At 35.2% G+C, this 144,179-nt stretch overlaps 6 protein-coding genes and 1 pseudogene across 9 annotated transcripts; 3 read left to right on the plus strand and 4 right to left on the minus strand.

Moving 5' to 3' along the window:
• Positions 1-34,447: 34,447 nt before the first annotated feature.
• Positions 34,448-36,646, minus strand: LOC101246156 (uncharacterized). The gene is made up of 2 exons (XM_004243716.5): positions 36,464-36,646; positions 34,448-35,016 (listed from the first exon to the last, which is right to left on the minus strand). Exons 1-2 carry the CDS (start codon positions 36,558-36,560, stop codon positions 34,766-34,768), a joined length of 348 nt encoding a protein of 115 aa, XP_004243764.1. The 5' UTR covers positions 36,561-36,646; the 3' UTR covers positions 34,448-34,765.
• A 5,228-nt stretch (positions 36,647-41,874) lies between these two features.
• Positions 41,875-47,184, plus strand: LOC138337210 (uncharacterized). Its single transcript, XM_069286856.1, has 2 exons — positions 41,875-42,802; positions 45,510-47,184. Exon 2 carries the CDS (start codon positions 45,511-45,513, stop codon positions 47,101-47,103), a length of 1,593 nt encoding a protein of 530 aa, XP_069142957.1. The 5' UTR covers positions 41,875-42,802; position 45,510; the 3' UTR covers positions 47,104-47,184.
• A 337-nt stretch (positions 47,185-47,521) lies between these two features.
• Positions 47,522-61,382, plus strand: LOC112941050 (uncharacterized). Its single transcript, XM_069287379.1, has 10 exons — positions 47,522-47,986; positions 48,508-52,130; positions 52,376-52,931; positions 53,007-53,928; positions 54,016-54,595; positions 54,701-55,170; positions 55,273-55,610; positions 56,630-56,767; positions 60,210-60,318; positions 61,312-61,382. The coding sequence occupies exons 1-10, from the start codon at positions 47,522-47,524 to the stop codon at positions 61,380-61,382; spliced, it is 7,272 nt and encodes a 2,423-aa protein (XP_069143480.1).
• An 8,569-nt stretch (positions 61,383-69,951) lies between these two features.
• LOC101245860 (uncharacterized) lies at positions 69,952-73,989 on the minus strand. 4 transcript variants are annotated; one of them, XM_010325767.4, is made up of 11 exons: positions 73,829-73,988; positions 73,715-73,759; positions 73,590-73,641; positions 73,426-73,499; positions 73,230-73,360; positions 72,929-73,052; positions 72,143-72,633; positions 71,256-72,020; positions 70,858-70,974; positions 70,399-70,466; positions 69,952-70,315 (listed from the first exon to the last, which is right to left on the minus strand). In XM_010325767.4, the coding sequence occupies exons 1-11, from the start codon at positions 73,851-73,853 to the stop codon at positions 70,228-70,230; spliced, it is 1,980 nt and encodes a 659-aa protein (XP_010324069.1). In that variant the 5' UTR covers positions 73,854-73,988; the 3' UTR covers positions 69,952-70,227. The 4 variants fall into 4 exon arrangements, with proteins under 4 accessions (XP_010324069.1, XP_010324068.1, XP_004243957.2 ...); XM_010325766.4 differs by having other exon boundaries at positions 69,952-70,327; positions 73,829-73,987; XM_004243909.5 differs by lacking the exon at positions 73,590-73,641 and having other exon boundaries at positions 69,952-70,327; positions 73,829-73,923.
• Positions 73,990-78,774: 4,785 nt separating this feature from the next.
• Positions 78,775-107,004, minus strand: LOC138337464 (uncharacterized; annotated as a pseudogene).
• Positions 107,005-110,506: 3,502 nt separating this feature from the next.
• On the plus strand, positions 110,507-114,899 carry LOC101245378 (protein HEAT STRESS TOLERANT DWD 1). The gene is made up of 12 exons (XM_004243714.5): positions 110,507-110,702; positions 110,784-110,941; positions 111,062-111,140; positions 111,255-111,422; positions 111,516-111,614; positions 113,023-113,191; positions 113,297-113,403; positions 113,512-113,651; positions 113,729-113,801; positions 114,094-114,209; positions 114,354-114,471; positions 114,558-114,899. The coding sequence occupies exons 1-12, from the start codon at positions 110,655-110,657 to the stop codon at positions 114,687-114,689; spliced, it is 1,407 nt and encodes a 468-aa protein (XP_004243762.1). The 5' UTR covers positions 110,507-110,654; the 3' UTR covers positions 114,690-114,899.
• Positions 114,900-115,276: 377 nt separating this feature from the next.
• LOC101245076 (enhanced ethylene response protein 5) lies at positions 115,277-121,480 on the minus strand. The gene is made up of 9 exons (XM_004243712.5): positions 121,120-121,480; positions 120,679-120,815; positions 120,501-120,594; positions 120,060-120,424; positions 119,748-119,835; positions 117,487-117,563; positions 117,342-117,416; positions 115,959-116,064; positions 115,277-115,790 (listed from the first exon to the last, which is right to left on the minus strand). The coding sequence occupies exons 1-9, from the start codon at positions 121,291-121,293 to the stop codon at positions 115,659-115,661; spliced, it is 1,248 nt and encodes a 415-aa protein (XP_004243760.1). The 5' UTR covers positions 121,294-121,480; the 3' UTR covers positions 115,277-115,658.
• Between the last annotated feature and the right edge of the window lie 22,699 nt (positions 121,481-144,179).

The raw sequence follows: 144,179 nt of genomic DNA on the forward strand, positions 1-144,179 counted from the left end.
TTTCTTCAGAGTCTGATTCAGGTTCAACATCTGATTCTTCTATCGCCATCAAAGCAATGTCCTCATCATCTTCTTCATACATGTCTGAAGAACCTGTTCCCCAAGCTGCATACATTGCTTGTTCTTTTTCTTTGTTTTTTCAATTTTTTTAAAGAGTTCCTTCATTTCTTTTTCAGTTTTTTTTTCATTCTAATTCTCACATTGGGCAATCCTTGATCTGATAATTTGTCTTACCATACTTGAAGTAGCCTCCGCTCTGTGGTCTCTCCAGATTTCTTTCTTTTTGGGGTGGTGATTTCTTGCTAGCGTTTAATCCCCTTTTTAAGAATTCCTTGAAGTTCTTACTTATCAAAGCAAGATCATCATCATTTATGTCAGATTTATCAATTTCAGTTGCTTTAAATCCAAGATTTTTCTCTTTGTTTCCTTCACCTCTTTTGTCAACATTCATCTCATAAGTTTTTGAGATTTCCTACTAATTCGTCCAAAGTCATATTGGTTAGATCTTTGGCTTCTCTAATTGCAGTAACTTTTATTTTCCATGATCTAGGCAGAGTCCTTAGTACTTTGTCTACCTGTTCCTCAATGGTGTATACTTTTCCCAAGGATATTAACTCGTTTACAACAGTGGTAAATTGGGTGATCATATCTTGAAGTAATTTTTCGGATTTCATCTTGAAGGCTTCATATTCAGAACAAAGTCTGGCAATTCTAAATTTACGAACTTGAGTTGTACCTTCGTGAGCATTTTTTAAAATGACCCATATTTGTTTTGCAGAGGTACAACTAGAGATGCGGTTAAACTCTTCAGGTCCTAATCCACATACGAGAATGCACTTAGCTTTTGCATTCTTTCCTAACATCTTGTAATCGGCTTCTCCGTACTTTTCTGTAGGCTTGGTTACCTTATTCCCTTCACTATCAGTAATAGTAGGAATTAATGGTCCATTAGTAATTCTAACTCATAAATCGTAATCTTCAGCTTGAATGAAATCTTACATTCTTGTCTTCCACCAAGAGTAGTATTCTCTATTAAATAATGGTGGTCTGTTGATGTGTTGCCCTTGACCATGCCCAAGAGGAGGTGCAGAATTCATTATGATCTTACCTTGAGTTGTTAGACTCTTCAAAGATAACTTGCTCTGATACCAATTGTTGGAATTCTGACCCCTAAATTCGCCTTAGGAACAGGTCTATTCTATATGTTGCTTTGAGAAATTACAGCAGTTACATTTTGTGAAAATAAAATAAAATAATGACACAACATATTATAGCGGAAAACCCCAACTCACAAGGGTAAAAACCACGACCTACATCTCTGTAGGATTTAACTCCACTTTAATAAACTTTGAACATCAACAACAAGAGATTACAAAGCTATGTAATCCAAGGAATTATAAACTATAATTCCTAGCTAAGAAATTATAAACTCTAATTTCTAGCTACCAAAAGACACAAAATTCCCCGATTTTATATCTTCTAATGTTCTTCAAGTTCTACAACTTGTCGAACAACTCCTACTCACAAAACTCAGATTGTAAACAAGACTCTTGAATACAATCTTACAATTTTTTCTCACAAATTGCAAGACTCTCAATAAATCTTTAAACTCTCTCAAACCTCTTGATCGTGTTTTGATCTTCTCTCTATGTAAGTTTGCAATTTTTTTTATCAAATAGCTCCCTATTTATAGATCAGAACTTCAACAAATTCTTGTATAATTCAACTTGTATTTGCCTTCTACAAATCCTTGTTGACTTCTACTTGGACTCCTTTTCTACAGGATTTCCTTAAATAAATAAGAAAGCACAATTTCCTTAAATAAATAAGAAAACACAATTTCCTTATATAGATTTTCTTAAATAGGAATTAGTTTTCCTTCTTTCACTTGGCTTTGAACTCCTTTATAAAAGGAAACTTTTTTTACTTGTTGCTTGTCGAAAAAATAATAATTCCACAGCTTTATAACTTCTAATTCGCATGGTTGATGTTCTCCTTATTCAAGTCGGATTCGTTCTGTAAGGAACACGTCTGTACAACCTGTTTCTTTCAGCTGTTTTTGTATTTGTCAATTATCAAAATCTTTATCATTCTAACAAGCAAGCTTTTGATGAATATGAGATTTATTGTTTAATGCTTCATATATACATATGATAGAGTTTATTTACAACAAAGTAATGAAATGTCCAGTTGTTGCAGGGTACTTTATGATGCCTTAATAATGGTTATAGTTGTATTTAGTGGACTCTAACGAATTTTATGTCACAATAAATTTTTTTTAATGAAATGGTAAAAGTTGGTTTCGTTAACTTTAACAGGGACTATGATTTATGTGTTTTTACTAAAGAAAATTTTCTAATGTAATTTTAATGATTTGATCTAATTTTTTAATACATGCTGATTTATATATGTTCCTCTCTACGAAGATATTTTAGTAAAGAATAGGGATCCACCTGCGGTATGTAATTCTATGGTTATTGAAGTGATATGATGGTTAAATTCAATTGGAGCTATACGTCACACATTTAGAATCTAACTAGTGTTCCGTGCAGTACTTGACAATTTATTTACGATCTTGTAAGCTCAAGGGAGTTAGCTCAAGTAAGCCCTTTGAAGCTAGAACGCTAACAAAATGCAAAGAAAGACTTAAAGAACTTTGAAAGAAAGTTTTATATGGGTTGAAAGATTACTCTACAACTTTGTTGGATGCCTTACAAATGAGAGGTTCTTCTATTTGTACTACTTCTTAGGATCCTAAGAGTAAATAATGTTTTACTTTAGAAGTCGCTACTTATTTACATTTTGGTTCATGCTCTGAATTTCTCTTGAGAATTCTAAGGCTTTCCAAGAAAATAGCTAGTCCCTCTTCTAGAACTCTCTCTTAGTCTAGTAAATTCCAAGGCATTCTAGCGGCTTCTAAGGAAAGATCTAGGAAATTCTAGAGTCTTTCACTAACATCTTCCGAACTCTAGATCATTTCCACTTAATTTTATGTCGAATTTAAATAATAAAATGGTGGGTCATGACTTATAGCTATGAAATAATAATATCTTAAAGAAAAAATGGATAAATTCACTCTTTAAGTTGTATCGAAAAGTCAGTTACACACTTAAATTATTGATGCGACCTATTACACACTTATACTATTCAAAAGTGAATTTAATACCACATTCAAAGATGACATAGAAATAAGATTAATAAAAATAAAAAAGGGCGGGTTTGAGCTTAAAAAAAGGCAATTTTTTTTCTCACCCCCACCTTTCTCCTTCAGTATTTTACTTTTCTTCTTCCTCCAGTTTTTTCTTATCACAAATACTATTCCCACATCAAATTTGTCAAGTAAAGAACGGATTATTTGATTTATATTTTGAGCATTTGAAATAAGAAAATTTACAGATCTTGCATTTTTTTTGTATGAAGTTTTTAGTTTTTGCACAAAATTCAATTTTTTAATGTATGTTCATAGATCTTTCTTCTCTCACAAAAAAATCCTTTCTAGATTTCTTCAAAATCACTAATAGTAAATCGAGTACTAGTTTTTCAATTGTCTGACTAAAATCTTTGCAAATAATTATTACAAGTTTTCACAATTTTCTTATTTTAGTTTGAATGAAATTTGCATATTGTGATAATTTTTTGTGGTGAATCTGGTAATGGGTGAAAAATTAGAGGTTATATGACTTTTAATTTCGATAATGACAATAAAACTCGTGATTTTGATATGGATGGTGAATTTATGGTTATGATTTTGATGAATTTCAATGATAGTGATATTGTTCTGATGGTGGATTTAGTTAAATTTATGATGTTTGTTTGTCGGTCTTTTATGATGGCAATGTGGGAAGATTCTGGTGGTGATTTTGATTATGGGTGGTGAAATCTATGATGGTCGAGAAGTGAGTTTGATAATAATAGCAACAATGGTAGTGATTTACTGGTGGTTGGATGGTATATAGGGAATAAGAAGAAGAAATTGGGTGATATGGATTTTAAAAAAAAATTAACGTAATTATTGATGTGGTAGTGAGATGGTGATGACGTGGCACGAGTGTGAAACGGTTTCTCATCATGTGACTGGTTGTATTTGCGTCATGATTTAAATAAATTCACTTTTAAGTAATTTAGGTGTGTAATAAGTCATCACAATAGTATAAACGTGTAATTGACTTTTTACGAAAAATTTATGTCTTTTCCCTATCTTGAAAGGATCAACGATGAATTTTATTTCGAACTATATATAATGTCATTGGTTAAGGTAAGATGGTTGATTCGAGTTTCATTGCACCAAATGGGTAAGATATCAATTAATTAAAATATTAATGCACCATGCATGATTATAAGTAGGAGTGTGCAAAAACTGAACCAAACAATAAATTGAATCGAAAAAAATGCTATTTGGTTATTGGAATTTTAATTGATTTATAAAAAAATTATTGGGTTATTGATTCAATATCGATTTTTACTATTGTATTAGTGAGTAAACCGATAACCCAATAAGAAATAACAATTTACAACTGTACCTTCCTAAATATTATATATTAAAAATTTAATGTATAGCTATAGCAAATTATTTGTACTCTACCACTTCACACTAGGTTCGCAATTGTAGCTATTTGATTTTAGTTTTAGTTTTTAGTCTTAATGGACTATTTGATTTTAGTTTTAGCTTGTAATTGTAGGTTGTAACTTTTGCAAGTTTGTAAAGGTTTATACTTTAATTAACATAAGAAAATCCATTTTATGTTTTAGCGGTTGAATTATATTTTCTCTTTTTGATGGAATTTCTCTTTATCTCTCTTGTTTTACTATATCAAAGCATTTAGAGAAGTAAAAAGTCATATAATATTTTACCGATATTTTTTTATTGGGTAAACTTAAAAACAAATCGATAATGATAAAAAATCGATAAAAATATATTATTAATTTGTAATTGGGCTAGCATATTTAAAAACCAATAAGCCAAACCGATAATATAAAATATTAAACTCACCGATGCACACCCCTAATTATAAGATTTTGGGTTCAAATCCTATCATATTTTAGCCTAACACGCCTAATCAGAGGCGAACCTAGGACTTGAAGACGACGGGTGCACTACCAACAGTATTGCACGTTAGTTAAAGTATGTTCCCAATACTAATTTCTATGATACTTTTATCAAACATAAATATACAAAAACAATGATATTCATGTATAAATAAATTAAATGACCATCCCCCTATTTTTTTCGAATTTTTTTAAAGTTCATAGCTTAAATTGTTGAAAATACAATCAAATAATAAAAGTGTGCTCGCTCTAACAGTTTAAGCTTTTATATGAGATGGTCACACACTTCAACATGGTATCCAAGCAGGCAAAGGTCTTGAGATCGAATCTCACCGCCACCCAAATCAAAAAGAATTTTCACGTGCTTGGCCCATAAAAAGAATTTGCGCACGCGTGAGGGATTCTGAATCTGACCGCACTTTCCTCAGGTCGAACGGCTATCGATCCAAATATAATTAAGTATTGAAAATGTGCGCTCTTTAATAGCTTATTTTTTTGGATGAGAAGGTTACACACTTCAATAAAAACGAAGAAACAAATAAGAAAATAATCAAATGGAATTCGAATGCAAAGTACAACGTCTAAACCAGCTAACCAAATTGGCCTTTGTGTCTTCGAGTGCCTAGTAAAATATATGTCTATCTCAAGGTGTACATATATATACGTATATATACAAAAAAAAAGTTAAATTTAACGGGTGTACGTGCACCCTCGAGGATATATGTGGGTCCACCTTTGCACATCTTTATACAAATAAGACATTGAGTTAAAGTTTCAATACAATATATTGATGATATAATGATGACTGGGAAAATCAATATGCTCTTGATAAAAATTGTGAAGCTCGTCCCATTGAATATGTTTCATTCTTTATAGTGAATGTAATAGCAATATAATAAAAGTCTGAAACATGACAAGATAATTTTTTGATTAAACATATGAATATGGATGTGAAGGAAAATAATTATAATAGTCATTGTTGTGATAATTATATATAAAAAAGAACATTATGAGTTCTCAAAAGAGATAATACATAAATTTCATTCTGAACTTGGCAACAAAACTTACTTTAGCACTTTAATTTTACGGGTAATTATTTACCCCCTAATCTCTTTTCAGGTGAATTAAAATACAATCAAATCGCTGACATGTCAAGAAAAAAAAAGCGCGTTTACACCAAAAATTAAAGAGAAAAAGAATAAGTGGGCCCCAATTATTTTCTTTTTATCCAATAATTTTTATTTTCTTCATTTTATTCATACCCTACCACCCCCAACCTCAGTACTACCAACCCCAACCCCACCCTCACCTCTCCCCCTTCCTCTTCTTACACCATCCCTCCCTCCTTCGGCCACCACTTGCACCACCCCTTTCTTCTTCTTCGAATCCCTCCCCTACCCCCTAGAACCCACAAACCCCCACTCCTACTGTCTTTCTTTCTCTTCAAACCTCGGTGGTTCTTATATTTCTTGTTCTTCTTCTTTGTTGAACTTTTCTTTTTTTTTTCTCCATCTTCAAGATGCCCCCATTCCACCCTCATCTCCTTTAATTTCTACCAATAAACCCAAAAAGTTTGATGAACAAAGAAAAATAGAAAAATTATCAATTTGTTCTTGCTTCAAATTAAAATTAAGATTTGTGGTAATGTTTGAATGTGACGAACTTGAAGCTCTTTTTAATGAAATTACAATTTTTCATCTCAAATTAAATTTTTAGTTATTCCCTCCGTCCCATTTTAGGTTGCAACTTTTGGTCGGGCATGGAGTCTAAGAAATAATGGATACTTTGAAATGTTTACCGAATTGGCCTTCAAAAAAGTAAACTCATTTTTCTTTCTTCTCAAAAATGTATTAGGTACTATCTTTAAAATTAAGTGGGACCAACAAGAGTAAAAAAAGAATTGTTCCTTTAAATACTTACTATATATGTGACATTCTTTTGATGCCACATAAAATGGGACGGAGGGAGTAGTATTTATTTGTTTTGGTTATAGGTCTTAAAAATTGAGTGTGTTTTTGTGAGAATAATTTTGAGATTTTGAATCTCTTTCCACTGAAAATTTTTTCTTTTTTTTGAGATTATATTTTCTTATAATCATTAATTAATTCTTATTTTTTGAGATTTTGAATCTCTTTCCACTGAAAATATTTTCACTTGACAAGACTTCTGAAAATCCGTATCAAAAGACTTATGAAGTGGAAAATCAATTACATTACTAACAAGTAACAATAATTATTTTAAATCAAGAATCTAAAGCAAAAGATTGGTACTACTTCATCTGTGGTGGCTATAGGTGTACAAGTCAAACTGTAAAGTCAAATCGAATCGACGAATCAAATCAAATCGACAAAAAAATTGATTTATGGTTTGGTTTGATTGGTTTAGCATTAGAGAAAAATCGACCACACTTGATTTGGTTTGGCATACAAAGAAAAAAAGTCAAATTCAACCCAGACCAAATCGAATAATATAAATATATCATTTTAGTTTATTTATAGATAAAAAAAATATTATTTATAATCTACTTTGTTGATATTTTTAGTTATTTACATTTTTATAGTTTTCAATGTTTATATACATTATTTCAAATTTAAGCTTGTAAAATTTTGCAAATATTTGATTTTGTCCTAAGATCAGAAGTTACAATAATATTGTTATAGTTTTTCAAATTCGAACTTAACAATTTACTTTGAAAATCTTTTATTTTGTATTCAGTTTGATTATAGCCGTTGATCTTATTAATTTAACATACTGAACGTTGAGATTTTAAAAAAAAAAAAAATTGTACTCATGTGAATTTTATCGTCTTTTCAAAGATTTCTATTCATTTAAAAATTGTTAAGTTTAGTCATCACACATATAAGTGAAAATATAATTGATCTCTTTTCCAAACATTATATAGTTGTGAAAATAAAAACAGAACGAAAAACCAAAAGAAATTGAAAGAACGTACTAAAGGAGAAACCGAAAACCTGACTTTATGTGATTTTATTTGATTTTTGGATTTGATAAATCGACATAATTGATTTAAATTTTTTAAATAAAAAATTAAACCAAATAGTTCTATTTACACCCTGGTTGTGGCTATCTCAATCTTTTATAATATATAATAATATATCCACTACTTATATATAAGTGTAAATAACCACACAGGTGTCGGTCAACATGCCTGCTTCTCTGTGCTTCACCTATGTGATTCCACACTTACATATACATTTTACTATTTTTTTCTTCATATTAATTTGTTTGTCTTATTTTTAAACTTTCTTATATATCTAAAAATTGCATTATATGTTATAAATCATGCTAATTGACAACTGAAAATGCATATAACGAATTGATTGCCTATAAAAAAAATTCGATCGATTCATAAAGTTAATTTACAAAAGAAGTAACGTGTATTATTTTAATTTGAAAACTAGGTACATAGCATCATAAAAATCTAAAGTATTAACAATATATTAGCTCTTGAAATTCTATTTGTGCTACATATATTGGGACAAGACAAGTAACATATATTATTGAAAAATTACATAAAAGTATTATAATTTACAATAATTAACAATTTAAAATAAAATAAAATCATATAAAAATTTAATTGACTCGCTAAGTGTTATCTACTTCACATAAAAGCGAGATAGAAAAAAAATAATGGGTAGCCCCGTGCTAGCACGGACACTTGTGTCTAGTTACTTTACTACTATATACTATATAGAAGTGGCTTCAAGCAAGCTGATGCTCGTCGACATGCTTGCATGTCCACATAAGGGCTATTTGAGTATTTTAATATTAATAGGCTACCTGTATGATTGTTGTACCAAAGTAATGATGTTAGTGTACCATTCTGTTGTTGGACCAAAAAACCAGCAAATATTTTCTTAATTCTTTATGTGTCACTCCAAAAGATGAATGCACTCGCTGACTTGTAAGCCTAATTGCTGCTTTTTAATGCTGCTACATCTGCCTAACCTTTTTAAATTTATTTCTAATCATAAATCTATACAACAATGATTTTTTTTATATTTTTGATAACTGGCATATTATATTCATACCCAAAAAATATTTACAAAATAGTACCAGCAGCCTGGACAAGCCGCATCTTCATGTGTTCAGTAAACCTCAGTAAAACCTATAACAAACTAAACTAGGCATATGCAAATAATACAAGATAAGCAGCTAAATTTCTTGGAATCTATTTCCAATTAACAAAATCTCTCCCACTAATGTATATATGTAACACCAAATCTTTGATTAATAAGTCAGAGTGAAATGGCCTGTCTTTGAAAACGAATGCAGTTTTGAGCTTGCCACACCATATATACGACCATAGCAAAGGCATAATTGGTTATCTCGGCTAGTCCACCTCTTTTTCTTGCAAGTAAACTCATCTGTTTTACTTCAGTCCACCAGTCCATGATGTGTCTACGAAAACCCAACCAATTCAATACACGAATCCATATGCTACCAAAGAATAAATGATCAAAAGTCTTTGTATGTTGTCCACGGCACAATCAGGTGGTATATTGATGCCGGACTTCTGCATCCTCTCAATTGTTGCAAGTCTTCTCTGGATGGCTAGCTAGAGGATGAATTTGTGCCTAGGATGAATTCTTGGTTGCAACGTTAACTGTTTCCAGGTTACTCTACGATGGTTAGGAATCAGTAAAATATACATCTTATGAATTGAAAATTTATCTCTCATTTGTGCTTGTTTCAGTTGTTGTTTTAGTGTTCTAATTTGATTTGCAGTTTCTCTCTAGCCTCCAACACCTTTCTCACTTCCCAAGAAGCATTCTTGGGAACTCTGATATGGCTAATGTCTCCTTTATTTATGTAGTAACTATGAACCCATTGGACCCACAAACAATCCTTCTTCCTATCTATATCACATTGTAGTTTTAAGACTGCAAATGCCCAGATTTATAACATTGAGTCCACCTGCAGCCCAGGTAGGCAGATAGTTTGTAATATCTCGTAATTCAATATAACTAGGAATAAGCAAAAAAAACTAAGAATATTCACTTTAGGAAAGAAAGGGGAAGATCTGAAAATTTTCTAAGTTCAAGAAGTGAATTTTGGTCATTTTAAAATGGCCATAAATTCTAGCTTAGGAGGAGTAAGAGGTAGATATGGGTATGGTTAAAAATCTCTTGGAAAGATCTTTTCAACGACGCCAAGTTTGCACGATTTCAATATTGTATGAGAGAGAGATCACTTTCAGAAGTTGGGTTGTTGAAGTAAAGAAAGTCCAATCCGAATTTAAGGAAGGACAAACTAGTCTTTTTACCCACTTATTTCCGAATTCGTTTTAAGGGTGTAATTGGGGTAAAAGTAAGTTTTAGTTCAGATTATAAAAGTTCTTTCATGTTTAGGGTTTGAGAGAAAAGAGAAGAGAAGAAGGACAAAGAGAAAGATCAAGATTTCGCCAAGAACGCCAAGGGATTTCAAGTGGAATTCATCGAGGGTGATATTTATTAAGGTATGTGAGCTCTTTCGTGTTGGGTAAATTCATCCGCGCATCAATCTTGTTTCAATTCAGAAGTTTAGAATTTGACGTCATGATTAGAAGTGAGTTCTTGATAATCTCGTCAAATCTCTTTTAGGTTGAGTTGATTGCACGCCCATTGATGTTAGTTAGTAGTTTTTGATGTTGTTTTTGAGTTATATGGGCATTGAAGTATTGATGATCCTAGGGGTTTGGGGATGAACCCATAGAGGTTTAGACGATTTAGGTCCATAGGACGAGTTGAAAAATTCGAGAGACGCAGCAGCGAAAGCCAGGCGCTCCGAGCTTGCAGTGCGCCAAAAGATGGCTTCAATTAACTGGGACTGGCACGGCGCACCACCAATGCACTAGGACCAAGCCTCAGTCAATTGAGGTCGGCGCGGCACGCCATCAGTGTGCCCGGATCGGTGTTTTTTGCCCAATTTTTGTAGTTTAACCCTTTTAAGTCCTTCTAAGGTACATTAACACCTTCCGATGATTCTACATAGAACAAATGATTTCTAATCACCTAAAAATATTTGAAGAACGCAAATCATAACCTTGAGTCCATAATTCGATTCAAGGAAAGTTAAGATCAAAGTAAAAATACTTAAGAGTTAAGTCTAGAAATTAAGAAGCAAGTCAAAGTAAAGTTTCTTAAAAATTTCAAGAGTCTTTATTAAACGTTTTAACTTCGTTTTAAGGCTCAAGTTTCAAGCCAGAGTAAAGAGTAAAAGGTTGAAGTCTTTCCTTCAAGAAATATAAGTGAACTAAGTATTCCCTAAGAATTGAGTTATGGTCAAGAGTTTCAAGTTAATCAAAGAGTAAAGAGTTAACTTTAATTCTCAAAAGTTATAAGGGAACTAAGTATTCCCTGAAAGTTTATAAATGTTTTCACATATAAGTTAAGAACGGAAACTGAGATTTCAAAAGAGATTTCATGCCAATTTTAAGAAAAGAGTAATCTCTCTCAAAATTAAGCAAGAGAGGAAACTGATATTTCCAAGATATTCTTTGATCTAAGTAAGCACTAATCTCAAATCACAGTAGTCAGTATGTTTTAAAAACATAAGAGCTAATATAATGACATTTTTGGGAGTAGTATTAAGAACCAATATGGAGGATATTTCAAATAACTCCCAACCCCCATAATCTATATACCCACCATGGGTTGAAAAAGGTCGTACTTTTTAGATGATACCTCTCGTGCTTTTTAGCATAGACTAGTGGATCCATTAGGTAGTTCAGGTTCATTATCGATGGCAAGGTATAATAAGACCCTGGAAGCGTTGAGGCAAAACATTGTATCATCACTCTAACTCTTAGTGATGGTTGTCGATTAGAGAAACTCCCACAGAAGTTAGATGCATTTATACATATAAATCAGTTTATTTGTATCTTACATACATCTCAAAGATATTTGTATTATTGTATACTTTCAAAATTTACAACATGTTTTCAACAAGATTTTCTTTATATTTCACTTGTGTTTAAATTGCTTTATATTGAAATGATTCTATCATGTTGAGTTGAGTTGATCCAAGTAAGTTTTTCAGTTTCTTTCAGACTCTTTCTAGCCTATGTTGTTAGCATTCCAACTTGCATATTTGTACTGATGACAGGTGGCATGCATTGTCTTATGATGCAAACGCAGGTACTTATGATCAGCATCCAGCGCCTCATTGATCCAGCTTGAGCACTCACAGTCAATGGTGAGCCTTCTGCATTCCGGAGGACTCTTTTATTTCTTTCTAGTCTTTTTATTTATAGAATGTTGCGGGGTTTGTCCCAACATTCATCTTAGTATTATAGGGGCTTTATAGACAGATACTCAGTCAGAAAATTTAGATTTGAGTCTCCATTTATTTACGTTTTAGATGTTTTGTCATGATATTTAATTGTCATTTTGTCCAAGACAATTATTTTAAGTATTTCTTGTGAGAATGTTTTCTCGTTTATGTTGAGTTAAGTCTTTCGTTGAGTTAAGTAAGATGGACAAGGGTCCACTCAATTCCAGCAATTGTCATTGGGTGCAGGCCACGTCTCAAGTGTAGGCTTGGGGCGTGACAAATTTGATATCACAACACAGAGTTCAAGAGTCGTAGGGAGTCTATGAAGTCATTTCGATAGGGTCTTAATCATCCGTGTGAAGCGCGCCACATCTATGATTAGGAGGCTGTGACATTTAGGAATTCCTTCACTTCTTTTATATCCCTTTTAGTGTGTTAGAGTTTATCTCTAAAATTTTCCCTCTAATTCATGGTTGCTCGTGTTTTAGTTAACCATGCCTCCATGAAGAGTAGCAAGAGGTCATCCAGCCAAAAGAAATGTTGAGGAACCAGAGGTACCTAATGCACTGAACGTGCAACCTCAAGGAAAAGTCACCAATGCTGAGTTTTGCGAGGCTAACCGTATGTTAAGACAAGTGGTGACTAACCAAGTCAGGCAACAAAGGTGGGATCGACAAGAAGAGTTGACACCTTGAGGATTCGTGAATTCCTGAGAATGAATCCTCCCAATTTCACCGATTCGAGCACTACTAAGGATCTAAAAAACTTTGTGAAAAGTTGAAGAATGTTTTTGATGTGATGCATGTAGTTGATGCTGAGAGAGTTGAGTTGTTTGCTTATCAACTGAAGAATGTGGCTAGGAATTGGTTCAATCAGTGGAAGAAGGGTAAAGATCAAGATGCACCACATTCGAGTTGGAACTGCTTTGAAGAGGCTTTCTTGAGGCATTTCTTTCCCCGAGAACTGAATGAGGCAAAGGTAGGGTAGTTCCTTACACTGAAACAAGACTTCCTTGAGTGTTCATGAGTATGGGTTAAAGTTGACCTAGTTGTCCCGCTATGCTCCTAAAATGGTTAAGGACATGAGGAGCGGGATGAACATATTTGTTGCTGGCTTGGGTCGTGCTACAAAGAAAGAGGGCAGAGCTGCAATGCTGATATGCGACATAGACATATCAAGGTTGATGGTGTATGTGCAACATGTTTAAGAGAAGAAGTTGAGGGATAGAGAATTTTATAGTAACAAGAAAGCTAAGACTAGAAATGAGTCTGAGCAACAAAAAGGTGGTTCAAATCGACCACAATTTCAGAAACATAAGGGACCTGCTCCATCATCTGCTAGTGCACTTGCACTTAAGAATAAGGGTGAGTACAATAATCAGAGCTCCAGAATTAACCTACTTATTCTCAGGGTAGCGTGGTACAAGGAGGTAGTAAGCCTTCTGCATGCGCCAAGTGTGGCAAAAACTATTCAAGTACTAGTCGTGATGGATCCTCTGGTTGTTTCAAGTGTAGTTAGAATTGGAACATCATGCGAGAGTGTCTAAAGAACAAACAGGAAAATGGTAATGGAGAAAGCAGAGCCCGATCTTCATCAGTTTCTCCACTTGACAGGGCATCACCTAGAGGAGCTACTTCTGGTACTGGCAGAGAGGCAAACCGCCTCTATGCAATCACTAGCCGTCAAGAGCAAGAGAAGTCTCCAGATGTTGTTACAGGTATGATCAAAGTCTTTAATTTTGATATTTTTTCTTTTTTAGATCTAGGAGAAAGTTTATCTTTTGTAACTTCTTATGCTGCAAATCAGTTTGAGATTCTTCCTGAGAAACTTTGTGAACTTTTATGAGTTTCTACCCATGTTGGAGAGTCTATTCTAGCAAAAAGAGTCTATCCTGATTTTTCTATTTTTATCAATCACAAGAACACCATAGATGACCTAGTGGAGTTAGACATGGTAGATTTTGATGTCATTCTAGGTATGGATTGTCTTCATGCCTGTTATGCGTCAACAAATTGTAGAACTCGATTTGTCAAGTTCCAGATTCCTAATGGGTCAGTTATAGAGTGGTGTAATATTTCAGCAGTACCTAAGGGTCATTTCATTTTGTTACTTAAGGATAAGAAGTTAGTTTCAAAGAGATGTATCTATCACTTAGTCTGAGTTAATGACTCAGCAGCTGAGCTAACTTCCCTTCAGTCAGTTTCAATCATAAAAGAGTTTCCAGAAGTTTTCCTGATGATCTACCTGAAGTCCCTCCTAAGAGAGAAATAAACTTCGGCATAGACATCATTCCAGATACTCATCCTATCTCTATTTTGCCATATATAATGGAACCAGCAGAGTTAAAGAAGTTGAAAAAACAGCTGAAAGTCATGTTAGATACGGTTTTATTTGACTAAGTGTCTCACATTGGGTGTTCTTGCTCGTTCGTGCTTAAGAGGGATGGCTCCCTTAGGATGTGTATAGACTACCGCCAATTGAATGAGGTTCATCAAGAATAAGTATCCTCTTCCAAGGATAGATGATCTTTTTTATCAACTTCAGGGTGCCACATGTTTCTCAAATCTCAAATTTGGCTACCATTAGTTAAGAGTTAGGGAATGTGACATTCCAAAGACAACCTTTAGAACCAGGTATGTATATTATGAGTTTTTTATTATGTCCTTTGGTTTGACCAATGCACCAACAATGTTCATGGATCTTATGAATAGAGTCTTCAAGCCTTATTTACATATGTTTGTTACCGTCTTCATTGATGACATACTAATCTATTCAAGGAATGAAGAAAATCATGCTAGTCCTTCAAAATAGTACTTCAAACTTTGAAAGAAAAATGAGTTGTATGCCAAGTTCTCCAAGTATGAGTTTTGGCTTAAATCTTTGGTATTCTCAGGCCACATATTTCCGGTGGTGGGATTAGAGTTGATACCCAAAAGATAGAATCAGAAAAGTTAGCCTAGACCCACGTCTCAAACCGATATTAGGTGTTTCTTGGGTTTGGCTACATATAATAGAACGTTTGTGGAGGGGTTTTCATCTATCTCGTATCCCTTGACAAAGTTAACTCAAAGGAAAATTAAGTTTCAATAGTCCGACACTTTTGAGAAAGATTAAGGAGTTGAAGAAGAGTTTGACTTCTACTCCGATTTTGATCATAGTAGAGGGTACTCAATGTTTTGTGGTGTACTGTGATGTATCAAAAGTTTGCTTGGGTTGTGTGCTAATGTAGAATGTCAAGGTTATAGCTTATGCCTCCAGACAGTTGAAGGTTCATGAGAAGAATTGCCTACCCACAACTTAAAGTTCGTTGTTGTAGTTTTCGCTTTTTTGATATGGCGTCACTACTTATATAGTGTTCATGTTGATATATCACTGACAATAAGAGCCTACAATATGTGTTCATTCAGAAAGAGCTTAATCTCATACAGAGGAGGTGGTTAAAATTACTCAAGAATTATGACATGAGTATCCGTGGGGAGTACCACATATTTGCTGATGCTTTAAGTAGATTATCCATGGGGAGTACCACATATGTTGAGGAAGTAAAAAGGGAGTTAGCCAAATATATACACAGGCTTGCACGCCTAGGAGTCAAACCTATGGATTCCATAGAAGGTGGAATAGTGGTGACCAATGGTGCCGTGTCATCAGTAGCGTCAAAATTGAAAGAGAAGAAAGACCAAGATCCCATTATGGTTTTGAAGGTGATGTTCATAAGCAAATAGTATTGACTTTTGAACAAAGGGGAGATAGTGTGCTGAAGTATCAAGGTAGATTGTGTGTACCTACGGTGGATGGACTCCAAGAAATGATCATGGAAGAGGCTCATAACTCCAGATACTATATTTATTTAGGTTCCACCAAGATGTACCGCGACTTGAGAGATATATATTGGTGGAAAGGTATAAAGAAGGTGAATGTTCATAAGCAAAGAGTATTTGCTTTTGACCAAAGGAGATGGTGTGCTGAAGTACCAAGGTAGAATGTGTGTACCTATAGTGTATGGACTCCAAGAGAAGATCATGGAGGAGGCTCATATATCCAGATACTACCTTCATCCGGGTTTCACCAAGATGTACTGCGACTTGAGAGATATATATTGGTGTAAAGGTATGAAGAAGGACAGTGCAAAGTTTGTTGCCAAGTGCCCTAATTGCCAACAAGTGAAAGTAGATCACCAAAGCCGGGAGGTTTGGCTAAAAATATAGAAAACCTGAATGGAAGTGGGAGATGATTAATATGTACTTCATCAAAGGGTTACCAAGGCCTGGCAGGCAACATGATTCGATTTGGGTGACTGTCGATAAAAAGACAAAACAATCCCACTTCTTGCTGGTAAAGACCACTCATTCGGCAGAGGATTGTGCAAAGTTATACAGGTGGTGAGACTTCATAGACTCCCAGTTTCAATCATTTCAAATAAAGGTGCACAATTTACCAATCTGTTCTGGAAGTCCTTCTAGAAAGGTTTGGGTTCAAAGGCGAACTTAAGCACTGCTTTTCATCCTTAGACTGGTATGGAAGCAGGGCATACTATCCAGACCTTAGAAGATAAGTTGAGGACTTGTATAATTGATGTCAAGGGTAATTGGTATGATCAACTACCTCTCATCGAATTTGCTTACAACAATAGCTAGCATTCGAGTATCCAAATGGCTCCATATGAAGCTTTGTATGGGAGAAGATGCAGATCTCCTATTAGATGGCTTGAAGTTGGTGAAGCTGGGTTTATAGGACCAGATATAGTTCACCAAGCCACGGAGAAAGTGAAGGTGATTCAAGAGATATTGAAAATGGCACAGAGTCATCAAATGTCCTATACAGATATGAGGAGGAGGTAGATGGAGTTTGAAGTGGATGACTGGGTATTTCTGAAAGTTTTACCCATGAAGGGTGTTATGATGTTTGGTAAGAAGGGGAAACTTAGTCCCCGGTATATTGGAACTTATAATATGTCTAAGAGAGTTGCAAGGTAGCTTATGAGTTAGAGCTACCACAAGAATTAGCAGCGGTTCATCCGGTATTTCATGTCTCCATGTTGAAGAAGTGCATGGGATCCTTCATTGTAGTACCAACTGAAAATGTTGGGATTAATGATATCTTATCATATGAGGAGACTTTTGTCTAGATTTTAGACCTCCAAGTTCACAAGTCGAGAACAAAAGAGGTTGCATCAGTCAAGGTCCTTTGGAGGAACCAATTTGTTAAATAAGTGACTCGGGAAGTTGAAGAGTTAATGATGAAGAGATATCCACATCATTAGTAATTCTCTTTGTAGTACTTTATAATTCATTAGTAAGCATATTGTTACTTGATTTTGATTTATAAGTGTTAAACGTGAGGTTATCATTCCTAGCTTAGTGAAAGAAATATCATTCAAGGACAAATGTTTCAAAGGGAGAGATATTGTAACATCTCGTAAGTCAAAATAACTAGGAACAAGCAAATCTAAGAATATTCTTTTGAAAAAAAAAGAGAAAATCTGGAAATTTCCTAAGTTCAAGAAGTGAGTTTTGGTCGTTTTCAAATGGTCATAACTTCTAGATAAGGAGAAGTTAGAGGTAGATCTTGGTACGGCTGGAAATCCCTTGTAAAGATCTTTCCAACGGCACCGAGTTTTCACGATTTCGATATCATATGAGAGAGATATATGTCTTTCGCAAGTTGGGTTGTTGAAGTAAAGAAAGTCCAATTCGGAATTAAGGAAGGGCAAACTAGTCTTTTATCCACTTATTTCCTAATTTGTTTTAAGGGTTTAATTGGGGTAAAATAAGTTTTAGTTCATATTAGAAAAGTTCTTTCACGCTTGGGGTTTATGAGAAAAGAAGGAAAAGGGAGAAATATCAATATTCTCCGAGAACGCCAACGTATTTCGAGTGGAATTCGTCGAGGTGATACTTATTAAGGTATGTGCTTTCTTTCATGTCGGGTTAATTCATCTGCACATTAATCTTGTTTCAGTTCAGAAGTTTAGAATTTGGTTTCATGATTAGAAGTGAGTTCTTGATAATCTCGTCGAATCTAATTTTGGTTGAGTTGATTGCATGCCCATTGATGTTGTTTAGTAGTTCCCGATGTTGTTTTTGAATTAGATCTGATGGGTATTTAAGGTATTGATAATGCTAGGGGTTAAGGGATGAGACAATAGAGGTTTAGGCGATTTAAGTCCAGAGAACGAGTTGAAAAATTCGTCAGACACACCTGGGCAAAGCCAGATGCGTCGCACTTGTAGTGCACCAAATGAGGGCGTCAGTCAACTAGGTTGGCGTGCGCACCAGCAATGCGCTAAAAACAAGCTTCAGTCAACTGAGGCTGGCGTGGCGCGCCACTAGTGTGCTCGGATCGACATTTTTTGTCCAGTTTTCGTAGTTAAACTCTTTTAAGTCTTTCTAAGGTACATTAACACCTTCAGATGATTCTAATTACTAAAAATTATTTTTAAGCACCCAAAAATAACTAAAGATTTCAAATCATAACCTTGAATCCATAATCCAGTTCAAGGAAAGTTAAGATCAAAGTCAAATGAGTTACAAGTTAAGTCTAGAAGTTAAGAAGCAAGTCAAAGTAAAGTTTCCTAAAAATTTCAAGAGTCTTTATAAAACTTTTTAACTTCGTTTTAAGGCTCAAATTTCAAGTTAGAGTAAAGAGTTAAAGGTTGAAGTCTTTCCTTCAAGAAATCTAAGGAAATTAAGTATTCACTAACAGTTGAGTTATGGTCAAGAGTTTCAAGTTAAGCAAAGAGTAAAGAGTTAAGTTCAATTCTCAACAGTTATAAGGGAACAAAGTATTCCCTTAAAGTTTATAAATATTTTCGCATTTAAGTTAAGAATGGAAACTAAGATTACCAAAGATCTTTTGGCTAGTATTTAGAAAAGAGTAACCGCTTTCCAAATAAAACAAGAGAGGAAACTGAGATTTTTAAGATAGCATTTGAGCTAAGTTTTAAGCATTAATCTCAAATCACGGAAGTCATATTGTTTAAAAACATAAGAGCCAATATAATGACATTTTGGGAGTAGTGTTGAGCACCGATACGGGGGAGAGTATAGATAACTCCCATCCCCCACAAACCATGTAGTCCATAGGTAGAAAAGGGTCATACTTTTTAGATGATTCCTTAAGTGTTTTTTAGCATATACTAGTAGATCCATTAGGCAGTTCAGGTTCTATATCGATGGCAAGGTATAGGAAGGCCATAACAGCGTTAGGCAAAACTTCGTATCATCACTCTAGCTCTTATGTTAATGGTTGTCAGTTAGAGAAACTCCCACGGAAGTTAAATGTATTTATATATACATCAATTTAATTGTATTTTACATACATCTCAGAGTTATTTGTATCCTTGTATAATTTCAAAATTTTCAACATGTTTTCAACTAGTTTTTTTTATATTGCGCTTTTGTTTAAGTTGATTTATATTGAAATGAGTCAGTCATGTTGGGTTGAGTTGAGCGAGGTAAGTTCTTCAGTTTCTTTCATACTCTTTCTAGCCTATGTTGTTAGCATTCCAACTCGCATTCTTGTACATTCAATGTACTGATGCCAGTTGGCATGCATTGTCTTATGATGCAGACTCAGGTAACTAAGATCAATATCCATCGCCTCGCTGATCCAGCTTGAGCACTTTGATTCAGTGGTGAGCCTCACTTTATTCTGAAGGACTCTTTTATTGTTTTCTAGTATTTTCATTTATAGAATTTTGGGGGTTTGTCCAAACATTCATGTTAATATTATAGAGACTTCATAGACAGATAGTCAGTCAGATAGTTTAGATTTGAGTCTCCATTTATTTACATTTAAGTTGTTTTGTCATGAGACTTAAGTGCCATTTTGTCTAACACATTTATTTAAATATTTATTATCAGAATGTTTTCTCCTTTATGTTTAATTAAGTCTTCCGCTGAGTTAAGTAAGTCATACCAAGGGTTCGCTCAAGGCCAGCAATAGGCATTGGGTGTCGGTCACGTTAAGGGTGAAGGCTTAGGGTGTGATGAAGTTTTCCAAGAAACAAATGCCTTCTTTGAGATTGTCACAGACCCTGTCCATAAGAAAGTCCGGCAGAGCTGCTCAATTACCTTGATGACTTTCTTAGGGAGAAGGAAGATCTGGGCCCAATATGTCTGCACTCCAAATAAATCTACTTCTATAAGTTGTATCGTTCCAGCATAAGACAATAACTTGGCTGACCAACAAGTGATTTTATCTGTGATCTTTTTAATCAATGGAAGGTATGCATTAGCTTCAAGTTTTTTAGAAGCTAGTGGCACACCAAGATATCTAAAAGGAAGAGTCCCCACAGAAAAGCCCAAGGCACCCACAATCTCTTGTTTTGTGTGATCATGCACCCTAACAATATAGACCAAACTCTTGTCTTTATTAGCCTGTAATCCAGATGGTTCAGAAAACCTCATAAAAGCATGATTCATCAATGTTATTGATACCATATTAGCTCTGCAATACATCAACAAGTCATCCGCAAAACATATGTGAATATTGTGTAGTTTTTCACACCCGGGAGGGTAGTTAAAATCCCCATTTGTTGTCATTTGCAGTTGTTCTCTTCCTAAGTACACCATAGTCAAGACGAAAAGGAAGGGAGACATTGGATCCCCCTGTCTGATTCTCCTCTGTACTGGAAAAGGTTTAGTGAGTCCTCCATTTAACAACAATTAATATGATACTTTAGACATACATACCATGATCCAATTGACAAATTTATAGGGAACCCTAGTTCTTTCAGCAATTTTTCAAGAAACCCCCAGTCTAAGGTGCCATAGGCCTCCCTTAAGTCCACCTTTAGTACACACCTAGGGGATATCCATTTCCTATTATAACTCTTGAAAAATTCATGATTAACCATAATATTATCTGTTATACTCCTTCCTTCTACAAATGTTGATTGTGCTTTACCAACCAATCCTGCAATCACAAGCTTCATTCTTCTGGTTAAAACTTTTGAAATGATGTTGTACAATGTAGTGCAATAGGCTACATGTCTGTAATCTTTGACCTTGGTTGGAGTTTTAACTTTAGGAATCAAAGTCACACTTGTGGTGTTGATAGCAGGGCTTAGCCTTCTAGTGTGTTGCACAACTGCAATAATGTCCTTTTGAATCATTCCCCAGTTTTTAGTAAAAAAATCTATTGGAAAACAATCCACACCTGGAGCTTTATCTTTAGGCTTATCCTTTATAGCTTACTGGTTTTATCATGTAGTAACCTCTTTAATAAGATCTCTTTGTTGCAAGATAGAGAGACATGGTCTACCTCTAACCACCTCAGCATTTAAACATCTCAATTCTTTCTCTTTGGTTCCCGACAATTCTTTGATTACAGAGATTAATTCAGCTTCAACTTGCAAAGGTTCAGTTAGTTTGAGCCCAGCCTAAGTATAAATGGATGAAATGCTATTTTGGCTAGTCCGAATATTTCATTGAGCAGGAAAGTACCTGGAATTTAAATCCCCATGATCAATCCAAATTGTTCTACCTTTTTGTCTTAGTGTATTCTCTTCAACAATACTCCATTTTTTCATCTCAATTAGGATCTGCTTTTCATGTTCAATGAGCCTCTTGTTCATATTGCTTGCTAGTAATTGTCCTTGAGTGATATCCAATTTTTCCCTCAATTAATGCAGTTGTTGCTGATAGGATGCCATATATGCATTTATTCCTCTACTCTGCCGTCTAAACTTCTTTAGCTTCTCCCAAACATGTTGCATTGTGCATTCAGCAACATTTTTACCCCAGGCCTTTTTCAGAACATTATTGAAATCAGGATGCTCCAGCACATTAGAATAAAATCTAAATGGCCTTGGATGAATATTTCAATGTTGATTACATTTGATCAAAATGGGCGAATGGTCTGATACTGAAAGGTTCAAAAATTCAGCTTCTACATGACCAAAATGATGTAACCATCCTTGAATAGTAGTTAACTACAAGTGGTCAATAGCATTTTGAAAACCCTGAATCTCCTTATATGTGAAAGGATACCCCAATCTATGCTTTGAGCTTAAAACACTATTAAAGTCACCACATATCACCCAGGATAATTGGTGTTGCAATGTAATTTGCATGATATCTTTCCATAAGGTCTTTTTCTTTTGTACTTCATTTTTAGTATAGAAAATGTGAAGAATATGGTGATATGAACTCCTAAATCTTCGATTAGACAATGTATTTAGTTCTCCTAAATGTCTAAAATCTACACCTCAAGTGATATTTTCATAGTAGTCAAATTATACAATTATCATCATGATTATAATTGTGGTTACTAGACAATCCCTGTGTTATTTTCCTTATTATTTGTATTGCTCTTTGTTCCTAAACTCTTGTTTCAAGGAATCCAACAATATCTATTCCATTTTTATTCAGAAAGAGTTTGAGCTCCTTCTGTTTGTGGCCTTGATTAAAGACTCTTATGTTTTAAGTACAAACGATCATGTGTGAAGGAATGCCACGGAGCTACCAGCGCTATCCTGCATCTAATTTCCCACATAAGAATCTGCACATTTGAGCTTTCATCCACATGTTGTTTACCATGTCTTTGTCCAGGATCAGGTTTAGGTGGTGGCTAGATTGATGGTTCAGTAACTGAATATGGGATATCACATTTCTCTAGTTCAACATGGGCTTGAGCTTGTACTAGTATCCACTTTGCAATAAGTCGCCTTTTGTTACCCATTGTTGCTTCCATATGGTTCCCCCTGTTGACATTTCTACCATAGTCCTCCTCCCTATCCTCAGTTACAATCAATCAATATCTTTATGTCCTAACCTTAGAAAATAATTGTAGAATTTGGGTCTCTATTCATATTCAATAGATTGAGTCCACGGTCCAATAGGTGTTTCAATAGCTATAACACCAGGCAAGTTCATTGAAATATTTACCTCAAACAAGGACTCTAGCATATGAGATTTTTTTAGCGGTTGCACTGAATTTTTATATAAGGGAACCCCAATCGCACTAGCAACTTTACTCAAAGCTTAAATAGACCAATACCCCACATGTAGACCTAGAAATTTAACCCAAATTGGGATTTGTCTATACATATCAACATCAAACTCAAAATCTAATTCCCAATATCTCAATATTATAGGTTTATTTCCGTAGAAGTAAGGCCCGTATTGCATCACTTTCTCTTTGTCAATAATATTATGAAATTTAAAAACATAATATCCATCACCATGGTATAGGACATGTGGTGGAGCAACAAATCCCAATCCTTCTTAACATACTCCTTCATTTGATTTTCATACACGCTATCCCCAATTACATATCCTATTAATGCATTTTCCCACTCCTTCACATGCAAGCGAATATCCTCATCTTCAAATTTAATTGTATGACCCCTTCCTTAATCACTGCGGGATAAAGTTTAGGGTCTTACCAGTGTTGCAATTTCCTCTCAAATATGCAGGTTCAGCAGGGGTTGACTGAGCAGATATATTAGTATCAAACAAATTTAGTCTTATCTTCTATGCATCCTTCCTAGATGCTTTTCCCAATTAAACTTCATCCTCTGTGTAGTTGTGAACTTCGAAGGTGGAAAATTTTTAAAAGTGAGGAGAAAGTTGTTGAGTTTCTCCAGAAGCCAGGGTAACGATTTGTGGTAGAGTAGTGTGGGTGGTGGTTGTCGGTGGCGACCCATCGAACACAATCTTAGCTCACCCTTGCTATTGTGCGCCGAGAGCATTCTAAATTGCTATTCTTCCCCTGATTTTTTTGTTTCTTTCTTATAATCCATATTAACAAAATGGAAGAGTTGCTTTATTCAAGTTTCTTAACATGAACAAAAAAGGGTTTTAAAAGTGACCAAAATCAAAAAGAAATTTCAAAATTCAAATTTATTTGATCATAAATAGAAATTGAAGTTTTTTTAATGGTAAATGAATAATGTTACTTATTTAAATTTGTTCAAACTTTGTTGTTCTTTTTTACTATTTTAATTAATTCATCTTATTTTCCTGTATAATTTATCATATATTCAAAGATTATCTTATGATATTATAAATTATTAAAATTAACAACTTAAAATATTGTATCATAAACTTGAAATTTACATAAAATACAGTATAAGTCACATTAAATAAGAGGCTAGACACCTTAAAATATTTTTTTTAAAAGAAAACCTTTAATCGACTCCTACAATAGAAATTGAACAAATGGAACAACATATATTATTAAAACATACGCAAGTAATATTATAAAGTACAACAAATAACAACTGAAAATATTTTAAAATCATATAAGAAATTTAGTTGACTCTCCTAGTTCCATACGTGTGACATAAATTTAAACAAAAGAAGTAACTGATAAGTTTCTTATGATCTAGTCAAATTAAAGAAAAAACAATAATGAAGAAATCAGAAAATAGCTTGAAGAAAGGAAGAAGAAGCTGGAGAAAAGAAATCACCAGAATCTACATTCTACCAAATGTTCTGATTGAAGACTAAAAAAAGAGTTCTTCTTCACATTTTACATGTGACTTTATAGACTTACAACCAATTCTAACAAACTCACGTCCTAGTCCATGACTGTAACTAACTAACTAACTGAATTTTAACTAACTCTATCAGCATTTATCTAGGCAGCTTATTTATATCTCAATACTCCCTCTCAAGGTGGACGGTGGAAGAACACACCCAACTTGGACAATAGTTCATCATGTTGTCCTGCATCAAGTCCTTTCGTTAAGAGGTATGCCAGTTGCAACCTAGAGAAATTAATCAGATTTCATCCTCTTTTGAATAAAGTGACAATCAATTTCAATGTACTTCATCTTCTCATGAAAATGGGATGTGCTGCTATCTGAATAGCAGCCTTGCTATCGGGAAATACTTTTATAGGAATAGTGATAGATACACCCAGCTCGTTTAACATAAAACTAACCAAATTAATTCTGCAAGTACAACAGTCATACTTCAATATTAAACTTCAATTGAACTCTTACTGTTTCTTTTTGCTTCTTCGATCTCCAAGAGATTAGAGAGTCCCAAAGCTAGACCACATGACCAGTATCTGATATCTTGGTACTGAATCACAATATCTAGTTAATTCCGTGACATTTCGTATTTTCAACAATACACCAAGACCGAGTTATTTCTTCACATATCGTATGATTCTAAGAGTTGTTTCCGAGTTTGATAGCTTTGGTTGTTCCATGCATTGACTCAAAACCTGTACACCAAAGCAAATGTCAGGCCTTTTAACTATCAAATAGAGCATCTTGCCAACCAACTTTTGGTATGTTGTAATTTCATCAAATTTCGGATCATCAGTTGCACTAATTTGTTTGTCATAATCCATGTTAGTAAAATTGTGATTGATTTCCAATGAAGTCCTGGCATGTTTAGCACCACTAAGACCAACATTTGAAATGAGTTGTAAAGCATATTTTCTTTGATTTAGTAAGATCCCTTCCCTAGATTTTAGAACTTCAGATCCAAGAAAGTATCTTAAATTTCCAAAATCCTTCATTTTGAAATGTTGCAACATTGTCAACTATGCTTCCTTGATCAGATGTTCACTTCTTCCAGTAATGAGAAGATCACCAGTATAAACTAAGATAACAACAATATCAGCACCTTATCTTTTGATAAATAAAGAATGATCATGCATGCTTTAAGAATAACCAGAATGCAAGAAAGCAGCTCTAAGCTTGATGTTCCACTGTCTAGATGTTTATTTAAGGTCATATACTTCTCCAATTTACAAACCTTCTTCTCCCCATGTCGATGGAATCTCTGAGGGAGTTCCATATAGACATCTTTATGTAAATATCCTTGTAGGAAAGCATTATTGACATCCATTTGGGAAAGACTCCACCCATAAGAAGCAACAACATTAATCGCTACAACAAATATAACTTTTAGCGGCATTAAATATATACACTAACAAAGAGTGCTAAAGACTTTATCGGCATTAGTAAAGTGTCATTAGAACCAATATCGCTAAACGCTTTAGGAACATATACAAAGAGTGACAATTGCCGCTAAAAATATATATTTAGCAGCAATTAAGAATAAAATGCCGTCAATGGTTAGTTTTGTTGTAGTGAATCAAGGTCCTTACTTTTACCATCTTAGCCATAGGTGAGAACGTTTCATGATAATCAAGTCTCTCTCTTTGTGTATAACCCTTGGCCACAAGCCTAGCTTCGAATTTGCATTAGCTTTATACTTCACATTGTACACCCACTTGGACCCAATAGTTTTTTCTCCTTTAGGCAGATCCACAATAGTCCAAGTATAGTTATCTTCTAAAGCTAAAATTTCCTACTGCATTGTTGTCATCCATGTCTCATCATTTGATGCTTCGGTGAAAGATTGGGGTTTAGTGATACTGGAGAAAGCACTAAGATAAATTTGATATTTACAAGGCAAATGGGCATAGCTAAGATGATCAGTGATGAAATAAAGATTGAACTTAGAGGGAACAACATAGTCCTTACTCCAAATGCGAGGTTTAAAAGATCTGATAGTATTACTATGAGGAGTATTTTCAACCAGTTCAAGCTCCTCACTTTGATCCACATGACTGTTTGAGTTGAGTCTTGGGCCAATCACATCTGTAGACTCATGATTTAGAGATACACTATCATGAATGGAATTTTCACCTCAAGATGAAATCAGAGGATCATCACAATGCTTCATATCCTTCTTTAAAATATCTGCATCATTAACTAATGGTGAAAGTAATGGTAAATGAGCATTTTTTGTCTCAGTTCCCTTGAAAGGGAAGATATGTTCTTTGAAGGTACATCCCTGCTAATTAAAACAACCTCGTTTTCCCAATCTAAAAGTCTATGATACTGGAGAAAGCACTAAGATAAATTTGATATTTACAAGGCAAATGGGCATAGCTAAGATGATCAGTGATGAAATAAAGATTGAACTTAGAGGGAACAACATAGTCCGTACTCCAAATGCGAGGTTTAAAAGATCTGATAGTATTACTATGAGGAGTATTTTCAACCAGTTCAAGCTCCTCACTTTGATCCACATGACTGTTTGAGTTGAGTCTTGGGCCAATCACATCTGTAGACTCATGATTTAGAGATACACTATCATGAATGGAATTTTCACCTCAAGATGAAATCAGAAGATCATCACAATGCTTCATATCCTTCTTTAAAATATCTGCATCATTAACTAATGGTGAAAGTAATGGTAAATGAGCATTTTCTGTCTCAGTTCCCTTGAAAGGGAAGATATGTTCTTTGAAGGTACATCCCTGCTAATTAAAACAACCTTATTTTCCCAATCTAAAAGTCTATCTTTTGTGTGGAGTAGTATCCTAACAACACACCTTGTTTAGCTCTTTTCCAAAACTTATCTCCCTTTGGCAGAATACTTGCAAAGCGTAGACATCCAAACGCCTTAAGATGCTCAATGAAAGGAGGCTTCCCATGTAATAGTTCAAAGGTATTTTTCACACACATCCAAAATACACAGTTGTTTTCACACATTCACCTCAGCCTTGAATGCTTGATTGTAGCTTCAATTCTCTCTCCAATTCTAACATAGGTCTGTGTTTTCTATCAACTACACTATTTTGTTGAGGTGTATAAGGATAATTATTTTGGTGAATAATGCCAAAATTAAGCAACAACTCATTCACTTGACTGTTAAAAAACTCTATTCCATTGTCCGATCCCAAAATCTTTATTCCAGTGCCTAATTGATAACAAAATCATAGAAATAAATTTTTCAAGACAACTACAACATCTATCTTGGATTTTTAAAGAGTGATCCAACTAAATCTACTATAGTCATCAACAAAAGTTACAAAGCAATGTTTTCCATCATATGTGGACTGCTTGTGAGAACCCCAAACATCTAAGTGCGAGATCAAACATGTTATGTGATTGTGAACAACTAAGGGGAAATTTCAACCTGCACTGTAGCTAAAGAATATCATACAGTCTTCTTGAGTACCTATATCAACTTTATTCTTCAATGGTTCATTGATCCCATAGAAGCATATCCTAGTCTATAATGACATAGAGTGTGATCCGTTTATATCCTACTACTTCTCCAATGACAGGTTCAGTGTGCTTTTTTAATATATAGAGTCCTTTTTATCTCTCTACCAATCCCAATCACTTTCCCATTTGAATGTCCTGCACCACACATGGGTCAGGATAAAATGAAACAAAATAGTTGAGATCCTTAGTAAGTTTAGATGCTGATAACATATTAAACTTAAAATCTGGAACATGTAGTACATTTTTCAAACAAAAACCTCCTAAAATCATAGCATCTCCTGTCTTTTACTTGAGTTATGCTCCTTGGAGTTCGGATTTTATCACAACTAAGATCATAAACCCGAGTCCACAATATATTTTACATCTTCATAACTAATTTGAACATAAATAATACATGTTGCATCAATCCTGCATTTTCCTGTTGGTGCTGGTGGAAACATGCTCAACAATTGAGTAGAAACAGTTACTGAGTTTGTACCTTGAGTTAACATGTCGATTTCTTTCAACATATAGAAAATCCTGGTTAAATTCGACTTGTCAAATCATTCCTTGAAATCTTCCCGTATCCTCTTCGAGCTCGCAGCATAGACAATGTTCGTCATCAATTCAGGTGCTACAACAACATAACCAAAATATCGCATCTTTCCCATTTTAAGGCTAAGATCCCTTTGTATGCATACTTCACACAAGTGTCATCCACAAATCCTAATTTGTTTTTGACTTAGTACTGCGAGTCGTATACATCTGCTCCAAATTCCATAATTCTCTGGTCCAATGAGCTTAATCGGAATCAAAGCTGCTCCTGGAACATCTGAAGTGGATGATTGTGGTCTACTTGTGGATATTTCTCTGCCTACAAATTCTCTTAACTCAAGCATTAAACAATGAAATCGATTCTACTAGATCCTAATCGCAACCAAAAGCTCTGATACCATGATAAATTTCTTAGGATCTAGTCAAATTCAAGGAAAAATAGTAATGAAGAAATCTGAAAATAGCTGGAATAAAGGAACTTTAAGTAGGAGAAAAAGAATCACGGGAATCTACATTCTAATGTTTTGATTGAAGATAGTAAAAAAATTCTAACAAACTCACGTGCCTAATGCATGATTGTACTGACTAACTAACTCTATCAACATTTATCTGGGCAACTTATTTATATCTCAATAATAACACATGTTGTTCGACAATGATGTAAAAAAATGTAAATCACAACAAATTAACAACTTACAAGTATTTTAAAAAAAAAACTTATACAAAAGCCAAATTCTATATGTATATATTGAAACAAAGAAATACTTCCACCGTCCCAATTTATGTGGCACCTTTCAGATTTCAAGATTCAAACAAGTCTATGTATGACCATAAATTCATCATATATCTTTTAATTTTTGAATTGTCAATTATTGTGACTTATAGTACTTTTACATAGTTTACAAATATATAAATTTCATTTCAAAAAAAATTAAAGATTTCACGAGCAAATTTTCCGTCACACTCAAATTGTTTGATTCTCAAAAAATGAAAAGTATCACAGAAGGAGTAACATATATTGGGTCCGCACTGAAGCGACTCCTTATAATAACATATACTCAACCCTTATTAAACCGAGCAACATCAGTTCCCAGTTGTGTGAAACTTCATAAATTTTCTACTAAATTCAATCATACATATTAAATCGAACTCAATTGGTTAGAAATTTGTGTTGATAATGTGTTATCAAATTATATAAAACACAAGAAGAATAAAGTAGGGAGAAGAGAAAAGATTTCTTATTCCTCTTGAATGATATTTAGGTATTCACATGATTGATTTACAATGAAGAAAATCTCTTTATTTATAGAGAAAAGTTGACTTGACCTCCACATAGAATTCTTAACTTTTTTTCTTAAAAACTCCACATAATAGACATTCCCTATAATAAAAATATGTTGTAACATCTTTCACTTTTCTCACTCCACATTATTCATAAAATTCTAAAACTACTTTAATCTAATTTATAGCAAGCACAACTCGAATTTCAGAATATATCTGTCACTTTAAAAATAAAAACTATTTTTCATATTTTCACAAAAATAGCCAAACACCTAATAAATCACTTTACTACTTTAATTGATTTTACCCTACTTAAATTTAATCAAATCCACTCATTAGACTTCAATATGGATAACTTGTGAAATACAAACACAAATAATTATTATACTAAATGTAGTTTAAAAAGATCATTCGTCTAACAAACCAACAAGGCGACTCCACTAATCCGGTCCACTAACCACAAAAAATAAATGATAAATTAGCTAAGTAGTTAATATTCCTACATAATTATTAATAACATCTATAGTTTAAAATAATTGTTAAAAATGTCAATATGTTAGCAAATATAGTGTATCATAATATAATTCATTTACCTTCCTTTTATTTATCAACTTGGATCCTTGTTTCACTTAATTTTAAAAAAAAAAACTTCATCGCCCACTTTTCTCTCTCAATTTTTTACCCATATTCTCTCCTCTCTCCTTTCTCCTTTCTCTCACGATCTTTACTCAAGGATTATCCAAATATGTATGTTATGCGACTAAAATGGATCAATAGAAGATATCTAAGTTTCTTCATGATTCTACCCGCATTCAAGTTCATGATAGTAATGTTAGCAGCGTAAATACACTATTAATAAAAGGGAAAAAGAATTGGGTGTAGAAGATTTCGAAAAACTGTTGAAGACCAGTTGAGGAAGAACAATTTTATATTAGTTTGTATTGTGTTTATAGTTTTTTTTAGAATTTGATATTCCTTCTCAATTTGTATTCAAATGTATGCTATCAATATTTGTATTTATTAAAAATCTCACGTTGCATAGTTTATGAATATTGTATTTGTCCCTAAGATGTATTCATCCCAAAGGTATGTCAGTTACTTGTATTTTATTGATAGGAAGAACAATGTTCTATTAGTTTATTTTGTTTTTATAATTTTTTCTTCAATTTTTTTCTCAATTCGTATTCAAACTAGTATGTATGCTATTAATATTTATATTCATTCAAAATCTCATGTTCCATAGTTTATGAATCTTTATTTCTTCGTAATTTGTATTCATATCAAAGGTAAGCCAACTAGTTATGTTTTTATTTAAGAATGATTGCAACAAATGTTCTCGTATTCTTTTTTAATTTTATATCGCATTCTAACTTTTTCGTCATATTATTTTTATATTTTATACAGCATTATACAAAATACAATATAAAAACTAGAACGAATACAAATACAAATAATATACATATTGGAATGAATACGACTTAAGAAAGGAAATAAGATTCTGGAAAACCAATATACAGTGAAAAAAATATACAAATACAAATATGTTTCTTAAATAGCTACATATTTATTTGACATACATATTGAAATGAATACAAACTAATAAAAAATACAAGTTTCATTATACAAAATACAACATAAAAATTAGAATGAATACGATTTAAGCAAGGATACAAAATTCTGAAAGATAAAACAAATACACTATGAGAAAAGTATGTCAAATAACAAATAAAACTACAGTTGTTCATATTTCTAAATTTAAAAAATATATATATTTAATAGATAAAACTATAACGTATCATCATAATGTTTCATAACAATAATGAGTAAAAATTGAATATTGAATTTTTTTGATTCCGTGATTTTCATAACAATAACTAGTGAAAATAAGATATTGAAAATTTTATAGATGTGGTACTTCTTTAATTTCGTGATTTTCATAATAATAATTAGTGAAAATTGGATATTTATTTTGGTAAATAAAGTGTTTAGAAACAAAAAAATTAAGAAAATTGGATATTGAGTTTTTCTTTTAGAACAATGGTGAAAGACAATGTTTTTTAGAACATGGTGAAAGAAGGAGAAAGAGATGAAAATTGGTGTATTTTGATAAATTGTAACTGATGAAACTTTTAAGCATTTGTTCCTTTTTTAAAAAAATAAATTCTCCCCTAAATTCCTGCAATTTGTTATATAAAATTTGTATTCTTTAAATAAAAATAAATAATGAAAACATAAATAAGATACATAACAAACTAAAATTTTGATATTTTTATTAAATATTGAAAGTGTTGCTAACGAATCATCTTAAATGTTAAAATATTGATATTTTGAAAAATTTTGTGTATCAAATCATATTATGGATACTACTGCCTCCTAATGTAGTAGGATATGAATTTGGCCCAAATTGAACTGATTTTACGAAGAATAAGAAGAATTTGAGAGGGGATTAGACGGGATCACACAACTTCAATTGAATAAGGACATGATAAGAAAGTATATAGATCGAGGGTTAGAATATAAGGGTAGTGATATATTATTCAAGTGTTGTCATACTTCTAGTAAAATGATTTCTGTATTCCAGAGTTTTTTCCTTTTCCTTTTTTCTTACCTTTTTTTTTCCTCTTCCTTTTTTCTTACCTTTTTTTTCCCTCTCATGTGTAATATAATATTTGTTACATTTGTTTACACAAGTTTTCTATCCTATAAAGACAGATAAAGTTGACATACATCTTACCTTCTCCAAACTCCACTTTGGAAGGTCAGGCCTAATTTTTTACTGAATCAAATAGTAGCCTAACATAGCTTCTGTCTCTATAGTTTTCCAATTATGATGATTGAATCAAATAACCAATGAAACAATATATGTATACAGAGAAAAGAAAGATATACACAAAGAAGTTATTTTTGAGAACTCTACCAATTCGTGTCTGTTAAATCACTGGTTAATTATTCAAATCCAGATTAAAACACAACAGAAACACCACCAGTTTTCTAAATTTGCAACATACATTCTGAAGAATTCATTTATATTCAATGATGTCAAGCAGAAAGAGGAGCTTCAGTTATGAAGTAGGCTTATATTTTCATAGACTGAATGACTGCTCAGAAAAGTCCAACTTGCAATCCAATAAATTAAAGGCCCAAAAAATCCTTCTGTAATAAAGAAAATCTAAACATAGTTATACAAGACTTGCATGTTAATACTGAATATTGAATGGATAGCAAGAATCAACTACACTGTGTCAAAACTATTCTGTCCAAATCTGTAGAAAAGGGACCATGAATCAATCTGAAATCAGCAAAACATGGCTGCCTTTTGTCAAGAATATACTCAAATCAACTACTACTATACTTATTTATCATCCGATACATGCTATGATCGATAAAATGCACCTTGACTACCATACACAAAGTCCTACTGACTTTATTTCTTTCTCATGCGGAAGAACAAATTTTCGGCAGTTATCAAAGGACAGAGCGTTGAGCCCTTATATAACTGCAATAAACTTCATATTCTTACTACACTAGATGAGAAATAATGGCAAAAAAATAACAAGGTGGCTAACCGAGTAACGACAGTAAACATAACGATCCATCCACAACATCTTTTGCACAGTATATAACAATGTCAGGCGGCTAAAAATTTCTGCACAGAAATTCAAGAACAAATGGGTTGTTGTGCAATAGTTATCTGTTGAAACTTTGGCTCAGAACATGTTTGTGTTAACAAAATTCACTACACTAGTACAAATAGTAGACTTCAGATACAGTAATTCATATGAATTGCAGTAGGACTTTTTGTTCTCATTCGGGTAGTGGGGTTTCAGGTAGGCAACAGTGTCAAATGGGCGTGTTCTGAATATCATGCAGCAAAGGCAAGATTTAGGTTAGCAAATCATTAAACAAAAATAGAATAAGAAAAAGATTAGCATTCAAACTGCCAAAACTGCAATAGACTGAGTGTAAAAAGCTTTTAAGTGATTAGCCTCAGGGTTGTGATAAAGCAATATGAGAACTTGAGAAAAACTGAACAGTATGAGAAAGTGCATGGAATACTAGATTGGCAATTGCAACTAGAGATTATAAATGAACATATACTTTTGGTCCAACATTGTGTGTCCACATCGATGTTATCTTTTTTATGCTATGTCTAGTTGTTTTTCTATCCTGCTTTAAGACAAAATTTGACATGGAAAGTGCTTATTTGGTGTGTATCTGTTGTTTGGTAACCGAATAGGTCAACAAAATAGTTCATATTTTATAAGTACTCCTATCAACTAACAAGAATAAACAACTAACGAATTTTGATAACTCATGAAATAGCCAACACAAATGACCATCTTATGAAGTTCAGTGAGAAAAAAATCATTTGAATAAACGAAACAGTCCCGAAACTCCATATGTGTCCTCCACTAGCAATAAAAAATTCTACTGTACCAAATAATCTACTATCTATATTGCCTACTTCAAAGGTAACAATATCAATTAGATTGAAGGTGACAAAAAAATATGCTAAGTCGTAAATCATGGTTTAGTAACTAAGCAGCCTAAGAAATTTTGAATTAAGAAACATTTACGTTACATGAGATTTTCAGGGTGGAATCTGCTCGTATGAACTGCTTCAGTAGAGCATTTTCTTCATTGATAATCTTCTCCTCTCGGTTTTGAGGTTAGACCATCCTCTTTCTCTTTTAGCATCCATCCGAAAACACTGCGTTGCTGCTTTACAGAAAGGGGCTCTGGCACCTTCACAGGTTCTGGAATAGGGGAAAAGAAGGGTTCAAGATTTTGAGGAGCGGGTGGAGTGGGAGTAGTAATCTCAGCTGGAGTAATGGGTTCTCTAGTCATAGCTTTTTTTTCCTTCTTAGCAGGTCTTGTAAAGAGGTAAGCTGCAAAAGTAGAAAGAGTTATCAATTTCTTAGGAAGTCAAGCAATCTGAGCCATTAAAACATGCAAAGAACGACAATTTTTCGTAAAATGCTCGCCAGGAATTGAAAGGCGAGTTAATGCCCCATTCCATGACGTACTTGATATGGAGCATTTTAGATAGATGGCTCCACACTTTATTAAACAGGAGGATGGCTCTATGCTTTTAAGACTAAAACTATAATATGTTACACTTCGGTTAGGGGAAAAAAGCATTTGAAGGGTGTACTACAAAGGTTCAGTCAATACAAATGTTTTCCCCACATAAAAATAGTAATTAATAAAAGTATCCACTATCTGCGTCATAAACTGAAATAAGGTCAGGTGGAGAAGTGAATCCACTTATAGGTTCAGACTGCTGTATGGTAACCCATTGCCCGAAAACAAGAAGAACTAATAAGTAGACGTGTCAATTTATCCATTGCATTTATTCTTATCAAAAGTTCATGCCGTTGCATCGTCTTCCATGATTAAATGTTGCATGTATGCACTAATTGACAGAATTAGCCATCTAATTTGCATCAATAATAATAGGAGCAGAACTCTAATTCTGATAATTGAATCAAGTATCCAATGAAACAACATTTAATACCGAGACAGGATAGAGAAACTCAAAGAATTGAAGAGGACATGTTTAGAAAATCATAAGTCCAACTCTAGGTTATTGAGCGAGAAAAAATCTGGCATATTAGGATTAAAGTTAAAACAGAAACACCACTCACCTCAAAGAACTCATTTACATAGGCACAAGGTTAAACAGAAACACTGTCATCTGCAACACTCACCTCAAAGAACTGATTTACATAGGCAAGAACAAAGGTGAAACTTAAGTTAAGTTAATGAATGGATCCCCAAAAGAGTAAATGGACCGAATTCTTTCTGTAATAAAATAAGGATCTAAAGATAAATTACAAACTAGCATGTTCCTGAATGGATACGAAGAAGCAATTATTCCATTCAGGCTACTCTCTGAAATCCATATTTGCAAACACAGGATCATGAATCAACGGAAATAAGCAACATTTGGAGCTTGCTAACTTTCACTTTCATAAGTCATAAAACATTGCATCTCCTCAAGACAAGAAAAAATTTAATACAACCACATTCCAATACATGATAAATGCAATACTCAAAACTCAAATCAAATTCTTCCATTTTCATATAAGCAAGCAAATTAAGCACATATGACCAGCTCTTGCCAAAATTCTTACTCCCATTAAATTAAACCCAGAAGAAACAATGTCCAGAAATAAAACATACTCCACCCACACACATACAACTTTTACATAGTAGATAACAATATCAAGTGGAAACACATTCTCCTGCCAATAAAAGTTAAAACCATATTCGGAAATGCATTAATCTTATAATACGAAAGGCAAAATAGAGCAGTGAGGTTTAGGATTTTACCACCGAGGCCAAGATTGAAGATGAGAACAGCACGCCAAGTAAATTTGGCACCACGCCAGCTATTCAGTAACTGTGTGTGTGAATGACGAGGATCCATCTTTCTCTCTGGTTTCCTTCCAATTGCAGTCCCTTATTTTTAGAGAAAGAAAAAGAAAATCACGAAGATGATGCACTTAGATATATTTATTTTTTTTAAGAAAAAATGAGTTCTAATATTAAAAGGCATATTCAAAATAGTATAGGGGTGTTAAAATGTTTTTCAATTTTCTTTTTATTATTATTATTTTATTTTTTTGATATAAATGTTTTAGGAAAATACAAATTAATTTATTTTACTTAAATTTAAGGAAAATAACTTTTTTTTTAAATTAAGAAAAAAAATTCTTATTACCTCACCCAACGCGTACCCCCCCCCCCCCCACACACCACACTACAGAATATGAAAAAGAATATAAAGAGAAGAAAAGACTTATTATTTCTCTCGAGTGATGATATAACAATGAAGAGGACCCTCTATTTATATAGAAAATCTAACTTGGTCCCCAAGTATGACTCTTAATCATATCCTAAGAGGACAGCAGATGATAGACATTCACTATAATAGAGTACTACTCACTATAACACAAATATTTTATAACATTCCTCATGCATGTCTAATTCATAAATAATGTGTCTTGTCAAAAACCTTATGAAAATAACTTTAAGAAAAGAAAAACTCTAGTGAAGTAAAAGAGTACACACCTCTATTAATACGCATCTATGTTACCTCATTAAAAATATTACAAGAGAAAATCCAGTGGGACAAAACCTCGTAAGGAAAAAAGAGCACAGCGTGTATTAACTCCCCCTAATGAGAACATCAATCCAGAGACTTCAATCTTCGCATTCCAAGCTTGTGCACCATTCTTGAAAGTTGCAGCTGGTAGAGATTTGGTGAATAGGTCAGCCACATTGTCACTTGAATGAATTTGTTGCACATTTATACCATCATTCTTTTGGAGTTCATGTCTGTAGAAAAGCTTTGGTGAAATATGTTTTGTTCTATCTCTTTTATGAATCCTCCCTTAAGTTATGATATGCATGCTGCGTTATCTTCATATAAAGTGGTGTGTAATTTATCAAACTCCAAAACACATTTTTCTCGAATGAGATGTATAATAGACCTTAACCACATAGGCTCACACATCCTTTACTTGCTTCATGAATAGTTATTATCTTAGCGTGATTAGATGAAGTGGCTACGGTGGACTGCTTTGTAGATCTCCAAGATATGGCAGAACCTCACATATAAACACCTAGTCTGTTTGGGATCGAGCTTCATATGGAACAAATATATGTCATACATCAGTATAACTAACAAGATTAGGGCTACAATTATTAGAATAAAATAAGCACATATCAGTTGTCCATTTAAGATATCGCAAAATGTGTTTGATCTCATTTCAATTTCTCCTAGTAGGAGCAGAACTATACCTTACTAACAAATTAACAGCAAAAACTATATCAGATCTTGTAGTATTAGCAAGATACATTAGGGCTAATTGCACTAAGATATGGTACTTTAGAACCAAGAATTCCCTAATCCTTTTCTTGAGGTCAGAATGGATCCTTATTCACATCAAGTGAATGAATAACCATCGGAGTACTTAATGGATGTGCTTCATCCATACAAAAAAATTTCAACACTTTTTCTGTGTAAGAAGATTGATGAACAAAAATATCATTTGTCAAATGCTCAATTTGCAAACCAAGACATAATTTTGTCCTTTCAAGAGCTATCATCTCAAATTTGTTCTTTAAATAATCAATTGTCATTTGAAGATCTATTGGAGTTCCAATAAGATTTTTCATCAACATAAATAACAAGAACAATAAATTCCGACATTGTTTTCTTTGTAAAAACACATGGATAAATTGCATCATTTGTATAACTTTACTTAATTAAATACTCACTAAGACGGTTATACCACATGCGTCTAGATTACTTCAAACCATATAATGATCTTTGCAATTAAATTGAATACATTTCTCAAGCTATTGAATTACATGATTTAGACATCGTAAATCCTTTATCTCATTATCAAGTGATCCATAAAGGTAGGTTGTAACCACATCCATCAAATTCATTTCAAGTTGCTCATGGACTGTGAAACAAATGAGATAATGCAATGTTATTGCATCCATAACGGGTGAGTATGTCTCTTCATAATCGACAGCAGACCTTTGTGAAAATTCTTGTGCCACAAGATGTGATTTTTACCTTTGTATTTCATTTTTCTCATTTCTTTTTCGCACAAAAATTCATTTACAACCAACAGATTTAATATCATTAGGTGTTTGAATTATAGGTCCAAAAACTTCACGCTTGGCAAGTGAATTCAACTCTTATTGAATTGCTTCTTGCCATTTTGGCCAATTATTTCTTTGTCAGCATTCTATAACAGATTGAGGTTCAAGATCCTCATTATCTTGCATGATATTTGTTGAAACATTATATGTCAAGACATAATCAACCACTATTTCTGATCGAGTCATATTAGTTTCAACATATATTAAATTTATGGATAGTTCATTATTTCCTTGAGTTTCAAGTTCATTGTTCTTTCATGAATGTCAGAATTATTCAAATTTTGAACTTTCATATGAGGTTATTTCATAGTATTATCTTGACATTTGATCTTTCTTCTTCTAGGATTTTGGTCCTTAGAACCCAATTGTCTACCAAGCTTTAGGCGTGCCTTTGACCCATTATATATAACACTAGTGGATGGTCCTATAGGGACATTAATTTGAATTGAGACATTCTCTGTAGGAATATGTGATTTAGTAATTATTTTTAAATCTGTAAATGCGTCTGTCATTTAATTTGCAATTTTCTGCAGATGAATTTTTGATTAATTTTTCCATGAAATTTCTCCTTTCATTTCACTATTTTCTCCCCCTAATTTTGGGAAAATTATTCCATCAAACCGACAATCTGCAAATCGAGCAGTTAACATGTCTCCAGCCAATAGTTCAAGATAGCGAATAAAACATATATTCTTAACCTTCCTTGTGGGCCCATCTTAATGCAGTGTGGTGGTGCCACATACACATGTATAACACATCCAAAAATTCTTAGATGAGATATATTAAAATTTTGGCCCATAACCAATTGCAATGGAGAAACCTTATGATAATTTATCGGTTTGAGACGAATAAGTGTTGCAGCATACAAAATTGCATGTCCCCACAAAGAAGTGGGCAGCCTATTTTCATAAAAAATGATTTTACTATTAACTACAGACGTTTAATTAATAACTCTGAGACACCATTTTTAGTATGAACATGAGCAACGTGGTGTTGAACTCTTACCAAAATGGATAGGTAGTAATCTTTAAATGATTGGGATAAAACTCTGCAGCATTATCAAGACGAATAGACTTAACTTGATTATCAAGAAAGTGTGCCCTTAACTTTATTATTTGTGCCAATAATTTTGCAAATGCCAAGTTACAAGATGTCAATATGCACACATAAGACCATCTAGAAGAAGCATCTATTAGAACCATAAAGTATCTAAACGACCCACTAGGTGGGTGAATAGGTCCACAAACATCCTCATGTATACGTTCCAAGAACGCAGGATGCTCAATCTCAAATTTTGTTGGTGATGATCTCACAATTAACTTGTCTTATAACAAGTAGTACAAGTAAATTCACCATTTAAAAGAATTTTTAGGTCCTTTAATGGATGTCCATTTGAATTTTCTATAATTCGCCTCATCGTTATAGACTCAGGATGTCCCAGACGATCATGCCAAAGTACAAACGTATTAGAATAAGTAAACTTCTTATTTAATACAAAAATATGCCTCAATTGCATTAATTTTTGTCTAATACTAGCCAAAAGATAAAGCAGACAACTTTTCTATAACACATGTCTGCCTAGAGACATTCTTGGTGATACCAAGATATTCAAGATTTATTTCATACATTTATTGGATATGATAACCATTTCCACAGATATCTTTAGAACTCAACAAGATTCTCTTAGATTTGGGAGAAAACAAAGCATTATTATGATGAGTTTAGTTCCATTAGGAAAATTTACAATGACTCTTCCAAAGCCCTCAATAATATAAGTACTGTCGAAAATTGTAGTAACATTTATTTTTCTCATTCATAAATGAGAAAAATATTTCTTATTTTTGAATATCGTAGATGTTGTACTAGAACCAATCAAACAAATGTCATCATATTTTAGATAATATATTTTTGGAATTATCCATTTCTTATCAATTCTTCAAACCTAACCTTCATTTTTTGATAAAGTAGAGTCTTGTGCTAATAACGTGTTATGAAACTACAAAATAGAGAGAAGAAAAGATTTATAATTTCTCTTGAGAGATTATTTTACAATGAAAAGAATCCCTCTATTTATAGGGGAAATCTAACTTGGTCTCCAAGTAGGACTCTTAACCATATCCTAAAAGGACTCCAGATGATAGATGTTCACTATAATACAAATACTTTGTAGCATTTTATCTTTTAATATCTTTTTCTTACCCAACCTCGTAGCCATTACCCCCCCCCCCCATATTTTAGCCCCCGTCCCTATCTTTTAAATTTTCTTACTAGCTCACCCAACGCCTACCCCCCCCCCCACACACACACCACAAAAAATTGTTATGGAATAATATTTCAAATTTTATTTTTTTACCCTAACCAATGCTCTCCCCATCAATATTATTTTAAAAAAATATTTCAAATTTTTAAAAATAATTTTTACGCCTCCTCTCCCCCCGCGCAACCTTTAGTTAATTTCTTTTGTAAAAAATCATTGTTGAAAAATATTTCAAATTAGACAATAAAATTATCTTTTTTCTATGTAAAATTTTAGTCGCCACAATCTTAAAAAAAACTCACAAACCACTTTCATGGTCTTTTCGGCGGCTGGTAAGCTCAGTATTGGGGCTGGCCAATCCTTGTTGTTAAGAGAAACAAATTTTCCTCCTGTAATCAATAGTATTTCAGTACTCAATAAATAATCCTAGTTTGCCTACTATGCTTAATAGATTGCCCAATATGGGCGGAAATTACATCATGATGCAATTCAAACTGCACCAAGGATGTTCACTCACAGTCAAGTTCGGGACCTTCAAAGAGTGCAGGGTTTGTTCATGAAGTTCAAGGTTATTGAGCTTGTGTTAATGGCAAAGAAAGGGCTTTATGTCTTAAATATCGCGTGGTGAGTTGAAGGGAAAAAAGTGGTGTTGACACCCAATTTTGACCCGCGTCGGTATGAGTTAGTTAGTTTTATAAACCTTGCGAAAATAAATATATGTACGTATATACATATATGTATATACATATATGTATATCTTACACCCATTCCTTTACCCCAGCCCACTCCAGTCCTCTCTCCCATTCCCAAAATAAAATTACCCAGGCCCAACCCCTCTTAATCTTCAGCCCCAACATTAATTCCCAGGCCCAATTACCTCAACCCAACACTAACTTAATACTAACCCAACCCAATCCCCTTTCGACCCGACCCATTTCCCTTTCCCCTTCTTCTTCCCCTTCCCCACGTGATCCCCCTGCAAATGAAGAAACCCAGCAAATTATTTCCCAAAGCCCACGCGCGGAAGCTCTCAAAAAACAGTCCCTTCCCCGTGCTCTCTCCCTCGCTCGCTCTTCCCTTTGTCCCGCGTCTCCCCCACGCGAGCTTCTCTTCTCTCACCCGACCCAAACCTTTTTTTTCCTTCTTCTTCTTCGCGTCAACTCAGTCCCAGAAGGAACAGACGTCATTTCCTGCAAACGCCAACAACCCCACGTTCTTCTCCCTTCCCCCTTTATTTTGCTTGAACGAGACGCGACGACAGAGACCCATACCCTGTCAAGCAGGTCTGCGAAACGTCGTAGTCGTCCTCTCCAACACGCCTGTGCCATGGAAGTTTGACTAAATGGGATTTAGTTTCGAATTCAAAAGGAGAAAAGGGGGGCTATTTCTTCTCCTCTATAAATACCCCTTTTCTTCATCAGAAAAGGTGGTGAGAGATTTTTCATCGAAAAATTCGGAAAAAAGCAGAACTTGGGTTGGATTTTTGGTGGCTGAAAATTTTAGGTTTTTGAAAACTTTGAGTTTGAAAAAAAACAAATCCTTTTGGGGCTTCACTGTTTGGTTTCAGAAGAACAGAGGAGATCGAATTTTTTTTGAGAAGAGAAACGTTCTGTTTCATTAACAGTGTGTCGATCGCGGTGTTCCGTCGAAACGTCGTAGCCGTCTCGGTATGTCCTTTCGTCGAGGAAGTTCTTGCTCTGCTCGATCGTCTCCAGTTCGCTGCTCCGAAAAAGGTACATTTTCCAGTTCTTTATCAATTTTCTTTATAGGTTTCGAATCTTGGTTCGTGTCGCTGTGAATATGAGATGTTATATCTGTTAGTTTTGCTCGATTTCGAAATATATTGCGCGTTATGATTCTGTCTGGTTATGCCTGGTGGTTTCGTATTACTTTCTGTTCTTTCGCCTTCTTCTCTTCCTCTGAAGGTCTCCAGTAAATTTGTAAAGTGCTGTAGCCTTGTTTACGTTATTTGCTTCTTGTGAAGTCATTTTATGACCTGTTTATATGCATTCTTTGCTGCTTAAAGTGTGTCATTCCTTATACGTTCATCTAGTCTAAACTTTCATTTGTCCCTTTCTTCGAGTTATTTTTATGGGTTGGAATGGATCAAATGTTTAGTTTGTTTTCGCAGTTGTTAAACATACTGTTTAGAAGTCGAGTTTGGGTCTTATGATCATGTCACATTTACAAAGCTAGAGGAAGCAATGGTAGTTCATTTGGACTATGACGTCATGTCTCAACTTGCTTCGCATTTGGTATTACTAACTATGCTTAAAATTGGCGGGAGTGTGTGTCCAAGTATTCATGTCACTGCCATCTCTTTACTTGTTGTGAATTCTTGTTTTATTTTTAGCCTTATTTGGATATGTTTTTGAAGTCATTTGTCTCCCCCTCTAATTCATATCTCCAAGTAGTTCATTTTTATCCCCGTTTTGTTCAAGATGCTTGCTATTAGTTTATCGTTCAAGGTGCTAATTCTCTTTTGTTTGTTTGATTGCATGTGAAAACTATTCTCGAGTCCTCATGGACCTCACTCCGATTCCTTGAACCTTCTCGTTGAGCCATAAAGGCTCAAAACACTTTTTCCGAGTCAGCCAACCCCTGAAAGGATGTACAGCATCGAAAGAAAACCAGCAGAAACTGCTGGAAAAGTTGTTGCAGGGATTTGAAGAACATGTATACAGCAGTATACATGTTTTATACATCTGTTATACGCTGATATACAGGTCGAAATGTGCACAGGAGGCCTAATCCGAAATCTGGGTCGATGGCAGTGAAAATACGCTGCTTAAAATGAATTTTCAACTCTCGAAAGTCGAAAAACAGGCTGATATACAGTCTGTATACACTGATATACAGACACGATATAATATAAATATGTGTAAAAAATGTGATTGGCAGGGGAACGTAGAGGGACGCCTATTCTAATTAAAATTCGGAATTAGGCAAACAATGCGGACGTAGGGTGCAGCCCGTATACATTAGTATACATTATCGGGCGACGATATACACTTGTTAAGTAAGTTTTAAAAATTGTACAGGTACAAATACGCAGGGCAATACAGGGAAAAGTAGCGGAAAATATATATTCAAATAGGTGCGGGGCTTGAGAGGTCCAAATGGGTCAAATATATGCTGTATACAGCATGTATACACTTGTGTATACTTTGTGATTCTTTTTTCAGGATTGGGCCAGGGCCCTTCAGCCCCCCCCCCCCCCTTTATTAACAGGCCCAAAGGCCATTTTTTTTTCTGCAGGTTTTAAAGAAGGCCCAAGTATAAGGATTAGATTAGGACAGGTGGGCCAAAGCCCAATTGAATGAATTTGGGCAATCAAGCCCAAGTTCAAATATTTCTTTCTCTATTATTTATTTGTTTGAATTATTTAATATCTTGGTAGATTTTTTTTTAAAAAAAAAATCTCCTAAAGGGGTAGCCATTTTTCATTATTTAAATTTTATTATTTTTGTTTTTACTTACTTTTATCACAATTTAGTTTTCCTTAAATTAATTCCCTCAAAATATCTCCCTTTAGAAATAAATAATAATAATAAAAAATAAAATAATAAATATTAAAATAAATTTTCTTTTTACTTAAAAAGTCATTTAGTCAAATCGCCGGTCAACCGCAAGTTAGCGGACATCCCGAGGGCCTAATACCTTCTCGGGATGTACATTGAACTTCGAACCTTTGTTTTTCAATTGATTTTAATCTGTTTTAAATCTTTTGAAATTTTTCTTGATTTTATCAAAATCAAGTGGCGACTCCGTAATTCGAAAAGTCGATTTTTCTTAAATAATAAGATTAATTGATTTTTCGAAACCTAGTCAATGTTTTTTCATTTTTAAAACCAAAAAATAGTTAATAATAATTTTTAAGTAAAACAGAAATGGCGACTCCGCTGGGGATTAATTAAGTTCTAACCATAAGATTTGACTGTTTGACTAACTGTTTTTGTTAAAATATTGTTTGTACTGAATATGTTTAAATTTGTTATAAATTGTCGTTGCATTCATGACATATTTCCAATATATATGTATAGTATATTAAAGGACGGTTTGCGGAACCGCAGTCGGACTTTTTTATACTCACCCTTTTTTGAAATTAGCGGCAATTTATTGGTTCGTCAGGCGTCCAATGGTTGTCGCGAGTTTCAGCCCAAATTGTCCGTTTGGGTTCCCGGTCCTTTCAAAAGCCACTCTTAGTCAACTAGCGTAGAGCCGAGCCAAAATCCCGAACGTAAGAGCATTTGAACTAAGACGACCCAACGCCCAAGGCGTGTTGGGCCCATTAGAAGCCCACCTTGTGTCTATTTGGCCTAAATTGCCAAAAACGGACAATCATGTTTATGTGTTTATTGAAGGATGTATATGCATTTTAAAAACGCTTTATTGTCCACGGGGTGGGGGTTGACTAAATTTTGTTCGCTATTTTTGTAGGATGAACCCGACACACAAACCTCTGAAAACAAGAATGGTTACTGTCCCTGACCCTTTCCTCAAAGTATGGTGGAAGTTCATGAACAACGAAGATAAAGGAATTGTTCAGAAACACATAGGTCATCTTCCGTCGTTGTTAGAGATGAATGCGTGGCCTGGCTTAATTGGAACGATGGTGAAATTCTGGGATAGCGAGAATATGGTTTTTCGATTCGGGGAAGTAGAGTTGACGCCAACTATAGAAGAAATTCTCATCAGTTATGAAAGTATCGCCATGTGCAACAAAAGGAAACGACATCCAGATACAGATCTCCTAAATCCTATAACATGGGATTTCGCCAAAATTAAAGAGATATTGTCATTGGTTAAAGCCGAGTGGATGGACAAACTCCCTGGTCCGAATATACCTTTCAGAAAGTTATATTATCGATTTGGGCGTGCAAGGGCTTATGAGAAACATGAAGATGAGTTCGTCTCAAAAGAAAAATGGAAAGAGGCGCGTCCCCTTGCATTTGCGATATGTTTGCTCGGCACGATGGTTTTTCCCCAAGGGCCAAAATACACTATTCATCCTAGTGTATTTATGGTCACTCATGCCATTTTTTATGGAGTGGATTACAAAACATCGATGAAGTATTACACTTTAGCGCCCATGATTCTGGCCGACATCTACAGGGCTTTAGACAAGTGTCAGAACGGAGAACGCTTCTTTCAAGGGTGTAATTTGATACTACAGTGGTGGATGATGCGTCATTTAATCAAGACTCATAACCCCAAAGAACCAGATCCCTTTAGACGATCCGACGAGCTACATAGTCATGACTGGTGGTTGTATCACAATCGTTGCAACAAGACTGGAGGAGAGAGTTTTTGGTATCCGAGGCTTCGAGGGTTGAGAGAAGAAGACGTACAATGGTCGATAGATAGTTTGGTGGTAACTAAGAATATGGTGGTTCGAGCTGAAAAGGTCCCTTATTTGGTATTTGCTGGGTTAAGAGGAACTAGGCCATACGCCCCCGGTCGAGTGCTGAGGCAACTAGGAGGGAAGCAAGAGTTGCCCCAGATTGCTGATATGAGGAAATTCGTAACTGACCACGAGAATGGGCGAGTGGCATTTTCCGAAGACATGCGTAGGATGTGGAGATCTCGAAGAGTGTTGGGTGAGCCTGTACCAGATAGGTTTCGTCCAGAATGTTCGAGGGAGTACAAAGAATGGTTGAAAAAGAGTCTCGCTGGAACAATTGAGCCTGGTCCAAACGTTCCTCACATTATTGCCGATGTTGGAGCCAAACATCAAGTCCGACTTCACCGCCTTCAAGAGAAGTTTGATAAGAGTGAATTAGAGCATCAACGTCGTCATTCCGAAGATGCCAAAGTCATAGCTCGATTGAAACAAGAACTGCGAATGGCCAGACAATGCATGACAGAGTTAGATGATAGCATAGAGCGACAGATTCAATCGATAGAGGGGTTCAGTCATCAAGAAGGAGCTCGATTGGCAAGAGATCATCTCTGGGCGAATAGATATGCCATGTGGGAAGAGGTCAACATCGCCAAGAGGACCAGACTTGGCGAAGGATCAGAGGAGGCATGATTTTTACCATCCCCTGCGTGGGACAGTTTTATTTGTACTTTGTTTTGTAATTTATTTTTCAGGACTATTTTCTGTTTTATGTTTATCAGATATTTTGGATGCTATTAATGAAATTTTGCGGGGGATAATAATCGGGTTTAAAAAAGCGTATACATCCTTCAATTCGTTAGGCCTACCCTTGGCACAAAAGGGTCACATGCATGTTTAGGACACGATATATTTGTTTAAATGTTTATGTGTTATGTTGCTTTGATTGAGGATATCGTAAACCCACTCCTAGCCAAAATCCTAAAGAGTATACAGAAGCCAACATTACAATTGTCCGACCAAAATTCCCGAGTCTCAAGTTTCTCACACAAAATCCATACCATAAATCCTAAATACCGCTCTATCATCTCAGGAAAGTTGAATCACCGCTATGGACAAAGGCAAGAACGTCCAGACGGAGCTCACTGAGGAGGAATTGCGAAGAAAGATCGAGCGAGTCACTCGAGAGATTCAGAAGGTTAAGGAAGAAGGACTCAAAGTAGACGCGACCACGGCGATCTACAAAGCTGCGATCACAACATTGGATGAAGATCTGGCGTCACAGATAAAGAGAAAGAAGGAGGTTGAGATGGAAACCGAAAGCCTAAGGGAAAGGTTGAACTTGCTTCGTTTGGAGATACACGAAGGAAAGGCGAGAGAGGCGAAGATAGATATCGAGACTGCTGTGTTGTTGGACAGAAGCGCGGCGCTCGATGAGGAATTGGCGACCCATAGCGACCCAAAGGGCAGAAAATACCTCGCCCGTGATCGGGGAGAAGATAACAGTGGCCCCGACCGTGAAGTGATTGAGGAAGATGATGAAGAAGAAATCGTCTACAAGCCTCCATTTCCGACTGTCTGAAAGGAAAGGAATGACGCATCCACAAGACAAGAAATCTCCAAATGTTGTCTTCTAGAAATTTCAATGTTGTTTTTCAAGTCCCTTGTAATCACAACGAAAGAATGAATGGAAAATTTTCATCCTAAAATCCGAACTACGTTGGGCCTGAATTCTCCCCGTGAGATACGTAGGCAGCCTTCCCGGCCCGGCCCCTATCACAGAAAATTTTCATTCTCCTCCATGTTTCGGAGATACGAAGATAAGATCAACGGACGTCGCAAAGCAGCTGCAAGAAGACCATAGCTCAACGTGATTCAGATTTCCCAAGATAGCTCCAAACAAACAAATTCTTGTTTGTTCAAAATATATATCCGTCCTTATTCGTGGGTTAAGATATCCTCAAACAAAACGACTTGTGTGCTTATCTGTTTTATGTGCGATATTATGCATTTTGTACTCTGGATATGCACTAACAAATTTGCCTTTGAGTTGTTTTTACCTCTCAGGTACCTTTTTACTGATCTGTGTCAATAAAGCTGGCAGATCATCCTTACTTCACCAGATCGAAAGGTCCTACAGATTCCTTCCCTCGATCAAATTCAGATAAAGGAAAAACAGTTATGGGAGACAACAATGACGAAGTGCGTCTTACTGACGTTGTGGTGGCTCAGCCCACTGTAGTGGAACAGAATGAATTGATCATGCAATTGATGCAACAGATTGCTGAAATGAAAGTTGAAATGCAACGGAGACAGGATGCGCCTCCACCTGGATTTGGTACTAATATTGCTGATGCAAGACCTCCGGTCTACTTTCCTTCATCAAACATAGATCCAACTCAGAACCAGCCTTCTACACCTGTGCATAATCCGTCTGTGATTGACCTCACAACCCAAAACCCTCAATACGCTTCTACATCTTACCAAACTCCTTCACCTCTTCCAAATAACCACCCTCAAATACCACCCCATCCTCAGAATACTCAAACTGCCCCACCGCCACAAAATCAAAACCAAACTCAAACTGCCTTCAATACCCAAGCATTTCATCCGCATTTGAGTCAGAACACCAATCCTCAGGCCTACCCACAAAACTACCAGACCGCCAAAAACATTCCAAGTCCCTCTATAGCTCCACCCCTACCAAAAAGAGCCACCTTCCAAGTTCCCGTTCCTGCCAAGCACGAGGTGCACGGTTCTGAGTTGGATCACTATGAAGAACAGGAAAGAGAATGGAAGGCGAAAGAAGAAGTGAAGATCGATATAAAGGAAGAAATCAAAAGGGCTATGAAAGAGCTGCAGTGCATCCCAGACGCCGTCGGACTTAGCTACGCAGAATTGTGCATCCATCCAGATTTGAACCTTCCCGAAGGTTTTAAAATTCCGAAGTTTGACACCTTCGGAGGAGTGGGCAATCCTATGGCGCATTTGAGAGCGTATTGTGACCAGCTCGTGGGAGTTGGCAGGGATGAGGCCTTGTTGATGCGGCTTTTCAGCCGAAGTCTGTGTGGGGAGGCCCTCGAGTGGTTTACTTCACATGAAACCAGGCAGTGGCCCAGTTGGAATGCATTGGCTAAGGACTTCATTGACCGATTCGCCTACAATGTTGAAATAGTGCCCGATCGGTATTCTCTAGAGAAGATAAAGCAGAAACCAACTGAAAGCTATAGGGAATTTGCCTATAGGTGGAGGAAAGAAGCGGCGAGGGTAAGGCCACCCATGACCGAGAAAGAGATTGTGGAAGTATTCGTGCGGGTACAGGAGCCTGAGTACTATGATCGGATCATATTGCTATTCGGAGCTAAATTCGCTGAGATAGTCAAAGTTGGTGAGACTATCGAAGATGGTCTAAAATCGGGGAAGATAGCCCGTGTATCTGCGTCGCCTGGGTCTTCAGGATTGATAAGAAAGAGAAGAGAGGAAGTTGCCGCTGTCTCGTATGGGGGAAGAAAAACCCCTAGAAACCCGTCACATTCCCAAGATCGTTTCAGGCCTTCCCCAAAGTCCCACCGATCCAACTACCCACAATCCAATCATCCTAATAACCACAATACTGTCCCCACCTATCAGAGTGCTAAAATTTCGTCGTACCAAAGTCCACCCTCTAATCTCCAAAATTTTTCTCCCATATACCCAAATTACCCTCAACCATACCAGATCCTATCCCCTTATCAGAATATTGCTCCCAACTGTGCCAACGTACAGTCGAGCTACCGACCACCTCCGTCCACTTATCAAGTCCAAGCTCCATTATACCAGGACCCCCTCCCGAATTACCAAGCTACAATGCCAAATTTCCAGGCAAGCCCTTATCCCCGGGGCCAAGCTCCTCGTACAAATACCCAAAATTATCAGCGGGTGCCTCCCCCTCGGCAAAGCAATTATGATACTTCCCGTCCGAGATCTGAAAAAAGGCCTTCAAGGAACTTTACCACACTTGCTGAAAGTCGGACCAAACTATTTGAGAGGCTAGCCGCAGATGGATACATCCACCCTGTGGGGCCCAAACCCGGGGATGTCAACTCAAAGTTCTTCAGGCCAGATCAAAGGTGTGCTTATCATTCCAACAGTGTTGGACATGACACGGAAGATTGCATCAACCTCAAGCACAAAATCCAAGACCTGATCGATCAGGAGGTAGTTTCTCTTCAACCGGCGGTGCCAAACGTCAACACAAATCCGTTGCCGAATCATGGAGGTGACAACCTTAATATGATTGAAACAGATGAAGACGGGTGTGGAACAAAGATGATTACCCTTATTATGCATGAGGACTTGGAAAGGGCTGTCGCTTCTTTAAGCGTCAAAGAAAGGAGGAAGTTTGTTATTCTGACACCTGCAAAGGCTGTTTCCTTGGTGCCTTCGAAAACCCTCGTTAAGCCCAAATTTGTCATTGAAACTGCCGTGGCCCAAGGCATGACCAGGTCCGGAAGGTGCTACACTCCTGATGAGCTTGCTCTCGGAGGACAGAAGAAGGACCATGCTAAGAGGCCGATAAGCGAGGGGGAAGCAGAGGAATTCTGGAGAAGGATGCAACCGAAGGACTATTCCATCGTCAAACATTTAGAGAAGACTCCGGCTCAGATCTCCGTGTGGGCCCTGCTGATGAGCTCTCAGTCCCACAGGCAGGCCTTAATGAAAGCTCTTGATGATACATACGTACCCTCAGGTACAAGTAGTGATAACGTGGCCGCTATGATTCATCAAGTCATTCGGGGGCACCGGATCAGCTTTTGTGACGATGAGTTGCCAGTCGAAGGAAGATCCCACAACAAAGCGCTACACATTACCGTGATATGTCGTGGAAAGGTTGTCAACTGTGTTTTGGTAGATGATGGGTCCGGTTTGAATATTTGCCCATTGACGACGTTGAGGCAACTAAATTTTGACCTTGGGAAACTGGAGCAGAATCAGGTCAATGTAAGGGCATTTGATGGTGTGCAAAGAGACACCTTAGGGGCTGTGACTTTGACCCTTCAAATGGGCCCCGCAGAGTTCAGTGCGCAATTCCAAGTATTGGACATAGACACTAGCTACAACCTTCTTTTGGGAAGGCCGTTTATCCACATGGCTGGAGCCGTCCCCTCTACTCTCCATCAGATGATGAAGCTTGTGTGGAAAAATGAAGAGTTAGTGATTCACGGCGAGGGAAGTCGCTTGGGCAAGCAGGTGTCGGTCATTGATGAGATGCCGCAAGGCGCAGACTTTTACACGGTGGAGCTGGTGAATGCCACCAACGAAGATTTGGCCCTCAACTCCATGCCAACCGTGTACAAAATGATAGCCACGGTGATGCTGCAAAATGGGTTCGAGCCAGGTTTCGGATTGGGAAGAGATTCCCAAGGAATTATTGAGCCTGTTCCGGTCCTTGCTCAGGGATCAAAGTATGGTTTGGGGTACATCCCCACAGATGATGATATGAAGATGAAGAGGAGAAGGGATCAAGAGTTGACTAAGCCGATCCCGCATCTCTATCACTCCTTTCCAATTCGGGAGCATGCCGAGCCTGAAGACGACGGGGAAGGAATCTGTGACCTGTTCAAGGAGATCAATGCCGTCATAGAGGAAGAGGCCGAGCCAGCTGGCTTTCGCGATGCTGAACCGGGGGAGATGCTGAAGAATTGGACGTCCACACCAATCCTGATGTCCCGGACTTTTGGGTAGAAAGGAATTATTTTGTGCATGCCAAAATCGGTGGTCGTTCGGAAGAGGCCCGAGACCCACCATTTCTGCATTTTCTTGATTTTGAATTTTGTTATGATTGTTTAAAGGGCGACATGGCCTTGTGCCATGACCCAACTTTGCATCTTGATTCAATTTAAATGAAAGCCTCCTTATTTTGACTTTGTTTATTCGATTGCTTGTTATATTTTACTTTTCTAATTTTGTCTGTTTATGATTTCAGTAACGTAAGTTACAAACCTGCCAACGTCATGTCATGTCATGAGCTAAACGAACAAAATGAGGCAAATGACGACGAGGCTGACGACTACGACGAAGAAAGTGGGGAACCAGACTATGTAGTAGAAGAGTTTCGACAGTTCGAGAATCAACATAAACCAAATCTGGAGGAAACAGAGACGGTAAATTTGGGAGATTCAGAATGTGTCAAAGAGGTTAAGATCAGCACTCACCTGAATGAAACTCAGAAGGAGAGCCTGATTCATTTGCTTGCCAAATACAGCGATGTGTTTGTTTGGGAGGTCAGTGACATGCAGGGGCTGAGTACCGATGTTGTATCTCATAAGCTGCCTATCAACCCAGGGTTCGAGCCAGTGAAGCAAAAGACTCGGAAATTCAAGCCTGAGTTGAGTTTGAAGATTAAGGAGGAAATCACCAAGCAGATAGAGTCCCGGTTGGTAGAAGTAACGCAATATCCCACCTGGTTGGCGAATGTCGTTCCGGTCGCCAAGAAAGATGGAAAAATCAGGATTTGCGTTGATTACAGAGATCTCAACAAGGCTAGTCCAAAGGATAATTTCCCGTTGCCAAATATCCATATTCTGATTGACAACTGTGCCAAGCATGAGATGCAGTCATTTGTGGATTGTTACGCGGGTTATCACCAGATTCTGATGGATGAAGAAGACGCGGAGAAAACGGCCTTCATCACACCTTGGGGGGTATATCACTACAGGGTGATGCCGTTTGGGCTCAAAAACGCCGGTGCCACTTACATGAGAGCCATGACGACTATCTTCCACGACATGATTCACAAGGAAATTGAAGTGTACATGGACGACGTCATAATTAAATCCCGCGAGAGTTCGGATCATTTGACACACCTGCGAAAATTCTTTGAACGTTTGCGTAGGTACAACTTGAAGCTAAATTCCGCCAAGTGTGCTTTTGGAGTCCCAGCTGGGAAATTGTTAGGGTTTATAGTCAGCAGAAGAGGTATTGAGCTCGACCCTTCCAAGATCAAAGCAATTCAGGAGTTACCTCCACCGAAGACGAGAAAAGAGGTGATGAGCTTCTTAGGGAGGTTAAACTATATCAGCCGGTTTATAGCACAATCGACGGTGGTATGTGAGCCTATCTTCAAGTTGCTGAAGAAAGATGCCCCAACTAAGTGGACTGAGGAGTGCCAGACCGCTTTCGACGCTATTAAGAGCTACTTGTCTAACCCACCAGTATTGGTTCCTCCGCGAGAAGGGAGTCCTTTGTTGCTATATTTGTCTGTCTCGGATAACGCCTTTGGATGTGTACTTGGTCAACACGACGAGACAGGGAAGAAGGAAAAGGCTATCTACTACATCAGCAAGAAGTTTACTCCGTACGAGTCTCGTTACACTTTGCTGGAAAGAACATGCTGTGCTCTGACATGGCTTGCCCAGAAGCTGAGGCACTACCTGTCGTCGTATACTACATATCTTATCTCCAGGATGGATCCGTTAAAGTATATTTTCCAGAAAGCGATGCCGACCGGGAAGCTGGCTAAATGGCAAATGCTGTTGAGTGAGTTTGACATCGTGTACGTGACTCAGAAGGCAATAAAAGCACAAGCTTTGGCTGATCATCTTGCGGAAAATCCCGTTGATGAAGAGTATGAACCTCTCAAGACATATTTTCACGATGAAGAAGTGTCATTTGTGGGTGAAGATATCTCTGAAGATTATCCAGGTTGGAGATTATTCTTCGATGGAGCGGTGAATCACCAGGGTAAAGGTGTTGGAGCAGTCTTGGTATCAGAATCTGGTCAGCACTATCCTATGGCGGCTAAGCTACGGTTCAACTGCACAAACAACATGGCTGAGTATGAAGCTCTCATTCTCGGTTTGAAAATGGCCGTTGACATGAATGTTTACGAGTTACTGGTTATTGGAGATTCAGACCTCTTGATCCATCAAGTTCAAGGAGAATGGGCTGTGAAGAACCCAAAGATTGTATCTTATGTACAATATGTGCAAAACCTGTGTAAAAGGTTTCGCAAGATCGAGTTCAGACATACTCCCCGAATACAGAATGAATTAGCTGATGCTCTTGCCACCATCGCTTCAATGATCAAACATCCGGATATTGATTACATCGACCCGCTGGATATAGATTTGAAGGAGCATCCAGTCCATTGTTCACACGTGGAATCAGAACCAGATGGTTTGCCTTGGTATTTCGACATAAAGAGGTACTTGGAGTCTGGGACATATCCAGAAGACGCCACATCTAATCAAAAGAAGTCGATACGTCGTATGGCTCTCAATTTCTTTTTGAATGGAGAAGTCCTTTACAGGAGGACTCCAGATTTGGGTCTTTTGAGATGCGTGGATGCTGCTGAAGCCGTGAGGCTTATTGAACAGATACATGCTGGAGTCTGTGGCACACATATGAACGGGCTTACCTTGGCAAGAAAAGTCCTTCGAGCCGGTTACTTCTGGATGACTATGGATAACGACTGTTGCAAATTCGTGCAAAAATGCCATAAATGTCAAGTGCACGGAGATTTGATAAGGGTGCCACCTCACGAACTCAATGCTATGAGTTCACCTTGGCCATTTGTAGCTTGGGGAATGGATGTCATCAGCCCTATAGAACCGGCCGCTTCCAATGGACACAGATTTATTTTGGTTGCCATCGATTATTTCACCAAATGGGTGGAAGCAGCCTCTTACAAATCGGTAACCAAGAAAGTGGTGGCCGACTTTGTCCGCAACAATTTGATCTGCCGATTTGGAGTTCCAGAATCCATCATCACTGATAATGGTGCAAATCTCAACAGTCATCTGATGAAAGAGATATGTGAACAATTTAAGATTATTCACCGAAGGTCAACTGCTTATCGCCCTCAAATGAACGGAGCTGTAGAGGCCGCCAACAAGAACATCAAGAAGATTCTGAGGAAGATGATTGACAAGCAGCGGGGTTGGCATGAAATGTTGCCATATGCTCTACTGGGTTATCGAACGACGGTCAGAACATCAACTGGGGCTACTCCATACTTGCTAGTATACGGAACAGAAGCAGTTGTACCTATTGAAGTCGAGATACCGTCACTGAGGATCATCCAAGAAGCTGAGATAAGTAATGCTGAGTGGGTTAGCAAACGGATTGATCAACTAGCCTTGATTGATGAAAAGAGGATGGTTGCTGTTTGCCATGGCCAGTTGTATAGACAAAGAATGACTCGCGCTTTTCACAAAAGAGTAAGAGCCAGAAATTTTGAAGTTGGTCAGTTGGTTCTTAAGCGTATTTTTCCTCATCAAGACGAGTACAAAGGAAAGTTCGCACCAAACTGGCAAGGTCCTTACATGGTCCGCAAAGTACTATCTGGAGGTGCTTTAGTCTTGTCAGAGATGGATGGCGCTGTGTGGCCCAAACCTATCAACTCAAATGCTGTCAAGAGATATTACGCGTGAAGTTCGTTTTGCATTTCCCATCATTTACTTGTAATCTTTGGTTTGCTTGTATTTGTTCGAATTTGAATCCCTCTTGTAACGAACTACGTCTGACTTGAATTCTCGAGAATGAGATACGTAGGCAGCCTTTGTCGGCTTCGGTCGGTTTCTTTGTAAATTTTATTCTTGTTAACCTTTAAGGGGAACTACGTTTGACCTGATTCCTGCCTCAACGGGATACGTAGGCGCCACAAGGGCTCGGTCATATCTCTCGTAAGATTTCTATTTCCCCCTTCTACAATAGAAACTGGGATAGAATTTTTGAGAGGGACTCAAAAATTTTCCAAAAGGAACCTTCTCCTCAGCGGATCAAACTAAAGACATTTCGAGTTTGCGACTAGGACAGAATTTTTGAGAAGATCTCAAAAATTCCGAGATTTGTTCGGTTACTATGGAAAGATGAGCAAGATACTAAACTGGGACAGAAATTTTGAGGATGGCCTCAAAATTTTGTCATGGGACTTCCCCACAAGTACGGAATGCCTTTGAAATTCATTCGACAAGCGTCGGACTCAAAGAAGCTCGTTAAGCCTGACATGACATGACTTGGCATTGACTTTTTCGAGATACTATTTCTTAAAAAATTTCTTGCTTCTCTTAAAAATTTCCCTTTTATATTTCATCTGTTTTGGCATAAGATATTTTCTTATCTATCAAGAGTCGGGAAATCGGGAAATCAACCGAGGACGTCAAGACAGGGAGCAAACAATCGAAGGGATCGACACAGATCAGTATGTTTAAAACTGACAATTTTTCTGTGGATGCAGGTTTATAGCTTCACTTCGAAATCGGCCGAATTCTTCCGACTGATGAATACGGAGAAGGAGAAAACTATCTCCAAAGCCGGTGATTTTATTGAAAGCAAGAAGCATTTCATATCTTTATGCCAAGATGCTTGTGAATGTGTTTGTTTATTTCAAGCCATTCCCCAATACATGAAATTTACAAAGTGCCTGACCAGATTCAAAGGTGGATCAAAAAGGAATCTTAGCGAAGATTTCACGATTTCTATAGAAGACGCTATTTGCATTGCGTTATCAAAGCAAGATGATTATTGTCGATCAAGACAATGCATTAACTCAGAAGAGACAGCTATGCAATTATTATTTTTATCATTATCGATCAAGTTGATATATTATTTGGAGGTCGTCTTGCCGTTACTATTCACGGGGGCAATATAAATAATTATGCATGACGAGAAGATTTCATGCCGCGTCGAAATTTATACATCGCGAGAAGAATTTATGCCTCGCTGGAATTCATGCATCGCGGAATCATGCATCGCGGAAATCATGCATCGCGAGTCAATAATCATGCATGACGAGAAGATTTCATGCCTCGTCAAAATTTATACATCGCGAGAAGAATTTATGCCTCGCTGGAATTCATGCATCGCGGAAATCATGCATCGCGAGTCAATAATCATGCATGACGAGAAGATTTCATGCCTCGTCAAAATTTATACATCGCGAGAAGAATTTATGCCTCGCTGGAATTCATGCATCGCGGAATCATGCATCGCGGAAATCATGCATCGCGAGTCAATAATCATGCATGACGAGAAGATTTCATGCCTCGTCAAAATTTATACATCGCGAGAAGAATTTATGCCTCGCTGGAATTCATGCATCGCGGAAATCATGCATCGCGAGTCAATAATCATGCATGACGAGAAGATTTCATGCCTCGTCAAAATTTATACATCGCGAGAAGAATTTATGCCTCGCTGGAATTCATGCATCGCGGAATCATGCATCGCGGAAATCATGCATCGCGAGTCAATAATCATGCATGACGAGAAGATTTCATGCCTCGTCAAAATTTATACATCGCGAGAAGAATTTATGCCTCGCTAGAATTCATGCATCGCGGAATCATGCATCGCGGAATCATGCATCGCGAGTCAATAATCATGCATGACGAGAAGATTTCATGCCTCGTCAAAATTTATACATCGCGAGAAGAATTTATGCCTCGCTGGAATTCATGCATCGCGGAATCATGCATCGCGAGTCAATAATTATGCACGACGAGAAGATTTCATGCCTCGTCAAAATTTATGCACGATGAGAAGAATTCATGCCTCGTCAAAATTTGCACATCGCAAGAAGATTTTATTCTTCGCTGAAAGTTATGCATCGCGAGAAGATTCATATCTCGCAGGAATTTACGTATCGCGGGAAGATATTCATGACCCGCAAGAGGACGTACTTGGATAAAGAAAGAGCAATACTCATCCATTGGCCTCGACTGCATTCTGTCATTTCTTATAAAAATAAACATCATGGAGAGCATCGAAGATGACAACAAAAGAAACATCAATATCGCATCAGCATTTATTTATTTATTTCGACATCAAGTATGGAATGCATTGAAGATGATATTGCAAAACACAAGGCATAAGCTTTATTTGCTGGACGTCAGACCGATCGAGTCGACGTCGAACATGGAGGAGAACAATGAAGTGTCGACATGGTAAAAGACACTGTCTCCCATCCTAATTGCATTTTTGAGCTGACGAGTTTTATCTCAGTCTTTGTCGAGAGCATCCAAAAGGATGAATTCTCCAAAAACCACAGGTGCGGACGACATCAAAAAGGATGCAGCACAACGTGGAACTTTTTCTCAGCAGCGAACTGGGACACAGTCCAAAGAGGAGTGTCAAACTCTTAGGACGCGAGCAGAGGAGCGACTTCCACCACGATCGAACCACCCCTCTCGAGGCATACGGGTTTTCTCTAGTTCTGTCAGTTTCTGTCTCGCTTCCGAAAGTTTTGTTTTATCGGAAGCAAGTTTCCAATCTGAGTGACAATACGCCAAAAGATTTGGAAATTATGTCTGTGTAAGCTCTTAATTATGGGTGTGAAGCGCGCCACATTCATGGCTAAGAGGTTACAAGCCTCTTTTTCATACTCGTTTAATGTGTCACTCGTCCCAAAACCGAAGGTTAGCTAGCATAATAGTTTTCCTTTTCCAACGATCGAGTCGAACTACACACAGCCTGATTCCGAAGGTTTAAGGGTATGTAGGCGGATTCGATATTGAAAACTCGGCTGTATTCCAACATTCGCTCTCGAATTCTATTCTCGAGCATTTCGATACCTTCATAATTCGGTGTCGAGGTGGCTTTTGATTCTTTGAAATCGTGCGGTAAATCAAGCTTATCGAACTACAAGTGGCCTGAATTCTCATATAGCCTGAGATATGTAGGAGACCCGTTTGCAAGGGTTCGGCCATAATTCCTAAACTCTTTGTCAAATCTTTCTTCCTAAAGGCGAGTGGAGTTGGTCAAAATTGGTTCGGTCAACTTCATTTTCCTCGAGTTGCTTGCATCCACCCAAGTAAAATGAGGAACAGTTGTTGACACCTAATTTTGACCCGCGTCGGTATGAGTTAGTGTTTTATAAACCTTGCGAAAATAAATATATGTACGTATATACATATATGTATATACATATATGTATATGTATATATGTATATCTTACACCCATTCCTTTACCCCAGCCCACTCCACTCCTCTCTCCCATTCCCAAAATAAAATTACCCAGGCCCAACCCCTCTTAATCTTCAGCCCCAACATTAATTCCCAGGCCCAATTACCTCAACCCAACACTAACTTAATACTAACCCAACCCAATCCCCTTTCGACCCGACCCATTTCCCTTTCCCCTTCTTCTTCCCCTTCCCCACGTGATCCCCCTGCAAATGAAGAAACCCAGCAAATTATTTCCCAAAGCCCACGCGCGGAAGCTCTCAAAAAACAGTCCCTTCCCCGTGCTCTCTCCCTCGCTCGCTCTTCCCTTTGTCCCGCGTCTCCCCCACGCGAGCTTCTCTTCTCTCACCCGACCCAAACCTTTTTTTTCCTTCTTCTTCTTCGCGTCAACTCAGTCCCAGAAGGAACAGACGTCATTTCCTGCAAACGCCAACAACCCCACGTTCTTCTCCCTTCCCCCTTTATTTTGCTTGAACGAGACGCGACGACAGAGACCCATACCCTGTCAAGCAGGTCTGCGAAACGTCGTAGTCGTCCTCTCCAACACGCCTGTGCCATGGAAGTTTGACTAAATGGGATTTAGTTTCGAATTCAAAAGGAGAAAAGGGGGGCTATTTCTTCTCCTCTATAAATACCCCTTTTCTTCATCAGAAAAGGTGGTGAGAGATTTTTCATCGAAAAATTCGGAAAAAAGCAGAACTTGGGTTGGATTTTTGGTGGCTGAAAATTTTAGGTTTTTGAAAACTTTGAGTTTGAAAAAAAACAAATCCTTTTGGGGCTTCACTGTTTGGTTTCAGAAGAACGGAGGAGATCGAATTTTTTTTGAGAAGAGAAACGTTCTGTTTCATTAACAGTGTGTCGATCGCGGTGTTCCGTCGAAACGTCGTAGCCGTCTCGGTATGTCCTTTCGTCGAGGAAGTTCTTGCTCTGCTCGATCGTCTCCAGTTCGCTGCTCCGAAAAAGGTACATTTTCCAGTTCTTTATCAATTTTCTTTATAGGTTTCGAATCTTGGTTCGTGTCGCTGTGAATATGAGATGTTATATCTGTTAGTTTTGCTCGATTTCGAAATATATTGCGCGTTATGATTCTGTCTGGTTATGCCTGGTGGTTTCGTATTACTTTCTGTTCTTTCGCCTTCTTCTCTTCCTCTGAAGGTCTCTAGTAAATTTGTAAAGTGCTGTAGCCTTGTTTACGTTATTTGCTTCTTGTGAAGTCATTTTATGACCTGTTTATATGCATTCTTTGCTGCTTAAAGTGTGCCATTCCTTATACGTTCATCTAGTCTAAACTTTCATTTGTCCCTTTCTTCGAGTTATTTGTATGGGTTGGAATGGATCAAATGTTTAGTTTGTTTTCGCAGTTGTTAAACATACTGTTTAGAAGTCGAGTTTGGGTCTTATGATCATGTCACATTTACAAAGCTAGAGGAAGCAATGGTAGTTCATTTGGACTATGACGTCATGTCTCAACTTGCTTCGCATTTGGTATTACTAACTATGCTTAAAATTGGCGGGAGTGTGTGTCCAAGTATTCATGTCACTGCCATCTCTTTACTTGTTGTGAATTCTTGTTTTATTTTTAGCCTTATTTGGATATGTTTTTGAAGTCATTTGTCTCCCCCTCTAATTCATATCTCCAAGTAGTTCATTTTTATCCCCGTTTTGTTCAAGATGCTTGCTATTAGTTTATCGTTCAAGGTGCTAATTCTCTTTTGTTTGTTTGATTGCATGTGAAAACTATTCTCGAGTCCTCATGGACCTCACTCCGATTCCTTGAACCTTCTCGTTGAGCCATAAAGGCTCAAAACACTTTTTCCGAGTCAGCCAACCCCTGAAAGGATGTACAGCATCGAAAGAAAACCAGCAGAAACTGCTGGAAAAGTTGTTGCAGGGATTTGAAGAACATGTATACAGCAGTATACATGTTTTATACATCTGTTATACGCTGATATACAGGTCGAAATGTGCACAGGAGGCCTAATCCGAAATCTGGGTCGATGGCAGTGAAAATACGCTGCTTAAAATGAATTTTCAACTCTCGAAAGTCGAAAAACAGGCTGATATACAGTCTGTATACACTGATATACAGACACGATATAATATAAATATGTGTAAAAAATGTGATTGGCAGGGGAACGTAGAGGGACGCCTATTCTAATTAAAATTCGGAATTAGGCAAACAATGCGGACGTAGGGTGCAGCCCGTATACATTAGTATACATTATCGGGCGACGATATACACTTGTTAAGTAAGTTTTAAAAATTGTACAGGTACAAATACGCAGGGCAATACAGGGAAAAGTAGCGGAAAATATATATTCAAATAGGTGCGGGGCTTGAGAGGTCCAAATAGGTCAAATATATGTTGTATACAGCATGTATACACTTGTGTATACTTTGTGATTCTTTTTTCAGGATTGGGCCAGGGCCCTTCAGCCCCCCCCCCCCCTTTATTAACAGGCCCAAAGGCCATTTTTTTTTCTGCAGGTTTTAAAGAAGGCCCAAGTATAAGGATTAGATTAGGACAGGTGGGCCAAAGCCCAATTGAATGAATTTGGGCAATCAAGCCCAAGTTCAAATATTTCTTTCTCTATTATTTATTTGTTTGAATTATTTAATATCTTGGTAGATTTTTTTTTTAAAAAAAATCTCCTAAAGGGGTAGCCATTTTTCATTATTTAAATTTTATTATTTTTGTTTTTACTTACTTTTATCACAATTTAGTTTTCCTTAAATTAATTCCCTCAAAATATCTCCCTTTAGAAATAAATAATAATAATAAAAAATAAAATAATAAATATTAAAATAAATTTTCTTTTTACTTAAAAAGTCATTTAGTCAAATCGCCGGTCAACCGCAAGTTAGCGGACATCCCGAGGGCCTAATACCTTCTCGGGATGTACATTGAACTTCGAACCTTTGTTTTTCAATTGATTTTAATCTGTTTTAAATCTTTTGAAATTTTTCTTGATTTTATCAAAATCAAGTGGCGACTCCGTAATTCGAAAAGTCGATTTTTCTTAAATAATAAGATTAATTGATTTTTCGAAACCTAGTCAATGTTTTTTCATTTTTAAAACCAAAAAATAGTTAATAATAATTTTTAAGTAAAACAGGTGGATAAAGTTGCAACATTAGAAGAGCTGAAAGGATCACCTCAATGACTCGCCTAATGGCTTAGACGAGGGCTCCAAGCTCGCCTAAAGTTTTAGAAGACCCAAGAGAGGCGACTTGATCAGCGACTCGCCGAGTCCATTCGGCCAGGGTGACCCAGCACGCTCATTTCCTATTTTGGGTCTCTTTTGTAATAAATACCTAAAACTATAAATAGCTAGTTTCGGTTCTCATTTTAGGTATTGATATTTTGAAACTACTGTATGAGTGTTGAGACCTTGGTACAATATTTTGTTGACTATTGCTTGAAAACATTAGTTGCAAGGTGGATCTAATTCCCTCGAGGTCATCGTAAGAGTTAGGTGATTCTTGTAGGATTAAGAGATTGAAGTTTTACGGTTTAATATACTTTTTGGTTGCTTTCTATTTTCTCTTTTGTGTCTATCTATCTTTATTTCTTGTCTTTAATTTTCGTATTTTCATTAGTAATTATGCAAACGTTCTTTATAATGTCAATCTGAGAGTTTTTGATCAAAAATATCCTTTAACTATACTTAAAACTTAATGGACATCCTTCAACTAACCTATTTAACAACAATCATTCAGTTTAAAAACTTAATTGGACCGCAGATCTTGTGCAACTCACATGACTCTTACACATCAAAAATCAAGTCCCTCAAACCAATAGCAAGCCTATTATTGGGTGTTTGACCCTATTTTATTGTGAAGCTTTAAAACGTAGTTTTGTTTTCAAAATGAAAAATATTTTTCAAAATTGGGTTTGGTATTAATACAAATTGAAGTTATTTTTGCTGAATAATTTAGAATGAAAGTACTTTTTTATTTTTTTTAATTTTAGAAATTTTGGAATCTTATGAACGTATTTGAATGTTAAACTCTGGAAAATATATAAAATATTCTTGACCAAACACCTAAGCTATTATGAGTTCACTTTTGCATGTGTCAATTTTGTTCGCTAAATGTGAGCGATAAACGCAAAAACATCAGAGTTAGGTTGATTCGTCTTAGGTGTAGTGGTTGAGCTGTGATTATATTTGATTTGGGTATTGATTTTACAAAAAGAAAACATAGATTGGAGTTTGTATCATAATTGTGGAATTATAAATGTTGTTGTCTGGATAAAAATGAGAAATGACTATATAATCTGTTGATCAAAAGTCTTCAACAAGACATTTTTGTTGGGTATTGTGAAAATTTAGAGAGGGAACCGTACAAGCATATCATGTCACATACAAGAGAAGAAAATAGTATTAAAAGAGTATTTTGATGGTAAACTTTAAGAATCTCATATGAAAAATCATTAGAAATGCAAGAACAGAAAAATGAACGAAAGAATCTTTGGATTGCATTGTAAAAAGATATCATAGGGATGGGTCTGTTAGTTTTCTTAACAGAGTTTCATATAAGGATGGAAGTTGCTAAGGTTAAAATATATAAATGATGATTTTTGTTCAATTTGATAGTTGAAGGATATATGTTAAGTTTTGGCTATAGTTAAGGAATTTTTTTGACAAAAACTATTTATCTGATGGCACCTAATGCTAAATCAGGGGTAGAGACTATCCCATGAAGACAATCGAGTATGCTAATGGTATCCCGAGAAATTTTCTTGACTGAAAAAGAAGTGAAAAGAATGAATACCATTGAAAATTTCCAATTTATTGGGATTAGAAAGTTTTAATATGGTTGATTGGAATTAGAAGAATTATGGACAATTATCCGTAGGCAATACAACATTAAAGGAGATCGTAAGATAGGTTTACTAAGAAATGATCATGTACTTATAAGGCTTGAACATCATGAGGATTTTATAAACCTTATGTCAAAAAATCTATTATATATTAGCTAAGGACGATATTCATATTCTATGAGGCCTCCTATATATGATGAAAAAATTAAAGTTAATGAGAAAACTAGGTCATGGATTTGATTTGATCCCTTGATCTTAAACCTACATATTTTGTTAAACAAATAATCTTCTCATTACCTTCAGGAGTAGGTAAACCCTTACACTTAGATTTGGCTACCGTCAAGAAAACCATCTTTAAATCATTTGTGAGATACTTTAGAATTAACCTTAGTTCATTATTGTGGAAAATTTACCATGTAACCGACATAGACCACGTGATCCATAACATGGAATATGGTGTCTATTCCACATCGAAAGGATATAAGAACCATGAGTTTGAGCTAAAGTGGATACACTAGCTAATGTCTATCTGAGTGTCACGGATCGAGCCTATACTTGTACGTGGTCGGCACTCGAAGACCATTGCTGGCCTCGAGTGTATCCTTATCCTGGCTTACTCACTCAGTGGAAGACTTAAACACAAGAGATAACACAAGAAATAACTTAAAAGTAATACTTAGACAAAATGACAACTCAAGTCTTAATTGTTTTACAAGTGAAATGAAAAGACTAAAGAAACTAAAATTATTTATCTATGAAGGCTCTAAAATAAAGATGGAAGTTGGTACAGGACCCCTAATCATCCTAACAACTGAAATCTAAACAAAATTAAATGATAAAATATGTCATACGAGACGAAAAGAGACTCACCAACTGACTCGAGGCTACTCACTGAATATAGGTATGTTGAATGCTGATCCTACTTATATGCGTTTGCATCACACGACGATGCAGGACAACTGGCATCAGTACAATGAATGTACGAGTATTCAAGTTGGATTTCTAAAATGACATAGGCTTGAAAGATATTGTGAAAGGAAAACTTACCTTTCCTCTTCTCAACTCGTGGATACTCAACTCAATATAAAGCAGTAAAACAATCTAGTTCATCAAATATAAATCAATAACAAACTTAACTTTACTCATTAAAAGTAATATAACTTCAGTGGGAAATTCTCTAGCCGACAACCATCACTATGAGCCTAAGTGATGGTACAACTTTTTACTTCACGCTGTCGAGGACCATCCTATGCCTTGCCATTAGTATAGGACCTTACCTAACTTAGTGGATACACTAGATAGATTTAAGTGATCATCTAAAATGTATGATACTTTAATGCACATGATGGGTACATGGTTTATGGAGACTTGAATTATTATGAACTCGCATTTTCATATCGGTGTTCAATACTACTCCCAAAAATATACTTAGTTCATGTATTTTTAAAACAATTTCGTTCTCTGGGTTGAGAAAACTGCTCAACACTAACTTTAAAAGCTCTCTTAGAATCAAAGTTTCATTTTCTTTCTCAAAACTCTTTTGGAAAATCTTAGTTTCCTCTTATCTTAAATGTAAAAACATTTATAAACTCTTAGGGAATACTTAGTTCCGTTATAACTTTTTGAGAATGAAATCAATATTTTTACTCTTTACTTAACTTGAACTCGAGTCTTAAAATAACTCTTAGGGAATACTTAGTTCCCTCATAATTTTTGAGAAATGAACTCAACACTTTAATTAACTTGAACTTTAGTCTTAAAAATAAAGTTAAAGCATTGTTAAAGACTCTTGAAAACTCTTAAAAACAACTTTGCTTTGACTTGGTGCTTGACTCTTAGCTTCTTTGACTTTGATCTTAACTTTCCTTGAATTGAATTATGGGTTCAAGGTTCATGATCTCATGTTTATGGATGATTTATGATGTTTATATGTACCTTAGAGTGTTAGAATCAACTAGGAAATATAGGTACATCACTTAGGAACTAGTACGAAAATGTGGAGGGAGAATAGAGAGAACTGGCGTCCCTGACGCTCTGAGAGGCGCAGGGCACCAGACCTCAAACCTCAGAGAGAAAGCTGGGGTGCCCCAAGGCCCTACAGACAGGGAGTGTCGTTTGGGGCTATGGGAGGCGTGGCGCCCCAACCCCTATCCCAAGGTGTTCTTGAGTTCTCTCTTTTGTTTTTCATATCTAAACCCTTTAAATTTCCATAGTTCTTTCCCCAAACACTTAGGATCATTATTACTCTTAATACCCAATAGATTCAACCTGAAATAACACCCGGAAACATGAATCAAAACTTCAACAACACAACTATCAAGAATTCAACGATAACTTTAACAATGTTCTACAAGAACTCAGTTTTTTAACATTCAAATAACTTAAATTAGTTGAATAAAGTAAGATTGGTGTGTGGATGACTAATCCAACACTATGTGATATCATATACCTTTTTAAGGATTATCCCCAACAAATTTCACTCGCAATATTTGAATGTTCTTGGCCAATTCTTGTTTTTCTCCTATTTTCTCTTCTTTTCTCTCTTCTCTAAGCCCTAACGTGAATTTAAATCTTTCTAAACTGATTGAAGTCTTATTTTACCCCAATTAATCCCTAAAAACAAATTAATTTGATTAGGTAAGGAAAAGAAAGCTTTGCCCTTTCCAAATCCGGATTGGACTTTCCTTAATCCAACAACCCAAGTTCCGAAAGACATAACTCACTCATACGATATCAAAATCGTGCAAACTCAGTGGCGTTGGAAAAACTATTCTAAGGGATTTCCTACCATATTTCAAAATACTCGTAACTCATCCTGAGCTAGGAGTTCTGGTCGTTGAAGTTGACCAAAAACTCACTTTTTGCTTAAAATTTCCATATTTTTCTATTCTTTCCAAAAATAAGTATTTTCAAATTTTAAACTCTTTTCTAGTTGTTTTTTCTAGTTGCGAGATGTTACAATGAGACAATCATCCTATGGTGGCACATAGTTATGGGACATGGAAAATCATTACTAGTCCATTCGGTACTAAATAAAACCTCTCGGAATAGTCATTAGTCATAGTCATATTATCATCCATGAAAAAACTTAATTAAGGAACCAATCCAAGCTAGAGTTCAGTTAGAATAACTCCTAAATTTAACTCAACTTAGGTGAGAAAACCTTTCAACCTTATGAATCCTTTATGTGAGAAAACCTTTCACGGTCATGTTGTTAGTAGTGTATGAGAAAAACTTTCACAACAACATTGATACTTCACTCTCAAAGCATCTTCAAACCATTTATATCAACTTCATGAAAACATAGATATCTTCGTAAATTCATCTTCCATAGTTCATGAGCTTCATCATATGTTCATAATCAAAATCCATGAATCATGCATGGGTTCATATGAATTCAATGTAAAATCATATAATTACTTCAAATCATGCATAAAAAGATATAAAACAATCAATTGAATCATAATTGAAAAAAACCCATGAAGATTGAATAGAACCCAATCTTTGAATTGAGAATCTAACTTGTAAAAATGGAGATTTTAGGAACCCATTGGATAAAAGGACTTTATAGGTGAATACTAACGTACCTTAGTAATCAATGCATACAATCTATGGGGAATTGGATTTTTTTAAGACAAACCCTAGTTTTTTCTTCTATAGCTCGTTAGAGGATTTTGGGGGTGATCTTGGAGGGAAATTTAGGAAATATGTGAATGATTTATAATGAATAGTTTTAGGACTTAATTCATTTATACATGTCTTGAGATAGGGTTTAAAACTGTGTAGTTTAGGTATCCAACACTTTGGGAAATACTAAAATTACCTAAAATTAAAAACTGACAGAGTCACCTAAAAGGAAGGTTGGACGGTTCGTGCAAGGCCTCACTGGTCGTATAGGAACCATCAAGGAGACCCCCTTCTTGGAAGTCCCTAAACGGTTGGGGTTGATCCCCTAAATGGGTCGTTCACTTCTATATTGGTTGTTAAAGGAACCATCCAAGTGACTTTTGCTTGTGGCAGCCTATTCAGCCAGTGGTGCCCTAAGCGAATCCTCACTTGTTTTAGGCTGTGGACTTGCTCACTATCTTACTTTAACCTTTCTAAAGCTCGAGGTGTTACACATCTAGTCGTAAACTTGGCTTTAGTTCCCAAAACTCAACTAAAGACCCTATAGATAAAATAATAGTGCAATTGATCATAGAGCACAATATGTGCCTAGTGAAGTCATCATATTAACATTTTGAGGTTATCTTGACAAAAAATTGACAGTGGTCAACTCTTAACTTAAAAAAAAAATTACAATTTTATCCAAGATTTAAACTATTATATGCCTCGGGGACCCTTTCAAGCTATTCAACCAAGTCATAAATCACCTACGACATAGTAGAATCGAAAACGACCTTGACACTTTGTTAAACCCAAATGTAGGGTGGGTTTTCGGTTCTTCGGTTCGGTCTAATCAAATTTCGGTTCGGTTCTTCCATATTCGGTTTTTGAAAAGTGTGCACCATATTTTTACCAAACTAAGATCGATTCGGTTCGGTTTTTTCTACTTTGGTTTGGTTTAGTTTGATATTATTAAATCAATTTTTCGGTGTGAATAAAAATAAATAAGGAATAAGATAAAAGTGTTAAGAGTTCCATCATGTGTTAATAAAAATAAGATGATTTCTTTACATGTCAAATGACATTACATTTGTGGCCGAATGTAGTAGTGCATAAGCTATCACATGCAATAGGGATATGCAAAGGAATCATTGGAAAGATCCATCAAACATTGATAATCATTTGTGTAACTTTATCAAAAATGTAAGTTGCGCACAAAAGCTAAAAAGAAGAATTAATTACAACAATCAGAGAAGGAGAAAGTGTAAAATTTATTTGTTCAAATATATGATTAAAGCCATTGGGGGTGAAATTTTTGCCAAAAAGTACCTAGATCTATCACAATTTGTATCAAGACATCCGTGAACTTAACCAAAATAAATGGAAGTTCCTCATTACCCTTTGTTTTATTCTTCAAAGATGAATTAAAACGACAATTTGTTTTTCGACATAGAAAGAAACTTCGATTTTTAAAGTCTTGAAGACGAGAAAGCTGAAGAAAGTTTTGGTTTTTGAACGTTTGGGGCTTTAGGAATTAGGGTTCAGTTCACAATTACATTTAATGATTTTAATTTTTAGTTACTGACTTACTGTTGAGTATTATTAATTCATTTTTTAAAAATATAAATTTTTTGAGTCAAATTCAAATTTTTTTTTATATAATATCAGTATCATTAATTGAGTAATATAATTTAAATATTTTTAAATTTATTAAATAAAAATTTGGTTCTTCGGTGCACGGTAGTTTCGGACCCTTGCACCAAACTCTGAACCGAAGAAAAAAAAATCAATGCCAAATCGAAACACCAAAAAACTGCCACCGAAAAACCAAAATCTTTTGATTCGATTTTTTTGTTTTTTCAGTATTTATGTCCACCCCTACCCAAATTTTTACTTTGGTCAAATTAACCTTCTAATTTTTTAACGTCCAAAATTTAAAAGCTCTTCCAATACCCACGTGACACTTGGGGATTCCTGCCACCCTTCTCCAATGACAAACAACTAACAAAATTGAAATGAGTGAATATATTTCTTCTCATGCGTTGGCTTTGCAAGTTCCTGTTGTGCATCGATCCCTGCCCAATTATTATCTCTTTTAGCCAGACTACTAGCTTTTTGGAGGACGATTATAGACTAGGCTCATTCAGGTTAAGATGGACAGTGAATTGTTACACAACCTTGTGTGAAAGGTACCAATTAACCAAAATGGCTGGTTGTCATACTCTTACATGTACAGAGAAAGGCTATTCAAAATGACAAGCTAAAGTTACCAAAAATTAATATTTAGATCATTGTCACAAAGTAACAGACCATTATTTCCAAATGCGAGATCACTACTATTAGCAAAGGAGCAATTCAATCAGATATATCCTTTGTAAAGCCAACAGGGACAGCGAAAACGTTAGCTATGTCTTGGGAAAAGGCGATGAATCAATCTCCGTCTACCGTTTTAATACACTCCATTGTTCTTCTGAAGAAGCCAACTGATCCATGAAATCTGGACTGTTGAAGTAAACAACCTTCGATTTTCTGTCATTTTTCCTGTTGAGTGAATTTTTTCAAGTTACACCAATGAGACCAGAAAACAGGAGACAATTGAAGGGAATACACACCTGGTTTCTCTTTGTCTAGTGAGGAGAACTAATATACCAAACCCTACAACTAATGCAATGTTCATCACCTGAAAAATATGAACAATAACAACTATTAGTCATCTTTGAAATTGTTCATCTTCTTTTGTGATCAAAGCAAAAGAGGATAATGCACTTCTGATGGCTCTACGATTGTCGGAAGCATGCATTATATATCCATGATTTTCTTCAAAAGAATATTTCTTATATTTACATAATACTGAAGCAAAGACAAAGGATAAGGTAGAATTTCAAATATGCACCTAAATATGAAGAAAATGAGATGTATGGTTCTTTGAATTTAAACTGTCAAATCTAAAATATTCCAACCAAACCATTATTGCGCTTCAGGAGGCTGTACTTTCCTAATTTTACAATTACATAGCAGACATCCAAGTGAGGATATCAAATAAATGAATCAAAATAATATGCATGTCTGACCTGTCTTACAGGTCCAGAAGAGCCATTTTCTCCAAAGCTCTCAGACTGAGTTCTTGGCTTTTGTGGCTTCTCTCTTCCTTTCATTGTCGTGGATTCACTTCTACGGAAAAAACTACGCTGCTTCCATCAAAAATATAAAAACAGTTATCTTTGCAGAAACTTGTTCAAGCAAACAAAAATCTTCCCCGGAGGACCAAATGTTCTAGCAGTTAACTGTACGGTACAATGATGACATGATCAGTATGAGGATTTGGTAGTAAGCAGTTGGTCAAACAAATATACGTTATAATGAGACATGCAGAGTTCTCCATCAAATTTACCACTAAGGATGGTGTACTAACTTCGGGAATACTATTGAACGTATAAAAGAGATCAGCAAGGATACTGATAGAGAGTACCTTTCCTGTAGTTTCCTGCATAGAAGGTCTCTTATTTCTTTGATGATCATCTACTCCAATATGGCAATCTTCTGATAAATGCACTATGTTTTTGCCTGCACTTGTCATACATAGACGCCTTTTGTTATCCGGAAATATCCATGCACCAGAATTTTCAGAGTCAAAAAGTTCATCTTTGCGGCATGCTATTAGTTTTGGTTTCACATTTGAAGCCTTTTCAAAATGTACTTCTGGTGAAGTCTCTGATCTAATTTCTCTGTTTCGTTTCTCTGCAACTGCAGGACCATTAAAAAAATCTTGATCAGCAGCCAAATTACTAGCTTTCAGCATATCTGGATGAGCAACACTGGTTGTTTGGGAACTAATGGCTGTTTCCAGGTTGGATAATCTTATCAAATCTACAGGTGAAGCAGCAACAGTATTTGAATCCTTTTTAGCAGATACAAAGGTCTCCTGCTGACTGGAGCCTGCTTCGTTAAATTGGACAATATGCACACTAGACTGCTTGAACTGTTCATGGAACACGGGTTGTTCCGTACCAACGAAATCTTGCGCTGGAGAACTATTTTGTACTCTTTTGCCAATATTTATTTGAGGCTCTGGCAAGTCAACAGTATTAAGAGGTCTTTCTAGTCTTAGTGCACTAATCTTATTAGGCCTTGAAATTTTGTCTGAATCCAAATCTTTTAGGGAGCCTCCAATTCCAACTAAATTTGGTTGGGATTTTGATGCTCGAGTTCTTGTAAGAGATCTTCTCCCCTTTTTCTGATGTATGCAATCAGTTCAATGTTTACCAAGTTTTATGTAAACAAAAGAAATAAGGTTATCAGCTTAAGAAGTCCAACACAATGAATTTCTCCCTACAATAAGCTGGAGAGTAGAAGTACCTGAGTAAGACCAGTTTCAAAGGCACTTATCATTTTCCTGACACTACTAGGAGTTTTCTCCAGTACACCTTGGTCCTCGGGTTCATTAGACGAAGCAACAACATTCTTTCGGGAAACAGACTCTTTCTTGGCAGCAATATCCATCTTCAACATTGACCGAGTGTCTTGATCCTCAGAATCAACATTCCTCTTTTGAGATATGGACTCTTTCTTTACAGCAACATCCGTCTTCAGCATAGGTCGTCCACTTCGATCATCAGGTTTATTAGATGGATCAGATAAAATCTTCTGTTGGGACATAAACTGTTTCTTTCCAGTTACATCCATCATCAAGATGGACTGTACATCTTGATCATAAACAGGTTTTACAGCAGCAGAATCATTATGTATTAGCTGAGTTTGAAGATTCTCAGCTGACGGACGGTCAGGTTCAGAACATCGTATTTCAACCCCTTCTTTCACAGGTAAAGATGAGTTTACTTCACTTCTATCTGTGGCCATTCTAAACAGGCAGATTTACTATCAAAACTCTTAGCAATTTATAATTCATTAGATAAAAGCAAATTTTGACCACATCAACCTACTAAGCATTCTCTATGTAGTCACCACAGTGCTTCCTTCTTGAGTTAAGCTGCAATTCCCTAAACAAATTCTCCTACTTTTGATTTACTATAATAAACTTGGGTAAAATCGAATAACTAAAATATTTTCCAAAAATTACATAGTCCTAAATTTGTTCCTATGTCTTTCTCCCATTAATATAGTTCTTAGAATGTGTGATCAAACCTGAAAACTCCCTTGTGATGGGCAGAGACAATGCAAATGTATCTCGCATAGGGACTGCAGTTCCTTTGTATTTAACATTTGTCGCGGGAACTTTATCTTGTTTCTTCTTCAAAGCAGATTCTCTCTACCAAATCAATCGAAATATCATTACACATAAGCTGATAGAATCATCAAGGCTAATACAAATTGAAAGCATAGAAAAAAGGATAAATCATTTTAGTAACTCAGAGTGAGAATATGTTTGAGATTATGTACCTATATGAGTCTGAATAAAACATAGTGAGAAACAGTATAATATTACCACATTACGGATTAGGTTGCGCTCATCTTCACTGAGAATGAATTGCAACTTCATATGGACATAATGACCTTCTTCAAATTGGAAAACATCATCCCAACAACCCTTCTCAACAATTGATAAGGTCTCAACTTCTGTCAGATACAAACTTTTTGTTACCATTAGCATCAAACTTGGAGCACAAATATGATATACATACCTTTACGCGATAACTCATTTCCTTCAACATCCTCAAGTCTAACAACCAAATTATCACGAAATGTGGTTAACGGACTGCAAAAGAATAATCAAATTTCCCAAATTCATTTAATCATGTTTTGTGCTTAAACCATAAACATAAAGAGGTGACTGAATAATCATTACAAGGAGAAATCTCCCTTGTCCCACGTTTGATACGCTCGCTTCCCCATGGAAACTACAACAAAACATAAATCAATTCGAAATATATCTATACAACACTAAAAAAGAAAGAAGAGAAAAATACTAACCCCATAAGCAAATTGAAGATGATGAAATATTCTTGAAATCAAACACTGTGTAACACCAAACTGAGTTAAAAAAAATCATTTCATCAAATATTAAAAGAGGGAAGCATTTAGTACCTGAAACTTGGATTGTTCCTGGCATTTTGGAGAATTTGATATGTTCACCAAAAAAAATATTATCCCTTCAAGTCAAGTATACCACATAATTCAAGGGGTATTTTATTAATTTTTTTTTTTTGTATTGTTTGTAAGTGAGAGTGTAACCTTAGAAGTATGACTTGTGATAGAAAAGAAATTTTGGTTGGTCAGCAGATTGCAGATGTGGATGAGCTAAGAAAGATGATTGGATCCATTAAACACCTCAAAGGCTATGAGTATGTGAAACAAAAAAGTTATTTTGTTGGGCAAATTATGCGAAATATAGCTCATAATATGATTAATTTGGGTTCAATTTATAAAAATTACCTAAAATGGTCCTTCTCATATTTTTTTTGAGAAATTAGTGGGATGATTTTTTTAATCTATAACAAAAATCTTAATTGCACGTGAATCTTATTACCTTTGAACTATTTTAAAGTAAAATTAATTTCACCCTAAAACATTATCATCTATCAAGTATCTCGTGGTGATGCACACATGCTTGACATGTGTACTTAACCGGTTAGTCTCTTCTTTAAAGAGAAAAATCTCCTCCTTCCTTTCTTCCTCCACTATATTTTCAAACGCAACTATTGTAAAACATCATTTTTTTTACCTCAAAAAAATTTGTTTATGTCTCACAAATCAAAATGAAACCTAATGGCAATGACTTTACACCTCAAAACCAAAATTTAAATAAAAAATAACATAATTTTTACTCTATCCCTACAATTCTACAAACCTTTGAACAAATTCAAACATCATTTTTATGAATAATTTATGTAAAAATTAGGCGAAATACATAGTCTAAGATAGAAATTACTTTATATCCCTATTCTTTCACTATTTACCAAAAATTTCTTTTTATATTATTTAGGATACATAATATTGCAAAACGATACTTTAATCAAAGCGGACGATACTTAAATTTTTAAGTTATTGTTATCAGTTTACTGCGTAAAAAAAGATTAAATTAACCCCAAGAATCACGTGAATGTTTAACAAATTTACTGACCAGTCTTCATACACCTCTAACTGAATTGGGCAATTTTGAATTTCAAATTGTGAAACCTTCTCATTGTTCTTCAAAAAAATAGTAAAAGTTTGATTCAAATAATTTTGAAACGCAAATTTGTGACAATTCAAAATGAATATTTGGATCTTGTTAAGGCATTCTAGATCATGGGAAAGTGATGTTAAATATGAGCGATACAAAAGTGATGGGATAGTGGTTGGGGACAATATTTCATTCCTCAATCTTATTTTAGCAATTGCAGTTGAGTTGGGTATCGATGAATTTTAAAAAAAATATGGAGATCAGATACATTGTTGAAGGTGATTCGTCTCCATTGTGTATTCCAAATGATATGGGGTGAAATTGTACATAGACATTAAGAAACATGAGGTGAAATTCGGAATTTATCCTCTATCCATTGATACATCAGATAAAGGTGTTGAAGGGATACAAAATTTTAATGCAATAACAGGTGAAATCATGTGTGTTGAGGGTGGAAAAAGTGATGCAAAGTCTCTAAACATTGTTGAATCGACGCTTTTCATCTGCCAAACTCAAAAAATAAAAAACCAAATATGAAAGCTTTTGAAATACCATGCTTATCATGAAAAGCTCACTGAGCAATTCAAGAAAATAAGTTTCTCTCCACTACCCAGAGAAAAAAGAAGTTCGTGGATGCATTGACAACACTGGCCTCCATGATAAACATTCCTGAGGGAAAGTCCACCCAATCATGATAGAAAAAAGAAGCAGCCCGGTGTATTACAACCTAATAGAAATTTTTGAGTGGACTCCCGGCATGTTCAATAGGGGAATCTTTTGGTGTTGATTTATATTACATACCAAAAATGGAGGTGAAAAATTATATATCAGATACCAATATTTCTTGATGTGGAAGTTAAGCAAATGTACAAGGATAAGACAACTTTAAAGGTTGTAATAGAAAATTACAAAACAAAGAATAGCTTCAATTTTAAAGTTAAAAGATCCGATAATAACATATATGTGATTCAATTATATGTTAATGTTCTTCATTTTTTACATGTGTTTTTTATATGTTTTTCATGATACAGTAATAATATGTGTTATGTGCAGTCGTATGTATAAGGTATCTTGTTCGTTTTGATGTTTTTCTGGTTATTAATGTATAAATTAAGAGTGGTAGCTGAAAGATGTTTAAGATGAAAAATTATGATTAGTGTATACAATAAAGTATCGTAAAGTGATATATTTTTTTATGAAAGTATCAATTAAATCTGGTAATTAAAATAAGGTTATTAAGTGGATACAATAAAGTATCATAATGTTGTTTTATTTTTATTTATGTATTAGTACATTAACCTGATTAAATAACAAATATATATTATTTAATTTCAGCTATGTAGTAGTTTGTTGTTCAAATGATTGTTAATTGAAATTGAAGGCCTCTGTTAGAAAATTCATAGTGAGATAACTTTAATAGTGAACATACATATTCATTGAGGGATAGGTATTAAGTAAGGTACAAGTTATTGTTGGGTTTGTTAGTGGTGTGACAACTCCAAAATTGAGGAATCATAAAACGAAACACACTCCCATCGATATTATTGAGGATATTATGGCAATGTATGGCGTTGAGATTTCTTACTAACAAGCATGGCGGGCTAAAGAGCATGCATTGGAACTGTGTATCCAAATTCATATATAACGATGCACAAGTCAAAATATAACGAATTTATGTATCTTTTAATATCATTAAGGCCAATGATGACAGGGTTTGGGTTTTGTAGGCCAGTTATTGTTGTTGATGATTTACATCTTATTTGAGCTTATCGAGGGACATTTGTATCTACTAGTATACTCAATGGAGCAGGTATGCCATTTTGGTTATGAATTTATTTATTTATTAAAATAATGACTATACGATGTTTAGTCCATAATGTATATTTTGTGTTTTTATGTTAAGGTTGTATATTGCCTTGGACTTACGAAATTGTTGACACGAAAAATGATTGTCCATGGACATGGTTCTTTCAACAGTTTAAAAATGCATTTGTGAGAGGAAAAATGTGTGTTGTATCTGACAAAAATGAAAGCATAAAGAAAGGTGTAAGTATTGTTTATCCAAATGTTCCTCATTTTTCATGCATATGGAACCTCTAGAAAAATGTTTGTTCAAACTTTAGGAGAAGCAGGTCCATTCTAAGTGATCTGTTTTACTTAATGAAAAAACTTATAGAAAAGAGGATTTTGAAAAATTGATGACTAAATTGGATAAAATAGATGACAGAGTAAAGAAGTATTTTCAAGATGTTGGGTATGAAAAATGGTCTAGGTCTCATGCTACAGTGAACCGGGGAAGAATGATGACTTCAAATATAGCTGAATGTATCAATTGTTGCCTTGTTGATGCACGACAACTACCTATTATAGACTTTCTGGGAGAAGCTAGAATTCTATTTGATTCTTGGAATTGCAAAAATAGAGAAATAGTTTCTTATACAAAGGAAACATTGTGAGGAGATTTGAAGAAATATTGATTATAAACACGTCAAAAAGTGTAAAAATGAAGGTACATATATGTATTATCTTTATTATGTATCTAACTTTACTTCCAATTATATTATTGCTTATACCAAATGAAAAAGAACGTGTGAAATATCTCTAGTTTGTGAACAATTGCAGGTTGTTGCATCTTCTGAGTTTATTTTTTCAGTGTATGAAGATGGGATAAGATACATTGTTTGTCTTGAGAGAAAAAATTGTTCATGTGGTAGATTTTAACATGACGAGATACCTTGCCCGCATGCAATAGCCGTTTTGAAGATGAAAAATATAACAGATGTAAACCCCTACTGCTCTGATTACTATAAACATGATTCATTAACAAATACTTATGTAGTTCCAATGGAACCAATGCTAGACAAAAGTGATTGAACAACTCCAGACTATGTTTTGGAAGAAGTTGTCTTGCCACAAAGATACAAAAAAATGTCTGGTAGATCAAGAAAAAAGAGAAAGAAAAATACAAATGCAAAGCTAACAACAAAACGAATTGTTGTGAACATTGTGAACAAGAAGGTCACAATATAAGAACATGTACTTCTTTCAAAATTCTTGATGAGTACTTTTTAAAGAATTTTTATGCTTCATGTGTAAATATTTCTGGATATTTTAAATTTGCTAATAAGATTTTAACGTTTTGGCGTGATTTTAACTTTAAATAAATGTTACAAGATATAAAATGTTTATTGATACTAAATATATCAAATTTAATTGTTATCAAGTGTAATTTTACTAAAATATATTGTATTATGTGTTGGGGTATATAACAATTAATTTATTTGATAAGTGATTTAGTATCATTTACATTATACGTCAAATATATTATGTATCTGATAACAAAATTTTATTGGTTATTATAATTTTAATCAAAGTTATATAATTCAACAAGATAAACGATACTAAATATATTAAGTAAATTATTTTGTATCAATTGTTATATATACACAAATTTGTTTTTTCTTAATAAAATGTGTATCATATACTTAATGATTTTGTTGAAATTGTGTATCTGATAATAATATAATATTAGACGTTGTTCTTTACTTCAAGACTACTACATGTTAATATATACTACTTAAATTGAAGATCAGTTTGTTTATTAAGTGTATAAAATATAGTATCAGATATTTTGTATACAATGTTTATATTGTATCGACAGTATTGGTATAAACCATACTTACAAAAAATAATTTGTAACAAGTTACTGTATATTAAATTATATATTTGGAGAAAAAAATTAAAATTGAATTCATTTCTTGACAAAAAATATTCTTCAAATTAATAACTACTTAGTAAGATTGTGTTGAAAGGAGAAGTAATAATATAAAATACTAATTAATGTATCTTCAACACAATGAAAAACTAACTATTTTACATTAATCAGTCCACCTTTTGTTGGTGTAGTGTAACCACTCATTCACCTTGTAGGATCGTCAGTATCGCTAACATATTCAACCTTGACTTTGTCCATGCCATACTTCCTTCACAATGTTCCATATTTGTTGCGAAGATAGTCACTCCGAAAACTAACAAATGGAATGTTGATTTCATCACTTAAGTATTCAGCAAAAGCAGCTACATACATTCCGCAATCATTGTTAACAAAAAGTAGATATATTAAATAGTAAATTGAATGTGTAAGAAAAAATATTGATTTATAATACTAACAGGCTATCGCTTTGTTACTGCATAATGTCTTGAGCATCTTTCAATGCAAAGGACTGTTGTGGACCCAACAGTTCACCAGTATCCTTGTCTTTGTACACCTCCAATGATATCTAATTAATTCTCTCTGTCTTATCAAAGAAATCACTATTATGTAGATAGTTTGGAAGCATTATAGACAACTGTTTTATCTCTTAGGAATGAACTATTTTCCTAGATCCTATAGATGAGTCATACACTCGTATTAACCTTTTCTTTAAAACAATCACAGCCAACACCCAATGAAAACATCCTCCATAATTAATAGGAATATAGACCTCATCTACTAGATGCCAGGGTAATCAAAATCCACTTATGATGTCTTTTATAGACCTTTCATAACCAGATATAGCAACACCTTGGTCAATATGTTCTTGTGTACTAAGAGTTTCATCTGCGGGAGCGCAATAATACCTCTTATACTATGTTGATATATGACTTGAACAAACAGTTGATCGTAGTGTATCTGTGTTGATCCAAGCATCTTAATTTTGACTTCTTTCATAGATAGTAAAAAATTACATCTATGTGCTTTAGAATAGACAAAAAAATTATAATAAACAATCTGCACAATCTGAAAGAAAGTGACACATTGAAGAAAAGGAAAAATCAATTAGTAAGTTAATATCTATATTATATGACACATTTTAATTTTGTATCATATACATAATTTGAATGCATAAAATACTTGATCAGTCCATTTCAGTGGATGTGACATGGTGTAAAATCAGTTCTTGTCAACAGAAAATGCGACAACAAAATTCATATAGTCAAAATAAATTGAGCAGATTTGCCTTTATATTTATCCTCATCAGATTTCCTATGAGAATTATTAAATTCAACATGAAAGTAATTTAATAAAAACTAATATTATAAAGATACTTTAATAAGAAAACTTACTTATTCGCATGTGTTTTGAGGAGTCCCTTTTGAATCGACTTAAGAACTCTGATATTAAATCTGACAAGAGTTGAATGTGATGCGATAATAATCAAATGGAGTGTATGGGCGGATATGATCGTCTATTTTTTCCTTGCCCTTATCAGTTGATCCATAAGAACTCACATAAGGAAGTTGCAAAACCTTTGAAGACATTCTGTTATGCTGAGCTGGAGTTTTAGTATCAATATTTGGTTGGATCATTGACAGCCATCTATGTGTGTAGCTAGCTGAATGTGCGATAAAAAATCGTTATTCACGGTAAGCTCTACACTTAGTGTTTTGACATAAATTAGCTGGTTCGAAAGTCTATGACAAGTGCATTTATGACTGATTCGATTTCGGATGAAATGGAAACCGATGTGGTAGAATCCTGTGTGATGTCAAATAAATAACAAAATTATTAAAATTTATATAAAGAACTTATGCAATATCAAAAAGTTAAATAATTTCGGATGAAATGGAGGCAACTGTTATCAAAATGCATTAAATAATTTATAACCCTATCGATGTATCAATAACTACTGGATTTGAAGGATGTTTTTGACTTCTTATTGAATTTTATCGGCACCATGATCCTAATAAAGAGAATATCAAATATTATTCTATTTTTTTTTGCTAAAATAATTAATTGTATCATAATTTAAAAACTTAATACTTACCACCTTCATATCATGAATAATCACATTCATCAAAGGATCTTTATGGTGTGTTGTGGTAAGAAGCACAGTGTACTGTTTCATTGCATGTTTCTTACTAAATGTATCATCCTTTTGTGTTTGTAATAAAATTAAAATATTTGATAGTATAGACTATTAAATTGCATGATACCTCTATTAGATATAGTATCATATTCAATATTAATGTATACAGTACAATTAGTGATACACAAATAGCAGCGTCTATTCATAAATTAAAGTATAAAGTACAATAAAGATTAAAAATATCATATACACTTTTAATGTATAAAGTACAAGCAGTGATACACAAATATCATTGTTCAATTCATAAAATTAAAGTATCAACCATCGAAAAAGATACATTTTTAAATTATTAATGGATTAAAAACATAATAATGCATGTGATACTAATTTAAGTATCAAATACCTACATACCTTTGGAATATTTTTGACAGAAATCTTTTGTTTTCCAACCTCCATGGAAGGTTCATCAACGTCATCAACAGCTGCAAAATCCATTTGCATGGGTGAAATGATTTTTTGATCGAAGTTATCAGAATTGAATTGTGGACCAACATTATCTTTCTCCACAAAATCATCCATCATGTGGCGATGAAACGCCTCCAGTATCCTTCATTTTTTAAATTAGTCAATATCACATAAAATTCAGAAAGTATTAAAAAAATAAAAATAAAACCTTTTCAGTTTTGTTATCTCTCGCACCAACAACTTCAAATAATTCAAAATGATTTCTCCTTTTTAACGCCTCAAGAGCTCCAAATTTTTTGTCAACCTAGAATCAAATAAAACATATAAAAAAGAGTTAATAGTGAACATATAAATGTTTAAATGAATCGTTTAATTACATAACACTTCATGAAAATCTTGAGATCCTCAATTTTTGCAATGCCCAAAGATTTTTTCTAGAGAATGTATTAGGAGAAACACCAGATACATTATCAGTTTTTTTCAATTGTAACTTTCGAGTTTGAAATGACTGATTTGGTTGCTGATGTGATTGTGAGAGTATTGACAAAATCATACTTCTGTTGATGAACAACCTTTACTCTCTTGCGAGGTGGTGGGGTAGATCCTGCTATAGAACCTCGTGTTGATCTCCTTAACAGATGCTCTGAAGGTTTTGATGAGAAGTCTTCAAAATCAGGAACCTCCTTCGGATACACATCCTCATTATTTGAAATTGCAATCTGGTAAATCAAGTGATGTTACTTCCTCGTGAGTTGGCTGAATGTTAGAACAATCAATATAAACAAACAGAAAATGAAACATGATGATATCCAAATTAATAATGTATCGCATACTTAAAGAAATGAAGTAAAAATGTTGTACTGTAGTAATTACCTCAGTAAAAATGGATTCTATACACATCTCAAATTTGGGCTTTAAACGCGCAATTTGCCAGTTTCACATCCTCGGTATATCGTTTCCTTCTTTAATAGCAATATCGTTATTTATTATAGACCACATTCATAAATCCAGACATTAAGTGCCTATGAGATTCCATTCAAACGATACATTTTTTTTATGTGTCTGTACTTTTTTCTAAAAGATTTCATTATTTTTTTAAAAGCAACTTGTTCCCACGGGTACTATTCATAACTACGTACCATTCATAACTACCATCTTCTGTCATGAAAAAATCTTCAATAGGAATTGGTGCATCACTACGCTGGGAATACACAAATGTATGAATAAAAAATAAGATAACCATATAAAGGGAATCATCGTCGTTGTCCCAACCACCTAGCATAAAATGGTCTACCAGACGTCATTTATTTACATTATAAATAAGATAAGGAAAATATCTTTGCACTAACCTACTGATTTTTCAAAATAGATAAGTAAAATCTTTGACATTACCTTTACATCATAAATCAGTAATAATTGCAAACTCTAGGATGATAAATTTCAAGACATTCCCTTTGGCATGACGAATGTGAATTTCTTTATCTAAATTATCTTGCTCAATCTCTAACAAATATAAGCACTTTGTAATCTGACCTTGATAGTTGCATCTGGGGATATTTAGGTATGGAGAAAATATGGTCTTCTTGAATAATTCCATGCCTTTATCCTTTATTGACAATACTAAATGTTAAATAAAGTTGGAGTTTTAGGTATAACCAAACTTTAGAGTGCTCCTTGGAATATGTTTAATTACATTAATCTTATTATACAATTAAATAAATAATTTTTATCAATCTCTAACACATATAAACAATTTTTAAATTATTACCGACATATAATAATGTATTTCCTTAATTGACACTAAATAACAAGAAGAATGGTATACAAAATCAGTTATATTGTATCAAATATGACAAATATAATGTGACCTAACTATAAATTCTCATAACTGTAAGACCCCGAAAATGACTTAGGTTAAATTGATCCTAAAATGTTGGTCTTGATGTTATAAGGTCCTAAATAAGTTAAGTATATGGTATTGATGCAGTTTCTAAGAGTTTAGGTGCATTTGAAGTCAAATGTCAAGGGACGACCAAGACGTTCGACGACTAAATTACTTATGTTCCTCGTATTGGGTTCTATATGTTTATGTATGATTCATGATGTTATAAGGTATTTAAATGATTTATTATAACATAGGAAGTGTGTTGAGTTTCATGAAGTTTGGAGGTCAAACGTCCATGACGTTCAAAACATGTGCCTTGAAATGGCCTTGTGTGTCTAGGCATGTTTTGTCAATTTTTACATGTTCATTTTGGATGAAATTCATGTGAGAGGTGATAAACTCATAGAATATCATGTTTGGGTTGGAAACCTTTAGGTAAACATCTCCAAGGACCATTCAAGGGTCCTTGAGGAAGGACCCAAGTTGGTGGACAAAACTACCCAAAGCAGTCCACCTACGGATGGAAATCGACGGACAGTGGTATGGTTGTACTTTGCTTAGGTGTGAACTCATTATACATGTAAGTGTGTTGAGGAGAATAAAATTCCTCCATGGACACCACTAAACATGGTATGGTTGAGTATGACCTTCATGGCACTAGGTCTAGCTAATGAAGATCTTTGTTGATTCAATTAACTCAAGTCTATGTGCATTGAATAAATTGATTCTTGAGTGTTGTTAAAATCTGCCTAAGTGTGACTTAAAGAATAGTTTCAAAATGATCTCTTTATGAGTTGAAGTGTAATGACCATGTTATGATTAGGAGAAGGATGTTCCTCCTATGAACATGATAAGAGCCTATGTGTTTGATGCATTAAAGAGTGAATGAGTAATGGTTTTGCTTGCTTGTGTGCATCAAAATCTAAAATAATTTGATGATGTTATAAATCTTATGAACTGATCCATGATGCATTGAAATCCTTGTTGTGATTAAAGAGCCCTAAGTGTCATTTAAGGACGAATGTTCCCAAGAGGGGGATATTGTAAGACCCCCAATATGAGTTAGGGTGTATAGATACTAACATGTTCATATCAAGTTTCTAAGGTCCTAAAATTACTTATAATATGGTTTAGAGGCAGTGTGTAAAGTTTTAAGTGATTTGGAAGTCGAACGTCAAGAGACGACCAAAACATTCGACGACTAGTCACCTATTTGTCTCATGTGTCCATGCGTATTTATATATTGTATTTCATGAGATCATTAAGTATTAGAATGAGTTATAATTATGTTTAAATATGGTATATAGAGTTTTGAGAAGTTGGAGGTCAAACGATCAAGAACGTCCAAGGTATTCAAAAGATAGCCCTTAAGACGCTCAACGTGTGTCTTGATGGGGCCTAGCCTGTTTGGACGAGTTGCGAGTATTGGTTTGGGTAAAACTCATGTGAAAGGGCTACAAATTGTTAAGGGTTGTATTTACATTGGAAACTTCCGGTTACGACTTCTAAAGGGCCCCGCAAATGGCCCCACAAGAAGGACCCAAGGCTGGTCGAGACACTGCATTGGCAATGTCAATCGACGGACCAAACGACGGCCAGTTGGTCAAACAACGGCCCGTAGGTGAGGTATCATCGATTGGTACTTATCTTGGGCAGGTATCAACCCAAAAATTGGCCAAGGACCAATCGATGGAAGCCAAAGGATGGCCAGTAGACTGACCTACGGCCAGTCGATGGGTCCGTCTGATGGTGGCCTATAGCTGCATCATTGCGTCTGTTTTATTTAAGGGGTGAATGGGAAATTCACCCCACGTCCTAACTTGACTCTAATAGGTTTATTTAGATACTTTTGGGTGTATATAAGGGATTAAAAACGTGATCAACCCCACTCCCAATACAATTCACCAAATTAGACTTTTCCCTCCAAAAATATTCTCTCTAGAACCTCCATTGTTGTTAATCTCAATGTTTTCAAAAGAGTTTTCATGATCAAAGTTCTCCTTCTTCAATCTAGACATGGGTTCTTTCTAAAAATGGTTTGGATGAGTAAATCATGATGAATTGAAGTTAATACATTGGTTTGAATGTGATTTTTACTCAAATTGCATGATGAACCCATGCTCCTTCCTTAAATCGATTTAGCCTTGCATGGGCTTTGTGATCTTGACTTGTTATCGATTGAATTATGATATTATTACATTGAAGTGGTTATATCTACTTTTATTTACGTGAATTGATATTGAATTGATGTTGAAGAATCCATGTGGATCATGTATAAAGATTTGAATATGTTTAGCCTAGTTTTTCAATGATTCACTGTAACATTGGTCTTTTGATGATTTAATGGGGAATTCAATTTTGTAGAGCTGGTTGTATCTACTGTCTTAATTGGATATTATGTATGAATCGTAAATAAGTGATTCACGTTGATCAATGTTGGTTAGCCTGCGATTCTTCTACTTTTCATTGATGTCTTAAATAACGTGTTCACTAATCTAAAGGTTATAGAAATTATAGTAGGATTTCGTGTAGATTATATTGTCCTTATCTACTGCCTTATATTGATGACATTAATGGATTGTGGGTATGAATTCTTGATGAACAAAGAAAATGAATCTTGGCATGAATTGATCTAGGTTCTTCTAGCCTACAATTTGAATGTAGTAATGAACATTATGTGATCTTAATTCTAGGGTAGATGAAACATGATTTAGATTTGATTTATATCTATTTATCTACTGCCCTAAATGTATATTATTGGTACATGATGATTGATGAACTAAACTAGGGAGGTTAGTTGATGACCTAGGACTCTCTACTTCTGAGTACATGTGAGATGCCTTGTATTATGTGATAGTATGATCTTGTAGCGACTTGTACATGGTTTCTTTTATGATTAAAGTACATTTAGCTACTGACATATGTATGAATGGTTGATAAACAAGGTGTATTGATCAAAGATTATCAAAGATTGATGAATTGGTAAGAGTGGCTCATCTCTCTACTCTTCTATATTAATGTAGTTGATAAAGCCTTGTATAGCATTATGTGGTATGGTCTACTTATGGTGGAGGTGTTTACTTACTGTCATTATATATGTGTTGACCATGGCCTTGAACCAAATTGATGAACATGTGCTTATGATGATACTATGAGAAGTTTATGCCTACTTTCCTATTCTAGTTGTGATCTAGGTTGTATGACTATTGTATAAGCATGGTTATATCCATGTTAGGTCAAAGTATAGGTTCTCTTCCATTGATGAGTTAAAATGGTTAATAATCCTTACCTATGTACCCCTATGTGAATGCATGAATAGCACAAGCTAGGAGTCTTAAGTGTAATATGAAGTTGACTTGTCTCCTATGCTATTGTGTGTTGTGTGGTAATGTATGAAAGAGTATTATGGTCTAAGAGGGTGGATGCTTTAATGTGTTGTTGATAGCCATTATGTGATCATGTTAATTAATGTACACACACACTCACTTTACATACATGTCACAAGTAGTATATGTCATGGTGTCTAAATGAAAGGTAGTGCTCATATTCACTAGTGTCTACTACTATGCATGTTAAGATGATGTTTATGAAATTATGATATGTGTTTCCCTAGCTAGGATGATTTGATAGGTGTACTAGTATGTGCAATGGTATGGGACTTTGCCTATGCATTGCACATGTGTAGCTTCATAGGATAGTTCTAGTTTTTGTTTCTATATGTATGAATATGTATGTGTGAACATGTGTGTATTAATGTGTTATGTGAACGTTTGAATTAATGTGTTATGTGAAAGGTTTGCTCACATATATGTATACACACACGCGCAAGTATGGAGATCTATTCAAGAGAGGGGCCTTGAACGGTGTATTCATGTGTACCCTAAACTAGATGATGTTTTACATATGCTATGTTCATGTGAAGGGATTCTTTACATGGTTTAGGTTGATGAACTTTCATCTATGACCTATGAGTTAATCATATAAGGGGATGACTCTCCTAAACCTATGTTTTATAAAGTAAAAATATGATAAAGGTTTTCAATAAAGGGAACTTAGTTTAGCACCGAGTGAACTTGAATATGAGTGTGTGTCCCTTCCTATGGTAGGAAGGTAGGTCGCCATAAACCTCATGGGGTGGATAGACTCGTGACCCAAAAAGGTGTTAGAGTGATGTTTCCATAAGTGAATAATTACAATGCCTCATTTTGGCATAAAGAGGGTTTTCACATGTACCCCCACGTTTCATAACAATGTTGCCACCACAGATACTAGCTAGTGGATACACCTAGAAAGCTATGTTATTTTTGGTTCTACTTTGACCGATAGACCACCCTTTTCCGGTGTGGGGTCTTATCACACCAGATTCCGTGTTTAGCATCACATGGTCTATGTCGGTTAAGGCTATAGTTTCCCTAAAGTAAAATGGACAATGGAAGTAAATGACTAGGACCCTAACTAGAATGACTTAAGGGAGGTTACTTGGGATAGGTGGAAGTAATGAACCCATCTAGACATTGCACAAGTAGCTCCTAAGGTAGTTCTAGGAAGGTTTTCTAATGCATGTCATTATGTATGTGATTTTTATGCATGTTATTATTGTATTTGTCTACTTGTTATGAAGATGTGCATGATATGAGTCTATATGTATGATGTTGATCTTGTTGACTGTATGATGAAGGTCTTTCTTGACATAAATGAAGTGGTCTCCTCTTACTATGTTGATATATGACTTGGATGTAAAGGCTTGTGGTCTCATGATAGGTTTACTAAGTATGTGTGAGGTTATGGGGCCTTACATGTACATTGCACTAGTAGACTTAGACTGGGGTAATGAGTTAGGTTTTATAAGGTTCTATATGAAGTAAAATAAGTATATGTCATAATGACTAGGAGTTCACTGTATTGTCCTTATAGTCATGACTTAACTATGTCTATGTTGTATTATACTTCTATGATGGTATCTATTGTATTATGTAGATGATATGTATGTTTCCTTGTGGCCATAAGGTGATGCATTGCACCAAGTATCACTAAAGGGTTACTTGGGAAGTTAATGAACGAAAGAGAAGGTGGTTCAATGTTAAGGGGAAAAGGGCTTATTGTAATGTGCCTTAGGAATGCAATAAATTCAAAATGTGATCTTATATGATGTTTGGACTTTGAATATGTTTATATGAAGTATGTGAATGATATAAATGCTACGGTATGAAGGTTTTCTAAAGATTTACTCAAAAAGACATGAAGTATGATTTCAAGAAAATGTCCCTTTTAAATGCATGTTTTTGCATGGTTGCCATACTTAGTGCATTCTTGTACTAATCCCATTCTTCTGTACTTTTTTACACAAAGTGTAGGTTATGGATACTTAAAGGGTGTATACATGATTGAGGAGCTTGATAGGTGATCCCCAAGCTCAAGGAAAGGAATCCTTAAGTCCAAGGATGTCCTAATGTGTACTTACTATAAAGTCTATTAAATATCATATAGTTTTGTATTATGTCTTAAAGGTCGTGTCCCTAATGTATTCTAATAATGTTGAGTCTAAGATGGCAAAGAGACCTAGGGTCTAAATATGTATTACGACTTATGTTTTTATATATATAAGAAGTAAAGTTTCTAGCATATGATGTGCTATGAAAAGTTTTAAATTTTCCGCTAAATTTACTATGTAAATGCGATGAATGATAACTACGGGCTTGTACAAGACCACCGAGAGGTCAAGTACGCATGTTGCTTCTAGGGGTTCTCCTCGGTTGTGACATCTGATATGTTGGTCTTGATGTTATAAGGTCCTGAATATATCTATATATGGTATTGAGGCAGAGTCTAAGATTTTAGGTGCATTGGAAGTCAAACGTCAAGGGACGACCAAGACGTTCGACGACTAAGTCACCTATATGCCTCGTATGTGGTTATATGTGTTTATGTGTGATTCATGAGGTTGTAAGTTCATAAAATAAGTTATTATAGCATATATACTCAGTGTGTCAAGTTTTGTGAAGTTTGGTGGTCAAACATCCAAGAACGTCCATGACGTTCAAAAGATGTGCCTTGAAACGACCTTGTGTGTCTAAGCATGTTTCATCAAGTTTTACATGTTCGTTTTGGATAAAATTCATGTGAGAGGTTCTAAACTCATAGAAGGTTATGTTTGGGTTGTAAACATCCGGGAAAACATCCCCAAGGACCATCCAAGGGTCCTTGAGGAAGAGCACATGTTGGTAGCCAAAACTGCCCAAGGCAATCCACCTATGGATGGCAATCAACGGCCGGTGGCCTGGTCGACGCTCCGGAGGTGGTGGGCATCATTTGGTACTTATACTGGGGATATAAGATACCAGTTCCAAGTCTCTGAACCCATTGACGTAGGCCAGGACTGCCCGTGCATGGACCTACACCCCGTCGATGGGCAACCATCGATGGTGGTCTGTCTTGCACGTAGCTTCACTGTAAATTGAGGGGTGTAGTTGTAATTTCACCCCACTTCCAAATAAGAGTACTGGCGGTTAATTAGGTGTCTTTTGAGTATATTAAACATGTATATAAGTGGTTAAAACTTAGAAGATTTCACTCTTCCAAATCAAAACCCCAAAATCCCTTAGAAATTTCTTAAGACTCCATTGAAATCCAAAGTCGAGGAAGAGCTTGGTGTGAACAATTAATTGGATATTCTTCATCAAAGTGAATAATTAGCTTCATCAAGGTATGGATTTTGATCCTTGAAACTCGTTTCATCAAGGAGCCCCAATTTTCAAGATGTTTTTCTAAAGTTTTCAAAGTTGAATTTTCAAATTTCATGATTCTACCATGGGTTCTTGCATCAATTGTTTATAAACGTCTATTATGGATAAGATTGATGTTGTATTGATTATTTTACCCTAAATAACCTATGAACCCATGAATTGGATGAACCCTAGTTTTTGACTAAGTTGTGGGTTACTTGATATTGATCTAATGTTGATGAATTCTTATATAGTTTTATGTGGGCTATTCATTGATGTAATTATTGTAGTAAATTGTTATCTGGGTTGTGTTGGATTGATGAATTTACATTGAATTGACCTAGTTCATTGATTATTGTAGTTTCTATGTTGAATTGATGTTCATGGCCATTGGTAAGGGCCTTATGTTATTGAATTAGATGATTTAGCATTGAATTGAGGTGATAAGGATAGAGTGGTGGTACACTACCCTATTTCTTTTATTTTATTGTTGTTTATACTTCAATCATGTTGTGATTGGTATGGTCCACTTATGATGATAATGTTATGTGTTTTACTTGCAAATGACTTGGCCTTGTCGGCGTTACTTTATGTATATGATGATCATGGACTTGTAGGCAACTACTTGAAGTAATATGATTATTTGTGAAGTTTATTATGTGAAGTATGATTATATCTATCTACATGTTAATTAATGTGAAAGTATATGTGTTCTATTCATGTTATCTTAGGTGATCATGTTAGACTATGACTTTGACCTTATGTGTATAGTCTTAGGGTTGAGTCTTAGTTATTCCTAAATGACTATATGAGTCTATATTGGTCACATTGATGATGGTACGACAGTGGATAGGATGACTTAAAGATGATAATAGTTACTTCTATGTGCTTCTAGAATGACATGTATTATGAGTTAAAGTAAAGTATGTGGTGTCTTGTTTTGGTTGACAATTGTCCCTTACTTGATGTATATATGAATATGAATATGTGATGTCTTGACTTAGGATGTTAAAGTTCTTAGTCTTGTATGTATGAATGACATGAGACCTTAAATGATGTTAAGAGAGTCTTTTATATGAAAACCTTAACTTAGTGGTAAGGTTATGAATGTTGAAGTAGTAAGCCATAATGGTATCCTTCAAAGTAAAGGAATGATCAACTTAAGGTTAATTGTATGGAACGACATCATATTAATCCTTTGGAAATTCATCATGAGCTTCTTGTAGCCATTGTTAGGTATCCCTAGTGGACCTTTCTTTGGTAGGGTAAATGTGATTGGGTTATGAACTTGTTATGGAACCCTTTTATGTGAAACTAATGTGAATTAATCTATGAGAAAGAAGGCTAGCACCAAGGGAGTATGGTAAGGGAAGTACTTCTAGTTAAAGAGTGATACTAGATTACAAAGTATGCCCTTCATATTCATTAACCATGTGCCTTCATGGGACATGTCTAAGTTCTACCATTGGCAAGTAGAACAACCTCATCGGAGTAGGATAAAACTACGGATTCCATGTCTTGCTATCATGGTATATGTCGGTTATTGTCTATTCTCATCATGCATGATACATACCAGCATTAGAGAAGTCCTATGAAGTTTAGGTGGTGGTATGGGACGCTATCTAGACATTGAACAATAGGCTTTTAAGGTGTTAGTTGGAGTCCCTAGGCTTGTACAAGACCATTACTTAAATTTCCTTTATGTTATGTATAAGTCTCTTAATAAACTAATGAACTAATGAATTATGTTGTGAAGTATGTAAATGGATAAGTACCTAATCTAAAGTGACTTAACGAGTGTGAAGAAGGCATAAGGGATGATCTCTTCATGTCTTATCTTTGGAACTCTTGAGAATGACTCTAGTTAGGGAAGTTGGTTGATTATGTGGACATGATCTAAACCTTAGGTAGTTTAAAGAATTAATAAGGTAATCTTGAAGAGGTCAATGATGGACGTTATCTTCTTGATTTACTTAAGTAGGTATTTTGATAGCCTTTGGAAGGAAAATGTCATACTATCCATGCGTTGATGCTTTGATGTCTAGTAAGTGTGTATGTGACTGATATACCGTGGTTTCACGGCATTTTTAATGCTTTTTCCTTAAGTTTAGTGTGTCAAAAAGCCTTTTTGTACTAATTTTTATGTAAGTTTCTCTTTATTTACAGGAAATCTGTCTAAAAGATGAATGCGGAGATTTTTATCAAGAAATACAAAATAGTACCACCTACGGAGCTTATGACGGTTCACCGTGCCCGTGACAGTCCGTAGGTGGCATCGTAGTGCAGCTGCTGAAGGAAGATGGGGAATTCTGACCAAGTTACGAAGTGTGTGACAGACCGTCGTAGCCATGACGGTCTGTCCTGCTGGTTTGTCATGAAGATCAGAGAAGTAGACCCACTACCCGAATTCCTAGAGTTCAAGTGTTGTGGAACGGAGAACCTTAAGGGACCGTTGTGCTTGTGATGATCTGTCATACCTTCCGTCGATGGTAATGAAGAGAGCAGAAGAAGAAATTGCACAAGTATTCGACGACAGAATCCATGACGGCCCGTCGTGACCAAGACGATCCGTCCTTAATCAATTTATTCCTACACGGACCCGCCGTACTTCCTTTGACTACTCCTGAGATATAGTGGAAAGATTTTTTTATGGTCGCGAGGTCTGTCGACCCAGCCGCATTTTGACAGATTTCCAGCAAATAAAGTCCTTATTTAGTTAGGTTTTATTTTTTATAAGTAGTTTGAAAAACCTCATTTTTGGTGTTAGACTCATGATTATTTTTAGACTCTTTGCTAGACTCTTGATTTTTTGAGCTTCTTTTGTGGATTAGACTTGATGATTATTGTTACACTTTTGGAGAATCTCTAATCTTCAATTAATTGCAGTAATTGATTGTTGGTGATTTTTGTTGATTAATCAAGTGAAATTTTGGATTTTATTCTTTCTCATTGAAGGAAGTGCATGAATTCTTATATTACATATTTGAATATGGTGATTATGACTATGGGTAACTAAACTCCATAACTAGGTTGTGGGAACCATAGGCGAATAATGAGGTAAAACCTAACTAAAATAACAATTCTAGAATAGTGTTTTGCATTTACTGATAATTCTTTCGTTTAGAAGTCTTTTTAACGGATGGCAAACGTAAGAATACACCTTAATGCTATTGGCCGGACCAAGGAGGTAGATAATAGGAAAAGAATTGTCAATATACATTTAGTGTATTACTATCTAATAGGCTAGTATTGATTGGTACGACGTAATAACTTAGTCAAATATCGAATACGATGCTTAATATGAGGTAAAGGTAAGGGTTAGTATAGTAACACACGTAGCTGGACCAAGGTGCGGAGTGAAATTTTCTAGATGCCGGACCAAGGATTTAGAAATAGATAACTTATCACTTTGCATGCAAGATAATAGGAAAGAATTTTAATAGTTAGAATTATCAAGTAATGAACCTGTGGGGAACACGTAAACCCTAGTTAGTTTGATTAATTAATTAAACTCCAACACTTGAAGCTACTAGTTGTCTCCTTTAATTTAGCTAGTTATTTTCATTCATTTAGAAGTAAAAAAACCCTTTTTATTGTCTTTGCTTTCCAAGGAAACAATTGACTAAATAATAGTAATAATAGATTGAAGTTAAGTCTGAACTATTTTCCTCGTGGGAACGATCCCAACCTCCTTAGTTGGGTTCTTTACTTGATACGACCGCTTTACTTCTTATTTGAGAAGTAAGTTTGAGCGTATCAAGTTAAGTTGATTTTTTCTTGATTTTACTTTGTTTTATTGTTTTTGATTCTTGCAAAACCATCTTCCTTGTATGCCAAATATACGGAGAGGAAGAGAACCCTTGTTTCCCTACGACCACGAATTAGAGCGTACACTACGCAACATGAATCGAAACTTGGGAATTAATGATGATGATCCAAACAAGAACATCCCAGCTCCGGTTGATGTTCATGGTCAGTTGTTACCCGATGCTCTGGGTGAAAACCAACAGAGGGGACACAATCTCGCTCCACGGCCCCAAAAATACTATAAAGGCTATGACAATATAGCAGACTCCGATGGGTCACTTGTCTTGACCCCTCTACCACCAGGCCACACCTTTGTGGTAACTAGTAGTCTGATGCAAATGCTCACTGCCAGAGGTTTGTTTTCAAGGCTACCTTCTGAGGATCCACATGCCCATATATCTGAGGTAAGGGCAGTGTGTAAAAGCTATGTAGGGAGGCCTGACTTGGACTTGGATGTAATAGGGCTAAGAGTGTTTCCTCTCTCATTGACGGCAGAGGCTGCTATTTGGTTCACTGAGCTCCCTTACAATTCAATTTTCACTTGGAACCAACTAAGGGACGTTTTCTTAGCACGCTACTACCCGGTCTCCAAGAAACTAAACAACAAAGATGGAGTGAACAACTTTGTGGCACTACCAGGAGAGTCAGTTAGTAGTTCTGGGATAGAGTCACTGAAGGAATACTTCTATCGGGGAGAGGATGATAATAATAAAGTGGTGTTGGATACGATAGCAGGTGGTTATTATGGGGAGTGTCCTTATGCTGAGATTGCTGAAAAGTTAGAGAAAATCTCCCGAAACAATAAAGCTTGGAGTACAAGGAAGTCAAATACTGGGAGAAACACCTTCGCAATGAAATCCACTCACAACCCAGCCACAGATGAGATCCGTGAAGAGATGGCACAGATGAGAACTGAGCTTGGGTTGGTATTAAAACACATCACTGGGGGTGCAGAAAAGATAAATGCAGTTAACTACTTGTCTAAACCACCACCACCAAATGATGAATACTATTATGCGGAGGATTCTTTTGAAGTAAATGAGCAGACGGGGGGTTTTCGACCGAGTGCCCAAGGCTCAAATCAGGATAATTGGCACATAGGTCAAGGGAACCAAGGTCGGATCTATGGTAACTATAACCGTGAGGGTCATTATATCCGAGATGGAAACTACAACTGCGACAACAACTTCAATAGGGGTTACTATGGTAACAGAAATGATAGGAATGGGCCCTATGTCCCTCCTCAAAATCGTGAAGTTACTCCTAGGGATGGTGGAGATAGTATGGCGCGAGTTGAGGATATATTGCACAAAATTATGAGGAGGTTCAATGCTAATGATGAGCACATTAAAGAGTTAAGGAGTGATTTAGCGGGTATTGGGCAGAAAGTTGATACACATGCAATATCGATTAAGCAGATCAAGTTGCAAATGGCCCAATTATATGCGACTGTGAACACACGAAAATGAGGCACTTTCCTTGCAACACTGCCCAAAATCTAAAAAATGATGCACACTGTATGGCAATCACTACTCGGGGTGGTAAGCAAACCATTGACCCACTTATACTGTCTAATGAGGAAAAGGTGAGAAAGGATAATGATAAGGTGGTAGAGATTAGTGGTGAAGTAGAAGATAGTACTGGAAAAGATGCAAAAGTTCCTATAAAGGTAATTCACATGCCTAGACCCCCCTTTCCTCGGAGATTAGTGAAAGAAGATCGAGGATGGTAAATATCGGCGTTTTATAACAATGTTGAAGCAGCTTTCTATGAATGTCCCTTTGGTAGAAGCTCTAGAATAAATGTCCGGTTATGCCAAGTTTATGAAAGATCTCGTTACAAAGAAAAGATCGGTCATTTTCGAGGATGATGATAGAATGCAGCATTGTAGTGATATTGCTACAAGATCTCTCGAACAAAAGAAAGAAGATCTGGTGCGTTCACTATTCCTTGTACAGTCGAGTCATTACATTTTGTGAAAGCATTATGTGATCTGGGGGCAAGCATAAATCTTAGCCCCTCTGGATTTTCAAGAAGTTGGGTTTGGGTGACCAAAATCCCACTGCACTGCGGCTACTGATGGTTGATCGAACAGTGAAAAGGCCTATAGGGATACTCCACGATATGCTAGTAAAAGTGGAGTCGTTCATATTTCTGGCAGATTTTGTTATTCTTGATTGTGAAGTCGATTTTGAAGTGCCTATTATTCTTGGGAGGTCATTCCTTGCTACGGGTAGAGCCTTCGTTGATATGGAAAAGGGGCAGAAGAAATTTTGGTTGAACAATGAAGAAGCGACCTTCAAAATTTGTAGGTCCATGAGGCAGAGTGGTGAGATTCAATCGGTATCTCTTATATCCTACAAAGAAAAGATGAAGAAGGATAATGACCTAAAAAGTGAAAAACGAGAGTTTATGGTTGGGGATTTGGTGTTTTTAGACAGTTCAAGGTTGTGTTGGCTTCCGGGCAAGCTCAAATCCAAACGGACTGGCCCTTACTTGATTACACAATTATTTCTTCATGGAGCAGTTGAGTTAGAAACTAAGGAGGGAGTGCGGTTTAAAGTGAATGAAGAACGAATAAAACTCTATTTTGGGCATACTGCATCGGTGAATGAAGTGATAGAGACATACCATTTTGATGAAGGCTGAGTAATCAGGTGTCCTCAGTCGTGCCGTGACATTAAATCAGGCGCTTGTTGGGAGGAAATCCAATACAAATAGTTTTTTCTTTTTAGTAATAGTAGCATTTTCTACTTATGGGTTTAAAATTTGTAGGCACATCACCAGGAAATTCTGCAGAAAATCACTCTACAACAGTCACTGACGGACACATCGACGGACTGTCACGCATGCGACGGACCGTCACGCATGTGACGGACCGTCGGATGAATCCATCATGTTAGGTATGTCTTTCTGTTATCTTCAAAACTAGGGCACATGTGACGGAACTAATTACGGACCGTCTCAGCTACGATGGACCGTCGTCGGGGAGTCGTCACGTCATTAATGAAGCGTACCTGACCCGACCCGGCTGGGGTTTTATAAAAAAAATTAACATTTAAAAGCCCCACCCCCTTCATTTCACCCCATTCGTTCCCTCTTCCTCCTATTTCCCTCCCTTTTCAACTTCCAAGTTCATAACCCCCCTCTCTTACAACTGATCATTTTCCCAATTCCCTAATTCCTAAAATTCACTATCTACTAGTTGGAGTCTGCCGATGTGGTTCTTTACTTGATCACCAAGTACCTTCCTCGCTTGTTTTTCTCAAATTCTGAGGTATGTGTCTCTGATTTCTACCCATTTACATTGCATTTTTGTTTATCAATTAGTATTAGCCTATTTCTTATTGATGGGTTCATTATTTAATACATATTCTGTCTGACCTAGGTTGAGAATCTTCAAAATTGCCTTGTTAAAACTCTAGAAATAGGTGCTTTAGCATTGCTAGTTTACTAGGTATTTGGGCTAGACAAATATAGGTTAAAACACTAACAATTCTATTCTGGTCATAGGGGATGAATGGGGCATCCCCAGTTTTGTCACTGAATGACAGAACGAGACCCCGATGACGGACCTTCGTACCCACGATAGACCGTCATTGGGTCCGTTCCAACATCCCTAACACCCCACTATCCAATTTTCTCCAAGTGTCCACCAACGGACACATGCGATGGACCGTCGTTCCCACGATAGTCCGTCTTACAAAACCGTTGTAGTTGTCAGAGACCCTGTTCCTAAGGGTCTCTCACTTTTTCTAAGTGTACTCCAATGGACACATGCGACGGACAGTCATTCCCACGATGGTTTGTCCTGCACAACCGTTCTGGTTGTCAGAGACCCTGTTCCTAAGGGTCTCTCACTTTTTCTAAGTGTACTCCAACGGACACATGCGACGGACAGTCATTCCCACGACGGTTCGTCCTGCACAACCGTTATGGTTGTTAGAGACCCTGTTCCTAAGGGTCTCTCACTTTTTCTAAGTGTCCTCCAATAGACACATGCGGCGGACCGTCATTCCCACGACAGTCCATCCTGCACAACTGTTCTGGTTGTCAGAGACCCTGTTCCTAAGGGTCTCTCACTTTTTCTAAGTGTCCTCCAATGGAAATATGCGACAGACTATCATTTCCACGACGGTCCGTCCTGCACAAACCGTCAATACGGTTAGAGACCCTATTCCTAAGGGTCTCCATACTTTCCAAGTATCCTTTGACGGACACTGAGGACGGATCGTCATACCCTCGACAGTTCATTCTTCATAACCGTCATGACGGTCAGAGACCCCGCTCCTAAGGGTCCCCGTTTGTTTTCTAAAGTATCCCACGACGGACATCGACGATGGACCGTCATAATCACAAGGGTCCGTCCTACATATTCTGTCATACTTGTTAGAGACTTTCCTTTAGGGTTCTCCACATAAACATAGTTTAAGTAAGACACGACGGGCCCTATGATGGTCCATCATACTCACGACGAGCCGTCACTTGGTCCGTCGTGTTTCACTCTTACTATAGAAATGTCATTACATCTTAACTCTTTTATTTATTTTGTGTCGTTTTTCTTGTCTTGTTTGCTCCTTCTAGTACTAATAATGATTCTTTACACGTAGTATCTATTATGGCACCAAAACAAGATCGAGTCTACGCACGCGCACGATCAAAGTCTTTCGCCCCGTCTGCCCGCCTGGTCATTGGCTCTGATGATGAGTGTGACCCCGAGTACGTGCCCCCAGGCACTTCCACCCCATCCCGCGCTGCACGTGCTGCCAGAGACAAACCCAAAAAGGTGGCATCTGGCGTAGTAACTGCCTCCTAGTCTGATGTGGAGCGCACACTGACCGGCACACCTTCTGGGTTAACTACTAATGAAGAAGGAGCGTCTGGCTCCTTAGGAGTTTCGTGGTCGGAGGAAGCCTCTGGATCTGCTGAGGTCCCTGCACCCACCACCGTTGCACAGTCTGCCTCATCTGATGAGGCTGACAGTTCAGAATCCGTACCCGGTTCAGTGACTCGTGCTCTCACCTCGGTTTCCGACCAGCCTAATCGATGGTGTGTCGACAGGCAGTATTAAGTCTATTCCGACACAATGTTCCTGAATGACAAAGGAGTCATGACATGGACAGTTACATTGAAGCGGTGGGTCCGTACGGGAAGTCTCCCGACTATGCTAAAGATCCACAATCTCTTCACCAGACATCGACCGGAGTGGACAGATTAATAGGTGGGATGCCCCCGCCAAACAGGACCCACTGGAGCATGTCTGAGTACGTGGCACTCAGGTTGATATCTCCCTGTCTGCCATTCGCCGGTATCTATACGTCGAGGATGTTGATGCCAACCGGACTCCTTTCACCGCCGAGTTTGACTACTGGTGGCAAATTGTCAAAGATGGCCAATTCCTGCGTGAGCCATCGCTGAGAGAGACCACCAAAAGGTGGATGACCCTGCATTTGTCTATTGATGGAGAGGGTGTTTATTGGGTGATCGAGCCGAAGGGAGCCATCAAGAAGGCTAACCTGACCTTCACGGCGAAGTTTTTATGGTTGATTGTCCACCACTGCTTTTCCCCTACAACCGCTGATAATATAGTCACATGGGATCGTGCAGTACTGATTGCGGCGATGATAGCCGGGTTTGAGGTGGACTTTGCTTGGCTTCTACAGGCGGTCATGCACAAGAGGGATTTTAAGGTCACAACTACTTACCCTTTCCTGTGCATGATATTTTCTCTAGGCACGTCCACAGGTGTGCCTATATGGCACGTTGATCAGCTCAAGACCCCACTGGGCGCTGTTGATATCAGCCTCATCAGGGATGAGGCCAATGAGTTATCTCCACACAGAGGGCCCCATCCAAAGTTGCCTCCACTTGGTGACAATCTGGCTGACACGGTAGCACAGGCCCGCACAACTACGCAGGCGGCTTCCACTAACACTACCCCGGTCGAGTCTATCACGGGTAGTAGCACTGCCCCGAGCTCCTCTCGCTTAGCCCTTTACTTGCTCTAGTCCCTCTTACTAGGCTCCAGAAATTAGAGGCACGGATGGCTACACTTCTGCATCACATCCAGCCTTGAATGCAGCGCTTGGAGCGGAGAATGGTCCAGCACACAGAGCGGAAGATCGCTGAGGTTCATCAGCGCTTGGACGGTTTTGAGTTATTGATGCTAGCCCGGCCAGCCCCTCAGGTGGATGTGTCGACGCTTCAGGCTGCGGTCGACAGTCTTCGCATAGACATTGATATGATCTTAGAGGCTAGGGTGCCTAAGTCTGAGACCCCTTTTGCAAAGCCTGCTAAAGGCACATTGATGACGGCCTTATGCCACTTCTGAGATTCCACCACCTCCCCCTTGAGAGCATACCAAGAGGCGTAGGGGTCGAGAGGAGAATGAGGCTCGAGCACGGAAGAAAAAGCGTCGTGATATGGAGGCTGCGAAGAGAGCCTCGCTTGCTGATGAGGAGGCTCGTCAGATGAGGGCAGTAGAGTTAGCTGTTGGGGCATCTAGCTCCAGAAATGTGGAGATAGCAGGAGGCACTGCTGATAGTGTTGTTGATGTTGTGGACACTACTGAGGGTGTCCAGATTACAGAGTTAGTGGGTTTCGGGGAACCGAACCCACCAGCTTGCTGATCGTCGGCGCTTTGCGCCCCAGGTTTGCTTCACCTACCATCTTGTATTTCAAATTTTTATGCATTGGGGACAATTGCATGTCTCTTTGTTGGGGGTGGGGTAAATGGAAAGTGAGTGCTACGGTGAAGTCTGAGTAGCCCAATTCACTATCCTCTTTTGGGGTTTTCTTGCTTGTGTTGTTTTTCCCCAAGAGACTGATTATTTTTTATGTTGAACCGGCATGTCTATATCTTGTGTACACAGTTTAATTCTGAAGCATGATGTCTAAAATGATATCTTGATGTAATGAAAATGATGCATGACTAGGAATAGTAATTGAAGAATGTGTGGCTCTAGGCATGACATAGAGGTACACCACTGCATGACCCTAAGTCTAGAATTCGAACTAGGTGTCTGATAATAAGGTAGAGTAATGAGATGTCAAGTGAGTGTGAGGAAAATTTGAATAGTCCACTATTTGTACTGAGCTAGAACTTGTCTGGTTAGTCCTGCTAAAAGTAAGTTGTAATAGACAATTAGGAAAGGATCATAGGCCCTTGTTCAATATAGCCCATTTTTAGCCTAAATAAAAGTAAACCAAATGAAAATAATCCTTCTTTGATCCAAATGATTTGAGCTTAAACTAGACCTTTCTTTTTCACCCCAACTGATCTTTTCTAAGAATAATGTGTTTGCCCTGGTCCCTCCAGCTTATGCCAAAAGCATAAGTTGAGGGTGGCTAATGCAGTAAACAACCCTTTTTATGGCCCTGACCCAACTTTGGATATTGTGTAGTTTGACTCATGGAAAGCCATGATTTTGAGGGTGGCTATTACGAGGAATGCTCTGGAAAGTGGGGTTGAAAGAAGAAAGAGAGAGAAAAAATAAAAGTAAAGTGACTCAAGAATCAGTTGAAAGAAAAGTGAAAATAATAATAATAATAATAATAATAAATAAAAGAAAATACAATAAATACAATCAAGAAAAGAAGAGATTCACTTACACAAATGAAGAAAGAAGGGAAAATAGCAAAGTGAAAGAATATGAGAAACTGGCGAAATAAAATGATAAAAAAATGGTATGTTTACCGATATGTCAAGGAGGGAAAAAAGTCACTAAAGTATACCTAAATATACCCTACCTGACCCTGAGCCTATGTTACAAGCTAAGAAAGTCCTATCGTGATCCTAAGAGTTGTATAGCGAACTTAAAGCAATGAAAAATAAGGCCAAGCTTATGGCAATATGTATGAATGAGTGTGAATTTGTTCTGAGAGTGAGTGTTGAAAAGTAATCCTTATAATCAAACTGAAATCATTGTGTGAAAAATGAGGATTTTGTTTTGAGTCATAGTGTGTCGCTTGAGGACAAACAACGAATTTAAGTTGAGGGTGTTGATATACCGTGGTTTCACGGTATTTTTAATACTTTTTCCTTAAGTTTAGTGTGTCCAAAAGACTTGTTGTACTAATTTTTATGTAAGTTTCTCTTAATTTGCAGGAAATATTTCTAAAAGATGAATGCGGAGGTTTTTGAGCAAGAAATACAGAAAAGTACCACCTACGGAGAATGTGACGGTTCGTCGTGCCCGTGACGGTCCGTAGGTGGCATCGTAGTGCAGCTGATGAAGGAAGATGGGGAATTCTGACCAAGTGTGGGGTTAAGGAGTGCGTGACGGACCATCGTAGCTATGACGGTCCGTCCTGCTGGTTCGTCATGAAGATCAGAGAAGTAGTCCCAGTACCCAAATTCAAAGAGTTCAAGTGTTTTGCAACAGAGAACCTCGACGAACTGTTGTGCCTGTGACGATCCGTCTACCTGCCATCGAGGGTAATGAAGAGAGCAGCAGAAAAAATTGCACAAGTATGGGACAACGGAATCCATGATGGCCCGTCGTGACCACGATGATCCGTCGCGAGGTCCGTCAATCCAGCCGCATTTTGACAGATTTCCAGCAAATAGAGTCCTTATTTAATTAGGTTTTTATTTTTTATAAATAGTTCAAAAAACCTCATTTTTGGGGTTAGACTCTTGATTATTTTTAGACTCTTTGTCAGACTCTTGATTTTTTGAGCTTCTTTTGTGGATTAGACTTGGTGATTATTGTTACACTTTTGGAGAATCTCTAGTCTTCAATTAATTGCAGTAATTGATTGTTGGTGATTTTTGTTGATTAATCAAGTGAACTTTTGGATTTTATTCTTTCTCATTGAAGTAAGTGCATGAATTCTTATATTACATATTTGAATACGGTGATTATGACTATGGGTAACTAAACTCCATAACTAGGGTTGTGGGAACCATAGGCGAATAATGAGGTAAAACCTAACTAAAATAACAATTCTAGAATAGTGTCTTGCATGTATTGATAATTCTTTCGCTTAGAAGTCCTTTTAACGGATGACCAACGTTAGAACTCGCCTTAATGCTACTTGCCGGACCAAGGAGGTAGATAATAGGAAAAGAATTGTCAACATAGATTTAGTGTATACTCTCTAATAGGCTAGTATTGATTGGTACGAGGTAATAACTTAGTCATATATCGAATACGATGCTTAATATGAGGTAAATGTAAGGGTTAGTATATCAACACACGTAGCCGGACCAAGGTGCAGAGTGAAATTTTCTAGATTTCGGACCAAGGATTTAGAAATACATAACTTATCACTTGCATGCAAGATACTACAAAAGAATTGTTATAGTTAGACTTATCAAGTTATGAACCTGTGGGTAACACGTAAACCCTAGTTACTTTGGTTAATTGATTAAACTCCAATATTTGAAGCTATTAGTTGTCTTCTTTAATTTAGCTAGTTATTTTCATTCATTTAGAAGTAAAAAAAAACCCTTTTATTTTCTTTGCTTTCCAAGGAAATAATTGACTAAATAGTAGTAATAATAGATTGAAGTTAAGTCTGAACTATTTTCCTCGTGGAAACGATCCCAACCTCATTAGTTGGGTTCTTTACTTGATACGGCCGCTTTACTTCTTATTTGAGAAGTAAGTTTTAGCGTATATGTGACTCATTATAAATAGTCTTGAGGTTCATTTAGGCATGCCTAGAGAGGGTGTATGTGAGGTCTCTCTTTATGTTGCTTAAGTGAGTCTTAGGATAGCTTTTAGTAAGGAGACTACATGCTAGGAAGTGTTGAAATGGAAAAATAAGCACTTCACTGTAACAATGAAGAACTTCATCGTACAGTGAAATGGGTTCACTGTAAAGTGACTCTAAAATTACGATATTTTGTTTAAATGTTACCTTATGTGTTTCTAAGTTGTTAAATGTTGTTCTTATGATTATAATAAGATTTTTAAATGAAAAGATGCATATTTCAAATAAATGTCAGTTTTCACGATTGTCATGCATTATGCCATACTTTGTACATGTGGTTGTACTAATCCATGCTTTTATCTATCTCTATAGTTGTTGGTAGGTGAGGATCATTTGAGAAGTGAAGACTTGGACCGTATTATCGTTCAAGAGAAGTTGAAGTATGTCCTCATTTGACTCGAGGGCGTATATGTCTTTTATGTTTCCATTTGAAGTATTGTAATAGACTAAGTATTTCTATATTCGTATATTGTATGGGACATGTCCCAAGTATTCTTGTGTCTTAAAATGATTAGACTAAGACTTATGAAAGAGATTTTTAAAGACTATGATATGTTTGTGAAAAGTTTTAATTCCGCACTACTTTTCACTATGTTTATGCGATGAATGATATGTAAGGGCTTGTACAAGACCTCCGAGAGGTCAAGTACACCGGTTGCAATCTGATATCGTCCCTAACTTCTAGGGTGTGATTTTGGGATGTGACAATAACCCTTTTTATTCTTATAAGTATCGTATAGATAATTATCATTAAATATAATGCACAGTTCCAAAACAAACCTACATGCCAAAATGAAAATTAAATTGTCATCTTATATACATTAATGTTCATGTTATTTGATACTATATAACAATAAACATTATCCAAGTTTCATTAGTCGTTATATAAAGAAACAAAAACAGAAACAGGACTAAATGATACTTAAACAATATATTAGATACGTTAATGTTGTTCATGTGCAACACATAAAAGGTACACAAATACACAAATTTCATTAGTCGTTATATAAAGTGACAAAAAATTTAAACAAATCAAGTTGATACTTAAACAAGTATGTAAGATACATTAGTGTTCATGTGCAAAACATAAAAGTATTACAAATTTCAATATTCCTCGTGTACAGTGAAATATTTAATACTTTACGAGTTCTCTTCACTTTTAGATACATTAATTTTTATGCATATTGATACTAAATAACACATACGCAATGTATATTGAAAACATTTATAGGCTAAAATGACACTTGAACAACAATATTAGATGTATTAATGCTCATGTTATTTGATACTAAATAACTACAAAAAATAAAAGATACACCCATTACATTATTGTTTATGTGCAGTGAAATAGACGATAAATAATTAAATGAAAAAATAAGAATCATCATACTAAAAAAGAAAAAGATACAAATATGAGTGAAATTGTACATACCATGGGTAGTGTTGGTCGAATAATGGAAGGTGCCACCATTCTATCCTTTTTCTTTGGGATTTTCGAATCTTTCGAAGTAGATGCATGTTTGTTCTTTACAGATTTTCTCTTGCTAGAACTTGGATTGTCATGACTATCGGGTCATGCGAATTTTTACAACTCAATTCTTGATGTTTTTTATTCTAAAACAAAAATTAAAGATTTGTTAGAAGTTAGATTGATATTGTAAGACAAAACAATAGATACAAAAAATGGGGAAAATGCAAAAATCAGAATGAAGAAGATGAGAAACTTATTTTGGACTCTAATCCGGATGAATAGGAAATATATTTCTTTTGAAATTCAAATTTACTTGAAATTGATAACTCAAAATTTTAGTGGGATAGAATTTGAGCGAAATTTTGGGAAATGGAAAAGGTCTAATATTTAGTTCCAAAGTAAAAAGTATCAGTTAAGTATCATTGGGGGTCAAAAAAGAACTTTTGAATTTTAATAAAAGAGTAGGAAATATTGAAAATAGATAAAGTAAAATTGTGTAGTTAATAAATTATTCCATAATTTATTAAGTGAAAATCAGGTATATAGCAGTTTATATAGTAATATTCTCAAACTATAGTATTAGAGTTTGACTTTCAATATATAACATTTAATATATCAAGTTATAACATATTATTATAAATTAAAGGTTGATTTTAAATAATTGAAAATATTTGTTATTTTTAAAAAAAGTAAAAGAAAAAAATAAATAATGTTTATGTTTTTAAGTGGAAAATAGCACGATTGTTGTTATTATAAATAATTTAATCTAATAATAGATAATAACTAATTAACACATATTAAGGAATTCAAAAAATTCAGATTATTCAGTTTCCTTAAAACGCCAAATAATTTGAAATCAAATTAAAATTTATTTTTTTCCTCTATCGTGTTTCTCTCTCTTGTTTGCAGATTGCATTTTCGATTTTATTTTGGTCATTGAAGATATTTTATTGTGGAAAAAAACGTGATTTGTTTTGATGGACAACAACATATCCATATTAATTAAACATGGCGGAAGGTGAAATCTGTCAGGTTGGTATTTATTATAGTTTATTGGTTTGTTTTTGGTGATTTTCTTCTTTATATAGTTTATGATGTTTTTGGTGTCACAACGCGTATTGGTAGGTACCATATTTGCAACAGCATGAAACAATATAGACGTCTTAGTTTTATTAAAATTGAAAATTCAATTAATACGTGTTTCTGGAAAAATAAAAAAAAATAATGATAAGTTAATTTACTAGTAAAAAAAGTCAACGAAATTGATATTACAGTGTGTTTAGTAACGTGCAAGAAAGAATTATTTATAATGTGTTGGATCATTGTTGTATGAATTTTGTATTAAATGTGTATGAAGAGTGAAAGTTTTTTGTTTTAAACCAAATAGTAATTTTGTACCATTTACATTAATAACAAACATGTCATCTCTGACATTTTCAGATTCAAGAATAAAAACTGACGCAACAATTGACATTGAATTTTTTTGTTATGTAATTCATAAAAAAAATCAAATGCTGTTTCTTGCAGAAATTGTTGGAACCTATCTTGACCGAGGAAATCAACAGATCAGCGAACACGTTCATGTTAGTACATGAAGACCAATGTGTGTGTACCGTCTTCTCCTATAAAATTGGTAAAACTAAATTACGACTTTTAACGAAATCTATAATTTCATACAAATATCATTCATACATTGTCATATCAAGGGACAACCACATCAATTCATACACAAAACATTAAATGGAATTCTAAGGTACTTTCATATACAAATCATACAACACTAACACATCAGTGCATATCTCAGTTCACACATTTTGTATCTCTGACTCCTTCCTTTTTGACGATGTTCTTGTTGATTGACAAAGTTCAACATTCGTTGGTTTTTTTTATTTTTTCTTTGTTATTTCATCAACAAAGTCAGCATCAGATTCTGAAGAGGTTTGAATAGTTTTTCCCTTCCTCGTCTTCCCTTTCTTTGGAGATCCTCTTTCCTTTGCCTCATTTTTTTTTTGTCTTTTTGAACCTTCGATTTAACAGAACTACCTGTCTCTTTTTCAGCGGAATTGTTAGGTGGAGTTTGAGTCAAAATATTAAACGAAGAAACATGAAAATCATCAGATAATGTCCTCTCAACAAATCTTGAACTTTTACGGGGTGTTCCACTAACTTTCTTCGACATTGTATAAGAACTTAAAAGAAAATATTTTTTGAAATCAATGCTCAGATATTGTTTAGTGTTGTGGAAGAACAATTGTGGATCTTGAGTTGTGGGTGTTGGGGAAGAGTGGTGTGGATAGTTCTTCAAGGCGTGAGACATGTTGGAGAAGAAGAATAATGATGGTGTATACACCGGTTGGCCTGTGATGGGGTGGGTTAAGATAGAATAACGGTAAAGTAGGAAGGTGATAAAATCAAATCCCTAAAAATATATAATTTATTTTTAATTTTCAGAATGGTAACTGTATACTAATAATATTAATTTAGTATTTAATTTCAAAAAGGTAAAGGTAAATTTCTTATACTTAATTTGTTTATAAATTTAAAGAGTTTGTTTTAAAAATGTAACTGTAAAATTAAAAATAAAAATTTAAACATATTAATTAGTATTTAAATTAGATTATATTTTATTATTAATTGATATGTTATAACTCGATAATAATATGCTATAAGTAATGATTTTTAAAAAGTATATTTATAATTCGATATATAAAGCCTTAAATGTGTATAGGGTGTGATTTTTTATAGGGTAAATCACATAAATATATTATATTAAGAAAATATTTACCATCTATGACATATAATTTTTCTTACTAAATATAATAACTTTTTGTATTAAAAATTGTACTGATTCGCTTCTTTTCGTATCTTTTTTCTCGTCCACGGCTTCTTCTTTTTATCTTTTCTTCTTCTTGGTCTCCTTTTGTGTTATTTTTTCTCTTCATCTTCTTCTTCTTTTTTTGTTCTTCTTCTTATTTCAAATTTTCATTTGAATAATTATTCTCAAATTAATTTTTGTCCATTATGTTTTATTTATGAATAATACAAGTTTAATTGAATCTATAGATTATTCTCTTGTCTTTCGTTAGTTAGTTTTTTATTTATTCTTAATTTTCTCTTCTAACTAAACTTTAATATTGTGTAATACACTTTTAATGCAAATTTAATTCATTTTATAGTTTATTATTTGTTGCTATTAGATTACTTGTTTAATTCATTATCAATACAAGTTTAATCACTCTACAAGTCATTTTTTATCCACGCTTAATTCTCCTCTTCTAATTCAACTTTAATATGTATGTAATACACTTTTAATTAATACAAGTTAATTCATTTCCAATTTATTGATTGATTTGTTATGATTAAATTACTTTTTTAATTCATTATTGATACAAGTTTTATTTAGTTTACAATTTACAGAATGATCTTTCATTTGCTATAGTTTGCATCCGTGTTTAATTCACTTCTAGTTCAACTTTAATATGTGTGTAATACATTTTTAATTCAAGTTTAATTCATTTGGTAGTTTATTATGTTTCTTCATTTGTTACGATTAGATTACCCTTCTCCTCTTTAGTTTGGATAGGTTGTTTCTACAAATATTTGAAAATGACAATTGGAGTTTATATATCTCAAGTTTAAGAGGGTTTGATTAAATTTAGAATTGATTTTAGGAGAAATATTAGATTGAAGCTCGATAAGGATAAAGTTTACGAAACTTTATCACGTTTGTATTAAAGTTGTATTAGATATGTTTCATAATTGTATTAAAATCATGAATATTACATTTGTAATACATATTACAAACTTCCCTCTTTTTTAGTGATATCAACCAAAATAGTTTAAGCAACACACTTATAATACATGCACAATATAATTTTAATACATATTGCAAACATACCTCACGTTCTTAGAGATACAAACCAAAATAATTTATAAGTCACATATAATACATGTTTTATTCACGAATAATATAAGTTTAATTCAGTTTATAAATCGTTGACTTGTCTTTCATTAGTTACGTTTTTCATTCATTCTTAATTCTCTTTTCTAATTCAACTTTAATATTGTGTAATACAACTTTAAGCAAATTTTTAATTTATTTACTTGTTAATATTAGTATAATACACTTTTAGGAACAATTTTAATTGAATTTGTAATTTACTAATTAATTTTTTATGTTTATTACTTGTGAAATTCATTGTTTATACAATTTCATTCAGTTTATATATCATAGAATGCTTTTTCGACGGCTACAAATTTGCATTCATATTAATTCTCTTCTAATTCAACTTTAATGTGTGTGGAACACATTTTTAGTTCAAGTTTAATTTATTTATCAATTTATTATGTCTCTTCACTTGTTACAATTAGATTACTTGTCTAATTAATTAATTATTGATACAAATTTATCCAGTCTACGAATCATTAACTACACTATGAAAGAAAATAGAGAGAGAAAAAGAGAAAAAAAAACAAGAGAAAGAGAGAGAGAAAGTGCAACAAAAAGAAAAAAGAAAGAAAATACATTAGAAATAAAGTAAGAGAGAAAAGCGGCAAACAGGAAAGAAAACAACGATAAAAGAACAATATAAAGAAAAACAACGAAAGAAAGAGCGAGAAAAACATACAAAAACGAAAAAAGCAAGAGAGAAAGAGATAAAAGATACTACTGTTATATATTGCTATAAATGGTAATAATTAAAGAGTATAGTTAAAATAAATAATTATTTTCAAAAAAGGACACACTTAAGTAATTAATCCATTTTTATAGCAAACATAAAAACTGTATAATTCGCTATACATATACAGTTGAAGCAAATTGTATAAAACGAAGTGTATAAAACAAGAAAGAAAAAGACACTTGGACAAGGAACTGTATAAAGCTGAAGTGTATAAAACAAATTGTATTATTATAAGTGTATAGAATGATTGTACACAATTTGAATTTGTATAAAATGAGAAGGAGAGAAAAACAAAAGAAACTTGACAAAGAATATACAATTGAATCGAATTGTATAAAACGAGAAAGAGAGAAATTAGATCCAATTTGAAAATTGTATAAAACGAGAAAGAGAGAAATTAGATACAATTTGAAAATTGTATAAAACGAGAAAGAGAGAAAGACAAAAGAAACTGGGTAGGTGAGTATTTTTATTGTATAATTATAAGTGTATAGGACGAAAATATATGTACTTGCATGTGTATATACAATTTTCTCACGCTTTATACAAATAGAAACACAATTTATACATTTCGCTTCTGTTTGTATAAGTGAGAAAGGCGAGGGTGACGAGCGAGATTTGGGAGAGTGACGAGCGAGATCTGGAAGAGGGGAGAGAGAGGAACAAAAATATATGTATTTATACAATTTTCTATGCTTTATACAATTAGAAACAATTTTTATACACTTGTGTTTGTATAAAAAGTGAGGAAGCGAGCGAGAGATTGGAGGAGAGTGGCGAGCGAGATATTTGGGAGAGAGGGGCCTGTCAATTTTTTGCAAACGTTTGCTATGGAGCACAATTAAATCAAACCCTAGCTACTCTTTTTACTTTAGATTATTAGTTTGCTATTACATACAATTTTCCCTTACTAATATGAGTATGTTTTGACGAAAGAAGAAGTTATAAGCGGCCCAAGCGAAAAAAGTAGCCTCAACAGCCCAAAACCCGACCCAACTCACACACATTTGGAGCCCAAATCTCAATCTTCGAAGAAAATGGGGAAAAAAACTATATATTGCAGATACAAAACCCTAGTCCTAAAACCCTTGCAGTGAAGTCTCTGCTTCATCATTTCTTCTTCTTAGTTTGATCGTCTAATTCCAAGATGGTTCGGAGCTTAAAGAACCCTAAAAAAGCTAAACGGAAGAACAAGGTGCGATTTTTTTCTTTGAAAATTTGTGTTTTTATTGTTTTGCTATCAATTTTTCACATGAAAAACAAACTAATTAAGCAGGCAAAGAAAGGAGAAGGATCGTCGGATTCAGTACCATCATTGCCAGCGAAGGTATGGCAACCAGGAGTTGACAAATTAGAGGAAGGAGAAGAGCTTCAGTGTGATGCTTCTGCTTATAATTCTCTTCATGCCTTCCACATTGGTTGGCCTTGCTTGAGGTATTTTCCTCGTTGGTTTTTGAAATACATTATACAAAATTCATCACGTGAGTTAGTTAAAACGTTTTTGAATTTCATGTATTATGCAATTTGTATTGATTGTGGATGTCGATGCTGCAGTTTTGATGTGTTGCGCGACTCTCTCGGCTTAGTGCGGACTGAATTTCCACATTCTGTATACTGTGTAGCAGGATCACAGGTAAGCCAAGAGCTGCAGGAATTTAGCTTATTTTATACCGAATTTTATTATTAGGGACCATTTGAGTTAGAGAAGATTTAAGCTTTCTGAAACATGCTTCTACCATTCTTACAGGCAGAGAAAAGTTCTTGGAACTCCATTGGTATATTTAAGTTGTCTAAAATATCTGGGAAAAGGCGGGACTTGGTGCCAGACAAGACAGGTGATGACTCTGACATGGACGGTGACAGTAGTGACAGTGATGAAGAAGAGGAAGCTGGATCGGGGACACCTGTATTACAGGTGCTTTATTTCTAACCCCATGTATATAGTTTGATATGGCACCATATACACCGCACTTTCCTTGCTAAAACTTAGTTTTTCAAAATTCTACAGTTACGCAAGGTGTTTCATGAAGGATGTGTTAATCGTATACGTGCTATGACACAAAAACCCGATATAGTTGCTTCTTGGGGTGATACTGGTCATGTTCAGGTCAGACTCTACCTATTAGTAATTCAATAATTGAATTTGTAAGTCATTGATAGTGCATTTCTTTAATCTGTTTAAGAGTATTTATGTCAGTTTTAAACTGTTAGTCATTGTTCCATGATAATCATGATGCAGACCACATGAAACTATTATTGAAAATTAGAGAAAATGTGATGTACAATCATAAAACTTCAAATGGTGTATTCCCATATTTGATTTAGTTCTTCTGAGTTATATAGTTTGTTTTCAATGATCTGGTAGATAGAACACCCTCCATTGACACAGAAGAACAAACTGAAAATAAAATACCTCTCAAACATGAGATTTATGTGCTAAGTCTTGTTGACTGTAATAGTTACCAAGATTATACTCTTAGGGGTCGTTTGGTACAAAGATTCATAACGCATGGATTATAGCTCTATAAAAAGCTTCTTTCAATTATACCCTTGAATTATTATGTAATTGGATCAAGGTAGATAATATATTATTTTTTATAACCTTTTAAAGCTCTATAAAAAGCTTCTTTCAATTATACCCTTGAATTATTATGTAATTGGATCAAGGTAGATAATATATTATTTTTTATAACCTTTTAACTAGCTATGGGAAGAACAATTTAGTTGTCTTCTTTGTTATTTTTTTAACTTGAATTATTTGAGGATAAATAATTGTCATTAATAAATTTATCACTCACTAAAGGTCATTTTTCAATCAAAAAAAAGATAAACCTTCTACTTTTAAAATCGAAAAAAGGTCAACAATGGTAAATTTGATAAACCATCTACATGTACACATAAATTGTAAGTTTTAGTTTTAATATGTATGTAAATTTTTAAAATTGTTTAAAATACAAATAATTAGAAGCATATATATATGTATAATACACACACACACACACACATTCAATTTAGATAACAAACTTCATATACAAATATACAACTCACGTTTCAAATTTGTATTGGATTTATTAGTAACAAACAACTCTCTCTACATAATTTGTAATCTAATTTACTTAAATAAACTTACTAGTACAAATATAAATCATAAAATCAAGATTATACACAAAATAATTAAAATGATTTGAGGGATATTTTTGTCTTTACATAGCTTATCACATGGTATTATATCCTATGTATTACTAATACCTCCAAATGGAAGGTATTAGTAATACATCCTATAATACCATCATGTTGGAGGTATAACTAATCCATGAATTAGTTATACATAGATTTAACTTCCTACCAAACATGGTACTAAATAATACCTTACATAATCCATGGACTATTTCTTCTAATGCAGCCTACCAAACGGCCCCTTAAGAAGTAAAATATGTTCCACTGCGTTCAAGCTTAATACATCCAATCACTAGTATGATTGCTTCTCTCTTAAATAAGGTTTATTGCACTGGCAGGTTTGGGATATTAGCTCTCATATAAATGCTTTGGCAGAATCCGAGAGTGATCTTAGCCATGGGGCTTCTGCAGTCTCTAGTCAAGCACCCTTATTTAAGTTTGGTGGACATAAAGATGAAGGTTATGCTATAGACTGGAGTCCTCGTGTTCCCGGGAAGCTTGTTTCAGGTTTGGCATTGTAATCCTATCTTCGTCGCACATAATTACATTCGGTGATTATATGCTATGGTCATAATTTTTTCTAACATTTGATGTTGTTACTTATCTCGGCAGGTGACTGCAAGAATTGTATCCATTTGTGGGAGCCAACATCTGGTGCAACATGGAATGTTGGTGCTAAATCTTACATTGGACACACTGCAAGTGTTGAGGATCTCCAGGTGTTCATATAGGACCAAATAACTTCACCTCATGGGAAACTTCTTAATTTGTGCATCTTTTTACTTTTGCTAAATTCTGAAGTATTTTTCCAATTTCCTTTGAAACAGTGGAGCCCTACAGAAGATACCGTATTTGCTTCTTGCTCAGTTGATAGAAATATTATAATATGGGACACCCGTATGGGCAACCCTCTTGCAGCAACTATAACGGCACATAAGGCAGATGTCAATGTCATATCATGGAACAAGTATTGGAATTTTCTATTGTGTTACTTTCTGCATCTATAGTAATGGCTATATTCTGATGTCTCTAATTTTCCTACAGGTTGGCGAGCTGTATGCTTGCATCTGGAAGTGATGATGGGACATTTTCTATTCAAGATCTTAGAATGGTCAAGGTATTCTACTAATGGTGTCTAAATTATTGGGACCAACATTAGTTAAATTCATGATTTTCTAGTACACTCCTGATTTTGATTGTCCGATTTAAATTTAACTTCTTGGGAAGGGTTAGGAAGTGTGGATGAGGCCAATAGGAGTTCATCTCGACCTACTTCCAACCTAGTAGCTGAGGTTTCGTCATGGAAGAAAGTATAGATCAAGGAGAAAGAGAGTGAACCAGTTTATAGAGTGGTCTCGTGTTAATTTGCCAATACAAATGAAAGAGTGACTGCTTGTTTACTTTGACAGGATGGAGACTCCGTAGTGGCCCACTTTGATTACCACAAACATCCCATTACTTCTGTTGAATGGAGTCCGCATGAAGCCTCGACACTGGCTGTTTCATCGTCAGATAATCAGCTTACGTAAGAACCTTCTGAGAAACTCTAATGGGAATGTGGAACAGATGTATCTCTCTTTCCACGTCTCCTTCCTGCGATTAGTTTGATGTGTCTATCTGTGTGAATCACCTGGTGTGTTTTAACTTTGAAACCTTGTCAATTTATTAGAATCTGGGACCTTTCTTTGGAGAGAGATGAAGAGGAGGAGGCAGAGTTCAAATCTAAAATGAAAGAGCAAGTCAATGCTCCAACAGATTTGCCCCCACAACTTCTCTTTGTTCATCAGGTTCAACTTCTATTTGTGTCTGTTGAGTCGCAATATTTATCTGCTGTAAGGATATTCTTATGACATTGCTCTTGCATTTCTAACAGGGTCAGAAAGATTTGAAAGAACTTCACTGGCATTCTCAGATCCCAGGAATGGTTGTTTCTACAGCGGCAGATGGATTTAACATACTGATGCCATCGAACATTGAAACTGCAATTCCTGCAAATGTTGCATGATAATAGTTTTTATTAAGTTATAGTTTGCATTTTTGAAGTACCTTTCCTCTGTTATGGAATTCGTACTTTTTCTGCTTTTGTGATATATTGCGACAGTTGCATCAATTTTGTCAGTTTCTATTTGTAGTGTTTGAGCTTATATCAAGACATAAAAATGAACACATAGCATTGTTTGAAATGTGAATGCTTCTTCTCTGCTTCCCATTTCAATGCTTGCCCCATCGTCCTCTGTTTACGTTTAAGCAAATCATTAGTACTAATGAAATGAATCCAATTAAATTGAAGTGGTAAAAGAATCATGTTGAAAAATGTACAAAATATATAGTACTTAATAGAAAATGAACCCATGAATTCAACAAGTACAGTTTGGAGTTGGGACGTAATTAATTGTTGAGTGTAACAGGGTCCAAAGTTTGATTCAATTATGGAAAGCCAACTTCAACCAGTTTGATTCGGAATCGAGACATTGCATATTGTAGAGTAAGTGACATGGAGCAGGATCTAATTCATTTACGTAAAACTAGATGATTATTTATTATTGCAGAATCATGGTTTAGGACACCTTAGCAGACAATCTCAACATACGCTTTTGGGATCAGCAAAAATGATTGTTAGTCGAAATTGTGTTGCCACACAGCATACATTCATTCTGGTACGTTTAGTACAATAAGCAATTTTCAGAATGTCTAAATCAGTTTTGGGAGCCAGCTCACCATGGGAGCCACCACTGAATTTTATTGTCAAAGTACATAAACAGTAAAATTGCGTTACATCCATTTTGCCAATCAGGGTTAAGTATCAGTCAGGTAGAAGCAGTTCCCTCTATCATCATACTAGTGTCACGGCATCATGCAACCGGAGAGAGCTGATCATAATTATGGGGAGCCAGCGACAGCGTCATTACCCAGATCAGTTATCTGCCAGTCCATTAAGAGCACAGTTGTACATATGCTGTGGTACATCTCATTCTTATGAGTTAATTGCTTTGCCTGTCAATCTTGGAAAAGGGTCTTGCTTGCTTAAAACTACAACTTTGCTTTTGTGAGCAAAGTAACCTTTGATCAGGTTCTTATATATCAAAATAGACATGACACACTCCACCTGCAATAAAGTATAGAGAACTCCAGTTATGTATGAGAAATTAAAGGAATAAGCCTTTTTTCCCTTTTTTTTTTTTTTGGGGGGGGGGGGGGGTGTAATGGAACAAGCCAGTTGAAAGAGGAATCTGAAATCTTGAACCAACCAGCCCAAAAGAGCCAAAAAGTTTACCTCATCAACATCCATATCAATTTCAAGCCATTTCAGAGCTCTAACAATTAAGTCTAACTTGATTTGGTGAGCTTTATTCGGATCTTTCTGCTTCTGGAAAATATAGCTGTATAACCAATAAAACAGTGATTTTAATACTCAAAAGACGACGAGAAAGAAACAATAAAGAAGAAAGGCTGAATACATCGATGACACCCCTCAAACTTGCCAATTTTTTCATTTAGACACTTGAACTAAGGGGGTTATATGTACCAATTGAACAATTGAACTCGAGCTAAGATGTGCCTATTAGATCCTTAAATGACAATCTCCCTCAAAGATGAGACAAAACTATGAATGATAGGTGGAAAATATTCTGAAAAGTATCTGATCAGTAGACTTCCCCCTCCTCCCCCTCTGGTCACCACCATCATTTCATCACCATCAACATCTCCAACGACAAATAGGCAATTTCATGAAACACCCTTTACTGTGACTTGAGTTCTCGAAAACAGTTCTGAAGTCGAACTTGAGTTCTTAAAAAATAAATTATCAAAAGTTCTCAAGATTAGTTCCCAAAGTTTTTATCTTAGTAATGAACTGTTCACAGTCAAATTTGTTTGGTACTTTTGCACTCAACTGCATCCACCTTTTAGCAAGCTGTATTAATCTGTTAATAGTTATCCAAGTAGCAGTAGTTGACGGAATACGCCTATCTACAGAAAACATTTTCAGCTTCATCCTCTATTTCCTCTATCTACCCCAAAAATTACTAAGCTCTAGCCAACTTCTTTTTTTTTAAAAAAAGTTCTTACTTCACTCACAGACCCTGCAGCAACCTCACTTTTCACAATCTTCATTATAAACCCACATCGAATTTCTATTCTAGAAACCACAGTACCTCTAACAAAAACTGACCCACAACCTGAAGAAGATCTGGCTGAGTCCCACAGATCAGAAAAGATTGTCGGATTTACTAAAAAGGTTGGAAACAGTATTCAGTCTCCTCACAACAATGTTTATTTTCTGATTCAGTTAATTCAGATATTTGTGTGGTTTTAGCAAGACTATTAGACGGATTTGGAATCGGGAATTGCAGTAATTCCTGTTTGAGATAGTCTGTACGGTGGAGGAGGAGGAGGCAGCTGTTATGGTGGCAGCAGACTGGTCTTAAGATAAGACGCAAAAGAAGAAAAATGGTAAGGACCTCTCACACTCTCAATGGAGAGTGTAAGTGTGCATTACACACATTGTGCCATGTTAGCAGCGTGCGTAATAGGTACATCTTTTACTAGCGTCAAGTGGTCAATAGGTCGTACCTCATAATAAGGTGTCTAAATGAAAATATTTGGTAAGTTGAGGGGGCTGTGTATGTATTTAGCCAAAACAAGAAGTATGACTTACATCTTCTTTAGTAACCGCTGGTAAACTTGGAGCTCTAGCTTCTCCAGGACAAGATAAACGCCAGACCTTAAAAACCTGGTCATGGGAGTTTTATTAGGAGATGCAAATATAATGCAGCTCGCATACAAAAGAAATATATACATACTGGTCTTCATGTTCCTGCAGAGCACCTTGAAGAAGTCGTAGATCCCCCCTTCTAAGGGCAAGCACAATGTTGTTGTACTGTAAAAATAAATTCAAAGAGGAAAAGGAGAGTGAGATGCACAACATGAAACTATTGTTTTCTACATCTACTCATCATAAAGTAAACAATCACACATTCGATTCATAGGGCATGCACCTCCTTGTATTAAAACACTAGAAGACTATATGATATTTCCCATGATAGCAACCAAATCATCAAACAAGAAAACTGTTTCCTCTTCATCTTTTTTGAATAGGAAACTTAGATTTATAGTTTGAATACATTGATCTTCTACATTGGACAAACTTCTCAGAATTTACCCTCTTCAGATGAATCCTTTGCTTTAAAACACAGTCCTAAAAGAAATCCAAAAATGGAAGAAAGAAAGAAGGAAAGAGTTTGAGGGCACAATGAACTTCGAATATGGGACCAAATATCCTTTTAATTTTTCAAAAATAAGTTGAATAGCGCAAAGAGGACCCAGGTGCTTCTCATAGAGCAGTGTTGAGGTCTTTCTAAACTAGAAATACAGCTGATGCAAGTTAATAGTAGAATGCCAACAATTTCTTTAACTTTCCAGGGATGAGCTCCAAGAAAGAGAATATGGCATGCGACACGATTATTTCATGTCAGAAAACCAGGAACAAACGAAGCAAGAGAAAATACTACTGAAGGTAGACAAGTATGTCAATACAGAATAGACAAAAAAGGAAAAAAATAAAGAAATGAAAAAGGGGGAAAAGCAATTAACATCATCAAGACAATTGAAAGAAAAAAGACGGAAAAATAATTTGCATTCAAAGGTGTGACTTAGCATTCAATGAAGTGGGTGAAAACCTTGGCAATCAAGGTTCAAACTAAGCAGAGACAAGATAACACTGGGTTTTTCTCTTTATCTTCTGCCTAAGCCTTGGCAGAGGTACCCGGTACTTGTTTTGGTGGGAGGTAGCTAGTACCCAGTGGAATAATCGACGTGTGAGCAAGCCGCAGAACACCGTCATTATTTTTTTAAGGACGGACAGAAAAGGAAAAAAAAAACAATGTTTCTCAGGCCAAATAGTTTGTATGCGACGCTGTGGACACTTACTTCCTAGAAACCTCCGTCTAGGTGTACCAATCACTACCAATTTTGTTGATGCATTGGAGGCTGAACTTTAGTTAAAAGGAGAACTTTAGTTTAAAGGAGAACTTTACTTAAAGATGAAAGTGAAATTGATTCCGACTCTTGAAATTTGTGACAGTAGAAGATACAATATATAGAATATTGTCAAATGTCATAAAATCATTTTAAAGAGAATTTCAACACAAGGTTAAATCAGGGAAGCATCACTATTAGATTCCATTGGAAATGGAATCAAAATCTTGGTAGACTTATTTCCAAAGAAAGAAATTTCAAATGTATGTCACAAACTTGTATAATTGTATACCAATATATCTTGTCAATGGATCTTGAACAGCACTCAATGCATATCTCAGGCCAGTTTACTTTATAGTAATTTTGTTTTATGACGATGGCGGTCAGGCCAACTTGCGAGCCAGTTCATTTTATAGTAACGTGACTAGATAGGTCTCGACTGCTAACTAAAAGCCTACAAAATCCTAGTAGTCAACTTAATCCAAGGTGTAAAACAGTAGCAGCTTTTCAGTGTTAAAGTAAACGACACCTCTTACTTATCCATACACAAGGTGCATGTTTAAGCACTAAAGGATATTAAAACAATAAACTGAATAGGAATATTTTGAGGATCTCAGAGCATAGGGAAATTAAGGAAGAAAGATAACAGAAATGAGGAGATGATGGAGAAATGAAGATCAATAATCCCTTTGGACCCTTAGAAATGGAATATGCAACTCTAGTAAGCTACATCAGTAACTTTAACAGATTTTTTTGTCAGTAAAACTCAGAAACTTGAATGAATTAACTTCAAACGTTAAAAGAGTCTGAAAGCTAAACGAAGAAAACAGATTTAATGTCTAGCACTTATAGTTAATAAACAGAAAACCCTTTCATGAAATCCTTGGGAAGTATGACAATTCAATATTTCTTGGCTCCATTTCAACAGCATAATAATCTCCGTGATGTTCAACCGAAAACAGAAATCAGCAGCCATACCTTCTTTAGACTAGCTATTGCCAAGTAAATGCATGCATTAGACTATTCTAAAAAAATGTCAACATTTCAAGCTGAATAAATTAAATATGAACCAGAAGACATGCAACACCTCAGTCAAATTGTACTTCTCCAAAAGCGAAGTTTTAGGTAAGATGCCTATTGAGAGCTTCACAGGTATCAGATATTTTAGTATCATCCTGAAAAGAAAAGCCTAAAATCGATGAGATGAAATCAATGCACTCAGTAATAGTGTCTGGTTTCCTGTTTGAAAAAGAAAACCGACACCTTAAATGTAAAAATCCAACATTTATTGCAGAAATTAGTATCATTGCCGGATATTCATCCAATAATCTCCATACCATTATATCTTTTCATGTGTGGAACAAAGTAATCCCGAAACATAAAAGGAATCTATACAGACCTTATATTTCTTTCTTTTCGAGGATTGCAATGGCTTAGAGCATATGATAGCTTATGATCAGCAGCAGAGAAATTTTCATTGTACACCTCCAACCGTCCAGTATAATACATGTAAGTAACCTTATCCCTAAGAGGAAACTCCTCGAAATCGAAAATGCGGGCAGTTTCAATGCTTCTTGTAACACTTTTACACAAGTGAACTGTTCCGAGCTTGAAATAAATTTTGAAAAGCTGGCAAGTCACGTACAAAGCTCCAACACGTTTTGATCCTTTTCCAGCAAGGACTCCAAACACTTTCATGAGAAATGAGCCAGCCCCTTTCAACTTCTCAGGAGTTTTTCCATTAGAAGCCAACTCTCTATCTGCCTACACATTCAAAAACATATATTAGTCAACTCAATAAATCTTCTACTAATCCAAATATAACAAGAATAGCTCTTACCCTTTCTGCTAGAATTCTAGTTTCATAGGCAATCACATAAAGGGCTTCCAAAGCCCAAGCAGATTCCCAGTTGCGAAACTCTTGAGTAAATGCACTGCAATGTCCACAAAATCAATATTTCCCCAGAAAATTCGGGAAAAGGGATATAGGATAAAGGAGAGAATAAGTTTAAACTTACTTGGCAGCTTTTTCAAAAGCCTGGTAAGATTCAACCAAGTTTTTGAGACGATAACTATGTAAAGCACGAAATAGAGGGAGTAGTATATCTGCATACTGAGAGTACCTATCAGTTTGTCTCATTACTCTGCTAGCATCCTGTTTTAGAGACATGAATTTCAATTAAGGAGTCTTTTCAATCTACAAAAACATCCATTCATATATCACACTACATCCATCTATCCCACTATGTTACTGTCCCATCAGCAAAAAAGAGGTATAAGAAACCCAAATGCGAAATTTAGCCCAGTAGAAATATGAGTAGCAAAGCAATTACTGCAGTTTCATCCAGAAAAAGGAATCATCAATCCGATTCAAGCCCTAAGTTGTAAAAGAAAACTAGAAGGTTTAATTCATACAAGTGTCTACAACAATCAAAATGGACAATTGAACGCGCAGTTACCTGGAAAGTGATGAGGGCATCGGATAGAGAAAGGAGAAAAGAAGAATTTGAAGAGATAGAGAAAATAAGGCATAGAGACTTGGCATCTTGAGATGAAACAGCATCGGAGAAGCGATTGAGGAAGTCAGTAATTCGTCTGTGAGCTTCTCCCATGCTTAAATAGGCTGAAGCCATTCTTTCTTCTTCAATTCAATTGAAGCTTTTCGCTTTGAGCAGAAACCCAGAGGGGTTTATGTCTTTCTTCTCCACTCACGACAATGATAAACCCTCTTTCTATTCTCCAAATTAAATGAAAGAGGTCAAATAAATTTTGATTTTTGTTTTCGGTGACAGAATCATCAAGATCTATTTAGATTTTCTTAAAAAGGTAATAAAGTAAATTTGATTAATATTTAAAAAAAAAATTCAAATTTCTTTTTATTTTTTTAACTTCTATAATTTAATTCAAATCATTTTAAAAAAATAAAATAAAAAATTCATTTTCGGCAACAATAGACATATTTGTGTCAACATATGATTCATCCGTGGCAACATAAGATTTATATGTGGCAGCATAATGTTATTATTAGTTTATAATGAATTGTAAACTCTCAATCTTTTTTTATTTAACTTGTTGATGAAATGATATTTTAAGATTCATCCATGACAACAACTCAATCTTTTTATTGGTCTTGCTTCCTCTTCTAACATCAAATGCTCTTTTTGTCTATGCAAAGAATGTGAGCAACAATATAATTATTTCATTAGTTGTGTTAAAAAAACTCACTGATATTTCTAAGAAAATGTCTCATAATATTGATGTTCAAAGATCCTAGAAAATTTCACAGCCTTTGAAGTGTAGGAAGTTGAAAAAAATTATTTTTCAAACACTTTCTATAATTAGTGAGAAGAAAGAGAAGGAGAAGAAGGCAAAGGAAGAGAATTTTTCAAACACTTTCTATAATTAGTGAGAAGAAAGATAAGGAGAAGAAGGCAAAGGAAGAGAAGGAGAAGGAGAAGCAAAAGGAGAAGGATAAGAAGAAGGAGAAGGAGAAATAGAAGGACAAAAAGAAGTAAAAAGAGGAGAAGAAACAGATTGAAAAAGCGAAAGTAAAAAAGAAAGAGAAAAAAGTCAATGTCGTCAGTTATGATGTGAAGCGACAATATCCATTTAAAGATTTTGACATTGATGGCGGGGTCCAGATGAATTAATGTCATCCTTCTCACAATGAATAAATGAGAGTTTTTACAAGTATCATGTAAAAAAAATAAGGTCGTTCAACTATTATTAGTATTCTTCTTGTTGTCCACTAAATAATTATTTATAATGATTACACAATTGTAAAAGAGACAAGGACGATCACTACTTAGACAATTATTCAAAACTTGATTTTAATCAACTTGATTTTGTAGTTGCATTTTCAAAGAATAAGAACTGATTCTACAAAATGTCTCAACACAATAAGTGTTGGACTGATGAGGTAAATTCATTTCCACTTTTATGTTTTGATTAATACATGAATATATACTAATAAATTGATAAAAAAGATACACTTGTTTGATGCATCGTGCAGTATGTGGATGTCATTTTTTACTATTTGCATAAGAAGTCGAACTAACAGAGTCATTTTTAATATCGATATACCACTACTAATTGTTTTTTCAAAACATAATTGACAATGCTAGTGTTGTTCCTGAATATGAGGATAAAATCATTGGCACTATGAAAGGGTTTGATATAGCTTGTGGACTGTCTTGGCTCTTGACAAATGATGTTTATGTCCCTGTAAATAGTAACGGGGACTTCCATTAGATCTTGACAGTCGTTGCATTGAAGGAACGATGAATAAAAGCATATGATTTGATGTCTTCATCTAGGTCTAACAGAAAATTGTTACCGAGATTCAAAGGTTGCCTATAATATTGCCAAAGTACCTTGAGTTAAGCGAATTTTTTGAGCAAAAAGAGTGAACTGACTTGTCAATTCTTGAATGTTACCAAGGAACAAATCTCACTCATTTGAAGTCAGACATGTTATTGGTATTGCCCAACAAGAAAGCAATATTCTGTAAGTATCACATTATTTTTTTGTCTTGCGACTTCCAAAATGTGATGTTATTTTATTTTCTACTGCAAAATTATGGCAGCGTGGACGTGACGTTGTATCATCACTTAGGCTCATAGTCATTGTTGTATCCCACAGAAACTATATTACTTTCATATATAAGTAAAGTTGAGTTTATTATTATCTCAATGAACTTAGAGTTTACAATATATATATATATATATATATATATTGAGTTCTCATCTTATGTGTTGAGCAGAGCCAAAGTAAGTTCATCCTTACTCTATTTGAAGATGCATAGTTGTGTTAGCACTCGAACTCAAAAACTCGTACATTCAATGTACTGGTTCTAGTTGGCCTGCATCTTTTCATGATACAGACGCAGGTAACAAGGATAAGCAAACATCGCTTCATTGATCCAGATTGAGTTTCACAGTCACTGGTGAGCCTCCTTTCATTCCGAAGGACATCCTTTTCATTTCCTTTACTAGTTTAGTTTTTAGGATATTGTGGAATCGTCCAAGCATCTATTTCAGTCAGTTTAGAGGCTTCGTAAATGGTTAGTAGTTTAGTTTGGAGTCTATCTTACTTGTTGAGACTTAAGTTCCATTTTGTCCAGGATATTTTATGAAGTATTTATTTTAAACATGCTTTATTTCTTGATAAATTTGAATTTAGTCTTCTGCTGAGTTAAATAAGTAAGGACAAGGGTTTGCTTGGGGGAAAACAATGGTTTTCGAGTGCTTATCACGTTTAGGGTGTACGCTCAAGGCGTGTAAAACTTTGTATCAAAGCATAGAGTTCAAGATTACTATATAGTCTATGAATTCATGTCTGTAGAGTATTAGCCATCGATGCGAAGCGCGCCACATCTATGATAAGGATGCTACAGCATGAAGGAACAACTCATTTCTTCACAATATTTCATGCGTTAGAGTTTATCTCTAAAAAGTTTTTCTCTAATTTGTTCATACACGTATTTTCAGATATCATGCCTTGATGAATAGTAGTGTGAGGTCGACCAACCCAAAGAAATGTGGAGGAGCAAGAGGTTTCAAATGTACCGGATGTGCAACGCTAAGGAGAAGCTACCAATGCCGAATTCCGAGAAGCTATCCGGAAGTTTAGTCAACTAGTAACCAACCAAGTTGCGCAACAAAGAGGAGCTATACAAGAATGCACTTACACCTCGAGGGTTCGTGAGTTTCTAAGAATGAATCCTCTTATCTTCACAGGATCAAGAACAACTAAGGATCTAGAGAATTTTGTAGAAGAATTGGAGAATGTATTTTAGGTAATGCATGTAGTTCATGTTGACAAGGTCGAATGGGTTGCATATCAGAGTTTCTATAGAACCTTTTTTGATCAATGAAAGGATGGTAGAGCTGAGGGTGCACCACATCCAAGTTGGGCTTGTTTCGAAGAAGCCTTCTTGGGGAGTTTTTTTTTGTGAGACCTAAAGGAAGCAAAGGTCCAAAAGTTTCTCATATTGAAACAGGATTCCATGAGTTCTCATGAGTATGGATTGAAGTTCACCCAACTGTGTCGCTAGGCTCCGAAAATGGTAAAGGATATGAGGAGCAGAATGAGCTTATTTGTTGCAGGTTTGGGTCGTGCTTCAAGAAAAGAAGGTAGGGTTACAATGTTGACTGGTGACATGGACATTTCAAGACTTATGGTTTATGTGGAACAAGTTGAAGAGGATAAGCTGAGGGACAGACACGAGTACCGAAACAAGAAGGCAAAGACATGGATTGAGCCTGGCCAACAAAAAGGTGGTTAAAGTCTATCATAATTTCGGAAACCAAAGGGGCATGCAACATCATCTTCTAGTTACCTGAGGTCAGAAACCGAAGTGAGTATAGTGGCTAGAATTCGCAGCACTTAAAGGTGAGAGCAGCCCAGTCTAAAGGTAGCGTGGCATAAGGAGTAAGTAGGGCTCTTACATGTACTAATAATTGTTGGAACCACCCAAGAGATCGTCATACTTGCCAGAAAAGTTGTTTGAAGTGTTTTCAAGATAGTCACTTCAAGAGAGAGTTCCCCAAGAATAAGCAAGGTGGTTGAAATCCGAGCAATAGAGCTTAATCTTTATCAGTTTCTCCCCTTGACAAGGAAGCACCTAGAGGAGTCACTTTTGTACCAGCGAAGGGGTGAACCGTATCTATGTAATCAGTATCCCCCGAGAGCAAGAAAACTCTCTAAATATTATTAAGGGTATGATCAAAGTCTTTACTTTTCATGTTTATGCTTTGTTAGACCTGGGAGCAACTTTATCCTTTTTGACTGCTTCTGTTGCAAATCAATTTGAAATTATTTTTGAAAAGCTTTGTGAACCCTTTTGTGTTTGTACACCTGTTTGGAAGTCTGTTCTAGATGAAAGAGTCTATCATGATTTTCTTGTATTCATCAATCACAAGAACACCATGGATGATCTAGTAGAATTGGATATGGTCAATTTTGATGTCATTCTAGGTATAGATTGGCTCCATGCCTGTTATGCATCAATAGATTGCAGAACTCGAGTTATAAAGTTTCTAATTCCAAAAGAACCTGTCATAGAGTAGGCTAGTAGTTCAGCAGTGCCTAAGGGTCGTTTCATTTCGTACGTTAATGCGAGGAAGTTAGTTTCTAAGGGTTGTATCTATCACTCAGTCCGAGTTAATGACTCAAGTGTTGAGGCACTTTCTCTTGAGTCAGCTCCTATAGTCATTGAGTTTCCTGAAGTCTAACCTGATGATCTACCCGGAGTCCCTCTCGAAAGTGAGATAGAATTTGGCAAAGACATCATCCCAGATACTCAACCTATGTCTATTCCACCATACAGAATGACACCAACAGAGTTAAACGATATAAAAAAGCAATTAAAAGATTTGTTATATAAAGGTTTATTCGATCAAGTGTTTCACCTTGGGGTGCTCCGGTCTTGTTTGTTAGGAATAAGGATGGGTCCTTTTTGATGTTTCTAGACTACCGTCAGTAGAATAAGGTGACCATAAAGAATAAATATCCTCTTCCAAGGATAGATGATCTCTTTGATAAACTTCAGGGAGCTTGTTGATTTTCCAAAATTGATCTCAGATAAGGCTATCATCAGTTGAAATTAAGGGAATGGGATATTCTAAATACATCTTTTAGAACAAGGTATTGCAATTATGAATTTTTTGTTATGTTATTTGGTTTGATAAATGAACCTGCAACGTTCATGGATCTTATGAAAAAATTCTTCAAACCTTGTTTAGATCTGTTTGTCATCTTCTTCATTAATTAAATACTTATTTATAAAAGAAGTGAATAAGATCATGCTAGTCACCATTGAATTGTTCTTTAGACTAGTTGGACTATATTGTCTTTATTGAACCCAATGAAACTTTGTTCATAGGTAGTTCTTTAACAATCACATTGAAAGTTATGGAAAATGTCCTTCTGAAAAGAATATTTGACAATCTAAACAATGTTTATATCACACAAAATTGTAAGAAATAGGAACAAAATATTAGTGAGGAAAAATCTACCTCGCGAAGAGCTTTTCAAACACAATGTTTTTATTTGTTCTTACTTGCTTGAGTCAATGTATGTGACATGAACACTTGGGGCATGTCAATTACAAAACCTTGTAAGAAAAACTGATCAACTTAGAAGTTTTGCTTAACTTTGAGTGCAATAAATAAAAATGTCAAGTTTTTGTGGAATCTAAGTATGTTGAGCATTCTTATAAATCTGTTGAAAGGAATTCAAATCCCTTAGAATTGATTTACACTGAAATTTATGATATGAAGTTAACACCATCTCATGGTGGGAAGAAGTATTTGCTACTTTTATTGAGAATTGCATTAGAAATGACTATGTCTATTTGCTAAATGGTAAGGATGAAGCAATAGAAATGTCTAGACAATGTAATATCGAAGTTGAAAATCAGTGTGAAAAAAAATTATATAAGAAGTGATAAGAATGGAGAGTATAAATCTCATTGTGCAGAAATATGTTTGGAAAGTGAAATATCAAACTACTGCCATATTCACCTCAATCTAATGAAAAACCAAACGTTGAAAGAAATTATGGATGCATAATTTATAAGTTCGATTTTACACAAAACTTGTGTGGAGGAACTATCCTTACTGCAAAAGGGATCAATAAAAATTTTGTCCTTTTAGAAAGAAAGCGATCTTGTTTGATCAGAATATGATTTTTTCCATATGAGAAATGGAAAGAAAGGAAATACAACTTGAAATATTTCAAAGTGTGGGGGTATCTAGTCAAAGTCCAAGATCCTATTCCTAAAAGAATTAAAATAGGACCTATGACTGTGGACTGTAAAATTAGACTTGAGTAGTCTAGAGAAGGGTCTAAAAGGCCTAGGAAATGAAAAGGATAATGTACATAATAAAGAGATTCAGAGGCTTAGTAAAATGTTAAAGGACATTTACTTCCTTCGAATATGATTTTGTAACATTTTTGTGTCTTCTGTAGACTCATCCTTTGGAAAGATGGTGTCAATAAACAATATAGAATGTTAATTGATCTTCTTCAAAGAAATAAACCTTTGGGTTAAAAATGAATCTTTAGAAGGAAAAATAATAGTTGATAGAACTAATGAAAAATATAAAGCAAGACTTTGTGTCAAAGGCTTTAAAAAAATAAGATTTTGATCTTGTCGATATATATACTCGTTAGTAATTAGAATTATATCCATTCGGATGCAAAAGTTATTACTGTAGTATATGACCTCCAAATTCATCAAATGAATGTGAAAAGAACTTTCTTAAATGTAGAATTGGAGGAAGAAATTACATGGAACAACCCGAGGGTTTTGTGGTACCTCGTAAATAAAAGAAAGTATGTGAACTTGTTAAGTCACAATATGGAAGCACCAAAACAATGACATAATTCAATCAAACCATGTTGGCAAATGGATTGAAGAATGATGGAAGTGATAAATGTGTTCACATTAAAATCATAAGGTCACTGTTTGTTTGTATATTGGTGATATGTTGATCATCAATAGAGACACTAATGACATAAATGCTACTAAACATATGCTATAAAGCAAGTGGAATGAAAATTATTGGAGTTGCTAATGCTATCTTAGATATAAGAATTCGTAGAACTCCATAATGTTTAGCATTTTCACGGTCTCATTGCATTGAAAAGGTACTTAACTAGTTCAAATATTTGAATGTCAATATTGTCAAGTGTCCAATAAATGTGAGCTTTGCATTTCAAAAGAGTGAAAACAAAAGTGACTCACAATTGGATTGTGCAAGATTTTTGGGAAGCATGATGTATATCATATAGTGTGTGCGACCAGATATAGAATTTGCTATTTTAAACTGAGTCCGTTCAGAAGTGATCCCAAATAAATTCATAAGTTGACAATAAATAGAGTTTTGGAGTATTTAAAATAATACTTAAAACTATGTCTTGCATTATAACAATATCCAACAATATTGAAAGATATAGTGATGCGAATTGAATCATCAGAAGAATGAAGTAAAATTCACGAGTGGATATGTATTTACTATTGTTAGAGGAGCAGTCTCTTAGAAATTTTTCAAAAGAGACATGTATCGCTAGCTCTACAATGATCTTTGAGCTAGGTGCTCTAGATAAGGTCGGTGAATAAGTTAAAGGACTCCGGGATTTCTTGATAGATATTCTATTTTGGCCCAAACCATTGGCATTAGTATGCATACACTTTCACAGTCAAGATGCAATAGGTAGGGCATGGAGCATGACGTATAACGGAAAGTCTCGTCATATACGACATAGACATGATACTGTTAGAAAACTACTCTCTAGTGGAATTATCAGAATTGACTATGTAAAGTCAAAGGATAATGTGTCGGATCCACTTACAAAAAGGCCTAACTAGAGAGAAAGTTAAAAGATCATCTAAGAGAATGAATTTACGGCTTAGGACAAGTCATCATGGCGGTAACTCTATCTTGCAGACTGGAGATCCCAAGAGCTAGATTCAAGGAGAAAAAAAAAGTTGTGAATGACGGTTCGGCATTGTCAATAAACTCAATCCATTCTCATGATGAAGACAATGCTCAGGGACAAGGATATAACATTAAGGCTTGTTAATGAGTTAATAAAGCTTAATGGTTTTAATGATTTTCTAAGTTTGGCAGAGTTGACCAAATAGTGTATCTGCGCGATAACACGGTTAGAAATCACCTATGTGAGTGTGAAGTGTAAGCCGCTTCAAAGAAGATGATTGTCAAAAGCCCATCTCTCTATACACTCATGAAACCAGGAGGTGTTCATGGCTAAAACGAACACAACCGTAAGAACCATAAATGGTAAAGGGTTAATTGTGTGACATATGGTTGTCTAGGTATACACCAAAGTTCGACGGTTCAAAGATATCGCATCTACCGATTGATCGAGTATATCCTACATATGTTCACTACGGAAAGTCCAAGGGGAAACCTACTTATCCAGATGCAATTAATTCTTGCTTGTAAAGTACACATACTTGTCCGTTTCTTTGTCTTCGAGTCATTCCCCATTCATGCGGGGGATTTTTTGATTTTAAAAAAGGTGTGAATGGAAAATGAAAAGTTGCGACTTTTATGAAGAGTTGTGACTTTTATGAAATGTTGCGACTTTGATGAAAAGTGGTGACTTTTATGAAAAGTTGCAATTTTTATGAAAAGTTGTGACTTTTATGGAAAGCTGTGAATTTTATGAAAGGTGACGACCATTCTGAAAGATTGTGACTTTTCCAAAGGTTTGTGACCTTTCCGGTAAGGCACAATAAGAACCTTTTCGCACCACCCTTTGTCTTCTACAAATTGAGGGATTTCCTCTCATTTTAAAATAGAATTCATTGACTTCTTCTTCAACTACTAAATCTAGTATTCTAAGTGTACTTTACTGCCGTTGTGTGGTTCGCTGACACCGGAGTTTTTGGTATCTATACTCTGGTGATTGAGATCATTTTACCTTGAGAGGTCATATTCCAAATCAAACCTCGGATACTAGAGGGGAATAATTTCCTTATGGGGACACTGTGAATTCAGTGGACTTGATCTTTTTCCTATTAAAAATTTCCAAATTCTGGTACATGTTTTACAAATTTTAGATTTGTGAATTAATTTCAGTTATTCTATTCTTCTGTTCTTCACTGGTTCATTAAACTTGGTAACTTCGTGTTTCTGCAAAGTTTGTTGGAATCAGTAAGATTCTTTAGACACATATAACAACAATTCCTCTTTAAGAAAAATATTTCGTATATTTTTTTATATCTGTTTCTGATTCTAGTTTCGCAACTAGTTTTAATTTTCTAGTTGTGAAAATGTTCTTAAACTTTGTTTTCTTACAAAGATGTTCAAAGTTTTGTTCTAAGTATGTTTGGAATACAAGATGTACAACACTCCATAGACTAAGTTGACTAAGAAAAAGGTAAAGTTTTAATGGTCAGATGATTGTTAGAAGTGCTTCACTGAACTGAAGACAAGTTGACTAGAACTCTTTTTTATACTTTACTAGAGGGTTAAAATAGTTATGTGTTGATGAAGCGAGGTAAAGTAATAGCTTATGCCTCTAGACAACTTAAGGTGCATCGGATGAACTATCCAATTCATAACCTCGAGTTTGCAACAATGGTGTTTGAACATAAGATTTTGAGGCAATACTTATATGGTGTTCAAAAAGATGTGTTCATAGATCATAAGAGCCTTCAAAATCTATTCACCCAAAATAGTTGAATCTCCCCAAAGAAAACCGCTTGAGTTCCTTAAAGACTATGATATAGTGTGTTTTACCATCCTGGTAATGCTAGTGTAGTAGCAGTGACTCTTAGCAGACTATCTATGGGCAGTGCATCACATGTTCATGAACAAATGAAGGAACTAGCAAAAGAGGTTCAAAGACTTATTATCTTTGAAGTTCGTCTTATGAGCATATTAAACAGTGTTGTAACGGTTAAGAATGGGACAAAGTCTTTATTAGGAATGAAGGTTAAGGAAAATTAAGGTGCTGATCCGCAATTGTTTGAAATAAGGAGAGCAATCCACTAACAGAGATTTGAGGTATTCTACTAAGAGGGAGATGTTATGCTTCGCTATCAGGTTCGATTATGTGATTCTAAGGTGGGTTATTTTAGACAACAGATTCTTGCAGAAGCCATAAATCCACATATTCTATTAATCTAGGGGACACTAAGATGTATCCGGATATGCAGTAAGTCTATTAATTGAATGGTTTGAAAAGAGATATTATATATATATATATATATATATATATATATATATATATATATATATATATATATATATATATATATATATATATATATATATATACACACACACATATATATATATATACATATATATATATATACATATATATATACAACTTGGAAGTTTGTTTATACTAGTCATACCAGAGTAAAAGAGAAACTCAACGACCACTATATCAAAGAAGAGTTTTGTGGGGTCAAACATTATAAAAGAATGTTATTAAATCTAGTTTTATATTTATCAATATATTTTTAAGTATTTAAAAATAAATTTGCACATATTTTTTCTCCATACTATCAAATTGTCATTAAAAGCATAAAACCTCTTTTGGAAATATCATTTTATAAATGGATTACAGTGTTTGAAGTCTCTTTGACAATCATTACACAATATCAGAGTTCATTCTACAGAGGAACCTAACGTAGACACAACATCACTGACTTTAAGCCACAAGTCCTTGTTGTGTTTTTGCTGTCACAATTAGATATACCACTTAGTATTTAGAATACTAACAATGAAGACAAATTTTTTGTACAATTTAATTCTATTTAGCAATAAAATTTATATTAATCAAATAACCAATCGTAAGAAGTTAACATGTGTATGAAGTTTTTGTAACTTCAAATCAGTTCCAAATTCAAAAGAGGACAAAACAGAAAGTACAACACTCACTTAATAGGTGAAGTTTTCACATTCTTCAAACCAATTGCACAGTAATTTATACAGAGTGAAAAACTACAAAAGTTTTTAGTCTCCTAAAATTAGATACAATAAAATTTTATATGAAGTATAAAACTAAAAAAGTTTTAGTTTTTAAATCCTCCAAACAAAATAAAACATATTCTTAGATTATCACATCGACATTCTTTTCCTTTCAAAAATCCTTCCAACTTAAATTTTTTTACATAGTATCTTATCTAACAAAAATATGCCTATCTCATTCTGCAAAAATAAAAAAAATTTAAGACAACACTATTTGCTAAGAAAAATTCATTCAAAAAATATTTTGTTACATACGATATTTATCATGTAAACTTTAAGAAATTATTTTCCTTCTTAAATAAATTATAAAAAGGTTACTAGGTGTAATCTTTAACAAAAATACCACCAATTCTACTCGTACATTATAACTTTGATCTTGCTAAATAAGACACCAAATTCAAGAAAAGAAGTGCGGTAATCTTGTACTTGAATGATCAATTTCCCTGAATTAGTAGACTACAAAATATACAAGCAATATATTAATTTCCTTATGATATTGAGCATAAAAACATTGAAGAACTTGATAAGAAACAACAAAGTTTAAAGAGTATTTTCCAATCTAGATGATCAAATCGTTAGAGAAAATATAATTAGAAACATACTAAAAATAATATTTGAAATATTTTTATCAAAGTAGAAAAATGAGCCTACTGAAGGCAAAGTTTTACCTTAGGGAAATCATTTCCCTCAACTACCCAATATTAACAGGAATTATACTCTCATGATAGAAAATCTTATTCACTGGTGCATCGATACCTATATCCATAGTGTAAGCAAACCACTTAACAGTAGTAGAGTATACTTAAAATGCTACATTTTATAGTAGAAGAAGTCATGAAAATTTGTTGTCATAAAATTAGAGGAAACTATTTATATAAAAGAAGTGGTGATAAATAAATATTTATTGTGCCTTATCGGAAAGGTTACTTACAACCATCCAAAAAGTTCACAAATTTTCATAAAAGTTACAACCCTTCATAAAACTTGCAACTTTAAATTGAAGTCACAATTCTTCATGAAAGTCGCAACTCTTCACTTTCCATTCAATCATTTTTAAACCCAACAAACATATTGTTAAGTGGTAGAAGAACTTTGTAGAGACAAAGCACACTTTACATTACTTTATATGTTTTTCTATAATTGATTCATTTTTATGATTTGTATTTGTTTAACTACACATTGATTGTAATTAATTAACTTCAGGCCTCTTGATTAATGATGCCATTTTATTTTGTTGTTCTTCAGGAGATTGTGATATTAAATTTTGGCAACATTATTTCAAAGCATTATGATATTTATGATAGAAATTTTAAAGTGAAGGTTAAAATAACAAAACTTTGACGTAATCTAATTTAATAAATTAATTGGTTAGTTAAACAGGTTTATTCAAGAGAAAACATTAAAATTTACTCTATTTGAGTTAAGAAATGATCCATTTCTTTAAAATATTATTTATTTATCGTTTTTGTTCCTACTGATGAAATCAAATGATAAAATTAAAGATTTGCCTTTCGAGGTCATGACTCCTACTCATTAAATTAAATATTCGGGAAAATATAACTAAAATTAAAATTCAAAATTTGCCTTCTTAACTCCTACTCATAAAATTCAATCAAATAAAATCCCAAATTTACTCTCCTTTATTCCTACTTATCAAATTAAATGCTTAAGGAAATAAAGAACTAAAATTAAAAATTTACCTTCTTGTTTCCTCTTCATCAAAGTAAATGAAGTAATACTTCAGTCTTACTTTCTTATATCATACTCATAATATGAAATGCTTATGAAAGTATTACAATAACTAAAATTTGAAAATTTTCATTTTGACTCCTACTCATTAAACTAAATCCTCTTAAGTTTAAAGTTTATGCTTGTCCTACTCTCTCGCATGTCATAAGTCGAAATAACTAAGAATAAGCTAAGAAATTAAAAACAATCACTTTTTGAAATAAAGAGACAAAAATGCAATTTTTTAAAGTTAAAAAAGTGAGTTTTGGTCATATTCAAACGGTCATAACTTCTAGCTCAGAATGAGTTAGAGATAGTTCTTGATATAGTTAGAAAACCCATGAAAAGGTCTTTATAACGTCGCCAAGTTTGTACATTTTCGATATCGTATTAGGGATATATTCCTATCGGAAGTTGGGTTGTTGGAGTGACGGAAGTTCAAATTCCGGATTTAAGAAAAGGCAAACTAGCCTTTCACCCATTTATTTACTATTTCGTTTTAGGAATTTTTTTGGGGTAAAAAAAAAAGTTTAAGTTCAAATAGAAAAATTAACTTTACACTTAGGACTTGAAGAATAGGGAAGAGTATAAGGAAAACGGAGAAAGATCAAGGTTTAGCCAAGAACGCCAATGAATTTCGAGTGGAATTCGTCGGGGGTGATTCCTATCATGTTATGTTATATGTTTTCTGTTGGGTTAGTTCACCCACACACCAAGTTGTTTCAGTCCAACGATTTATGAGTTGTTTACATGTTAATAGTTTAATTTCTTCAAGAAACATGTCGCATTCTCGTTGATTGAAGTGTTGGCTGCCTATTGTTATTTGATTATTTTTTTCTGGATTGTTTCCGAGTTGGATCCAGTGGGTATTGTGTTGCGGGTACTAAAAGGAACAAGTATTTGGTTAAAGAACAAGGGATTTTTGGAGGTTTTGGAGATGAAAAACGAGTTGAAAAATCCGTGAGACGCACTTAGGAAAGGCAGGTGCGTCGTGCCTGCAGTACTCCAGAAATTGGCTACAGTCACTTAGGGCCTGGAGCAGGCCGCAACCACTATGATAGAACCAAGCCTTAGTCAATTGAGGCGCGCACGACACACCGAATGTGCCTGGATCGGCGTTTTTTTGCCCAGTTTTTGTAATTTAGAATTTTTAAGTCCTTTAAAGGTAATTTAAAACATTCCTATAATTCTAATTACTTCAAATGATTTCTTAACACCTAGAAATCATCAAGGAAAACATATCATAACCTTGAATCCATAATCAAATTTAAGGAAAGCTAATATAAGAGTCAAGGAATTTAAGAGTCAAGTTTAAAGTTTAGAAATAATTCAAAGCGAAGTTCTTAAAGGTTTTCAAGAGTCTCTATTAAATGTTTTTAACCTCGTTTTAAAACTCAAGTTTCAAGTTTAAGTGAAGAGTAAAAGTTGAAGTCTTTTCTTATAATAAATTTAAGGGAACTAAGTATTTCCTAAACTATTAGAAATGTTTTTACATTTAAGTTTAAACGAAAACCAAGAATTCCAAAAGAGTTTTAAATAAGAAAAGGGAAAGTTGATTCCAAGAGAGCTTTTTAAAGATGAAGTGTTGAGAAAATTATCTCAACCCAAGGAAAAATAAGTAGGTTCTAAACTAATGGGCAAGAGTATATTTTGGGAGTAGTATTGATCACCGATGTAGGGATGAGTGTTCATATTAACTAATGTATCGATGTAAACCATTTAGCCATCATGAGTATTAACGGGTCATACTTTTTAGATGATCACGTAAGCTAAGATAGTGGATCCACAAAGTTATAGGAGTTTTATGCAAAGAAAAAGTATATGATAGTTCTGGCAGAATGGACAAGACATTATATCACCACTAAGGCTCATAGTTAGTGGTTGTTGGTTAGAGAATCTCCCACAGAAAGTTTATTACTTTCATATATAAGTAGAGTTGAGTTTGTTATTGCTTTTTGTTTAAAGAACTAAGTTTTTTACACTATTTTACATGATTAATATATCTTGCATGTGTAATCACTACTTTATATTAAGTTCAGTATTTCATGAGTCGAGAAAAGTCAAGGTAAGTGTTCCTTATTACTTATTTCAAGGTTAAGTGTTGTTAGCAGTCCAATTAACATACTCGTACATTCTATGTACTTATGCATATTGGCCTGCATCGTATCATGAAAAAGACACAGATAACTAGGATTGTCATCTTCCAATGCCTCGTTGATCCAACAGAGCGCTCAGAGTCAGTGGTGAGCCTTCTATCATTCTAGAGGACACATATTTACTGATAAAGAAGGTTTTTGATGTGATCTATGGCGTTGATTCTCAAAGGGTTGAACTAGCTTCATACCAACTGAAGAATGTGACTAGGACTTGGTTCGATTAGTAGAAGAGGGGAAGAGATGAGAATTCACCAAGTCTAAGTTTTTCTTGGTTTAAAGAAGATGTCTAAGGGAGTTTTCTTTCCTTGAGAACTGAAAGTGGCTATGGTACAAGAGTTGCTTACACTGAAACATAACTCTTTGAGTGTGCATGAGTATGGGTCTAAGTTCACCCAGTTATCCCTCTATGCTCAGGAAATGGTTAACGATATGAGTAGCAGAATGAGCTTGTTTTTTGTTGGCTTGGGTCGTGCTTCAAGTAAAGAGGGAAGATCTGCAATACTGATAGGCGACATAGACATATCTAGGTTGATGGTTTATCTATATCAGGTTGAAGAGGAGTAGTTGAGGGACGTAGAAAAATATAGCAATAAGAAAGCTTAGACTAGAATGAGTTTTGGAAGAAAAAGGGTGATTCGAGTAAATCTCTATATTAGAAACAAATGCATGTGTTAAGTGTGTTAGAACACACCCAGGTAATTGTCGTGATTGACAGACAAATTGCTTCAAGTTTGGTTAAGAGGGTCACTTTATAAGAGAGTGCCCTAAGAATAGGTAGGTTAGTGAAAATTCGGGCAACAAAACGCAGTCTTCATCATTTGCTCCACCAAGCAGAGTGCAGCTAGAGGAGTCATTTTTGGTACTAGTGGAGGGACAAACGCCTTTGTGCAATAACTAGCCGACAGGAGAAAGAGAACTCTATAGATGTTGTCACTGTTATGATCAAAGTTTTTACTTTTGATGTTTATGTTTTTCTAAACACATGAGAAAGTTTATCCTTTATAATCCCTCATGTTGCAAATCATTTTGAGATTCTTCATGACCGTTGAACCTTTCTGGGCTTCTATCCCTGTTAGAGAGTCTAATCCAGCAGAAATAGTCTACATTGATTTTCCTATTTCTATCAATTATTAGAACACTATGGTTGACTTAGTGAATGTAGACATGGTAGATTTTTATGTCATTCAGGGTATGGATTGGCATCATGCCTGTTATTCATCAATAGATTGTAGAACTCGAGTTATCAAGTTTAATATTCCTAATGAATCAGTCATAGAGTGAAGTATTAGTTACACAGTGCCTAAGGATCATTTCATTTTATACCTTAAGGCGAAAAAATTTATTTCAAAGGGGTGTTTCTATCACTTATTCCGAGTTAATGACTCAAGTACTAAGGTACCTTCCCTTCAGTTAATTTCTATAGTGAAGGAGTTTCCAGAAGTTTTTCTTAATGATCTACCGGAGTTTCTCCTGAGAGAGAAATAGACTTAGGCATAGACATTATTCCATAAATAGGTCCTATCTCTATTCTACCATATAGAATGACACCAGTAGAGTTAATGGAGTTGAAAGAATTGCTGAAAGATTTGTCAGTCAAAACTTTCATTCTACCACCTATCTTACCCTAGGTTTCTCCAGTCTTGTTTGTAAGAAAGAAAGATGGTTCCCTTAGGATGTGTATAGACTACCACCAAATGAATAAGGTTACCATCTAGAATAAGTATCATCTTCCAAGGATAGATGATATGTTCGATCAGCTTTAGGGTGCCACTTGTTTCTCAAAAATTGATCTCACATCTGGCTACCATCAGTTAAGAGTTTGGGAATGTGACATTCCAAAGAGAACTTTAAGAACCATATATGGGAAATATGAGATTTTGTTTATGTCTTTTGGGTTGACCAATGCAATGGATCTTATGAACAAAGTTTTCAATTCTTATTTCGATATTTTTGTTATCGTGTTCATTCACCATACTAATCTATTCAAGGAATAAAGATGATCATGCTAGTCATCTCAAAATATTACTTCAAAGTTTGAAAGTAAAGAAATAGTATGCAAAGTTCTCCAAGTGTGATTATTTAGCTTAAGTCTGTTGCATTCTTTGGCCACATTGTTTTCGGTGATGGGATTAGTGTTTATACCCAAAAAATAGAAGTAGTTCAGAGTTGGACTAGACACACGTCTCCAATTAATGTTAGAAGTTTCTAGGGTTTGGCTGGCTATTATAGAAGGTTTGTTGAGGGGTTTTGTCACGACCCGATAGTATACCCTAGAAGATATGTCATTCTCGAATTGTGGCATGACGTACTTGACCTCGGGAAGGTCTTTCACAAGCCATTTGACATCATTTATGGCATACATGTATAAAAAGTAGTGTGAAATTAAAACTTTTCACACGAAATCATAATACTTCAAAATATCGATCATATAGAAAATCATAAGGTAAGACTAACTCTCAAAGTTGTCATCTTAGACACACGAATGTCTTGGGACATGGACCATACATCAACATGTAGAAATATCTAAGGGTATTACAATTTCTTTAACAACGAAACCTAAACATAGTTATGTCCTAGGTTCTACTAAGGACATACCCCAACTTTGCTTTAATAAATACTAATCCAAGCAACCACTTCAAAGGACTCCTCTCAAATTCCACCTACACTTTAAAAGACAGAAAAAAATTATGGAATTAGTACATTAAAATGCACTAAGTATGGTTAAATACAATTTAAATCATGTATAAAGGACATTTGGATAAAACATGTTCTCTTTGAAGAAAACCTCATAAGACAAGTATAAGAGTCACTTATAAGTAAATAGAACCACATTTAACTCACATTCCTTAATATATCATAAATATCGCTTCAATACACGTAAACATGAGACCCTCCTACCAAAGGTTATTCCAAAGCTCACTTGAATGAGTTGTGAAGTGATCGCCATACAACCCCTTCACACACACCAAAGCAATCCTTTAGCTACCTAAGATAAGATTATTCCCATTACATCAGTATAACTCCTGACTAAAATTACTCTAAGGCTCACCTAAGCAGGAAAAGAAGAGACCGCCCATAAACCTTCTCCAAGCCTACCTAAGAGATCCTTAAAGTTACTCTATATAAGTACATTTTTTATTTACATGCATTTAACAAGTATTATGTTCATTAAATAATTTATAAGATATTCAACTATTAAGGAGTTTCATATAATAGTTTTAGAAGAGACTTGGGGAACCTACAGATTAGCATCTTCAAAGCCTACTGGTGAAATGTCTTGTTAGCGTCCTATTCCACTACCTTAACTTTGTAAAACCTATCAAACACTAGAACTTAATCTACATGATGAGAATAGGCAACAATCGACAATAACCGTACTAGCTAGGCATGGAATCTGGAGTCAAACCCTACTTTCATGGAGGGTGTTCCACTTTACAAGGGTAGACCTAGGACACATTCCATGTAGGCACATGGTTTAGGAATATCAAGGTTTTATTTGTTCTCTAATCCCATATTAAATAGAGCCACTACCCAGGCATACTCTCTCGGTGCTAGCCTTTGTTCTCATAGAAAGCTTCAATCTAAGGGCATATGAATAGGTACCATGTTGAAGTCACAACCACATCAGAATACACCTCATCAAAGGGGGTCCGCTAGGGCTGCCACACAAATGTAAAATAGGAAAGCTCAATGACTTTCTCAAGGATCGGTTCATGTCGTTCCAACAAACCTACCCCTAAGTCCATCATTCACACAAGAAGGATACCATTACTACTTTCAACTTTAAGGATATCATAACCTCTTTTTGAGAAAGTTCCTAGTTAATCACTCTCTTAAATATGTTCAAGGTCACATTTCAATCATACATACACATTCATGACAAAGGTGCTTTAGCCTGCTAAGTCAAGAATTAATATTCACATTCTTTTTCTATCAAGTAAGGGACATAAGTCTACCAAAACAAGACACACTTCATTTTCATGTTATCACATGTACCATTTCATTCAAGTATATCTACAAGTCACCCAAGTATTTAGTAGAAAGAAAACTAAACATACATCCTCATCCTCGAACATATGAGGACGTACCAAGAGACTTGAGAGAACTCTACTACCCAAACTTCAACTTCTAGAAATCTTCACTTCTTCCACTTATAGTTTTTAGAAATACGGAAGAATATGGAATTAGTACAATTAATTTATTAAGTATGACAATATGCAATAACATGCTTTAAAGAGTTTAAGTGTACGAAATATCATATAAGTAAACATTAGTATACAAGGTAATACTTTCATAATTCTCAAAATATAGCCACATTCATCAAGTAATAATTAATCACTTAAACCCTCTATCAAAAGTTATCCTAAGAATCACCTAGGTAAGACATGAAAAAACCGCTCATACAACCTCTTCAATACACACCTAGTTGACCCTTAAGATTACCAAGGATAAATATACTTCATCTCAACTCAACAAGTCAACATCCATTAGTTAGAGGAAACATGCATGTATTAAAGAACTTCACATAAAGATCATCCTCTAAGACAACCCCCAAGTTACACTAGTGCAATGTGAATGTAGCATCCCATTCTACTACTCCCACTTTATACTCTTTAGTAATCATCCTAGACTAGGAACATCACACTTAATCAATTATATAGCCTTTCTCATTATTAGACATAACATCGGCAGGCTTCATTAACATTAGATAGTAACCTGTTCATTCATTTAAATTACAACAACACACCAAGATTCCCTCCAAATATCTATTTGTGCAACGAATAGACGGTGTCCCGTTCCACCACCTACCCTCAGTAGTGCACCCTTATGAAGACCTATTTCATTACACTCATTTGTGGTGGCTAGCTTCAACAGGCATATAGAGTTATTTTTTAAATGGAATCCCGGTATTAATCCCTACCGCATGAGGGATACCCACTTGCCTAAGGTAGGGTCAAAAATTTTAGCCTTTACATGGATCTTCAATAAATAGTCTTATGCGGGCGCATAGTTAAGGGATAATTTTATTGCTTCTAATTTCTACATTTGAACTCACAAATAGTACTCATATCAAGATGTACATTGGAGGAAACATATCTACTTACGAAGAATATCCAACCCTTGTTCAATTTTTCTCAGTGCTTAGCATATGTCCCCACGGGGTTGTAGACATTCATTACATTCACTAGCTATAGTTTAAGAGATTTCTACGAATTACTAAATCTCAACTCACAAAGAGTACTTATTTCTAAGGATTACTTTTGATACTACATCTCTACTCCCGAAGAGTATATAACCCCAAACCTATCATTCATTCTTTGGAAAGATCTTAGGAATAGTGAGGTTGCTACTAGACACTACATCTCAGCTCACGAATAGTATCTACCACATATCCCCCCTTTTCATTTACTATAGTTCTATTGAGAAAAAACCTTAATACACTCTCATTCTTTAACTTTTCATTAGCTCCATTCATTCATTGTGTATCTCAGTACATCTGAGAGAAACTTCTTGATAATAACCATCATTCATAACATTGTCTCTGAATCACGATCATACTACATTTACCATAATTTACACACAATCATACTTCATATTCACATCATACTTCAATTATATTCAAGACACACATTCATAACTTCATAAATCAATATCTATACATATAAAACATAACTTCACTTTACTTCACATTTAATGCCTTCAACGCCGTAATCATAATTCACATATACATTCATATACATCAAGTAGACACCGACACCATAAATGTATCATACCACTCAAAATCATCTCAATAAGACAAACAATTGATACCAACTTACCTTCATCCAAGCCTTAATTACCTTTACTTAAATCTCCAACAATTTTCATAATTAAGCATAACTGACAGTAGATTAGCATATACATCATAGTATAAACAAAATTCCAACATTATCTAATCACATTCATAAAACCCACTTTATAAGAAAAAATAAGAGAAAATTGCACGGCAAACGATGGCCACCAAATGACGGGGCGTTTTCCGCAACCACGGTCCATCCTACTAGGCATGTGGAGACACTACCCCATTTGATGGGGACATCAACCAGTGGGCGTAGACTTGTGCATCGATTAAAATACTTTTGACAGCTTCAAGGCCAATGTTTGGGTCCTCGTCGAGGGCCATTAGGGTGTTCCTACGGGAGTTGTACCCGGACGTTTCTTTCCTAAACATGCTCATAAATATTATAGGGTCCCTTCCACTTATTTTAGACACAAAAAATACAAATAAAACATGCAAAGTCACACTAATATACACAAGACTAGTTTCCAAACGTTTTGGTCGTTCTTTCACATTCGACTTCTAATGTTTTCAACACTGCCCCTTGATATATTCTTCATCAGTTTAAAAGATTATTAAGTAGCTATTAACTCTTTAAACATACGAGAGGCTCTAGTTTAACGTAGTTCATTTTAAGGGTTGTTACACTTCAAAGACTAATAAAGTTTTCCAATATTAGACTCTTTATATTCCAATTTTGTAAAAACTTTTACACATGTTTTCATTGGTCTATTATGTTGTTAAATTAACAATATAATATATGTTCTCCTTTAATTATATGCATCAAGCTTAAGTTGAAAACATCTTAAGTATTTGTGTCTTATTAAGGTAAATACATAGAATTAAAGGAGATTATATATATTTTATGTGGTTAAGTTAACTACCTAAAAGACATGGCAACACACACAAAAAAGAGTTTCAATATTTAAATCGATAGTGTCTAATTGAAACACTTAATATAAATCACACTGTTCAATTAAAACAATGGTCAGTTCGAGTGTCAAAATGAAATAACATGACAAGTTTAAGGGGCCAAATATGTATAAAGTTTTGTTCTAAAATATCTCGAAATACACGTCATACTGGTCCATGAACTCGTAGAAGTGTATATGTTAATGTAGTCTTTGTTAAGCTTTTATGTTTAGAATATCTTAAGCTTTCAGGATGCTCAATTTTTGTATGGAATGGTCAGCTAATATCATTGGTATCAAGGGGGAGATACAAACATCGGAGAATGGTCCATTGACCCTCATTCATCGGATGATTATACTCTATTTAATACAATTTTGAACACAAAATTGATTTTTCCACTTGTTAGAAATAGAGTTGACATATACTGAATATATTGAAAAAGAGTAGAATCATTTCTTTTTGTGAGTATTAATACACCGCGACATGGACACTAAGGTTACTTTCTATAGGAAGAATCGGCGACCTCATTCTTTCATTCGAACAACTCATTGTCCTATTTTCTCTAGATCTAGTCTATATAATGATAATGACCGAGACTCTGTTAGTTATCGGTGGACGAAATCAGTGACCTTTGACTATATGTGCACTAATTTAGGTAAGATGGATGACCATTTGTTTTTGACCTTAAATAATATACACTATATTTTTAGCCTTTTCTTAGCTTTCCTCACTGGAACAACGGATCCTCTGGTAGTTAACTCAAATTATCCAGATGAAACTTGAACAAAACCTTAATGGTGCTTATTGACTCTTATTTTACCATGTGACTGGCTGATGTTTTTCCTATTCCCCTTCCTAAAGATATACTACTCTGTGATCTACAAAATCCAAGCCGACAAATCAGAAGCACATTTCCAAAATATTGAAACATATATTCTAAATATGATGAAGGAACATGTTTGATGTTGGACATAATTTCCAGCTATGATCAATTGCATGTTTTTGCTATCATAAGTCTCTACTTATAAGATGTACTTATCAGTATGATAACCATAAAGAATATTGGGCCTTGTGATTGCATTCCTTCCATAAATCTTATGTTGAGAGTTGGGCCTACTTTACAAGTTATTACATGTAGTGATGGAAATTGGGGCGGGTAAGGTAGGTCAAGACAGGGTGAAGCAATCCTTGACATGCCCTGCCCTTTACCGTTTAGTATTTCTTGAAAATTAGCCCTATCCCACGCCTCCCTATAAAGACTCGACATGCTCAAAATAAATCAAATATCTAAAATACAGTTATATTCCTAAATTATAAGACATTATACAAGGTAGTTTGAGTATAAATGTTGATAAAAGGATAATCTCATAAGGAAATAAAAGGGATGC

The sequence above is a fragment of the Solanum lycopersicum genome, chromosome 7 (assembly GCF_036512215.1).
Source record: "Solanum lycopersicum chromosome 7, SLM_r2.1".
NCBI classification, from domain to species: Eukaryota; Viridiplantae; Streptophyta; class Magnoliopsida; order Solanales; family Solanaceae; genus Solanum; species Solanum lycopersicum.

Bases quoted from the DNA above. Each gene is read 5' to 3' on its own strand.
- LOC101245076 (XM_004243712.5), bottom strand. From the start codon at position 121,293: ATGGCTTCAGCCTATTTAAGCATGGGAGAAGCTCACAGACGAATTACT. The intron at 117,417-117,486 runs GTATGTATATAT...TCCCATGACCAG, and splicing joins CTGCAGGAACATGAAGACCA to GTTTTTAAGGTCTGGCGTTT. The intron at 116,065-117,341 runs GTAAGTCATACT...TTGGTTATACAG, and splicing joins CAGCGGTTACTAAAGAAGAT to CTATATTTTCCAGAAGCAGA.
- LOC101245860 (XM_010325766.4), bottom strand. From the start codon at position 73,853: ATGCCAGGAACAATCCAAGTTTCAG. The intron at 73,500-73,589 runs GTAATGATTATT...ATTCTTTTGCAG, and splicing joins GACAAGGGAGATTTCTCCTT to TCCGTTAACCACATTTCGTG. The intron at 73,053-73,229 runs GTAATATTATAC...TTGATTTGGTAG, and splicing joins GCAACCTAATCCGTAATGTG to AGAGAATCTGCTTTGAAGAA.
- LOC101246156 (XM_004243716.5), bottom strand. From the start codon at position 36,560: ATGGATCCTCGTCATTCACACACACAGTTACTGAATAGCTGGCGTGGT. The intron at 35,017-36,463 runs GTAAAATCCTAA...CTACTTTTGCAG, and splicing joins CTTCAATCTTGGCCTCGGTG to CTTACCTCTTTACAAGACCT.
- LOC112941050 (XM_069287379.1), top strand. From the start codon at position 47,522: ATGGACAAAGGCAAGAACGTCCAGACGGAGCTCACTGAGGAGGAATTG. The intron at 52,131-52,375 runs GTAGAAAGGAAT...TTATGATTTCAG, and splicing joins CTGATGTCCCGGACTTTTGG to TAACGTAAGTTACAAACCTG. The intron at 60,319-61,311 runs GTACATTTTCCA...GCTGATATACAG, and splicing joins AGTTCGCTGCTCCGAAAAAG to GTCGAAATGTGCACAGGAGG.
- LOC138337210 (XM_069286856.1), top strand. From the start codon at position 45,511: ATGAACCCGACACACAAACCTCTGAAAACAAGAATGGTTACTGTCCCT.
- LOC101245378 (XM_004243714.5), top strand. From the start codon at position 110,655: ATGGTTCGGAGCTTAAAGAACCCTAAAAAAGCTAAACGGAAGAACAAG. The intron at 111,423-111,515 runs GTGCTTTATTTC...AAAATTCTACAG, and splicing joins CGGGGACACCTGTATTACAG to TTACGCAAGGTGTTTCATGA. The intron at 114,210-114,353 runs GTAAGAACCTTC...TCAATTTATTAG, and splicing joins TCGTCAGATAATCAGCTTAC to AATCTGGGACCTTTCTTTGG.